Source organism: Elaeis guineensis, chromosome 10, assembly GCF_000442705.2.
Source record: "Elaeis guineensis isolate ETL-2024a chromosome 10, EG11, whole genome shotgun sequence".
NCBI classification, from domain to species: Eukaryota; Viridiplantae; Streptophyta; class Magnoliopsida; order Arecales; family Arecaceae; genus Elaeis; species Elaeis guineensis.
The window spans coordinates 3,462,210-3,606,388 of NC_026002.2; the positions used below are offsets into that span (position 1 = coordinate 3,462,210).

The window sequence follows — 144,179 nt, forward strand, 5'->3', positions numbered from 1 at the left end:
CTATGACATGGACTCCTTGAAACATAGCATAGATGGTATTTGGTGCTAACTATATCATGTTTATGATCCTTTTGACATAATACAATCACATTTCAGCTACTAAGGCTGATATATTTAAGGGCACTAACCAGCTCATACTCCAATTGATACTAAGGGCTTTATAAATGATACTTATAAGGTTATGAAATCACATTTTCAATTTATGGAATGAGGTTATAGAATGATTTGAGCCCAACCTGCTGATACTTGGCTGGTACTGAAATATAAATTGATACTTAGATATCAGCCCAACCTGCCGATACTTAAGTCTAAATATTATACAAACCAAAAGAACCTGCTGAAATATAAATTGATACTTAAGTATCAGTCCAAATTGCCAATACTTAAGTTCTAAAGATTATGCAAACCAATCGAACATACTGAAATATAAATTGATACTTAAGTGTCAGCACAACCTATCGATTCTTAAGTTCTAAATATTACCAAAACCAATTGAACCTACCGAAACATATGTTGATACTCAAGTATCAGCAGATTGGACTGATACTTAAATTCTAAACATTGTGCAAACCAACCAAGCTTTTCAAAGTATCATATTCAACTAAAACAAAATTGAAAGTGCCATAATCAACTGAAACATAAGGTATCATATTCAACCAAGCTGCTTGCAACCAAATGGTATCACATTTCATAATATAAAATACCATAAGGTGTATCAAAATGTATACAAAGATATCAAGTTGTATCACAAAGTGTGTCATTTAGTTGTACAAGAGTATCATTTCCAGTAATCCAGTATGCTGAAGATGTTCAAGTTGAGATAAATTCTGCAGCAATTTGCCAAGAGATCACAGTTTCAAAGTTTGTTTCTGAAGCTATAGAAAGAGGTTTGGTACAGGCTGAAGCAGAAGCTGCTGCTGAGGAAGTCATTCATTCAAAAAATCATGAAATTTCTCATCTGAGAGATCAATTACAGTACTATGAAGCTGTGAACCGTGAAATGTCCCAGAGGAATCAGGAAATTGTAGGTAAGATCTTGAAGGTTGCTTGTGCAAGTCTATTTAAAGGCCTCAATCTCTAGTTCCTTTTCACTGAAAACCACCGATCAATCTCTGATTTTTTTTCCCTCTTTTCATTCTGATTTCTGGTGGAATAAGCTTGCTTTGGCCGCCAAAAACCCGGTTAAATCCCGTCAAAAGTCAAGTAATCTCCTCATTCCTCCTCCATCGATCTTCCATGGGATTCTAAGCCGGAAAGTCTATCGAATAATTGCTGAAAAATCTTTGAAAAATAACTGTTAAATTTTTTTCCTATTTTTTTCTTTGTTTTGGATTTTTCCATTGCCGTTTTGGCTGCCGCCAGTCACCGGACCCTGTCGATCGGCATCGCCAGGGCCTGCTCCTCCGGCCAGGGTGGTGGACGGCTAGGGGGAGGGCCTCCTCGCTGGGAACAGGGGGAGCAAAAGCTCCCCTGTTCTGTAAACAAAACAAAAAGAGGAAGAGGAGGACGCACAGGTCCTCTCTTCCGTGAAGAAGGAAAAAAAATTCTGAAATTTAGAGGGGCATTTTTTCTATTGTAATGTCAAGCGGACACCGTCAGTGGCTAAATAACCGTCGGGGTCTCTTTGAAATATGTCGAAATTTTTGATACTTTTTAAAATAAGTAAAAATGATTTAAATTTAAAAAGATATTTTTGTAATTTATTTTAAATTTTATTTGTTGCACCGGAAGATTAGTGGATGAGAGGTATATCATATTAAACAGTAATTGTACATCCAATTACGATATTTTGCCGAGTAAATTTAGATTCCATGAAGACACCATTGTTGCTTGCTTCACTGATGTGCTACCACTATAGCAAGGGACAGTCTCTGGAGATAACATTAATGCAATCAGATGAAAGAAAGATCCCTCTTTCTCAGGCCAAAAATATTCATACATTCCATGCTAATTGAAGGGTAGAAGGTTGTTTTATCAGCCACTCCATTTGTTCCTAGCCAATGCTATATGGAACTCAAGGAAACAAAAGACCAAATACTAGAAACTCACATTCAAAAAGTATCATACTGTTATGACAGCAAGTATATTTTGAAAGGGGATAAATTTTTCCGCTCGGAACTTGTGGCAATGGTTAGAATCTTTTGAAACAAGGGAGCCTCTGTCTAGATTCTCACTGATAAGACTTGCACTACCCCTAAAGCCTAAACTTGACCAATTTGTCGCCTATTAGACTCATTATGTTATTATAAGAATGGTTTCTACACAGATACGGATCGAATGTGATTTAGTTTGAGCTAAGGTATTCCCTGTTTGAGCTTGAGTAAAATATTAGGAAGTCCAACCCAATTTTCTATTAAGCTATCTTTCCAAGACTTGCTGCTCTTCAACTAGCCATTTTCTGAGGACTAAAGCCTCGTTTTTAAGCACTAAAATAACACATACTATATCACCCTTGCCTAAGAAGAAAACTGGGATTAGTTGATCTCTGATGTTAGTTAAAGTGATCAAAAATTCAAGTTGGAATAGAAAGGATGAATAGTGGATGCAATCTTGTATCCTGCATTTGCCATGTCATACTTTCCGGTCTCCAAAACAGGGAACTTTTTCTTCTTCTTGTTTTTTTTTTTTTTAAAGAATGGGAGGGAGACTGGCGTGGAGTTTGATTATGGAATCCCTAATCGAAGCAGTGTAACCGTTGGGGCAAAGCCTCAATGGTAGTGAACTTAGTAATTAACTCGGTTCTGATGATAAGTAAATCAAGTTATTTACCCTTACCACAAGAAAGGAAGAGAAACCTCTTTTACGACCATTCATTCTTGTTCTCAATTCAGCACAAAGCGGATCCAAACTAATTGTATACTTGTGTAGCAGTGACAAATTGGTCAAATTTGACTAATCATCACCCACAAGGCCACCATTAAAGATTGCATGTTTACTCTCAAACAAGTTCATGTTGGTTAAGAAGAGATAGCAGGTCTCACCTAAATATAGACACTGAGAAAACCTGAGCATGCATGGCTTCATGTACATCCAGACATTCTTCCATAGTTAAATCCAATTGAAATTGACCAAAGAAGTCTCTCATGTTTGTGAAGAACTATCAGGTGTGATGTAACAATTAAGTCAATGTTTTATGGATGCCTGGCTACCATCACCTGACAGATTATCTCTCTGTACTTTAAGTCAATGATGAATGGCTGTTTCACCGAGATTTCAAAGGATAATGGCCTCCATAACCCTTATCAATTCTCCTTTATCATTGCCCACCTAGCTGATATCCACTCGTGCATGTGGAGAGTATCATATGGATGTGGCGCAGCTAGTGTATCAGTATGACCTACTTCACCACCATCCCCACCCAACAAACTGGAAACCATTTTCTTTCTGTAATTAGGACATCCAAGATCAGAGACAAAATACACTTGCCCTTACTGTGACCTTAAAGTTTTTCTATCTTATCTGTCATTCCTTTCTTTCTGAAGGTTTACATTGGTTTGCTCTATTCAAATCCCTTTCCTCAAAAAGCTTCCCTCATGACATGTTTGTCTCTGCCTACATATCCACTTCTTTTCTCCAGAATACTCATTCTCTACACGTGATACATTCAGTTAAAAAATGTAATTGTCCCCCAGTAATAAGACCAAGATCTGTCCTCGATAAGTACAGAAGCACCTTTCAGCCTATCTTTTGTCAATGAGCTTTCTAATTAACTAATGTACTCGATAACTTGGTGTCAAAAGACTGTATCTTATATCCACTATGGTTAGGCTTGTTCACAACACATGCCAAAAAGATCAGACATTTTGCGTAAACTCCTATCTTCATCAATTTGTTGAGTGCGATCAGCAGATCCAAGAACAGGATAATTTTATTATAAAGCAGTTACAAATATGAACTCAAAAATCCAAATCCTTTAAAAATACAGTAACCTCATTCATTTAATCTCACTTATGATAGTAGCCAGCTTTTATAAGAAAAGAAACTACAGCTCTGAAAGAAAACCTTATGTGTCCAGCTGCTGCTGCTGGATGGACCACTGTAAGCAATACAGGAATCATTGAATGTGCTGGCCCTCATGCAGCTTGGAGAGCTTTGGCCAGGGCATAGGCAGCAGCAGAGGCAAGTGCTCCAATGAAGGCTGTTTGGATAGCACTTAGCAGAGGGCGGTTGCCAGTAAAGTGGCCCTTGATGTAGCCAAAGAAGATAAGTGCAGTGAGAGTGACACCAATTGATGCCAGCATTGCTTTCTGAGCTGTTGGGATGAAGAAATAAGGCAAGAGGGGCACCATGCCGCCTACCACATATGCCATGGCAATTGTTAGTGCACTCTGCAGTGCCCTCCTTGGCTCGGGCTTCTCCAACCCTAGCTCAAACCTGAAAGACAAGATCAGTTGCAGTCATAGTCATAGTGAATAAGGGTTGTTTCATCTCGTTAAAGTTGGCTTCTTGAATTTTTGTTTGCCTTAGTTATCCAAGCATGAATATAAAGCAGACTGTTATTTGGAAAGGGAATTATGATGCTACTTCACTCTGATGATGTTCCTCTGGACTTGCCTTACTATTGTTTGAGAGGTCAAAAGAAAAGGATGACTGGATCATAACAAAGAACAAATGTAACATTAACTAAAAACTTATAAGAACAAGTGAACAGATAATTTAAGATTTTTTTATTTTTTGAAATGATTCTTCTATGAAATTTTGTGAATGACATGAGCATATACTAGGTAAAAAGACATACACGGCACATAATTTACAGGCACCACTTTTTGCACCAGTCGTACCTAACTGGTTATGTGGCATTTTGGCATTAGGTATGAGCCTCACAAAATTCACTAACATTATATTTACATGCATATGGTACATCCTGTGCTCTTACCATCTATACATATAAAATTCGAAGTACTACCACTCTGCAGTAAAATCTTCCGACTCACCTTTTTTTTCTGCATTGGTACACTTATTATAATAAATGTACTTCCTCTTTGTCAATCTCTCTGCAAAACCTGATTTACAGAGGAGGGCATGGTAATAATGTTTCATTCATCGATCTTCCCTAGCATATTTAATCCTTGGAAAATATCTAATATTTGACATTTCTTAGCTTATATAGGATGTTCTTATATGAAAATCATATAAGATACCTCTGACAATGTGAATATCATGTGAAATTCACTTGAGATTTGAAGATCACATTATCCTTGTTACAATAATATAATGACAATATAGTAAAATTATTAAACTAAATAATTGACTTATTATCACCATTGTTATACTGGAAAAGTTCTATTTAAAGCACACAACAGAACAGATATATCTCACGAGTTGTCCTTTAAACATTTCTTAAAATCTTGATGATATCCAAAAATTATGAAAATAAAAAACTAGAGGATGTTAATAATGTAGAGATATGTAAAAGAAACAAAAGAAGTGTATTCATAAAGGAAGAGCTGTACTGCATATTTCTTGTTAATTTTCCAATTGTAGAACATCCAAATTTTCAACTATAATGTGCAAAAGATTGATATTTTTATCAACTCGTAGACCAGTTTGTGTGCCATGCCTAGTCATTCTACAAGGATCCACCTTGAGAGAACTAAAGTCTATGCCCACCAGCAACTGTAAAGTTGTTAACTCTCAAAGATTTAACAAGAAATTAAGGCGTATATACATCCAAGATATGTTTCAAAAATGATTTTTCGACATTTATCTCATCGAATCTCACATGCCTGTTTTAAAACCAAAAATATTGTTTTATTTTAAAGCTAATATTTCCTTCAATCATACCTACGTTGCTGAACTTAATATATTAACCTTTAATGTTATTGTCTTCAAAAAGAAAAAAAATGGTAATAAGCATGTAACCAACATTGATTCTTTGAACAGCAAATAAAATTTAAAATTTCTTTAAGGTAGTTCATCAATACACACCATTTTAAATGCATTCTCATTTTTTCTCTTTAAAACAAATTTAAAAGAAGTGCATCCACTGAAAAACGGAGGTTCTGTATTCAAATTTTCTGGTAAAGAACATAGAAAAAAACTGAACCTAAATTCTCTCATGATTGTTTAGAAAAAAGGTTACTTTTAGAACATATAGGTAACTTTTTATGTTTGGACTTCACCAATCAATACACCCTACTCTTAAATGAAGCCCACATTAAGTTAAACAATGCACACATGTTGATAATGGATACACATGTAATACAGGCTGATGTATATTCTCGTAAACATTCTTATAAGCAATCATGAGGATAGGGATATAATGGTTCACTAAAGATCAAACATAGCATTTCTCTAATAAATAAAGTGTATTTTCATTTTGCATAAAAAACCTATTTAATTATTGATTTTCAAGGAAATTTTGGATTTACTTTTTCTTATACAATGACATACATTTAGAAATCACCTTATGATTTTGCATTCAGATTTGAGTACGAGATATAGATACTCTAAAAGAGGTAAATCTTGGTGCAACAGTAAGGTTATTTTTTTTTTTGTTAACAACAGTAAGGTTACTTCACTATAACCTAATTTCACAGGTTTGAAATACAGAAATAGTCTCTCTGCACATGAGGCAACTCATGTATATGACCCCATATTAGCGGGACCCTTGTGTATTGGGATATATAGTAGTTTCAACAAATACATATCACATATTTAAAATACATATTTCAGACATTAAATAAATGTGTGTCAGGCATTCCGTAAATCTGTACCATCTATCTTCTACATAGATTCAGAGCTTAATCATTCAAGAATCCCTAAATGTATATATTTCAGGAAAAAGAATAAGTCTGACCTTTTCTTGCAAAATAAATATGTGAAATTTACGTAAGTAATAAATTATCTTGAGAGTTAAGTGGACGTCTGCAGTTCAGCCCCATTGTTTGCTAATATGAAGATTTAGTGGGCTTTTGTTGCAAAATTCCCTCAACCACACTCCACAATGTCCACATTAAAGTTTTGGTGTCCCTGCGGAAAAGAATAGCTTAACCAGTTCCATGAATAAAGACTTAGAGAGGGTCCACTTACTTCATCATGAACTCGAGCCACGCCTGCGGATTCTTCCGGAGCGAGCTGACCACCGGGCTGTAATCGTGCGGCTGCAGACCATACCGCGAAAGAATCTCACCAATCTCCGCCGCCTCTGATCAAAATCCAACCATCAGATCAAAATCAGATGGCCAAAGCAAGCCCACGATAAAATAATACGGTGTACGCGCACTCACCGGTATCCGGAACCCTGACGATTTCCTCCTCCTCCCGTTTCAACTCCCGGACGTAGTGGTCCGCCTCGCTCTTCGCCGCCAGATACCTGCCACGTGAGCAAATCAAACCAAAACAATTAGCGCATCAGACCGATCTTGACCGTCGGTGGGCCGCTCCCCGCCCGTTCTGCGGTTCCCGGAAATCCTCCGGTGAGTTTACCACCAAGAAAAGGTTAATCTCCGGCCGTTGATTTGACCTTTTTTTCTCTCTCTTGCCATTTTTGGACAGGTCCGAGGGAGAGGGTAACCTCACCGGAGGCGAGGGAGTCGCGGTGGGATTTGGGGAAGGGGAAGAAAGGAAATACCCGCCGAGGCCCATGGAGATGGCGCCGGCTGCGACCTCGGCGAGGCCGGCGGTGAGGATAAGGTAGGACGGGGCGGAGGCGCCGGAGAGGCCGGCGGCGAGGGCGAATGGGACGGTGAGACCGTCGGAGACGCCCATGATGACATCCCGGACCACATCGCCCGCCGTGAAGTGCTTCTCCTCGTGGTGCAGCAGGAGCTTCTCCGTCGCCGACGCGGTTCTCGTCACCGCCCTACCTTCTTCGAGCGCCATTCCTCTACTTCCGTCTTCTTGGCTTCGTTTTTTTTCCCTACTTTCGAAGGGGCGAGAGAGAGAGAGAGCAAGTGGTGCGTTTGGGGTTGATGGGATTCTCAATATTTTCCAATTAAAATATCGTCGGGAGCGTGGCGTCCACGGGTCCCCAAACGAAAAGTTTCAAAAGAAGAAAGTCTTTTTTTTTTTTTTTTTTTTTGACCCGAAGAAGGAGAAAGAACAAAACAAAGGTCTTACAGCCAATTGATACAAGACAACATAAACTGGGCAATGGCAACCAGACCATAAATAAAGATGGATCATGACAGATTTCTTTCCCCCCTCTGTGATCACACTGTGTTTAATCTTCTTAAAATAAATTAATACAAATGATAAAATTTGTAATTGATTTTTTTTTAGTATATTTTTAAAAGCTTTTTCTCTCAATTTTTTAATCAAGTTAGTCATGAATATTAGAATAATTGCAGTTTTTTCCTCCTCTCTTTTATGTTAAATTCTTCTGCTAGCATAAAAACTTTTGTTTGCTCTGCATTGGAATAGAAAGAAAGAATTCTACGTGTGGTGCCGGAGACTTGGATGCTGACGTGAAATTTTGTGAATGACGTGGTGTTGCATTCCTTCCTCATCCATTACGCTAATCCCCTCTCGCCACGTCGGATGGATATCTTAATAAGCAATTGACAACCAACAGCAGCCCTTGAATTCTTCATAAATTACTTTGAATCCATGCAAACGTTATGAGCTGAAAATTAGAACAAAGTCTGTGAAATTTATGGGCTAAAAAACAAGTACAAGATTATTTGAACCTAATGTCTTCTATGCCTCTAATAAAGCCGATGTAGTTATTTTCAGACAGTAAAATTTACACCAAATCAAAACAAACCTTCTTCGGTCGTATTATTTGCGTCTCTTAATGTTTGAGCTCATAATGTTCCAGTGACTCAAAAGAAGGTTTTGTACAAATCAAGTTTTGCTTTAGATTACAACTTGTTGATACATTTTGTCTATCTAACGATGCTAAGAACAAGATTTTATATCTTGTGGGGGAAGCTGTCTCAATTTTCTCATGAAATGGGATACACCATCATCCCATTCCGTCTCAATACTTAAGATAAGAATGTTTCAAAATCCCAATTAAGACATTAAGATGATTGTTGGATAGTTTTATCCGACACATGAGATGATACTCCCTCTAATGTCCCACAAAACTTAGCTAAGAGGACATTGATAAGATAGATGGGAATACATGTATCATGTGGGTTGGGCCATGTTGTCACGAAGGTGTCCATCTCCAGTGCCACATTATAAGTGGGTAAGGAAGTGGCAGCCAAAGCACAACCAACCTGTTTTGATACCTAGGCCTCTCACTTGAACTAGCTCTTAGAGAGGATTACAAAGGACCAAGTTGTGTTGGCTTTCTCTTCTCTCTTTGTGAAGGGTAAAAAAACTTTATGTTAGTGGTGCAAAAGCACGATTTTTTTTATAATGAAATCGAGCGAAAAGGATAGACCTGCGCTTTTCCTCCAGAAGTAGCCAAAAATATAAGATAATTCGGCCAGAAAGCAAAGTTTCAGATGGGGCAATTTTACAAGTTTTCTTTTAAGTCGTATGTTAAGATAATTTTTATTTTTTAGGGAGCCAAGAACTTCAAAAAAAATTAAAGAGAATAAATACAAAAACTAAAAAAAAAAAATAGTCATGCAAAAAAAAATTGTGAACCAAGGTTTGCTAGCAACAAAGAGTTAAGGTCTTGGATAATGCATTCCCAAATATTTGAACTGGCACAATTATAATACAGGTAGATCTCCCTCCCTTTCTGTCAAAAATATAAATTTATTATTAAAAAAAAAAAAACCTGCTGCATTCTGAACAAACTAACATGCAATATGCAGTAATAATAATAAATAGCAATGTATAAACAAACTAATAAGAGTAGCATCATTCATTAAACAAATGTGTGACCGAAGAACTAGCACACATTTGCTTAGGCACACGAGAAGAACACATTACATAGTATCAACAGAAATAATCAAAGCAGCCTGTCACCATTAATCAGCCGTGTGAAAAATTTTCAATAAATGTTAAGCAGATTCAAAATCACAGCTTTATAGTTAGAACACCACAAACATATATCAAGTTCTAATAATTGTCAGAACTCATTACTATAATGTGCACAAGTGGCCACAAATTTTGCACCATGAATCTAAAGTGGGATATCGATCCCATATACAACTGTTTCAGTTATCAAATTTGAACATACAGATTCACTACAGAGACAAAAGGCTGAAAAACTGAAGGATAAGCGTTTTGTTCCCCCTAATGAAAATGTTTAGTTAAAAAAAGGGATTGATGGCTGAACTTTCTAACAGATATGCCATCTCTCTTGCATATCAAGTTGGGACTGAGCTCCCACAAGCTCCCTTCTGTCCACAAATGTGGAAGAATGTTTTCACGATACAAGAATCACGCGGGCCAATGAAATTCATGGGCAATTTTGTCAGAATGAACATTCAAATAAAGCTCAGATCAGGTCAGTCCGTGGAATTGAGAAGTAATGGCATATCAATCATGCTTCAGAGCCTTTGAAAGACATCCTTTGCTGACAACAATTGCAATGTAAGAGCAACAGTAATGCCCACTCCAGCAATAAGAATAAAACGGTCATAAGTTGCACTCTGCACCGTGTAAACTTGGAGACGGATAGCATTCCAATAGCTTTCGGTCCATACAGGGTCCACTGATCCCATAGGATCAGAGGAATCGGCAGGCAGCACATGCCATGATTCGTCTTTAAATGTCAGCCGGTGGAGTAAGCAGGAACATACCTGAAACGGTTGAAATATCACCAATATAAACTCCAACAGAAAACTACATGGGAGAAAGGCTCAAATAGACCACCAAAAATCAGAAAACACAAATTACCAGCTAATTGGCCATCATGTACAACATTAATGTAAATCAGTAGACCAAGCAATTACCTTGTTAGTACATAAAAATAAATATCAGCATGGTTTGGTTGCATCATGCATTCTATAGAATTTATTAAGGCTTAACCATGCACTCTGATATGTTGCAGCTATTATTATCTCAATATTTCAGACAAAATAACTAGCCAGCCAGGACAATTATTTATCCTCCATGATCCTAACCTAAGAATTTCTGTCAATTCTTTCAGCGGAACAATCTTATGTTACTAACAGAAAAAATCATATTTGTAAATTTCTACAGAAAGTTATACCGACTGAGAGGGAGAGAGAGAACAACCTGGTTGTAGATATCACGCATCTGTCATTGCCCTCTATTTCTGCTCCAATGCAAATTTCACCTAAATCATTGCACCCACCAGTGCAGGAACTTGCATTGTTCTTTGGAGTAGATGTTCTATCTGCCAAAAAGTTCCAAACAAACCGAGAAGTATCATCGGCATATCCAGGGTTCTGTGTGTCAGAAGGTGAACCAAGGAAAACACCAACATAGTGACTTGGGCAGTAATTGCTCGGAGAGATGAAATTCTTCACAATGCCACAAGAAAGACCGGGTTCACAAGTCAATAGGCATTGCACTAATTCTTCGACAAGGGACACATTAACCTTTATAGAGTTCAATGCCATGAGATCTATTGTTAAGTCACCACTTGCAAGTATATATAAAGCCCGAGCAACCAGAGCAGCTGCTGCTGCTATTGAGGAAGAATTGACATTTGCTGTAAACAAATTATAAGATTACATTATTATAATATTCCAAGGTGACAGATTGAGCACATGCTGTTTGTTAAACTTACAAGGATTATCCAGATGACTATGATAAAATTTGTTGGTGAAGGAAGAATCAAAATCCCCCAAAACAACTCCAGGAGTTGAAGCATTCTGCAAAAACATTGGCTGGAAAAATTAGAATGGTAGGTGATGTTTCAGTTGCAAAACTGCAAGTAGCCCTATTAGTTGGATGTGCATAAAGATAGAAAAATAGGGGAGCACAAGTGGATGGATAGGAGGAATAGAGTCCTACCAGTATTACTGGAGCCTGAACCCTATTAGTGAAAATTACCACAATGCAATATCTGAATTCTATGTTTCCTATAATTTTCAATTTATCCTGCATACCTGCACTCAACATGAGTGCCCAGGAAGAAAACACTTGAGATTGGAACAATCCAGACAACTGGTTATAATCTGCAATTTTTTATCTACTTAAAAACCAAAATTAAAAAAATATCAAGTTATAATCTGCAATTATGAAAACTCACCAATAAGTTGAGTGCTCATAATTCAAAATAAATAGTTAAGGCCCAAAAAAACACAATGATGCTATAGATGTGATCTAGTTTAAGATGCGCAGATTATGATCAACTGACATGGATTACCAGTTGCTTCCAAGGTTTGAAACTTGGTTCTAGTTTTGGTTTAGTTGGGCTTGTAGAGTTTGAACTGTAAAAATCAGAAAAAATTTTAAAAAATTTAAAAAGCCAGGAAAAGTTATCATACAATAGTTATTTTGTGATATTTAACTGTTTTTGTCTGTGTAGTTTTAACAGTTTAGGCTAAAGTTAGAACCACAATTAAATTAAAAATGTATAAAGTCTGCTAGTAGAACATATTATTATTCATTTCTTGAACTTCAATTGTTCAAAATTCAATATATTTAGCAATTTTGAATCTTTTTGGTGTTTGGTGCATCAATTTCTTTTCATCAACATTTTTTTTCAGTAGAGTTCATAAAAATATTGAATTTGGCATTTCTTTCCATTTGTTTAAGGTTAAGGGACTACTTAATTAATGCATGCAGTTATATAGTGTTATATTTGTTTTTATACATAAAGAAATGTCATTACTATGAATGACGGTGCCTTATATTTAGCCCTCTAAATTAGTCTTTACAAAGCATGGTAATAGGGGACTTTTCAAAGGCCCTGCCCTGTCAAGTATTATATCTGTCATCAAACCCATATGTCAAACCCCCCCCCCCCCCACAACACACACACCAAAAAAAAGAAAAAAAAAAACATTAACACTATATAGCCAATCTTCTTAAAGAAATAGCTCCTACATGATAGCAAATATTAGAAGTAGAACTACAACTTTTAAAAAGCATCCATGGCTAATTCAATCTTTTTGGATAGACATTGGTAGAAACTACTGGAACAAGACTGAATTAGGTGACTTTCAGCCGAAACTGATATTGACCAAAACTTAAAAGTAGGGGTCAGTTTCATTCAGTCTTGAGTGAAAATGGATCAGTTCTTGCTTAATAGAATCATGAGAAGCTCAGCTGACACCCTCAGATGGGAAGACATGCCAGAATTAGGTACAGAAGATGATAGGGATGCTAGAATGGTCGGAGAAATGAATAGCTGTGCAGCAGTTTCATCTCATCAAAATATTAGGCAACAAAACATGTCTTTTAGCAGATCAGCCAGTAGATGCAGTAACAACAATCTTAAGACAAGATTAAGTAAGTAACAAATAAAAAGAGAGATTCTGACAGTCTAATTGATCACAAAACAAATTCCTTTTGAAGAAAAACAGAATCTATTCCAGTCCCATTACATAAGCATCACCATCCAACAAATCCCTTTTGAAGAAAAACAGAATCTATTCCAGTTCCATTACATAAGCATCACCATCCCTAGGATAGGTGGTCCTTATGGGCAAGCTGGGTCTGCATTCATGACTTCAGAGATGCAGAAAACCCTGCCAGCAACCAAGCTACTGGCGAATACAAATTAAGAAATTCAGCTTTCAATTATACCAACCTTCCTTAAAAATGCCATCAATGAAGATGGCGGAATGCCAGGATTTGATGCATTTGCTTTTTCAACCTTAACATTGTCTGAACCAAGCGAATCACTGGCAGCTTGGAAGGCATTCAACATTTCTTTTGTTACAGATGAAGCCTGCGGTGAACAACAACTATAGTTTTCAGTGACAAATGAAGTTCCAGACTTCCTGTATTTTATCTAGGACAGTCCAACGTGTATGAAGTTCCCAGGAATAGAGCAGTGAAAATGACTGTCACGACTACAATGTGACTGAATTTAGAAGAGACCATGTAGCAAAGAAATAAAACAACCACAATCTTTTACCATATTAATATTGAATTATCCGCAACAGGGACTTATCTGCAATGGGACTTCTCAAAATGTCTCATTGTTTTCTAAGCCATATATAATGAATAGTAGTAGCACATTATACAGCTACAATTCAAGTCCGTCCACATTATTGCATTCAAATAAGAGAAATGAAGGATGCTAGTGTCCACATTACCACATTTCATGCAAATATAGAGGTAAATCGGAAGAATAATTACAGTCTAAATCAATTAGATTTAGCTAAAATTTAAGAACAAAAAACTTTGTTGCTTGATTCTTTTCCATAATATATATTCTTTTTTATTCCTCTTTCTACCATCTTTTCATCCATCAAAGTTCAGTGCCTTTAATATTTTTTCTTCTTCTCGATGGGTCATCATTCTTTTTTACAGGCTCTGTTTTTTCATAATTTGTCAATTACCAAATTCACTATAATTTGTGTTCACATATCTTTGAACTATAGAAGGATGACCCTTGGACAGCAAGGTTGCTCCGTGGCGACCTGGGTGTCACAGGTTCAAAAAATGGAAACAGTGATTTCCCATGCAGAGGTAAGGCTACGTACATCAAACCCTCGCCAAACTTTGCAGTGGTGGAAGCCTTTGCAGTGAGCTGCTCTTTTGTATATTTTAAATATGGCTTATCATATTAAAAATTTCAAGACTAGGGTCAGTCTTCTACAGGTTTGAAATATTCAGTACGAAACATGTATCAACCAAGGGTGGCCATGCCACGTGCCTTGTCAAGCATCATGCCAACAAAGGATATCGATGGGCATGTATAGACAGAACCAATATACCAATGGTAAGACATTTTTTTGGCCTCCAAATTCTGGTTTTGGCCTTTATATCATGTTTTCATCTTAATAGCATCTTTTTGCAAAAAATAAGGCATGAGTAGCCATTTAAGTGCCTTAGAAATACTCTTCTATGTGTGCTAAAGTCAAGGGCATGCATCTTATCACATGAAATCAAATAATGTGGAATCAAAACTACATTTATAACATGATTCCGCTTTTGTATTGAGTTCAACATCCAACAAAAGGCTGATTTCTACTTAATTCTGAAAAAAGTTCCTTAAATTTATGCACTTTACAACTAGATATTTTTTATTTTCTTGGACTGAAATTCAAACAAAAACATGGTTGTTTTGTGCCTGGAATTTGAAAATCCAAGTTTGAATCCTATAAAGATTGGCATAGGATGCTCCTAGGATCATCATTTGCATGCTTCACCAACAAATGGTGGAGAGAACAAGCCTTTTCCCTCACTAGAAACAATTCTCAAGGAGTACCAAGTAGTATTGCTTGGTTTGGACACTGCTTCGGTCTCAGCACAGGGTGAACTGACCTCATCTGCCTTGAACCGCTTGATTCAGGATTGCTTCAAGTGGTTTGGGTAGTATTTGCCCAAATCGAGATATCCTATACCATTTTAGGGTTGATGCAGTCAATATCAAGCACTACGTGCCAAATCGACCTGTTTTTCAAACCTTGGTCTTCCATTCAAAAAATTTAGTAATTTGCTTCGACATTCATAATAGAAACTATCATGCTCAACTCTCCTAACATCAATACCAAGGCCCTGTTTGGGATTGCTGCTAGTAATAGAGCATTTGTCAATAGAGGTTTTGTTAGAAGAGCTTTTGCCATTAGAGATTTTTTTTAAAAAAAAAAAGAACTATTTGATGTTTGGTAACTACATTTTTAAAGTGTTGTGAAGCTTTAACATTTGTTTGGTAAACAAACTGAAAGCGCCTTTAGCATGAGAAAATGACAATAAAAGGCATATAATATAATAATGATACTAATGTAGTATTGCCATAATATTAGTATAATGTAATATAATGAATTATATAATATAATAATGTAATTTAATTTGCATTGTATAGCATAATAAAATGATATGATATAAGTATAGCATAATAAAATGATATGATATAATATAATATATGCTATAATAATATAATAAAAGACATTATAACTATATAATGTATTGTCATAATTATATAATATAATATACTGTCTATTATTTCTTAATAACTATAATACAATATTTTAATATATAGTATTACAATTATATCATGGTCACATAATAATATATTATTACTATGTAATAATATTATTATAATAGATAAATGAGATATTATTATTTTTGAATATATTATAAGACTATTATATTGAAATATTATTTTCATATTAATATAATATAGTGTAAAGTATTGTTAATCTCTAATTGATATATATTATTTTAATCTAAATAATATATAAACAATGTAATAACTACAAAGTTCAAGGGTATTTTGGTCATAAAAATAGCTTACAGATAGGATTTAGAAGGCACTTTGGGGAGAAGTGCCAAATTGGAGCTTTTTCTAAAAAAAGGTTTTCAATTTTTGAGAGGACCAGAAAGCTATTTCAAGTTTTTATCATCTAGAAGTGTTTTTTGAGCTATAGAAAGCACTTTTGGCCCCTCCAAAAGCAATCGTACGCATCACCATTAGCAAGGATACTAAATTAGATAATTTTATATTTTTCTACTGAAAAGAAAACTTCAAGTCCTTGTTGATATACTAATGTTTACAACTTCTAATGGCATGCACTTTAGTTTCCTCAAACCAATAAAGATTCAAAATAAGGCCATTGTGCTACAACTACATATAGGTATACAAGAACTCAAGGAATAATTGCAAATAATTGCCAACTCGAACATAATCTCAAAAGGTGGCTACAAGAGTCTAGCCGTTCACAAAAACTTTAGGATGCTAAAACAAATATGTTTAAAACTAAAATAAAACCTAAAAGCATAGTTGTACATATGGACAAGTCATTGTGTCTTCTTCAATCTTTTTGCAAAATTCCATGGCTCAATAAAACAATTGTAAAGCAACAAGCAACAATGAATTTGGACAGTATCCCACTCGTGACTGAAAAATGAAAGTGAAAACTAATGAAGACATGAGAAGAAAAGCATTCATATGGCCTTACTTGAACAGGATCTGTTCTACAGGCTCAAGAAGATAAGCATTCATGAATAAAACTGAACATATTGTGCATCTGATGTTGTAAATCATCCAACATAATAAGAAAGAGAAGAACTACACAAAAATATAAGGATGTGATGGTCACAAAATTTGCAAAGTTTTGATTAGAAGAAGAAAAAAAGAAAAAACATATCCTAATTAAAGAGCCGTTGTGTACTGGTGACTTTAGTAACAGAAAATAAATAGCACCTCAGCTTGTGTTATGGTAAAAGGCATTTAGAATGTGCAATGGTTAAGCTTCTTTCCTCTACTCAAACAAACTTTATCATTGGACAATCTTTTTTCTTTTGACATTTCAATGCATAGTCTAGGATGAAATAATTGAATTAAAACCTAACCCAAGCACCTGAGATAATATGATGAATGTGTAATATTTGTTAATAACCAGTAAAGAATACTGGCAAAGGGATTCATAGCATAATCTGTCAATTTGCACTAGGCATGTTTCTTTGCCACCCTACATGAAAAAAATTATCAGGAACTTTATAGTTCAGAGGCAACAGTTGCTCAAAGACGCAGAAGCAATACTATTTGGAAGGAATCAAGAGTTCAAAACATTCTAGTTCCAAAAAGATTAGTATGGACCAAACCTAGCGTGTTTGAAGATATTTGGGAGGCAACATTGCTCAAATAAATGGCTTGTTAAAAAGGGTGAGGAATGGCCATTGTGACCAGGCAGAGTGTGTGTGTGTGTGTGTGTGTGTGTGTGTAGGAAAGTACATACATATGCATACATGCATATGTATATTATATTTGAAATAAGTAATCAGATTCTGAAACAATGACATTCATGTTATTTACAGAACTAACATCTTAAGCTTCTTGCAAATCCATCAAGAGTCAACAAAAAGCTTTTGTAAAGCCTCAAATTACTACTAGAAGTCTAGAATTCATTTAAGGTAAAAAAATTTTGGCATAAGCTGCAGACTTAAATCTCAGTGACTCCATAATGATATATCAATAAGTTGCATAATAGACAACACAGATGATAAATTATATCTACAATGAGCAAAACCCCATGTAGAGAAAATTATTAGTTATTTGCAAACTACAGGTTCAATCTCACCCCATCTGCATGTGCAAAAAAGGTTGTGGAACCTTGACTTAAGCCTTTCCCCACGGATCCAATCTCCAAAACCTAATATAAAACATAGAAAAACAAGTGAGCTGATGAACATGTGAAAATATGCAAACTTGAAGGTTAAAATAATATTGAATAATCACAGGATATAATAATCATGCAATCATATTATAGGTCTAACAATAAACTAAACTAAAAGTGTACTAGTAGTTACTTGTAGTGCTTACCACAGCTCAGTAATCACTATACTTGTCAAGACAAGAATAGTATGTGGCACTCAATCATAGGAAAGGTACTAACACCTAAGAGGCTAGTAAAAACTAAAAACAAAATGGTCAAACTTTTGAATCTTATATATTAATTTATTATCAACACAAACAGGACAGTTCTCTGCCATAATTTTGTTGGAAAAAGTTCATATCAGGAGTGGAAGTTTCATTTCTTCATAAAAGGCCCTTTTCTTTTCTTGTCAAAATAATCAGAAGTCAGAACTCGTGATAAAACTATCAGAAAATTGTAAGGCAAAAAGCTGAAATGCATAAGCAGGAACACATTACTTGCATCTAAACTCATTAACAAAATTATCAACACTGATGATTTCTAATTTTCTTATGGTTGTTGCAGAACTACATCTAAATTGGTTGACATCATTAATATTAATGCAGCATCTTGCTTTCAAAACATTACCGCATGATCTAAAACTCACCCCACAGTACTCATCAAGCATCGATGCATTCGTACCAGGTAGCTAGAATCTAGCATAAGGGAGCACACTAGCCTCAGAATCTAATTAATTCTTTTACACTTGTTTGGCTGTTTCTTGACATTTATGGCTCCTTGCATAGCTATACGAAGTCTCTGAAGCTGAGATATTGTCCAAAAGACTTTAGATACTGAAGACAACCAGACAAGTAAGAGAGAACTATTCTTCATGAAATTCAGAATATACATCTAGTTAGTGGAAATGCTCTCCTGGTCATAAAAAACAAAAAGGAATGGGGGAGTGAAATAGCAGTGAATACTAAACAATGAAAAGGTGTGCTTAAAAGTAGAAAGCTAGGGCTTTGTGGTAAAAGAAAAGAAATAATGTCACCTTTGGATGACTGGAGGAAATATTTTTACAAAAGCATCCATACAAATGGCATTTCTCCTAGTAAGGCTAACAGTGCATCTAATTAATGATGGTTTACTCCAAAGGAAAAGAGGAGTTACTGCCAAAATGATTACATACCTTGGGCTAGGAAAGCGTATAAAGCCATGTGATTGTAAACTTAGTGATACCAGGTTCTAGAAAGTTTGTTCTCTTCAATCATTCCAAGGTATTTCTTGTCAAACTAACAACAGATCCTATTTACATATAGAACTTAGAGTACACGACTTTTTTTAACGCAGATTGCATAAAGCCATAGTAAATGTTTTCACCTTATCATTAAGGTCTATAATTTTGAGGCACTATATAAGTTTGAATAAGATCCCCGCAAGAAAGGAGGAAAGCTTGCTTAGGAAGTGGTTTAGGAGGAGAAACAAGGAGAGAGTGAACAATATTAGTCAGGTAAACCTAACTAGGATACAACCCTGTGGAGGTCGATGTGTTAAAGATTCAAGAATAAGGTCCCCACACCATGGATTTTAAAATATTTGAGGTCAGAAAGTATCAGGAATATCAAAAAATTTAGGTTTTGAGGCACAAATATAACTTAACAGCTGCACATGAACTGAACTACATAAGTGTCTTTAACACCTGAAGTGGAATCCAAATAATGAAAAAGCCTTTAGCTTTGCTATTTAAATCCTAGTGAGCCAGGAAGACTTTGAGCATGATGCATGATGCTTGAAGACAATTTCTTGAAAAATTGTTTTAAGATAGCTGCAAATCTGGTTCCTAAGATTTTTTAAAGGATAGGGATCTTAGCAATGTCGGTGTACCAGGAATCTGAATAGTTGAGCAACAAACTGCACAAGTTCTTGGTTATTCTAAGCTAAATCCATTGAGATATGGGGGAAAAAAAATCATATATCAAAGTTAGGAGGAAGTTTTTTTCCCCAAGGACATTTCCTTGTTTAGATGGCAGAGAAGTCTTTTGGGGAATCTTGGACTTCACCCACTAAGATGCAGACTGCATACCAGAGTTTCAAGGATCATTATTTTCTAGAAAACTTCTTCGAACAATAAATATGACAGCATAAGGGTTTAGAATTCTATTACACTCCAAAGGTGCAATTCATGAGGTGCCAGTGAATCAGAAGACTACTCCAAATCATGAGACTTTTTTTTTGAGTGAGGTGGAAGATGGACAACAAGAAATATGACTGCAAGGATTAGGAACTCTGTACACAATAAGATGTAAGGCTGCCAGGTGACAAAAAAACACAAATAGTTTTGAAATCGTAAGCCTAATCTGAGTGATTAGATGTAAACAAGAAGAGCTGATTTTGTGGAATTGCGATGAGACAGTGAAATTGCTAGATAATGTTATCTCCTGCACTTTTCTGCATGCTTATTTAGAAGAGAGTGTTCTGATCTGACAAGACCTGTTCCCACCTCTTTTGACAAACTTTTTTATTGGAGAGGAGATGGAGAAAAAAGGATTAAGTATCATGCTGCAAACTTTGCTGGTGCATATAAAAGTTAAGGCTCTGGAAGGCATCACTACCTTGCTTTAATTGCATAAGGGATAAAGAGAAAAATGTCATAAATGATCTTCTATTTGCCTTTTCTTTTTAATATTATAGTGATTTTCCCTTGATGCTCTCTCTCTCTCTCTCTCAATGCTGCAGGCTTCCTTTAAGGGATTTCTGAATGTATGGCTTGATGTCACCATCCAGTTCTTGCCACCTTAATTTTGTATATAAAATTGGTGGGTACCAGCTACTCGTCCTTCAAAAAGAATTGAAGTTAGTTACTTCTGTGCACTCTGTTATATTATACTTATTAAGCTATATATAATGTTGGAGAATTAATAACACTAAAAACTATAAAGAAATTATGGTCATATACCAGGATTATAGAGCCAAATCATCAAGATACTACAAGTTGACAGGAGAACGCATGAAGAGTGATGAATGTCGGACATCAAAATCTCAACAAGCAAATGAACATCAAAATCCTTCATCCTATTTTTAGCCCTATAAAAGCTCTGCTTTGAAACTTTAATAGATGTTGTGAATCTAGCATGACAACATAGAAATATAAAGTAAATTTCAGCTGGATTTTTTTCCGACATCTAATGACAAATGTCACATCTCTTCTTCATTCATTTTCATCATTCCTATTAAGCAGTATGTCTCCACTAGATTTCCTGAAATTTCTAAGAACATAGCTGTTGCTCCCACATTTTATAGTACTCATCCCACGAGTTTCTATGTTCCATGAAGATGGTAAATCCATGCTTTTAGACAAAACAAATTATTGTCAAACAAGAACAAAAATTAGAACACAAAAACAATTTCCAGGAGTGCAAAGTCAAAGGGGTCTACCTGTTCAATCATTGTGCTGTTAAGTCCCTTCACAGCATCAGCACCAACGTCTAATTCCAATAGAAATTTTCTGCTACCAAGGTATCCCCATGCTTCTCCCGTGAAAACTACAAAAACAAGCTGCATGATGTGTAAAACAGATATCAGAACGTAAAAAGTAAACCCCAACATAGACAGGCAGACCTTGTGCACCTGATATGGTAGTTTCAGTGGAAAAAATAACATGATTCAGAAATACCATGGAAGAAAAACAACAGAAAAGATCTTATAAGAACTGGAAACAGAACCATGCCAATCTCTTATCTTATGGTTTTGAATATAGCCGACATGAAGAAAGTAAAACAGTGCATACAGGCATCATTTCAGGTCAAGAAATTGTTAAAAAAAAAAAAAAGAAAATATATAAGGTTGCACCAATTGTTACACTTTTAACATTAAAGGACAGAAGTTTACACCGGTATATAGAAGCCATAACATGAGACTTTAGAAATGGACTCGGGAGAATCATAATTCACAATTTTTTCAGCCTAATACTTACCCAAATATTGAACTTATGTGATTCATATCATAATTTGAAATGCTTTTTATGACTAGCCATCAACCTAATTGTAGCCCTCCTTTTTTCATCTTGGCTTGTTACTGCCCACAGCAATATTTCTAGTCTGTCATTTAACTGAGGCATAACTTGGTTCCCCACAGGGGAAAAAATATCAAACAGCAATAAGGTCCACACTCCACAATTTCATATGGCTTGAAATGTTGAGAAATTAAAACAATTGAGAATGTTGACATGGATATGTAGCATAACTAAAGATAGTGGTATCAGCATTAGGGCTGCATAAGGCGATATCTGCTGAAATAAATTTCAGGTCTGGGTAGTTCTCAGTTTCTTTTGACAGCAAAAGAGGAAAAAAAACAAAAAGCAAGAAAGAGAGGAAAACTGAGAAAAGAGAAGAAGGGTTAGAATAGAAGTATGGAGAGAACAGAGGCAATAACAGAGAGCAAAATCTCCACAAAGGAGTTACTTCGTTCACTAAAATCCACAAATCACATAAAATTTGCCACTCTCCATCAGCCACATTTATAGACACTTAAATAATCCTAAACAATGCTTTCTAATCATATGAGGACTACCAACTTGCCTATAATGATCTAGGATTCTGACCTAGAACAATTTGACTCAAAACAGGGCTTCTAATCAACATAAAACTCAACCATATAAAACTATTTACTTTCTTAATTAGAAACTCCATATTATCAAACATACAATGTTGTTAAAATCTTTCCACTTAATGATCTCAAAACTTTTTCAATCCAACCTGTACCCAATTAGAACCTTTAGATTATAAACATACTCATAATTGGACTTCAAAACCACTTGAGAACTAGCTCTTAAAATTCAAACAGAAACGCTAGAAAATAAGAAACTTGCAACCTACTTATTAAAGCTTAAACAATACTAAAGCTCAAGAGTAAATTAACTGAAAATAAATGCAAAAATAAAATAGCTGAGAGCCTGTCTGGTATAGCAGTTGTTTTCTGTTTTTATTGTCAAAATCAAGAAGAAAATTTAACTAGGCTGAACAAATATGTACCGTGAAATCATTTTATTTCTTAAATTGTTTGCAAAGCCTTTAGAGTTTTCGATAGCAAAGATTTATTGCCTTTAAAAAATCAAAGTGAAATAAAAGCAAGGAATGGCAAAGTTCCACACAAATGCTGTCTCCAACATCATCTCCATGTGGTATTTCACTAATTTGCAGGGAAAGAAAAAAAAAAAAACATGAAAACCAACAACGGTCCCAAATAGGAAGAGAACCTAATTGAGACCTAAACTACATCAGAAGCGTCTGTTGCATGGATCTCATCCTCACAATCTTTTTATGATCTTTAAATACTCAATGCATCATTGGATCTCCATAATACGATGATGAATTCGCACAAAAGATTTTCTTGAGATTGATCCCCCACATAATTACCATGGTGCATCTGGACCAGTGGCCCCAGGCCTTCCAATCAGACTACAGATATATATCAAATAACACTGGATCCCAAACTCTGTCAAGGGATTAATCAATGTAGTGCATGACCTCCATGTGAATCATCAGAGCATCAAGCTTATTTCAATAATTGAATTCTTCATTGTTCAAAGGATGTCTCAGCAACCATTAATTTTAGTGTATGTTAAACTGGTCATGGACAACCAACTTTCTGAATTAGTGGATCTTCAAACAGAAGATTTCTAAAAGTTTGATCTTCATCTTTTGGTGTTTGCCTTTGTCTGAATCTTCAAATCTAGCTCTTGATGCCTTAAGCATTCCATCTTGTTGTTGCATTGGTACATGATTCTTCTATACTCCCTTTTAGGACATCAGTCTGCTTCATGCCATTTTCTGTCGCTCCAAATTGAATTTGAATATCACTGATAATCCATTGATTTCATTGGGCTCTCAATAAAGCTTCTCAAGGTGCTCTGCATGATGTCATTCCAGCCCTTTATCTTGATCAGCATTTATTTCCATGTCCACAGCTTTTTTCAAAGAAACTGTTGCATGAAGGATCTTTGGATGCTCTAACATCAAAATGGTGCATCCTCTCAACAGGACAGCAAATAAAGCTGATATGTACTGACATAAATTCTATACCTGGGTACATCTGAATATTCTCATTTTATGGCAGTGAAATAAAAAAGTGACAGATAGAAAGAGAGTAAAAGGAGAAAAAAGAGAAGGGTTAGAAGAAAAGAGGATAGGTATAGATAGAAGAGAAACAGCAAAAGACATTCAAATCGCTACATAAAGTTACTTCATTTAATAAAACCCATATATCATGCATACATAATTTGACTCCCCATGTGCTCTGATTATAAACACTTAAAATAATCCAAAAACAATGTTTCCCAATCACAGAATAACAACTTTCCTATAATGAACATGGTACTCTAACTCAAAAAATTTGACTAGAAACGGGACTCCTGTTCAATAAAAAAATCAATTATATAAAAATTATTTAATTCAATGTATTAAAATGCAGATAGTGGGCATGTAGCATCCGGGGCATTTCATAGTTCATAGCAGATAGGGGGTAATTTGACAAAATCTTACGAAATCACAGCCATAATGACTTTAAAACATTTCTACTCCAACTGACCCAAAGTCAGGCATTTAAATAATAAACCTACTCACAGTTGGACTCAGAAACCACTAGAAAATATCTCTGAAACAAAAACTGCAAGAAATAAGAAATATATGACTGTCTGACCAAAGACTGTAATCAAATATCCCTAATATTCCAAAGCAAATTGACTGAAATAAAATCAAAAAGTTAAAATAACTGGGTGACCCTAATGTAGACCTAAAAGACACCAGATAGATTGAGAAGTGGGTATGTTTCAAGGAGATATGGAAGTTAAACTAACATCAAAGTGATGGAATATTGATTCAATGGTCTGACTATGTAGAATGAAGATTTGACAAACTAGTAAGGTGATGTAGTCTAATCCTTGTTCAAGAATTTAGGAAGGCTAGGGGAAAATCTAAATTGTAACATGGTTGAAAACTGTGATAAAGGCCATGGAAAAGTTTGCAAAAACATTAGAGGTAGCACTAAATAAGAATAATTGACAAATAGGGAATCATGAAGCCAATCGAAAATAGTAGAGTAGAGAAATGCCTAATGGTTAAGGTTATTGGAACTATCCAATATACTTCATGAGAGTGGGCTTTTAAATGTAGTAGTATTTAAGCCAGATTTTGGTTTAGAGGACTAACTAATTCTACCTATTGATTTTTCCAAATTTTACTGCTAAAAAGTCAGGGTCATCAATTAGTTACTATCATCCATGTTATTACATAAAACTATTTTCTAAATAAAATTGAAATAAACCTGCAAATAATGTAAAAATATTTGAGACAAAGCTATAAAGAACATTCTCAAAGATCGTTTGGATCCCAAAAGCGTAAGCATTTAAGAGTAGGTAAACACTAACAACAAGCCTGGTCAATAAATTACCATTCAAGCCTGATCTTTATTTTTTATTTATTTTTATGTTTTGTGCGCATGTATTTATTTTTTTTCCTCTTTTGGAGGGAGGGGAGGTAATAAGATACCTGTTTCTTAAGCTTGTCTAAACCATCAACATGAGAAAGAGCATCAACAGCAGTCAGCAATGCAATCAGGCCCTGAGCATTGTTCAGTAATTAATCCTTTGATTATCCGAATGATATGTCAAAAGTAACGAATATATCAATCAAATAAAGAAAAAAAATCAATAAACTAACAGCTGAATGTGCACCTCTAGACAAATAACTTACAGATATAGGAGAATCAGCACCAAGACTTCGGTCACGGAAAAATGATGCAGAGTCCTGAGAGGCCACTGCCATTAAGATAGGTTTAGGTGGTTTTGTTGATGACACATTGATTGGTGGTAGCGAAGACCAGACACTGCCCTTCAGATGTCAGAATCATGCAATTGATGGTTAAAGATCAACAGCAATCAACTTTTCAACATAACTTGCATAAATACTACAACTAATTGTTACAACAATTTAACATGTTTGGAAGCAAAAGCATAGAGGAGTATCATCAAGCAAGAAAACTTGAATAAGGTGAGAGCTGACATTCCGATGGAATTTGAAACCAGCTACATTTATTTTATTGTGTAGAGCTAAGTAAGGAAAGTAAAACTCAGGGAATATATGAGGTTTTTTACTTGCTTATTTCGAAGAAATTAGTTGGGAAGGCTTTTGTGGAAATCTAAAATGCAACTGATGTTAGTGACAATCCCCAATTCAGCAACCTATGGAATGCTTAATGTGTTTGGTCACTCAGATTTAGTTTCTTTCTTCTTATCTTTAAAAATAATCACACTGTAAACAAAAAGCTTATGAATAAGCTACATAATAGATAAAATTGGAGAACGAAAGCAGCAGCACAAATGAAAATAGCCACCTCTATTTGTGGATCATAAATGTCAAGTTAGGGCATCTTATAGATTCTGCTCTCATTTCACTTCTCCCCCCAACCAAAAGAAAAACCCTAACAGACTGCTTCACTTAAAAGTGGGATCATGGAGCAACTTGAGTTTTACCACTTTGCCACCTCATCTTATCATTTAATGGCCCCTTATATCTTCTAATCTCAATGATACATTATATAGACTCCGTTAGGAGTCAAAATGAAGAGGAAATAGAGAAACAAAGGTCAATTTCGAGCAAGTTAGATGTCTGGAATCAATTCTTAGAAGTCAAGTTCCCCACAAATGATGCCTGATGACAAAAATGATGCCTCACAGCTCCGTCCTGCATCGATATCCAAAATCTAAAAGGATTATCTGAGAAGACCTTCTGAAGAAAACCACGGATTTTTGTGAAGTTGCTAGTAACCTGTAGGGCTCACTGACTTCCAAAAACCAGCCATCTTTTCCTTTGGAGGATACACAGTGAGCTTGATGTTGGGTGGAAGGAAAGATTTGCATGGATGTACCAACAAGAATTGTAAGATTTGACTTTTTATCATATATATGTCTAGGCTTCTGGGCTGTGCCTTCTACATATCAATGGAAACCACTTTCTGGCATCATCCCTCTACTTGGTGATACATTACCAATGAAGGATGGCATCATAATGGATAAATGTAGACACAGCATAAAAAAAGGATAGACAAGATATCATCAAAGAATGTTGTAATCACTTGTGGAAGCCCAAGGAGCTACAAAAGAAGGCATTATTCATTGTTTTGGTCGATGAATGCTCTATGAATGGTTAAACAAAAGTCTCCATATAATGGTGCACATAAGTGGCTAAAGTGGACAAATATTTTATTAATATCTTAGTGTTTTAATACAAGCTCTCTACAAATTAAAATATTTTCATATCATATAAGTCCTATATAAGAACATATAAATTTAAAAAATATGAAACTAAAAATTATTAGGCAATTTCAATTCCAAATGCCTACCTGGCTGCCTAAGCATTCCACATATGCATTCGAGGGCACCACTGCTGGGCAATTTAGAAACCTTGCAAATGCTAAACCCTAAAATGGTAAAACCTTTTTCTTAACCACTTGTGGCATTAAAATCCTCAGCAATTTAAGCAAATCTCTAAAACCATGCATAGACCTAGGAAACCATGAAACCCCTTACATCTCTATCATTATTTCTAATTTTCTACATCCTAAATTCTAACTCTTACATAATCCTTGTGAGTTGTGACAAATCCTAATCATACAGATCCTAGAAAATCCCCACAAACCCTTCTTTCCCCCTCAAGACTGAAATCTGTCCTGATTCTATGATAGACAACAAGACCAAAAGGTTATGTACCCAAGCAATCTCTGATCCTCTAGGACTATCAAATCTGGCACATGATTCAGCAAGGTTCTTAAATCATCTAGTCCCATCAAATAAATATTGCCAATACTCAAGCATGCACTATAACTAAAACTACTTAATTGATTTAAAAATAAATTCTCATCACATTTCCATTTTCAAGAAGTGCCTCTGAAGATACTACCCCTACTATGACCAAGAATTGGTGGTACTCCATGAAAATCTGGGTCACAGTTTGTCACAACTTCTGCATTGATACTTCAGGCAATCCAGTAGTAAAATCTAGAGGTACTTTATATTGCATAAAACGGTGATTCGCTAGAAATTTTGAAGAACATGCAACCATGGTAAACCAGTAGCATGTCTGTGGCAATCCTTGAAGCAGAATGCATCATGACCATAGCACGCCTGATCTTTAACAGTTCCTTTTCTGGGAAACCATTTGACAACAAGTAACATAAGAATCTCTTAACATCAAGATATTCTGTATATCATTGTTCAATAAATTTAAAGTTCAAATGACTACTAATAGCAAGGGAATATAGTATCGGAGCTCCTTGCCTGTCCTGGCCAATGACCAACATGATGGTGCTTCATATGACACTGAGATGATACTTAGCATTGGCACAGTATCATGCACAATACTGCTAATAGATACACAGGTGGTGCCATGGTTTGCTGTATCCCCCGATACCATTCGATACAAGACATATGGTACCATACTGGTAACATTCTGGTACACCGTACCACCCCATACCGATACTATCATATCATGTTCTGACACTACAATAGAATTTTACCACTATGAGATCTGATATCGAGATAGCGAATCTTGGGTGGTGCCAAGATCCGCGAAGCCAGTACAAAGATCTGTATCGGTCAGCCGACGGTATGAGTCGGTACAGATTCGTACCAGACCGATGCGAACTAACGCATAAGCAAAGAAAGGAATCGGGGAGGAAAAGAGAGAAAGAGGGGAGGGGGAGGAAGAAAGTGGGAGGGAGGGAGGGAGAGGGTGGCCGAATGACATACTGGCGGTGGCCATAGGTGGGCCACGGGCGTGCTCGGAGGGCTGCCAAGATCTCTGCTTCCTCCACCAAATCACGACCGAGAGAGAGAGAGAGAGCGGGGAGGGAAAGAAAAGAAGGGAGGAGAAGCCGGCAAAGAGGCTGTCAAAGGAAGTTCAACTAGCTGTTATAACCGCTGGACGACGAAATCGCAGCCTGCAGCTTTGCGAGCATGAACAGGGACGATCATCCTTGATCCATGGAGTTTTTTTAAAAAAACTCCGACCACAAACTAGCTTCACTATTTATCATCGTCTTAAAAAACAAACACGAAGAACGGGGGTGGTCGCTCTTGTTCTGCAGCCACGGCTCGACCGGCACCTTTTCTGCTATCTGATGGACATGGCAGTTTTCTGGCACCCTCCGACAATCTCTCCAGTACCCTCGCTCCCTCTCTCTCTATCTCTCTCAATTAAACACCCTATCGGATAACACGGAGGCCTCTGTAATCCTCCGATAGCCTCAGTGGGCCATTGCCAGCCCTCCGCAATGTCGTTTCCTCTTTCTGTCCCCTCCTCTCTCTTCCTCTCTTTTCTTCTTCCAGTGTTCTAATTCGAAAAGCCAAACCATCCCCGGTTTGCAGTCAGTACAGCTCGAACATCCTAAACCATCCAGTTCGGGATAGTTCATCGAACCATGGGTGGTACATTATAGTATCATATAAAAATGTACTAATTTTTAAGTACTTTGCAGAGTGATTAAGATATATTGAACTTGCGAACCTGATTTCCTACCCAGGTAAACAAATTTGACATTTTAAGGCATACTAAAAGCATATGGTGATTGCTAAAATTAGTTCTTAACATATCTATCACAAGTTATAAAATAATTTGATTAAAAATCTTATTAACTAGCATTAAGTAAGACCAAATAATGGAAGGACAATAAACTTGGGACAAGATTGCAGAGGTTTCAAAGACGAAATCTAATAGCAAAAAGCATCCAAATAAAACAATCAATTGGTAAGTTCAACTTTATTTTATGTATGAATTCATGGACAAATCAATCTAGATAGCAGCATAGTTTGAATATCCTATCATATGGGCTGGTACAGATTTATCATAACACATATGCCACTACTCAATCTCAGTATGGTATCAGCAACTGATCAATACCATACAATATAGACAGGACATAATGTTTGGTTGACCTAGTAAATGATGATTAGTGACCATGAGCATGCTTGCTGGTAGTAGAGATTTAACTGTGTTACCCTGATATGAGTGATGCCTTTAGAAAGACAAACTTGCCATTCATCACTAAGAGAAATTTTATGAAATGGTAACTATGAGACATCCTAGGCTTAGAATGCGCAAGATAAATTACTAACAGCTCAAAAGACCCCCAAATATTGGGGTTAGGCTTCTCTATACAATTCGTAGTGGTACACAAGGACAGAAAGGACATCAGTTTTCTGTTGTTCCAAGTAAATCAGTTTCTGTTGTATGTGTAACCCACGTCAGTTTCACACACATGTAAGGGCATTTGACACTGAAATTTATGAATGAGGAGAGGGGGGCTGAAAACAAGAATTTTCGATACAAGTGAATATCTTAAGTTCACTAATATCCTGATATTACTTATATGTTCAATTATGTAGGCTATAATCATACCAACAATATGCCAGATGGTCAGTAACATCTCTCCAGCAAACAAAAAATGAACAAAATTAGAATAGGTGTCAATCAAAAGGCTAAATGATGTTAACAAAGCAGGCAGCACATGTCATCTCACATAATAAAATATGTATGAATTAAATGAAACATAATAAGCATCGGTAAAGCATGCACATAAAAGAAAATTCACCTGTATCCACCCAAGGGTAGACAAGACTTCTCTCTGAGACAAGATTCTGAATCATGTGTACCACTTGCTGTTGTCTGGGATACAGGATTGTGAGACAAGATACCAGTTATTTCAGTCTAAGCAATTTTGAACTTCATCAAAAGCCTTAGCCAGATTATACATCTCAAGATAATCAAAGAACATCAAACCTGCATGACCAGGTCAAATTCAGCAACATTTACTGGATAAGCATCACTGCTCCTTATATTCTTATTGGCAAGCTGCATTGACCACAGCAAACAATTTAGAAAAGGGAAACATAGTCATACATGATGAAAGGCAACAGAACCATCTATGAAATGTATGATTTGATTCATTCAAGGACAAAAGGGCATTATTCTTCACACTGCTGTCAACCTAACACTAGACCTCAGAGGCTTCAGCTATTAGGCATTATTTTAACAACCCCCACCCCCCCCCCCCCCGGGGCTGTCCAAAAAAAAAAAGTGGCCCAGATCATGCATGTTAAGGCATAAACAAGTCAAGAATGACTCAGGATAACAGTCAAGAATGGCTCAAATAACAACTGCAGACAAGTCAAAAAAAGAAGACTCAAGACAACAAATAGGCGATATAAAGAATAACTGGCCCTTAGCTGTGATACCATGTTAACTTACCACTAGGCCCAAATGTGGGTCAACAATGTATATCTGGCCTTAATAAGTGCAAAACACCATTACCTATCCAGCTAAGGATTAACCACTAAACAATAATACTCTTTAGGTATAACAGTAAGTAAATAATACAATGATCCCTGCTTGTGAATAATACGACGAACCCTGCTCAAACTATAGGAACATGATAAACTGCCGTTTTTTCCCCTCAAAAAAATAACTACCTCTTGAATAACTAATGTGCTCTCCCCAGAGAGCAAAAATACAGGAAAGTTGTAGTGATTCCACATAATACCAGAACCCTGCATAATGGGAAGTCCTGATCAGAGCTTGCTCTATAAAACAATAAAAAAAAAAAAAAGGTCATTCCTCAAGAAGGATGATCACATCTGGAGATGCACCTCCTGTTCAGTAACTTACAGCAGGATTCCATTCATAATTTAAGTTTCTGTATGGTGCAAACTGAGCTTGAGGAAATTTTTCAACTGGTGAGAAAGCTGCAAGACAGAAAAGCTCATTTACTTTAAATATGAAAAACTTTAATCAAGTCCCAGCTTCAATACATTCAAAAAACAATATAAACAGAGATGCAAAGGACCTAAAGACTTGTTTTTGTATCCACTTGAATCAACCAAAACACCAGCTATCTTTCGGCCAAAATCTGGATTGTTGGAAACCCTGAAGAAGAAGATGCAGAAATTTGCTTATTACTGGCACATATTAGGCAATTTTACTTATGATATGGAACATTTGCAAAAAGAAATGGAGCATCAGAAGGAATCATGGATCATTCTCTGGGTGTCAGTTAATAGATTCTGATACCTTTTTTAATCTGACATCATGGCATGTGCATAGAGTTCCCTCATAAGCAAGCACGCATAAAACAGCTCTTAGCTTCTCAATTTCAAATAAAGAACGTGAATGCACAAATAAACTTATTAGAAATGATGCACTTGCCAAAACACTTAATTAACTGCTTTATAAGGTTCAAATCTCATCAGATCCTCTGACTTCTTTGTACATATCCGAGTCCCAATTTTATCATCAAGTGATGCCTTATCAAAGCTCTAAGGGGAAAAGAATCTTCCAGGTTCTTATGGAAGTGGATCTGATTATTCAATCAGAAAATGCAAGTATGAATATTTCTCTTCTATATTTCCCTTGTTCTATATTTGAATATTTCATTGCAAGTGCTTTTGTTACATTTTCATGATACCAGTATAAGCAGTAAACCATTATACAGTTCTGCACAATCGTAATTGCTAGTTCATGCCTCTTCCACATTTAGTTCCAATAGTCAGACTGAAGAACATCAACATGCAAAAATGTGTTTCTTGGTATCAAACTCGATGGTAAGGCAAGTCACAAATTATGGTGTATGACCTTTCTATGACCCAATAATGAAGGAATTGGAGCTGCAACTAAAGCTGATTATCGTACAGAAAAATGAGAACACGATAGATTGTTCCATGAATTTGTATTTAAACCTTTAATAACAGCAAAGAGAAGAACGTTCAGCAATATGTCAATAAAAAGAATAACCTTTACGCTGATATTTACTGCCATGAATTTGTATTCGAACCTTTACTGACAGCAAAGAGAAGAAAGTTCAGCAATATGTCAATAAAAAGAACAACCTTTACACTGATATTTACTGTCTTCAGCTTACAGTTACATTCTGCATAAGTGCAATATTTTCATTTCTGAAAACAACAAAATAGCTGCACATGAGAGACCTAGTATTTAGCTGTTTGGAAACCACTAGACAGGGGAGGGTGGATTAGATAGATCACATATATAAATTTGTATGGAAGTAGGCATTAATTGGAAAACTAGAATGAACTTTGTAGTTACTCAAATAAAAATGTCCAAACAATAACAGATGTAAAAACTTGCTCTTTTTTGTAACAGTTTACAACAATATAGGTCCTACAATGCAAAGTGTTTACCCAGTTTATGTTACTTTTTTTCTTTTAATTATGATAATTTACTTTAGATTTCTTAGCTTTTATTAACTTCTTAAAATGCAATCAACCTAGCAAACCACTAAAGCTCCTACTCTTTTTGCTTAAGCACAGCATAGTCCCCTTGCCACTCACACATTGTAGCTGGCTTTTTAAAATCAGGGAACAGTCCAATAAAAATTTGGAATTGGGCAATGTGGAGTTTTGTAACAATAGTAGCACTGGAGCAGAGTGACCATGTTTGGTAATGTATAGCCAATAAACTACTAGATGAGTTCATGTAAGTGATGCTAGGCTAAGACATAAATAAATGACCCCATACAACTCCACATGAAACTGTTGGGTCCATAATACAACAGTCGTTAGTTAGCTCCTTCTGAATAACTTTTTATACATTGTAATTGTGTTAGACAAATGGTGTGACTCGACATCTTTTTATACATAGTAATTGTATTAGACAAATGATGTGACTTTGTATTCTAATGTACTATCATAATTAGCTGACAGAATGATGATGCTAGATCAAGATATATTATACATGGGTGCCTTAGAAATTCAGCATGAAGCTAATGAAGCTATAGATGTAAACTTAGTGTGGTAAGTATTTGAAACTTCAAATCATGGTTATATCACCAGTGCTGCAACAAAAGGGTATAAGTGATCCAAAATAATAAAGAAATTTATGTAAACAATGAAGAAGATATACCATACACAGAGAAAACTATAAATAAATTGACCAACCCCAAAAGGTTAAAAATAAAACAGAATTGAGTAGAATAATTATCATGCCTGAGAAAGAAATTTTGCATATCTTCCAAGGGAAGCAAAATTGCAGATAAGCGAGTCAGCTGATCATCACTGCTCTCGAGTTTTGTAATGGGTGCAATTACCTTTTCACGACCAGGATCTGATGACATATAGTAAGATTGATAAATTAATAAATTATCTGCCATTATAAAATATTTTGAGGTATAGAAAAGATAGACAGATGCCTATGCTATATGATGATATAATAGAAATGGACTGTCTGGAAAAATCATAAAAATGAATGCTTCTGTATATGCTTCTTTGTCCAAAAATTTACAACACCCGACAACAGTTGATATTTTTAAATAAGCACAGAACAACAAATGACATTATGCAGACTTACTAGAACAACCAATTTCACCAGATAGATTCAAAAGTCGCACACAAGGATAACTTTCAACATTCAGGTACATTGCCTTCTCAAGATCTGGTACTGACTCCAGTATGTCAATGGCTCCTGATACATTCCAATAAAATCCAGTGAACTTTTCCAAAGAATCTGCAAAGCCGACAAAAGAATATGGAAAAACAAGTATCGGTTTGGTACTAGTACGATATTCTTTGTACAAAACAGTACACACCGGTATGGCAAACCTTGAATAGAACCTTTTGTGATATCATGTCCTTATGCATGAAATCAAGCAATAATCAACATAGTTTGAGGGATAAATGGGTTTCTCTAATCCCCAAAGTTTCTTATAATCCAGGAAAAGAAACAAATACAAACTCGCCTATGAACTTATGGAGTCAACTCGCTTGGCGATAGTTCATTTATCAATTATACAATTCATACACTCCTCTAGTTGCATCATCTTAACACACCAAGGTAACTATGTGGCATAATATAGGTTTTCTCAGAACTTTGGTCTTCATTCATTGCTAACAAATATTATGTAATACATCAGTTGTCAATTCTAGGTTACATTTTAAAATTTCTTAAATACTGGAGCAAACATATTTTGAAAAAATTTATCAGCAATCAGCACGTCTTTTTAGATATGGTTTAGGATACTAAATTGTTTAGGAAGTGAAAATGACTTCGGTTTCAAAACAAGTTTACATTGCAGATGAATAAATGTGCCCTAAGTGAGAACATTAGCTTTCTAACATATCTTAACATACCTCTTAAGTTTTAGCAATATGTCTGCAATATTTTAGTTGTTGAACTGGTTCTTGAAACTATCAAATTTGTGTCTCGACCAAGTTAATCCAAAGATCAAATATAGTGTCCATCCACAAAATATTTTCATGTTACATTATCCTCATTCAAAGTTGATATACCATGTGTATATGTTGCTCAACTTCCTTAAATGTGTAATTGATCTCACTAAGCAAAAACACTGCCTTACAATTTACGGACCTCAGCACGAGCATCCAAATCTCTATGTACCACAAGAGCAATCCAATTTAGAAACTCTTCAAGTCTAAAGTGGTTCGTGAAAATCTAAAATATCCAACCTCAGCCCATCCCCCAGATCTTAATGAAAATGCTTATCATGTCACAGTTCTTCATTTTCATTGCGAATTTTTTAACATGATAGAGAAGGGATTCATTTTTTCTCTTGCAGTTTTTAATTACTTTGACTTGAATATCAATAACTAGGTTGAAAATGACAAATCACATTTCCTTGCCTACTCAACAATGGCAATAACAAAATTAAGAAATACCACACTAATGATTAGATTCAACAAGCTTGAAGGAGAAAGAACAAATAGCTAACAAATGATTGCTTGGAGAGAAGAAATTTGGATCAGGATAAAACACTGATATATATTCCTGTCTTACTACCTAGAGATTAGCCAATGAACAATTCTTCAGTTTAAGAAGTTTCAACTGTTGCTATAAGCTTTCCCTGCAGCTCACTAGACCATTGAGTCCTAATAAGTAAACGCACTCAGAAATTCCAAAAATCGTTCTTTTGCACAAACCGTTCACTAAGATCTTTCCACGGATACCAAAATTCTCCAATCAAGAAATTCAGCTAAACATGAAAAATGGGCCCAAATCACCACTTCCACAGACATTTGATGCATTCAACTGCCTTCAATTGATACCTTGCTGGTCTAGTACATAAACTGTTGATCTCGGTGATCAATTGCACCAAAATAGGAACTTTTATTAAGAACACGAGGCAAATTTTGCAGAACAACGCTTTATAATGAACTAGTTCTAACCATATGCATTACACTGAACTTAATCGATAGATGATTTGATACAAAACTGAAAAAAGTTTCGCCTTTGATGCACGTCCTGATTTCCCACCCAATTGTTCATAATTCCCTAAAATTCATATAAAATTCAGATCATCCGATGATACAGAGATGTCTCCATCTCTGAAAGACTTTCCAGCCGGACAGACAAGAATGAAGAAGTAGGTTTCGGTACTGATGTGATCGGATGATCAACGAAAAGTCTGCGAAGAGAAAAAAGACGTTCCCGGAAGGAGCAGGGAGACTCACCGGCGGCCGGGAGGAGAGGAGAAACAAGAAGAAGGGCAACGGCGGCGAGGAGAATCCTGGGGGCCATGGCGGAGGCGCAGAACCAGCGAAGGAGGAGGAGGAGAAGGCCTGAGTGGGTGCAGTTCGCACTCGGCATTTGACGACGGTCCCCCCTTTCTCGCCCCACGTCGCCTTTGCCCCGTTTGGTGACTTCCGGAGCGTAGTGAAGACCCTGTACTTTGGTAATCACCGTCCAAAGCGTCTGATTGATGTTGTGTGGGCTTATTTGATATCGCCGTATTATATGGTTGGTTATGATCCCATCGAATAATTCAGGAGTGTATGATAGGTGGAAGCTCATGGTGATATCCACCGATGGAGTGCTCGAGTAGGGCTGCGGCTTCGATCAGCAGAAGGGCCAGCAACTCAACTACTTAAGGTCTGGTCTGGCCTTGGGCCAACCTGGGGCAATTTTGAGTTAAATTTTGGCTTAGACACATGGCCCGAAAAAGATTAGGGATGCACTCAGATTGGTACGTGGGCGGCTCGAGCTCGGCTTGAAGCCTAAGCCCGAACTGATTCTAAAATTAGGGTTGAAACCAGCCTGGATCATATCCAAACCTCACTTAAGACCCGACTTGACCCTAAGCTAGTCTAAGCTTGATCGTTTGGCGAATCATATTCGCCGCTGGATAATTGGTTAAGGTGAGGGCTTAAACACTCAAATATTTTTTTTTTTTTTTTTCTTGGAAGAAAGCATTGATTGTGAGATTTTTATGGTATTTGATGTAGTTTTTATTTGTTGCGGTGATCGTCTACCATGACTATATCTATATTATACGTGATATATGATATATTATGAATATATATTTTTTTAAAATATATATGATATATATTTATGTATGTATATATTATATTTTGGTACGTATGCTTGGATATTGGCTTGGCATATCTTTATGTTCCAAGCAAAGGACTCGTATTGGATTCTCGGAGAACTAGCAAATATGAATAATGAATAAAACCAAGTTCATAGCATTGCTTAATAGGTATATCTTTGTATTTCAACAATAGATTCTGCATTTGGTGGACATAATTAAAAACTGCAAGAAGTGGTAGTAAAATCAATTGAAAAGATTATTCTTAATGAAGGAAAGGAGGTTAGACCAATTGGATCCCTATCTTTCAGAAGTGGGTGAGCACCTTGATCTTATGGTTATTTTAGAGACAATGGACTCCATCAATTATATTAGTTATGTGCCATAAATTGAAGGTATGGATAGATGCTAGGAAACTTAAAAGTCATAATATTCGGATCATATTGAAAATATAATGCAGTAGTTTAACCAACAACAACAATAGCACAAGCACCAAGTGGTAGCGTCGATATTTTCTACTGACAATTCATTAGTTTTGTTGCGATTCATTATATCACCAGATGCATCTTGTGTAGTGGTATTATGATGCCCTCCCACCGTATAGTTTATGTTTAGTTTTCTTTTCTTTTTTTTTTTTTCTTGTGACAAATCAAGCTTTTTTTTTTTTTTTTTTTTTTGAAGCAAATAAACTGCATGGCAAAAGTACTTCTTACCATACGGGTTTTCAACGCACTAGAGTAGGCTTTATAGAAAAGTTGTTGCTAGCCAAGGAACCCTTAATGTGCTTGCGAACTGCTGCCATCCTCCATCATAAATTTACTTGCTCTTTAATTTGCTCCTTTAAAATTATTTGATACACCTGCTCAATCCATTGAATGCAAGCCTGCTGTACAAGTGTAAATGACAAGACAATTGGCCATCAAGCAGTAATGCCAGACCATTACCATGCTTAAGAGTAGGAATTACAGAGCAAAGCATAAATACCATCTAATCTTTTCACCAAATGACCAGACTAATCGGGCATATTTGATTGGACAAACATCGCAGCTCCAAACTTCCATTCTGAAACTATGGAATCCTTTTAACTCGTCTTAGGGGGAAAAAAAAAAAAAGGCATAAAAGGTAAAAGGTAAAATTCTGACTACCTATGTAGGTTTAACCTATATAGCAGGAAAAAAAAATGTAAGGCACCTCAACTTTTCTTACAATTTTTCTCAATAAATACGATCATTAACTACTGTTATTAAAAACTTCACATGGTACGGCAACAATGCCAATTATTAACATGAAAAATTTAATTTCAATAAAATAAGTATTTTTTTTGGAGGAGGGGGGGTATACCATCATTGGTTTTATTTTCAAACTAGTTTTTAACCTCATGCATTGCATGCAGGTTTGTAGATCATGATCATATAATCGATTATATATTTATAAAAAAAAATTATGAATAGCATTTCATTTATATCTTTAATATTTATAAAGATTTTAATAACATTAGTTAATAGATATAAATAAATTTTAATATTTTGTAAAAAAATTATGAATAATATATTCATTCATATTCTTGATGTTTATAACTGAAAATCTTAATAATATCAGTTAATGGATACAAATAAATTTCAATTTTATTCATTAAAAATAGAATAGATGCGTTCAATGTTTTGGAATAGAAAAATTCACATAGCATGCATAAAAAAAAATTGAACTGTTTATACAGACAACTTCATTTGCAAATTAATCTTTTGTTAGGATTTGACGCCTCGAGATTCAGCCCATATTAAGCCCACAGCGAGGTTCGCGGCAAAAAACGGAGTCCAACGAAATCAAGATCACCTGAAATGGAGCTCGGATGGAGGAGATACGAGCTTTTGAAGTTGGCACAAAATTCGAGGTGGCGGAGGACCGCCAGCGACCGGCGGCGGGCAGCAGCGGCGCGGCCGCAGGCGGCGGCGCGCGGGATGCGCGACCCATGCGGGCGCACGGCCCAGGCGGGCGCGCGCCCAGCAGGGCGCACGTCCCAGGCGGGCGCAGCCCAGGCCCAGCGGTCTGCTGGCCCCTTTGCCCCGATCCACCGTGGACCGGATGGTCCACGGCTGGGCTTGTAGACCGCGTGGGTTTTCCATGCGTTTCTCACGGTCCACGGTACTATTCCGTGGATCGGAGCGCGATCGGACGGCCCAGAGAGATTGCGATCTTGATCCGACGGTCCAGGGGTTTTTTGGCTTTATTTAGGACTCCTAATCCCTCTCTAATTAACTTTAAACCTAGTAAATTAACCCTTTAAAAGCCTGTGCATGGAACAGTAAAGGATGTGGTTCGGATTTGCGCCGTACGAAGCCGTAAGGAACCCAAGAGAAGAGAGAGGCGGAAGCGTTGAGAGAGAAAGAGCAGGAGGCTCTGGACAGCGGTCGCCAGGCACTTCAGGGGTTCAGGGGTCTTCAAGAGAGAGAGAGCTTTTGTGAGGGGAACTTCTAGTGAGAGAGAATTGGGTGTACAAGGTTGAGGGTGAGGTCTCCTCTTGTAAATTTTTTTTTTCATAATGAAGTTTGCATGCCCCGTGGAGGCGAGCCCTTTTGTGGCTGATCCACGTATTTTGATTGTTTTTCCTTTTGTTTTGTTTCTTCTTTCTTCCTGCTGCATCGCGTGGTACTGAAAAGATCTTGGGAGGTGGTGTCCTGATCAGACATCCACCCAACAAGTGGTATCAGAGCAAGACGGTACAAGGAGCAGATTGCAGCGGTGGTGAGCAAGACTGAAGATGGAGAAGACAGGAACAATCAAGATGGAGATCAACAAGTTTGATGGTAAGAGCAATTTCTCTTATGGCAGGCAAGGGTGAAGGACGTGCTCATCCAACAGAGGTTGATCGAAGCTCTCTTGTGCGATGAGAAGCCGACCACCATGGAGGTGCGAGATTGGAAAACGGCTACAGATGCAGCGGTGAGTACCATCCGCATGTACCTGGCAGATGAGGTGGTGATCTATGTGCTGAGGAGACTTCCCCGACGGTGCTGTGGTCGAAGCTCGAGGAGTTGTACATGACGAAGTCTCTCACCAACACTCTTTTTCTCTGGAGGCAGTTCTACCAACTACGGATGACTGAGGAATAGAGCGTGCAAGAGCATTTGAGCCACTTCCAGAAGATCCTCACCGACTTCCTCAGCGTTGGCAAGAACATTGAGGAGAAGACCAAGGCGTTGGTTTTGCTGGCGTCGCTTCCTCCTTCATACGAGTCCTTGGTGACTGCTCTTCTAGTGGAAAAGAGCACTATCAAAACGGACGAGGTCACCGCGGCGATACTCCAGAACGAGGTTCTCAGGAGGGAGAACCCAGCTTCGAGCTCAGGTGGCGGTAGCTCAGCTTTGGTGGCTTTGGAAGAGCAGGAGGCGGTAGACGGAGCGACAGGAGATCGCAACCAGGGCAGTCTAAGTCTAGGAGGGACTTGAGCAAAATCATGTATTACCGGTGTGAGGAGTTGGGGCATCTAGCCAGAGATTGCCCTCAACTTAAAAATCGGACGGTGGCTGCTGCAGCGACGGCCGGCAGCGATTTAGATGGAGATGTCCTGGAGATATCTGACGAGGTATCTACTTCTTTCCAGCAGTGGATATTAGATTCTGCATGCCTCTATCATGTATGTTGCAGAAAGGAGCAGTTTGACTCCCTGGAGAACAGTGAGGGCACTGTATATCTGCTGGATGGATCGAGCTATGCGATCAGAGGCATTGGGACGGTCAGCTGGAGGACACACGACGGTGCAGTAAGGAGATTGGGGGAGGTCTGATACATATCCGATTTCAGACAGAATCTTATCTCACTTAGTAGACTGGATTCGAGAGGCTACAGGACGGTAGCTGGTGGAGGAATCCCGAGGGTGCTACGCGGCGATAGGATTGTGCTGGAGGGGAAGAAGGAGAGCAGAGGACATTATTACCTGACAGGGAGCCCAGTGCGAGATGGAGCTTCGGGAGCCAGGTGAAGCCCAGAGCGAGGTGGAGCTCCAGGAGGCGGATTGGGCACGAGACAGGAGACTCGGGAGGACGAGAGGTGACGTCGCAAGGTGAGATTCCTATTGCCGCAGGACGATGCCCCGAACAGGTCTCAGATCAGGAGGAGCACAGCATACGACGGAGATGGATCGAGCAGCCCGGTTCGACTCCCATGTTTGCCCATCCATGATCAGCAGGCGACTGCCCCAGGGCATGGGGGCGAGGAGATCCAAAAGCTCTCAGAGTTTGGAGGAGGCCGAATATCGAGTCGAGGTGGAGATTGTTAGGATTTGATGCATCGAGATTCAGTCCACGTTGAGCCCACAGCGAGGTTTGCGGCGAAAAACGGAGTCCAACGAGATCAAGATCATCTGAAACGGAGCTTGGATGGAGGAGATACGAGCTTTTGAAGTCGGCATGAGATTCGAGGCGACGAAGGACCGGCGGCAGCGGCGCGGCTGCAGGCGGCGACGCGCGACCCAGGCCCGCGCGGGACGCACAACCCACGCGGGCGCGCGGCCCAGGCAGGCGCACGGCCCAACCTCGCACGGGCCCGCGTGCGGGCACGGCCCAGGCCCGTGCGGGCGAGCCGGCCTAGGCCCAGCGGTCTGCTGGCCCCTTTGCCCCAGTCCATCGTGGATCGGGCGGTCCACGGCTGGGCCTGTGGACCGCATGGGCATTTTCCACGCGTTTCTCGCGGTCTACGACACCATTCTGTGGATCGGAGCATGATCGGACGGCCCAGAGAGATTGCGGTCTTGATCCGATGGTCCAGGATGTTTTTTGGCTTTATTTAGGACTCCTAATCCCTCTCTAATCAAGTTTAAACCTAGTTTTAACCCTTTAAAAGTTTGTGCGTGGAACAGTAAAGGGTGTGGTTCGGATTTGCGCCGTACGAAGTCCGTACGGAACCCAAGAGAAGAGAGAGGTGGAAGCGCTGAGAGAGAATGAGCGGGAGGCTCCTGGACAGCGGTCGCCAGGCACTTCAGGGGTTCAGGGGGTCTTCAAGAGAGAGAGAGTTTTGTGAGGAGAACTTCTAGTGAGAGAGAATTGGGTGTACAAGGGTTGAGGGTGAGATCTCCTATTGTAAAATTTCTTTTTCATAGTGAAGTTTGCATGCCTCGTGGAGGCGGCCCTTTTGTAGCTGATCCACGTATTTTGATTATTTTTTTTTGTTTTGTTTCTTCTTTCTTTCTGCTGTATCGCGTCGTACTGAAAAAATCTTGGAAGATGATATCCTGACCAGACATCCATCCAACATTTTTTTTTTTTTTTTTCTTTCTAATATATATATTAAATTTTTTGAGTCCATTGCATTGGCCAGCTGCTATCTTGGTCGGTAAAAAGCCTGTGAATTATTTTGAGAACAAAACAAGTTTGTAATTTTTTTTTTTTTTTTTTTGGTGATAACAGACCTGTGATTTTTAGTAAATAGGATTGCTCTTCCTCCGGGTCTCTCGGATTAAAATCCAAACTCCGCCCGATTAACATCTGTCAGCCAACGGGTTAGCGGGTCCGGGTTACAAAAATCCACCCGTACAGCCTTAACCCGTTCTCCTCTCGGCTTCTACCCCGATTCCCCCGTCTCCCCCTCTTTTTTACTCCACCTCTCTCGTCTCCGCCGCCGCCTCCACCGCCCCTCCTCACCTCCGCCTCCTCCAGTCGCCGTTCGTGTCTTCTCTCTCTATCTCTCGTTCTCGCGCCATGGCTTCTTCGGTGGGAGACGGAGGCGTGGAGGTGGAGCGGGTCTTCATCGGCGCAGGTTGCAATAGAATCGTGAACAACGTTTCCTGGGGCCCTTCGGGCATGGTCGCCTTCGGCGCCCAGAACGCAGTCGCCATCTTCTGCCCCGAGGTTTTCTTTCTCTTCTTCCCTAAGCGCTCTCCTTTTCTAACTTTGTTTAGATTTCCGGTACCTTTTCCAATAGTGGGTGTGGTTTTTTTGTTGTGTTCTGGTGCAGAATGCTCAGATTTTGACTACGCTTCCCGGGCACAAGGCCGTGGTCAATTGCACGCAGTGGCTTCCAACTAGTAAAGATGCATTCAAAGGTGCCACCTTTCTTCATCTCATACTTCTCGTTTTAAGTTTTGGTATACAAAATCGCTGTATATTTGTAGTCACTGCAGAATCCGAAACATAACACTGAGTTGATGTTCATATTAATTAAGTAAGAATTTAAAGCATGATGCATGATTTTTAGTAAGAAGTTTTGGTAAAGGTATTGTATTCCCCCCCTTACCTGGTGCAGTTAGTATTGTCAGTTTGATTGTTTTTGAATTTTTTTGCTTCGTTGACTCTGAGGGAACTAGTAAAGGTATTATCTTTTCGCCCATAACCTGATAGATTGGATTTTTGGTATTGACTTTTTGATCTTATTCTTTGATGGATCTCAGTAGAAATTGTAAAGGAAACAACTTGTTGCTTTTTGAAACTAATGCTCTAATTATTTGGTGATTGACTAGTGGATAGAAGGCAAAGGAGTCTACATAAATAGGTTCTGAATTTAATTGCTTGTTCTGAACTTTTGCTAGGATGGAAAAACTAAGGGTGGCCATAAGGGTTTGACAGGAGGTCAGTGGAAGTTTCCGTTAGTTCCTATATACTGTTGTAAGACTGTGGTTCAGAACTCACTCATCGAGGTGGTGAAGTCATGAACACCTTTAAAGGCCTACATGTCATTTAGAAATAAGAAACCACTTGCCAAAATTGTATCAAAAGCTGATAAGAAATTGAGGTTCATGAAATCCAGTTCATTATATTTGTTGAATATATATAGGATACATTCATGAAATTTGGAACAACATTTAGGTCCTTTTTGGATGTTCAATGCCTTGGCCATTGGGCATTATCTTCAGAGCTGCAGAGGGCTGATGAAATGAGGTGGCATGGTAGTGAGATTGAAGGTAGGTGCAAGGTTGACTGATTTCACAATTCAGATTTTGAGGATAATGTGAGTCACCTTTCTAATGCTTCATTCTATCTACAAATTTGAGAACTAAATTATCAGGGGGTCAAGGCACCAATCTCTCTTGGAGGTTGATAAATGCTTTAGTGGTGTAAGGCACAATACATAAATATCTATGTATATATGTACCAATGCCTTATGTATTTTGTATAAATGTTTGCATTTGTCGACATGCATGTGTGTGTTTGTTTAGATTTTCATGCATGTCATATATGTTATTTATTTATACATATGTGTCACATATATGTGCATGTGTGTGAAATTTGTACGTCTGTATGTACCTAGAAGTACGCATGCATCATACAGGTATATGTATGTACATTACACACACACACATATATTATATGGATATATGTACGATGCATGTTTATATCTTTAATGATTTTCTTCTTTTTTTTTTGAAGAGTTTCTTTAATGAATTCATAATGTGCAAACATATTTGAGAAAAAAATGAACATAGACAAACATAGCACTGGTGGGGTCAATATAATAAAAGAAGCAGCGGAGCTACAAAAAAAAAAGAAAGAAAATAATAATAATAAAATATGATTTTTTTTAAAAATAATAAAATATATAAAAAATGATAATATGAAATATCTCAGATATCTTTTATAATAAAAAATAAATTAATGTAGTTTTTTAGGATATAAAAAATAAATTGATATAGGGTTTAAATATAAGAGGTGGACAGATGAGGTTGGGGTGGGGTATTAAAAGATAAATAAAAAAATAATTAATAAAGCAAGAGAAAGAAGGAGAGAGAGAGGAAGAGATGTCAAACTGTCAAAGTGGGGTGAGAGAAAAAGAGAGATAGGACATGTGAGTCATTAAAGAAAGAAAATATAGATCATAATTACTCTTTTGATGTAATCTTTTTTATCCTTTATGTCTTCAAAATTTTATATGAGATATAGAGTCAATTCATAAAATTAGTGGGGTCAATTTTGGCTTTTCCTTATGTTATGGGGTCAGTTTTGGCTTTTTCCATGGCTTTTTCTACTAGTAGTTTAGTATATAAATATATGGGTTTTTTTTTTTTGTGGGGTCAGTTGATCCCACATTTTCTCATACATATAAGCACCTAAATAATTTCAGCTACACCTGGAGACAATGATACAAACACATACATAAGAATGCCCAATATACACAACAAACTTGTACCCACCTATTGGTCACATTAACATGCACCAAATAGTCATGCTTTTTGTCTAATGTGCACATTTTAAGTGCCTTGATGAATTCACCTTGCCTTTAGGTAGGCAAGGTGGTGGGGTTGTGCCTGTGTGCACCTGGAGCCTTACACTTGCCTCAACTTTTTATAGCTCCTCCACTTTCTATAACTCTTCCTTAAGCATCATTACTTGGCACCTCCTACTTGATATCACATGGGGTAATTTGTAGTCCAACTTGTTAAGCATCATTACTCCATATTCTGATTAATACAATTTTCAGATTAATGAAAAACAAACAACAGGGCAGATACTGATAGACTGTCTAATCCGTCTTCAATGATAGGAGCACGATATTCCATACAAGTTCGAATCGGCTAATATCGTACCGTACCGGCGGGGAACCGGCACGGTTCAGACCGATTTTTCAGAAAATGGCTTGAATCGGATCGTACCGATCAGTTCGGTACGGTACGGTATGGGGGTGGTACGGTGCAGTACGGCAATGGTATGGCTTGATTTTTTCTTTTTTTTGGAGGGGGCCGTTTGATGGATTTTTTTTTGATTTTTTTATTATCTATACGGTCTAGTATGGTATGGTACGGGGCCATACCGTACCATACCGGTCAGCAATCGGCACAGGGCGTGGTGTCGGTATTTAAAACCTTGGATAGGAGTAACCCCTCTTCAAACAATTAGAAGAAGGAGATTAGCCCCTCTTCATCCAGAATAATCAAAGAGCTATCTAACCAATTGGTTTGATCTTCCCTTTATATCTTGAAAACTGGACCCTTTGTTTCCCATTTGCCCCTTTCGGAGTCTATATGATAGGAGTAACCTTCAACTTTGGTTGCCCAACCTGGTTACTGTGGGACATGCAGAACTTTTGGAAGAAGAGACTAAATAAAGAAAAGAAAGTGGTTCAATCTCTCCAAGAATTTTCCTGAAGTCTGCTTAAGATTGTTCTCAATGGACTTGGCAGACAACATCAAAACAGTGAGTGATTTGTGCCATATATGATCTCTGGTGTGCACCATTAAGCCTCCATAGCCTGATATGAGCTAGTATCCTGCTTTGATCTGCTTATTGCTCAATTTGGACTATCCATAGGATGAAATTAAGGATTTAAATCCCAATGGGACGTCCCGTGGGACGCCCATTGTTGGGATAGGACTATCCCATATGTCAGGATAGGACTGTCCCGCTAGTATTCCAATTGGGACGTCTTGGGATATTCTCCGTCACAAGTATCTGGATGGGATGGGATGGGACGGTGGTGCGTCCCATTTTATGAGAAAATCGGGATAGCCCCATCCCACAGGATTTAAAACTTTAGATGAAACAATGGGTTAATTGTTTCTTTGTTGTTCCACATGCTCCTGCACATGACTGCAACCTTTGTTAACAACTTCCTCCTTTCACTAGTTGCACCATCCTTTGTTCTTCATCTGTCAATACTTGTTGACATCTGAAATACATCACATCTCTGATGTTGTCTGTATTAGTTGCTGGTAGTGTATTATATCATGTGTTACATATCTCTTTTAAAGAGTTAAGGTGTGGCATCATTTGATTACATACTGACAAAGTCTATTTTTCTGCAGACCTTATTCTACAAGTATGATTAGAAATGCTCAGTTGAAGCAGGTCCTTTCCAGACCTTCTCACAACTTATTTCCATGCTTCTCATCTTTCCAACCTCTTCGTATAAATTCCTGTCCCCACTTCCTTTCTCCTTTTGTGGTCTCTGGTCTTCATCTTGCATGACTTTATCATCCCAACTGGGACCTAACCCATTTCAAGCCTTTAGCTTCATTAGTATGGCCTGTGCAATAAATTCACAATTGGAGATGAATCAGCTGACTGATTGTAGGGTCATTCTGAACTTTATGTATGGCTGTTCTTATAGCAAGTTAATGGTACAATAAATTTGTATCACAGAGCTGTGTGGCTGATAAAATGTTAGTTAAAGTGACATGATATTTTTTTTTCTGAAAGAAGGATAAATTACCATCACAAAGTAAAGTTAGTATTTGATATGTGAAGTCTATATATCAGTTAATAACTTTGTATTTGTCTAAACATTATGTTTATTTAGTATTTAATCTTAAATGATGATTTAACTGAGAAAATCCTTCTTTGACCCAAGTTTCAACTAGTTATTTCTGGTGTTAAAATTGTGTATGTGATGTATGTTATTTTGAAGTCATGACTGATCTGGTAAATGCCAGTTTTTATTTCTTCCTTTGGTTTTAGTGAATCATCCTACCTAGAGAAAAAGAGTAAATAGTCTCATTGGTGTCGTTCTTGTGACCGAGGCATACTAACTTATCTCTTATATGTATGTGACAGTTCAAGATTTACAGATGCATCATCTGCTCTCAGGAAGTGCTGATGGTGTTATCATGGTGTGGGAGGTACATCTCAAGCAAAGAGAGGTACAAATTGAGGTTTTTTTGTTACAACTGTACGATAATTCTAATTTCTGTAAGGTATTTTGTCATATCTTTTTGGAAGAATATGATATGTTGTATGTTCTTTCTTTTCCTTTTTTTTGTTTGTTTCCTTTAAGCAAAGAAAATAAAAGGCCTATTTATCGATCATATTTGTGTAATTGAACTCTTCATCTATCAATATGGAAGCCATCATTTTGCTTGAGTCCTTCAAAGGTAATAATACTTCTAGTTGCAAGACATGTGAAATTCTCTATGAATAAAAATCTGGAAATTAGATCACCTTCTAAGAACAACAATGATCTACAATTTTCAAATCCTGTTTTTTCTGAGGGTGGAGATGAACAATTTAGAATTTTAACTGTTCTTAACATCCAATACACTGTATTTGTATCAATGCATAAAATCTGGAGACTAGTATGTGGTGTTTGGATTCTTAATGTGACAAAGCAGTAGTCTGATGGCGTAAGATATGAATCTCATGGATTTTAGTGCTCCAAAAGGTAAATGGCAAAGGTTCTGCAAATTTATGTGACAAGAGCTGGTTAATGGATATTAACTTTGTGTATGGACTTGCCTATCAAACTTTGCTGAATGAGGAGCTGATTGCATTTGCAATGCAATCTTGATAGAAATCTACCAACAGCAGCTTGCTGAGGTTCAGTATAACTATGTATGTAGAGTCATTTAACTTAGAAAGTTTTAACAATAGATCTTTCTGCACGAGATTTAGAATCCTTAGACAGTATCATCAAGAAAAATAAATGAAAGATCGGTTATTTCACTCTCATTGGGCAAAAAAGAACTCTTCTCTTCCCTTCTCTAGTTAATTTCTTTCATGCATCCCTAAGTGATGATAGGGCTATTGTTGAGGTTTCTTCTGAGAGATATTTTAGATCAGATCTGAATTATTTTTAGCTGTATATTACATCAAAAGATAGAGGAATATTGCAGTAGAAGGGAGGTTAAAGAGGAAGATGATGGATAAACATAGCTTGAAAGGTGGAGAATACAAAGAGAACCTGTGGTTAAAATAAGAGGAAGAAAAGCTTTATTGTCTATTTTTAGTCCTCAACCCTCATGAATGTAGACTTCCTCTTTAATAACAAACCCTCACAAACCTCACATATGGAGACCAAAATACTAATCTGAGTGCCTTTTTGAGGGAAATATGAGATTGAAGGATGTGGATGTGGGGGAGGCATATGAATGCCCAGTCATCATGAGAGGGGGCAGCCTTCCTCCTTTTTTCTATTTCATGTTTCCCATTTTCTGGGCCCCAACAAATTTAAAGTTGTTTGTGGCTCATAGCTTAAGCCATGGCTATGTAAGCACTCATCTAACCTCACAGATGCATCTTAGATCATCTAATCTTCACCATGCTGCTGCCCCCCCCCCCACCCAAAAGAAAAAAAGAAAAGAAAAGAAAAGACGAAGAAAAACACAATGATTTAAATAGCAAGAAAATATAGTGGCTTATGATGTGTAATTACAGTCTTTTTGAAATTGTTTGTATCGGCTGCTTTTCTTGTGCGTGGTGTTGAACTTGTTCCAACCTACACACTTACCCAAATCCTTGTCCATGATAAAGTGCAGCCTTTCTAGATTAGCATGGCAACTTCTTCTTCTTCTTCTTCTTCTTTTCTTACCCTGTTTTGGTAGTTAATAAAAAATAAGCTGCTGTGGCAGCTTCTTATTGGTGGAAGAAATAATTAGAGGCATGGGATGAACTATTAAGATTTGCTTGTTGTAAAAAAAAGTTGTACGCTGGCTGGCATCATGCTATTAGGCACCAGGGGATGTGTGCAGCTGATGTGAGTATTGCTTGACCCCATTAGGTATCCTCATCGAAAACTGAAGTGTAGATTGAAAGTTGATCGTTCATCACATGTGGTCATTATACCATGCCTTCTAACCCATGCATTTCATCCTTATATTCTTTTTCTTGGCTAATTTGGTGGAGACAATATTTTTTGTGCTATTGTTGTCAATGATGTGATTGTAGAATTTACCCTGGCATATCTTGTATGTCTTGAAAAAGCTGAATAATTGCTAATCATAATTAGATTGCTTCTTCTGCATATGCACTACTTGATGAACGAATAATGATTTGTCAGTGATGTTCCTTCCAATGACATTTCTGCAGACATGCTTCTTTTGATACTCATCCTTCTCAAGGTTCTTCTTGTTTTAACCAAAACCGAAGAAAGACTAGTTCCTATTCTGTTGGCTATTCCCTTTTCCAAGGTGCATAGATATTGCGGGATGGGATTTCCAGTACTCGACCAAAATCTCATAATTTTCTAATCAATTTTGCTTCCCCATTATCCTCTCATGTCCAAAAAATATCTTCTGTCTTTTATGGGAAGCTTTTTAATCAGTGGCTTTCGTCAAGGAACTATCTTAATTGATGAGTGGACAACAGAGTTTTATTTTTCCTATTAAGTGGAAAAAGCCAGGAAAAACTAAACTCTAGGGCAACTGATGTTCAGGCCATTGCATTTTTTCTCATAATGTATTTGGAATCCATGTCCTAATCTATCTTAATTTTACAAATAACATTCTTTTCTTGTAATAATCATTAAATTTTTGGTGGTTTTCTCAAGGCAATATGCTATGAATTAAAGTGGCTTTGTTGGAGGAATTTGTGGCTCTAGTGTATTCATCAACTTGCTTCCGGTGGTTCAATCTTCTTCCAGTTGGTGTCTGAGGTCAATAATCTCATGTTAAATGCAGACAACAACTCTGACTCCTATTTGATACAAAGGGTTTTCAGTTTTGTTGGAGTGAAATCAAATCTATCTTTGTGGAGAGCCTGTAATATTTGCTTTGCATATATATCCTGTGAATTCCCATATTGCTGTGAACTATTAAGTCTTAGGTGGACGATTTGCTAGGAATCCATGGGTGGGATTTTACTATACATGCAATCTCCTGCCATGCATATATATCTTGACTCATTGACTCATGTCCTGTCACCATAGTAACCACATATACTGACACTTTCCCAAGTAGCAAACTGAACTTTGTGCTTTTAAAAGTTGATCCTATCCAACAATGCTAACAATCTGGTCTAAGTGCCTAGGTGCCCTTTTTCAAGAAAAGTCTCAGAAATCAATTCAGCAGTTTGCTGTCTTATTGATTCTATCTAAGGTTCGCTGTTTCAGTACCAGATTCTGAATCGATAAAATCCTGCTGTAATGTCGGTACATGGTTTGGTACGGTACAATACTATCGGTATGTTCCGAGATGACGTACTGGTAGGAGATCGGTGTGGTACGGTACATCCCATATCGGACGGTATGGGGCAGTACAGTATTCCATGATTCTATCAATTTGTACACCAACCTATTATCTGATATCACAAACAACAGTTTGTTGTCCTAGGATGTTGTAACGAGGAGATTATTTTTCCCTTTATGGGTATATTGGGAGGCATTAGCCTCAACGTTAATAAGCAATGCAGCCCTGACTATCAGCAGACAATAGGGAGGAAAAACAGAAGATAACCAATTCCCCAAGGAAAAGGAAAAATTGGTTCCACATCCAGCCGGCCAATCTGCTGGTTGGTTCCACTCTCTGAAAATGTGTACAGCACCAAGTCATTTTTCTGCATTTTTTTGTGGTTGCTTTCATGGTACATCATGAAAATTAGACTAGCCATCATCCTATGAATTTGAAGAAAGCATATCTGATTTACCTTGTTCTAGTAGCTTCAGAATTTTCATAATTTCATCGAATGATTAATTAGGTTATCCACTTGCATTATTGCTCCTAAGTCCTAACAAGCATTTCACATCACCAATATGCCACCAACATCTGTTGTAGGTCGCTGATTGCATAATCAACATGTTCAAGTGCTCTTTGTGGTGTTGAAGCTTTTTGTGGTGATTTGCACAAGTTCCCATCATTGTTTGATGTTGAAACTTCCTTGTTAGGATGTGGAGCTATATCTAATACCATCTGCTGCAACCCTAACAGATGATAGGGCTTATGATGAGATTTCTTCTTCTTTATTAAAATTTCTTTTTCATTATGAGTTATTTTCAGCTGCAAGTTGCAGTTATGTTCTATCTAAAGAGAGGGGTATTGTAACAGAATATGGTGGAAAGAGGATGAGGATGGAGAGTTGAGATTTAAAGGGGAAGAAGTGGATACGTGTGGTACAAGAAAGAAAACAAGGTTAAGTTCTATTCTCAATCGTCAAGCTTCATGCTCAGAACAGCACAAATTTCATTTTGGATAGCAAACTGTAACAAAATCTGACATAAAGAGAACAAGTATATCTCTTTTAGTGGTTGGCCAGGAGAGAGGATGTTGGTGTGGACTGTGGAGGTACTTATGGATGCCTCTCTTATAGGTCCTGACAACTTGCTAGTTTTATATGGCAAATAACTGCAAATTGCAGCCACAAGCCCGATACGCATGTTAGCTGAAAAAGCCCTACAAAGACTTTTTTGTGCTGTGAAAAAAGCCCTATAAAAATATTAAATAAAAGTATAATAGCTAATATAAACTATAAAGGATTAAAAACAACAATCTTGTCGAATGGATGCACATGCATTTCTTCTTCTTCTCTTCCTTTTTTTTTGTGTGTACAATATTGGTGAAACATTAAAAGGGAAACAACTGATCTATTCATTTTGTTTTAAGAAAGACAATTATGCAAATCTTCCTTCTCTTATATTCAGATTTCTTGATTAGAAGTGATATGGACTCCACAAATTTGATTGCATCGGCTTGTAGAAAAAACTGGTGGAAGTACTGGAATGACTTTCTCAAAGTAGGAGATATGCTTATAAGTTATAAACAAGGGCTGTTTTCTTCTTCAGTCAATGTACTAATGTCGTATCTCTTTCTCCTTGCAGCTGAAGGGGGTACTTTTTCCCTTCAAAATTTTTAAAATTTCAATACCACTAGGAGGGGTCTTGAACTCATTATCTTTTTGACCATTGCTTTTTCCAAATTTACAATCTCATCTAAAATGCCCTTTCCTTTGTTAGCTCATGGAACCTGCATATTAAATAGCTTATCTTGAATTGTCTGGATTTATGTTTTTTTTTTTTTTTGAAATATTCTCGCAATTTGTCTATCCAAAATTTCCATTCTTTTTCATTTTATCTTCTGGATTTTGTGACAATATCGACTATTGAGCAATATGTGAGAACCTCTATTAGAAGGCAGTAAGTAAGGCACATCATCTACCCCTCACATTAGCTTCTCTGTGAAAGGCCGCTTTAGTTTCCTTTTGCTACTAGCTGGGTGACTGTTTAAACTTCTTGACCCAAGCCACTATCTGTCCACAATGTATAGTCTATTAGTTCTGCTCTTTCTAAACGTCCATTTCAGTAGGCTTTCGTACAAATCATATTTTTAATATTCAATTTTTAATTAATATATACTGATTAAATTGATAAATTCATCTGACTTTTTCCAGCTTCTCAGATTTTCATTTAGATGCCATCATGCTCAAATTTATCATTATATGTAAATACCTACATAATGGTTCACATTTTGTTGTTATGGTTGTGGCATATTTAACAGTGGAGACATGTTTTGCAAGTACCAGAAATGCATAAGAAGGGTGTTACATGTCTTACGGGCATGATGACATCTCATACTGTTGCTATATTTGCTTCCAGCTCTTCAGATGGTATTGTTCTCGTATGGGAAATGGTTCTTCCATCAATTGCAGGGGGTAAGTTGATCTATAACCATTTTTTTTTTTTTTGTATGATTTATAATAGACCCGTTCACGGGCTAGGTGGCCCACCCAGCCTGCTCAAACCCCAAGCATTTTGGACAGGGTTGGTCAACGGATTTAAACCTGGAGGGCTGGGCCTGGGCCTGAAAAATACAGGTTTTTATGATTAACCCTGGATATTCTTGATATGTAAACTTAATGGAAAAAGATCTAAAATTTTTTAAATTGCTGTTGGCAATATTTAGTTATTCATATTTGGCATTTTTTAAAACATTTTAAAGGTTTTGTAGCAATTTCTTAAAAATTAGAAAATGGTTAGGAAGCTCGAGGTCTGGCCTGAAGCCCAAAGCCTGGGTAAGTGCGGGGCTTGGGCCTGCAAAGTAGGCCCGAAGGCTAAGCCGGGTTAGCCTGAGCCTAAGTAAATTGTGTTAACCTTTGAGAAAAGCCCTACCTGAGCCCAGCCCATGAACAGGTCTAGTTTACAATTCCATAATAAAGTTGTATGCTTAATTATAGTAATTAAACATGATAAGTGCTATCACTTGTAAGTACTGCCTAGATGTGTATCAAAAGTCTATTGTGTACATTTGGCAGCGAAAATATTGCCTATATTTTTTGGTGAGCTGTCATGAATGCTGCCTGACTTGTGATTCACCACCCGCTCTTTAAATGTTTGTCAAGATGATGGTTCACATAATGTCCTCTTCCAAATTTTGTCTCACTCTAAAATATTGGAAGTTATGAATACATTGTATCCTGAAGTCTTATTGTTATTGTGTTTATGTCTTTCTGACAGGTGACTGTAAAGTTTCTTGCCTGGAATCTCTTTCTGTGGGTTCAAAACCTATGGTTACATTGTCGTTAGCAGAATTACCGGGAGATGCTGGCTGTACAGGGGATTTGGTTTTGGCAATGGGAGGGTTAGACCAGAAGATTCATCTTTACTGCGGTGATCAGACTGGCAAGGTTTGTAAAGTTGTAAACTTATTTTAGCCTTTTGCGTTTCGCTCTCTTTTTAACTTCTTAATGTGATAACTAATAAGAGTTTTACAAATCCAGTTTGTTCGTGCTTGTGAACTGAAAGGACACACGGACTGGATCAGAAGTTTGGACTTTTCATTACCTGTTTGTTTAGAGAATGAAAATAGACCCCTTTTCCTTGTAAGTTCATCTCAGGACAGAAGCATACGCATATGGAAGATCATGGCTCATGTTTCTTCTGCTATTTCTGAGCTGCCATACAAGAAAGAAGACATTGGCTTGACATCATATATTGAAGGTCCTGTATTTGTAATTCGTTCTGCCTGTTATCAGGTTTCTCTTGAGTCTTTGCTTGTTGGTCATGAAGATTGGGTGTATTCAGCGGAGTGGCAACCTCCTTTGATGCTAAATGGGAGTGAGTATCATCAACCCATGAGCATTCTATCTGCATCTATGGACAAAACCATGATGATATGGAGACCTGAACGAACCACTGGTATCTGGGTAAATGTTGTGACTGTTGGTGAATTAAGTCACTCTGCATTGGGTTTTTATGGTGGCCATTGGGCCCCTGATGGTGAATCAATTCTTGCTCATAGTTACGGTGGATCTTTTCATATGTGGAGAAATACTGGCACAGATTCTGAAAATTGGCAACTAAAGAAAGTTCCCTCTGGCCATTTTGCTTCTGTGTCTGATATTGCATGGGCTAGATCTGGTGAATATCTACTGTCTGTTAGCCATGACCAGGTAAGATTTTCATTTCTCATCTTGTGGCTTTCTGACTTCTTCTTCTTCTATGATCATTGTTGGCATCTATTCTCTTGATGATATGTATGCCATGTTAAGCTAATTCTGGGAGTGGTCCATTTTTTTAAAATATATTTTATTTTTTTTTTTAAATGTAAATCCTTATCTTGATTTCTAGGCATATGATGAATTTGCAGACTACACGTATTTTTGCCCCATGGAGAAATGAAATATGCCTTGGCAGTAAGGCTTCTTGGCATGAAATTGCTCGGCCACAAGTTCATGGACACGATATTAACTGTGTGGCCATCATACAAGGGGCTGGAAACCACCGTTTTGTTAGTGGTGCTGATGAAAAAGTTGCTAGAGTATTTGAAGCTCCTTTATCGTTTTTGAAAAGCCTTAATTATGCAATATTCCAAAAGTCTAGCTGCATCGATGATTTTCAGGAAGGTGTACAGATCTTGGGTGCAAACATGTCTGCTCTTGGACTATCACAAAAGCCTATTTATGTCCATGGTGAGGTTTCTGTCTTCCCCTCACTTGTTTCATAGATGCAAATGAAAATGCTTCACAACTGGAACTGGACCAGCTCATAGAATTATCCAATCCATGCCCAAACCTGCATTCATTGGTTCATTCTGGTGAAAATGGTCAGACATGTTCACACAAGAATTGGCCTGAACTAATCCTGTCACATAATTTTAAAACCCAACCTAGTTGTTAAATGTGTCTAGCTTGTGAGGAAATTTTGGAGCTGATTAACAATCTCAGACCTGAAATGCACAGATCTTCACATGACTATGCATATGCACGTTGTTGCTAATCTCTTAATAAGAGATTTACATTATTTGCAAGAATAAACAAGAACTTAAGTTATATCAAATTGTCCATCTTTCACATGGCTTGCCTGAAAAACATTCTAGTTTACCTCTTTGAGATTCTATCATATAACATGGCCAATGGGCACTCGGATGCCTTCATAGACATGAGCATGGGATATGATGAATTTCTGAAACACTACTAATCTGATGAATAACTAATAAGGTTTATTTTATTGATTTTATACATCTTGACATCTTATACTAACTACATTCACAAGGTCTGCGACTCAGTGCTGTGCAAGTGATGTATCCTGCCCATTTAATATTGGCTCCATGTTAAACTATCAAGCACCCCCAAGTGATATTAGAGTTGAGCCCTATAATATAAAATACTACAATATAAAAAGAAAAAAAATCCAGTAATAAAAAAGAATTAATTACTAACGTGCCAACTTGGTGTCCAACTGCTTATCAACAATGTATCTAACTGGGATATACTTGAAACCTTTTCCGCACTCACTTGTCAATGCTTATCAAGTCTCCATCCAAGGATTTTTTGGCATAATATGCCAAGGTTTTTTGTCCTCCTATCTAGTTTGGACTTCTTTTTGTTGGATGTTATTGCATGTTTAGTTTATAGTTTATACATCTGACATCTTATTATTCTAATACATGCAGCTGTCAATGAAGCCTGCAGCAGGCTCCATAATGATATGTCAGACTCTCTGGAAACAATTCCTGATGCAGTGCCTACTGTTTTGACTGAGCCTCCTGTTGAGGAACAACTAGCATGGCACACATTGTGGCCTGAATCCCATAAGCTTTATGGCCATGGGAATGAGCTATTTTCTCTATGCTGTGACCATGAGGGCAAGCTTGTTGCTTCGTCATGCAAGGTATAACTGAGAATTGATATGCTTCTCAAACATTACATTAGTCTTTCAACACCGTCATTTCTTACTGCCATCTTTATTTCTAACTATCTTTACTCTTTGGCTTCTTGGTGTTTTAAATATCATTCTGTGTTGTTAATCTTATTTTCACCTGCTTCCTTCTTCATCCAGAGTCAATCTAGTCTCTGATAAGTGGTAACCTTGGTTTGTTGTTCTCAAAGTATATAAGCTCAAATTTTCAAACTAGTCAGACAAGAAAGTATATCTCCTATAACTACTTCCCTGCTTGTCTTCTCAAAAATTGCTTTCAAGGTTTCGAGGAAGTTCTCTTCTTGTTCAAACTTCATAGATGTCAGGTTGAGAATCAATCATAAAACATTCTCAGCCTTTGATGGATTATTTATTCATCCTATAGTTGACTTGGTTAAATTGAACTTTATATCTGGCTTGAGAGTTGCACTGCCCATAACCAGGTCTAAAGCTGCAAGTCAACATATTTTGTCCAATTGTGTGTAGTGATGGGACTACAATCTTGTTATTCTTCCATTGCATATCTTTCACTATACTTCAAGATATGAAAATTCGTACGAGGTCATTATAGTGTTCCAGAGATTGGCTGGATGGTAAACTTTTTAGTCCAGTTTACTATTGCATGGCATCTCATATTGACATGAAGCTTCAGTTCCTCTGAAAAGATCTGACTCTTGAGTTTTCAGGTGATTCTCTACTCAAACTTAATAGTGTTTTATATTTACTGATAGCCAAGTGACTAGTGAATATTTAGGATTGTTGTACAAATGACCGCAACATTCAATCAAGTACAGGAAAATGACTGCAGTTTGTGTTGTCTTAACATTTCTTTCCAGATTTACTTAATCTTTTTGATCCATCTTGCAGTCACAGTCAGCAGCAGTTGCAGAAATATGGCTATGGCAAGTTGGATCATGGAAGGCAGTTGGTCGCTTGCAAGCTCACAGCCTAACAGTCACACAGATGGAGTTTTCTCATGATGACTCTTTTCTCCTGTCTGTTTCAAGGGATCGACAGTTCTCAGTCTTCTCGGTCAAGAAATCTGGTGTGTAGATTTGTTCACTAACCAGCGAGTAAAATTTTTATGTGTTAATGATGCATAACTATCTTATAATTACATTTAAGTACCTCAAGTAATATTCGCAATGAAATAAATGGATAGAAAGAAAAGTGATCCTTGGAAAGCTTTTAGATTATTTGGCTTTTAAATTTCAGCTTTTGTCAGGCATAATCATCAATTTCTGTAGGTAATGTAAATATTTGTCCTTAATACATGACAAATGCTCTTGATAATATTATATAATATTTGGTCCTAAAGCAATATATTTTTTTTAATAATAAAAAATGGCTGTCCTGGCCTACTAGGAACCTGCCTAGGCACTCACTCCGATGTTTTGAATCATATTTATCTGTAAAGGATGAGATCAATTTATGTATTAACTATGAATATTGGCATGTTAGTTTTTCCCGTTAACTTGTTACATTCTTATCAGATAAGTGATGTTTCATTTTTTTTTTTAACCTTTTCTTTTTAGATTCTCCTTGTGATTATTATTTGTTGGATTTATCATTTTTACCTGACCTGTATGCTGCCAGCCTAGGCACCTGTCCAGTTCCTAACCAGGCATCTTCTAGTCACCTGTGTGCTACCTGCAGCTTTTCAGAAGTTTGAAAATATTGAAAGCAATCTGTATAGGTTGGACCATTTAAGTTGCATATTAATCAGATCCATTGATGACATAGCCATGTATTACATGAATAGAATTGTCATTTTTATTGACAAGTCTCTGTTGACAAGAATTTTGCCCTTCTATTACCTGTGCTGTTCCTCTGATTGGGGTGTTGGCAGCTGTAGTATACAGTGGAGTTGTCCCTGTTGCCTTGTTTCATCATACTATTGAAGGCATAGTCACTAGGAAGCATGTTTTCCACAAAATTGTTGCCATGTATTGTGTTGAAGAATCAGTTCTGATGCCGTTTCCCTAGAACATGAAATCTTGACCAGGAACCAAGGGAATTCAGGGGGAAAATCCTCTGTCTTTTATAGAAATTCTATAGAAACCAGATGAAAACCCACTGCAGGCTAGTTTATTGGTGAATTGCTTGTGGTCTCTATAATTTCCTCTGCATTTTCCATGTTTTCTGACCTAATCTGGTTGAAGGATTCTTTTATTTTTGACTGTTTGTCTTTTCACTGTTCCAGCTTCCTGCTTAAACATGTTTTTTTTTTTTTTAACCTCCACTTACTTTGTGCAACAAACTTGAAGAAACTAGTTCAGTTTCCGAAATGAGTTCTGCAACATAGATTACTTTTTTTATGGTATAATTTATAAGTCCATGACTTTTAGGCTATCTATTATATAAAGATTTCAGTTGCACTTTGTGGATCTAAATTCAATTTATGAATCATAGAAATAACGAGGATTCTTCATCTCCCTCTGCTCCTATCTCTGCTTTGAATGATTTGATGGCTAACATTTGGTCACATCAACTTTGATTGAAACGAATACATGATAGAGGTTTTTCGTGATATACATGTATTTACTTATATGATTCATGGTTCGTGATTCATCGTTTGACATGTCAGTTAATATGTACCTATTATTTGTATGGTTATGTTGCCATCCTTTGCTATAATTTGTGGAGAGGATTCTAGCTGTCAATGTAATATAATCAAACTCATTTTATGAGATCATTTTTCTCATTGTCTCTATGCCAACTTTCCATACCAAAGATCTAATATGTTTAGGCCTGTAAATATACCAAGCATGTCATTTCCTCACTTGCGATGATCTTCTTGCAATATCATGTCGCTCGTCTATATGTATGGAGAAGGTTTAATTTATTGGAGAGTGATCAGCATGTTTAAAACTTTTATAGTGCAGTTTTACTTTTTCAAATGTCCTCTAACATTTTACTCTCTATTGGATGTACTGTATGTGTGTTCACCATACAGACACTCACACAAAAGGAAAAAAAAAAAGAAAAAAATGAAGAAAGAAGGAAAGAGAAAATGTTCTGACCTGTTTATGACTTCAGGGGAAGGAGCAAGCCATCAGCTGATCGCCAAGCAAGAGGCACACAAAAGAATCATATGGGCATGCTCGTGGAACCCCTTTGGCCATGAATTTGCAACTGGGTCGAGAGACAAGACTGTCAAGATATGGGCCATTGAGGATGGCTCTTCTGTCAAGCAGCTTATGACCTTGCCTCAGTTCCGAGACAGTGTTACAGCCTTATCTTGGGCTGGCCGTGATGCTGCCTGCAATGCTGGGCTTCTTGCTGTAGGAATGGACAATGGGCTCATAGAACTCTGGAGTCTCTCCAGTGGTAGACCTACCACTGGTTGTGGCTCGGAGCTCTTACCATTTACTGCTGTCCTTGCAGTTCGGTTTGATCCTTTCTTGTGCCACATTTCAACGGTGCACCGCTTAGCATGGAGGAACCTTGATGATGGTGATTCAAGGGTGTTGCAGCTAGCTTCTTGTGGTGCTGATCACTGTGTTAGGGTGTTTGAGTTGCATTGCTGTTGAGGATACTTGTTAGATGATAGATGGCTAATGTTATATGGATCAAACAATGCATAATGAAGATATCTTGAGAAAAGTTGGATTTGATCTTTAACAAAAAATGTTGTCATCATTTGTCTGGCTGGTTTAGGGCATCGGCATTTTATCAGAAGAAGAGTTGAGGGAAAAGTTTTTATATTAATATATGTATTTTTCTATAAATTATTTTTTTGACATCATGTATCAACTAATTCTAGCTATTCAGTTCTTCATCCAGAGTAGGCCTGCTTATGTTGTAATTATATTGGTAACTATTTGGGCCAATTAACACTCAAACAGCTGTTTAAAGTTTTATCAGTCTGGAAACTGTTCTAGATGCTCTTGCACTCTTCTGATGCTTATTTTCATATGCTGCTTAAATTTTTTTATCATTTTAATTGGATCAAAAAAGCTGCATATAGAAATTAAATGACATGTTCACTGAGGTGAGGACATCACTGGCTTTGCTGACCTATATGCGGAATGGTGCCGCCACTCTTTGGAACAGGCTCTAACTCTTTGCCATTTGAGTAGGGATATGCCCATTTAGTGGCCAAATTACCTCTGAAGGTTGAGCCCCCTTAATGCTGTTTTATGGGTTCTGGATGTGGATCTAATAGGGTTTATATGCACAGTTGTGCTCCTTTGCCCTCTGCAATTCATTGTACCTTGGTCCAGTTGTGTATCATCGCCATCCGAGGCCCTCATATAAAGTAAGAAAAAAAAGAGTAAAAAAAAAAAAAGTCCAAATCTTGTCAGAAACTTTATGAACCCCTCAATTCTGCCATATATTTTCCAGAAAGAAATAGCTAGGCATCATCATGTGCATACATCAGTACAGGTAAATGGACCATTCCATCAGCATCACATGGGGCAGGTGCAACACCAACATAGAAACTTCTATCCTGGAATCATATAAACAAAAGCAATACATAATTTTAAGTTCTTTGTTTATGTATCTTAATAATACAATGTGGTGCTTTGATTTGATCTGTAATCTGGAAAGATCTAAATTAGTTGTCTGTATACCTTTCAATGTTTCCATTGAAATAAATCTATGGTTTGAATCTTTCAACTTATATAATCTCCAACACTATTCTCAATTATGTATCTATAGTTTTTCTCTTGGTTTTCTTTAATCTTTCTTGGTTACTGATACACAATATGTACCCATAATTAATAAAGATGAAATGGTGCTAACATTGTATTTATCCCGACATCAACATTGACTTCTATCTCGAAACCATTTGCTGTTGCTGTAAGCCACGGAAAATTCCCACCTAGTTTCCCTGGTCATCCAAGCAACCAGGGGGATAAAATTAAGCTCATTTTAGAGCAACAACTTCCAATCTTCCAGGCGACTTTGTGCTAAAAAAATACTAAAGGTTAGGCCTTTTTTCTAGTCCGCCCTTTCCAGGATCCTGCATTGCTGAGATCACAACTGCATAGTAGCCTTTTTTTTTTTCTTTCTTTCTTTCTTTCTTTCTTTTTTTCAATATCATATAGAGCATTATATTACACTCAAACAAGAAAAAGAGTGGTTAGTTGCATGTCATATTAGAAAACAAAGTTGACAATTGAAATGTTCAAAGTTCAAAAAAAAGCACCGTGTCAACCGTCCCATCCATTTGTACACTTCTCAGGTAGAACTTGTTGATATACTCCAATCTACATGACAAAGTCTATGTATTATTTTCAAACGCGTTATTAGGTGAAGGAGAAGGAAAAATGGGAGAAAAACAGCTTTCTCTGTATCTTATAAATAGGTAGGCATGTCTGCTACTGAAACCAATCTCAAGAAAGTTGTCTCCATTGCTGTGCTCCCTTTTTGCACCTCACAATCAAGAAGAAGGCTTTCTTTCACTTTGATCGATCTCTAATTCACTGCCACCATGTATCCACCAAAGCCAAATGAGTACTACCCGTCACCGGGGCCGGCCATGCCGCCTCCACCGATGGGTGCTGCAAACCAGTACTACCCGCCGGCTCCGAATACACTTGCAGTGACTCAAGAACCTCAACCATGGTCTACCGGACTCTGCGATTGCACTGATGACTGTGGCAACTGTAGGCTCTCTGTAATCTTTTATCTAATTATCTCCATGCACATACAACTTTAGGTTTTAACATTGAGGCCTGATGAATCTCTTGAAGGTTGCATGACTTGCTTCTGCCCGTGCATCACGTTCGGCCGGATCGCAGAGATTGTGGACCAAGGAGCAACTTGTAAGTCCTCTTTAGTGTTATTTTTGAGTCATGCATGTTTGTTAAATAATGGAGTATGAACCTTTAGCTACCACTTAATTTTATGTTGCTATGATAGCTAAGATCAAGGCACACATAAGGTGTACATGATTTATTTTGTGAGATAACTACAAGGTAGGATTTGTAGGCCCAGCAAAAGCAAGCTTTAATAAGGTTCATTATAGGTATTAAATCTAAGAATATTGATATACCCGTGCAATTAATTGCTGAGATCTAGTGCAGAAAATGAGCACCTGCTTATATCAAAAATCTCAAGTCAAGGGCTTCGGTCTGCTGGTTGTCATTCTTAATTTTGAATTAATTAGCAATTAAAATGTCAGAACCTTGTATTTGTCCTTATCTATTTACCTTTCAAAAAGATTTTTTTTTTATTCTATATTCATCAAAGAATAATACATGCAACTAACCGATAAGATTTGGACAGTTCCATAACTTGAATGAGTAATGAGTAAACCTTGTCAATGAGGAAATTGACCTATGATGGATTTGCTGACCGTATAAATCTTCAAGATCATGCAGCCAAGAATTAATGGATTACCAAAACATATTCTTGGGATCTATTGTCATATGTTTTCATCCTTGTATATATTATTATTGTAAGCAAGTGTACACAAATAGTATTAAAGAATATGCAAACCTACTTTTCAAAAAAAAAAAAAAAAAAGGAATATGCAAACCTCCTCATTGTAGTAGGCTAAGAGAGGATTTTTTCTGTAACTTTCCTTTCTATAGATTCAAGAACAAACTGAGAGAAAACTAGTTATGCTGGTAAAACAAATGTAACTTGAGCACATAAAAAAATTTGAATCCAAAAGTTTCATTCTTGACTGTCATTGGTAGAGATAACAAAAAGATTTACAGTTAAAATTTGGTTTAGTTTCTTGGATGGAGCTAATTGCTTGGTGTTGTGGGTGCAGCATGTGGAACAAGCGGGGCACTGTATGCATTGCTGGAGTACTTCACATGTTGTCATTGGATATACTCATGCTGCTACCGGTCGAAGATGAGGGCACAACTCCACCTTGCAGAGAGGCCATGCAATGACTGCCTTGTCCATTGCTGTTGCGAATCTTGTGCTCTTTGCCAGGAATACCGAGAGCTCAAGAATCGTGGTTTTGACATGACCATAGGTATTTCACCTTTGTTCTTCATATATATATATATATATATATATATATATATATATATATATATATATGTATATATATATATATATATGTATATCGACAAAATATCTTTTGAGAAAAATGTGTTTATATATCTGTTTTCTATCTCAAATATCCAGTGCTATGTTTTTCAAAGGTAAGGAATTCTTATTATTTGGAGTTCTTGTGGCAGGGTGGCATGCAAACATGGCAAGACGGGGAATGATTGTACCACCAGTCATGCAAGGCAGCATGATGCGCTGAAGGGTCTTTTATCACACGGTCATGGTGTGCATGGTGTGCATGCCAAGTTGCTTGTTACCAAACTCAGAACTTGTGTTGATATGCTGAAGCCATGTCTTGTTTCTCTCTCTCTTTCTAGATATTATTTGTTGTTGTTTTTTCCTCACCTGAAATAAAAGGATGTGATTCATTATTTCATATATATTTAAAATGCACTGATTCTTTTTCCCCTTGGGTTAAAAGCTGTGTTTATCACAAATAGGTAGGAGATGGCACCATTTCTATGGGTGGTAGCCATTTATTGATGAAGCTAAGAGCTTGAAATATTCTAGTTAAGACCTTTATTGAGGTTAAATTGGTAATTGGATCCTCATTTTGTTGAAGACAAACCTTGAATTCTTGACCTTCAATCTGAAAACCATCCTTGAGTCACTTTATAATCTACAATCTTAAACAGAAAAGCTCCATCCTTTATCGAATGAGATAGAATATAGAGCAGTATAATATTAATGTGATGTGTTGACATATCAGCTATCATCATACAATCCTTTGAATTCACAAGCATGTATTGCATGGCAACATTACAATGCAAGAAGTCGCCTTTGGTCAAGCTCAAAGACAATCGATTTAGATTGCCTCGAACCTGAAATTTAGGCCAGTGATCCCTTGCATTTGTCTTCCTTGGCAACAGATCCTATCAGAATCTCTTGCCTTTCATCTGAAACCAAATAAAATAACAAAAGAAAGAGGGAAAAGGAACTTAAACTATGACATCCATTTGATGGCTTTTACAAGGATAGGGATGCTGATGGCCAAGCATGCCTTAGGCTTGATCTCAATCTAGAATTGAATTGAACATTTAGCATGAGCCAGGACTGGCCTGACTCTAGATCTCTTGTTGGGTGGTGAGTGTCGATTTTGTGCGTTCTCGAATGCGATGTGAATCCTAAAAGCTAGCCCAATGTAAGCTTATTTAGGCTTCAGCTTTCCATGTCTAAGTTAGGCATGACAGCCTTGTGCTAATCTTAAGTAGGATGTCGTGGTGCCGGTGATGGCCAATTATTTACTTAACCAATCTGAAACCAACATGCAGAGTTTGGGTTTGAAACTTGGAGTGTTTGGGTTTAAAGAGACATGTTGACAATGGATCCTGAAATCAGACTGAAAGTCTTACTGAATCAGGTTTAGAAAATAGTTAAACCATATATAAAACTTAATACAATCATATAATATATGCATCATCTTCACATAAAAAAATGTGTCTTATTTTCTACTTGTTTCCTCATGCAAGTGGAAAAACAATTTTCATTTCATTTCCCTTTCATTTTCAGAAGTATTCTAAAATCCTTCTTTCCTTTCTCTGAAGTGAATGAATCAATTACTATACTATGAGCAGTGGTTTAACAAACAAGTAAAAAACAGATATTCGCCACTCTTTTCTTTATACCTTTAGGTCCTTCCTTTCATCTCGCCTCCTATATATGATAGAATACAAATTAGAAATAACAATCCAAAACTGCAGCAATGTCGATTCATTTTGGATCTACCATTGGTATGGATATAACCAATCATTACATTAAGTTAAGCCATTAAACCTCACTAATCTGCAGGATAACTTTTTTAGGTCATTGAAGTCCTTATACAGAGCAAATCAACAAAATAAGTAGCTTATTGTTGCTCATAAATTCGTTCTCAAAGGAGACACCTGGTAATGACTATTACCTAGGATCACTGCCAAACCATTGAAGCATCTGCTTGGAGATGCAAATCCTTTTCAAGCTTCCATTTAAACTTGAAATTTTTTTATTTTATTTGTTAGACTGATATAAGACCACTAATCAAATTGTGTTTTCCGGCCTAAATTAGCCTATTATATTACTTGGTAATAGACATGAACACATTCATTATGAGTAAGGTGTATGTGAGAGGACTACAGTGAAAACAGCCCACTTGAATCCCATCTCCAGCTTGCGATCTATTTAAATACCATTTATCTCAAAAAATTTGGAATTCCGTATGCATCTTGTTGCCACTGCCATTCAAGAGGAATGGATTAATTAGGTATTTATGAAGATTAAGAAAACTTACTCACTTCCCATAATATGTTAATTATTATTTTGAAATATTTTCTCTCCCTCTCTCCATTTTTTTTAAAAGAATCTGACACCGCTTAATTTTCTTTTTATTGCTTTTTGGTTTTACTCCATCTCAAGCTTATATATTATAGACCGACATGCTGTCTGCAGTAGATCAATTGTACCAACCTAAGATTCAAAATAAACACCAAACCAAAAAAAAAAAAAAAAAGGAAGAGACTAAAAAGTTCAAGGGAGAAAATGTATTTTATTAAAAAAATAAGCTACATAAGAGGGCCCTCTCTCAAGCTTTATTATCAAAGGGATATCTCTAACTTTTTCTTTTTTCCCACACATAAAAGAAATAGCAAAGATTTATTTAAATAGAGCATCATATAGATGGGATATGAGGATGGTAATTATGATTCGATCTATCAATTCGATCTGTGAACGATCTGCTTTAAGTAAGTTTGAGTTTGACATAAATATATTAACATATTCAAACTTATTTATTAAATATATTAGATTCAGATTTAAATTTTTGATCTATTAAACCCATTTAGTTAACAGATCGGATTTGGATCGACAAATTTTTTATTCAATTTGCATCAAATCTAACTCATATCTAAGCCGATTCAACCAAATTGCCATTCCAGTGAGATGTTTGCCATCTACTAAACTCAAACCAAAACTCGCCGTAAGATAAATTTTAAAAGATTTCTATAAAAAATAATTAAATAGAGTATGATGCTTAATATCAAAAAAAATAGAGTATGCTGCTAAAGTCATTAAGGAGGTGTTTGATTTGTAATCAGAATTAGAATCAGAATGGGAATCGAAATAGATTGGAGAATCAAAATGGCCAAATCCCCCAAAACATTTGGTTCATAATCGAAATCAAATTCGTAGGATTATGCTCATTATTGTTGTTTGGTTCATATAAAAATAGAAATCAGAGTCAACTCAAATTTTCATCTTTATCCTTAAGTAAAAATCTTCAAAAATTAATTATTTTTTAAAAATTGCTATTAAGTAAGAGTTAAACATAATAATGATAACTATGGGGTTATAATGTTACATCAAATTTACTTGAGAAAGTCCAAAGCCCCTGTACATTATTGACATATTAGTATATAATTAAGTTGAGAACATCAATAGGATAAGCTCAATTGACCCAGAGGTTTTATTGGGCAAACTATTTTTTTAATTGGATAATCAACCTTTTTTTTTTAATAAGATAAATGGAGGAAGCAGAATGCTTCCTCCAAAACTTATTAATAATAATTTAGCAATCAATAAAATTTCTAACCAAAAGCTTCAAGTTATCTGGACTCTTTACCCTTATAAACATGCAAAAGCTCACTGAGAAATCAAATGCATGCAATGGCGAGCATATCATGCAACTTTATGCTTAGGTGGCGTTTGGTGCATTATATAGGTGATATTACTATAGTAATATGATTGCAGAAGGAATGTGATTACCTGATAAAATTATAAAAAATTTTATATTGCAGTGTTTGGTATGTGCAGTAATGTTGTTATAAAATTATAGAGAATCCTACATTGCAGTGTTTTGTATATAATTTAGATTATATAAAATATAAGCTAATTTTTTTAAAGTACTCTCATCATTGCTTATTGATTATTGTCTATTTTCTAGAGGGACAACTTAATTTTGAGACTAACTATTTTTTGTGATATCACTCATTATATTTTTTTTTTTATTTTTATTAACTGAGACTACCTATAATTTATTTTGATTTATTTTGATGAGGATATTTTGATTCTGAAGTTATCTTATTACAAGATTGCAGGATTATAAGATTTTATATAATCATATAGCCACCTTCCCCTAGACAATCAGATTATCTCTTTTTGAGATAATGCTCTATTACATGTAATACAGCATTACCTGTGAAAGTAACGAAACAAATAGTATAATCTAATTATCTGTTGCAAAAATATATGTAATCCTGTTAGGATTATATATTACCAAATGCCCCCTTAATATATCTGACTCGGTTAGCTAAATAACTGATATGATAAATTTATGAAAAAAATAAAAGTTAATTGTAATAAAAAAGTTGGTTTATGGAGTATGGAAGGAGTCAGTGATCGACCGCTAACAAGTGACAAGGGTCTATGACAGGGGCTCTCATGATATATCCCTTCTTTATAAGCCTCATAATGAGCCCCATCTTTCTCTATAATCCATATTTATCTTTGTATTTTATTAACTAGAAGCTCCCCTCCACATCTCTCTCTGATGTAACTAAAAGCTCTGATAACCACCGTATGTCTCTTTGTCTCCGCCATGTCCGCCACCTCTGAGGATTCATCGCTCACCTCTGCTCCCTTACCACCCACATCTCTGTCCTCTCTCTATAAGCTCTTTTCCACCCATTGCCATATCTGCTGCCTCTACAAGCCTCATCATCGACCTTCGCTTCCTTCGCCCCCCACATCTCTCTCTTCTCTCTTTGTTCTCTCTCTACCTGTTGCCATGTCTGCCGCCTTTAGAGGCCTCATCATTGCTCTCTGCTCCTCTTGCCTCCTACACCTCTCTCCTCTCTCCTTGAGCTCTCTTCTGCTCGCCATCATGTCTGCCGCCTATAGAGGCCTCATCATCCACTTTCGCCTCTTTTATTCCAGCTCTTGGCTACTATTTCCGCTCTACCGGAGCTTCAGCTTAGAGCCCTTCATTGGTGCCGATGAGTATGAGCATGGCGATAGTAGCCAAGTCATCAAGGCAAAGTTCGGATTATGAGCCCCAACTTGAGAAGGACGGGTGATCGGTGCTCTCTCTCTCTTTTTTTTTTTTATTTTAATTTTATTCCACTGGAATGAGATTTTGACTCTGAGAGAGTTCGAATTTAGTTACGAAGTGGAATGAGATTTTGACTCTGAGAGAGTTTGGATTCAATTAGGAGGGATTGGATTATTTTTCTTCTATTTTAGAATCAGAATCGAAATGAAACTCCTTCTATTTGGAATGGAAGCCATCTATTTTCATTCTTATTTCAAATCTTAGCTTTCCTAACCAAACACCCCTAAAATTAATGACCAACTAAATAAAAATTTTAATGGGATTAAAATTTGGCAATGAACCTCAATAGATATGTACACATTTTTTTTAATGATCAAAAATTTTTTTAATTAAAAAAATTAAAATTACACATTACTGTCACAGCAGTGCACGTGACATTTTTCGTAACACCGCTTTGCCTGCATTGCCGGTCTCAAACTGAGAGAGCCGTGCCAGCACAAATACCAAACCATCAACCAGAGCCTGACATATTCTACCATAAGGCCAAAAAGGCCCGAGATACGTGGTCCAGATATCTTCGGACATGCTTTACGATTCGTTCCCCATCAGATCATCCATTGCCCCGCCGTCCAAGTTTAGGATCCCGACGGCGTACGTCACGTCCCATCTCATCCACCTTCACCAGACGCGACACGAATCCCATGTTCCCCTCGAACTCCTATATTAAACTACTCCAGAACTCCAGGGGCCAAAAAAAATAATGACGTTAAACTTGCCCCTCCCCTCTTGTCCCCCGAACCGCTAAACCTATCCTGTTCCTTAGCAGAGATTAGAATAGAACTCTGAACTCGGATTCGGTCCGATATAAAATTGCTATGGTGTCCGATATTGAACCAAAAGTCCTCCCTGCTACATGGCTCGACATTATTGTTCTATGTACCGCAGCTTTTTTGCACCGATCAAATTGACCCAATCATATAGTGCCATTTTCCGTGATTGCATTTGGTAAGCAGGTTGGGTCTCATAGCATTGTCCTTCCGGCAATCCAAATTCCAGTCGTTCCCTGGGATCATTCCTTGTTCCTTATTAAAGTCCGGTTTGAATCGAGTTGCTTTTCCGTCCTTTCTCTCTCTTCCGATGGAGAACTCGAAAGAGAGCGGCGCCGGAGACAAGATTGCCGACGAAAGCCCTAGCCCCAATTCTCCGCCACCGGTAGAGGGGGAGGCCGAGCCTACCATGGGGGCGGCGCCGCCGCCCGCGAGGCTGCCCTCCCGGATGCCGTTCACCAGCCTCAGCCAGGTCGACGCCGACCTCGCCCTCGCCCGCGCACTCCAAGAACAGGTGAGCCTCCTCGATCTTCTCTCCCTGTTGCTGGATCTTTGTCTTAGGGTTTCTGAGGTTCTTGGGTCCGGGGAATTTTCGGTCCAGGAGCGGGCGTACATGATGCTGCGGATGAACGGCGGCCAGGGCAGCGATTTCGAGAGCTCCGACGCTGGGAGCTACGAGTATGAGGACGGAGACGATCCGGACCACCCGATCGATGAGGGGGGGAGCGCCGAGGGCAGCGATTACGGCGAGGATGCGTTCGATGCCAACGATCGGTCTGTCGATCCTGCCGAATTTGAGAGCGACGAGGCCTTTGCGAGGGCGCTGCAAGATGCTGAGGAAGCAGAGGTGGCCGTCCGGTTGATGGCCCTTGCCGGATTGAATGATTGTGAGGGAGTCGCTCTTAAATTTTCTTTGCTTGCTGTCATCTGTTGGTTTCATTAGATCTTGAATTGATCCGAAATTTGTTATCTTTAGGGGGTATGGAGGACCACGGCGACCATGGCAGTCACTCTCAGGTGAGAGATCGGTAAATTTTTGTTATGTGATTGCTTCAGTTACTGATGACCATTGTATTTACCGAACGAGAGGAACAACATTGTGATAAGACCAAGTACGAAAGTTATATTTTTTTATCAGTCATCATGAAAAATGGGGCTTGAAATTTTTTGATCTATTTTTCACAAGTTTTAGCTTGTTTTCTTAGTTATGGATGACCAATCTTTGTTAGTCATTTTGTTTTTGGTATGTTTGAAATACTTTGTCAGGTACGTGGAGATATATTTATCTATAAGAATTTAGAAAACTGGCATTTGTGTAGTATCATTCAGGAGTAGTATGGAGCCCCAAAGAGATAAGTATTACAAATCATTAATATGACACATTGAAGCATTTTGAGTTGTATGTTGCATGTTTTGTTATACCTTGTGGGTATCATTAGCTTCACATCCTTTATTGGAACCTCAGTTTGCTTGGCTTCTAGGTTAAAACCGGAAGAAACATCTTATCATGTTAGGGTTTCAGACTACCTTTGTTTAGGCAGAACTCAAGGGTATCATTAGTACTTGTTACGTTGTAAAATGAAAAGTTGGTAGGTGAAAGAAAGTTAGCAAAGTATCTTCTAATGTTTGATTAAAGTAACTTTTATGACACTTATAGGAATACTAGGTTGAAATGGTTGAATAGGGGCACACAGTTCAGCTAACCATGCTTACACTACATGAGATATTAAGGAAAGATAGGAATACTTAATCCTTGGACCTCTACTCCAAGTCAAATAAGTGTAGTGTGGATAAAGCTATCTTAGTTATCTGGGGAGGGTGGCTGAAAAAAAATAAAATAAAAGTGGTTTTCATGTGTGGGTGCGTGGGTGGGTGTTCTTTTTTTTTTTTTTTTGTGGGGGGGGGGGGAGCATTTCTTATGAATACGATTCTTTTAAGGATCTATATCTGAGGTATATAAAGTGGAGGATATTTGGTAAAAAGTTCAGTAGATAGGTTCTGCATAACTGTGTAGGGGTTCTTGAATTCTAGAGCATCTGCAATTTTTGAAGGGTGTTCTTTCTTTTTTTTTTTTTGGGGGGGGGGGGGGAGCATTTCTTATGAATACAATTCTTTTAAGGATCTATATCTGAGGTATATAAAGTGGAGGATATTTGGTAAAAGTTCAGTAGATAGGTTCTGCATAACTGTGTAGGGGTTCTTGAATTCTAGAACATCTGCAATTTTTGAACAGTATAGAGATATAAAGGCTTGGGGCTGATACAATAATTTTATGTGATGTAAGACAATAGGATCGAGTGGTTCTCTAAGAAGTCAAGTGGGTGGAAGAAAAGAGCTGCTGCTGGAGAAATTTGACAGTGATGGGCTGAGAAAAACATGAGCAGCGAATGGATGAAATGAGTTTTTCCTTTTCTCTTCTTGATGGGGTAATGCTGCACTCTATCGGTTTGTATTATGTAGAGTTAAGCTGAGCTTTAGGAATTTTATTGGAAGCTATTGGAAATTTAAGTAATTTCTAGGGCTTCATAAATAAATGAGGCTTTTAGTATTGAGGCTGAGAAGCATATTCCCCGGAATAATATTTTGTTTACAATGGGGTTACAAATTCATATTAAATTGTATCGCAAGCTCCACCTTAATGGTGTTGTTATGCAGATATAAAATCAGGTCTTATAATTTTCTGGATTGTTTGAGGTTGAGACATTCATGTTAATAGTTGTCTCAGTTCAGATCTTTATCAATGGCAAATGGACAATGTCTTTCGTAGGGTATTAGCTGCAAGTTTATTATGCAGGATGTATGAGAGGTTAGGCTGCATATGTCTCTATTCTTTCGAAAGTTACTTTGCAAAATTTTCTGGCTAAGAATGTTGAGGACTATCACTTGAAATAGATTAGTTTTAAATAGGAACTCCTATAGTTTCATACAAGTGGTGCAACAAGGAATACTGAAAGAAGGGAATCAAGTGATTATTTATTTGCATTTAAATTTCATTTCCCTTGTGTGGTAGTAAAAGATGTTAAATGGAAATTATGGAATGAACAAGAGAAGGATTAGTTTACATATCTTCTTTCTATCCATTGCTTTCATTCATTTTCTTTTAATTTCTGTTATTTGAGTTCTTAGACACATATGCTTTGCGTGGAAATTGATGAGTTATTATCTAAATATCAGAGACATTCATGCCCAATCCTGAGACTCACTTTTCAAGTTTACCTATTTGCCAGCCATTATTATTTGAAACTTACTCTTTAATTATGTGATTGTGACACAATATGATTACACAAAAGTCCATCCATTTCATCATGCTTATCCAAGTAGATAGGAGCATCTACATTTCTTGTGATGTATTATTTGGCATGAAACTTAATTTAAAGGTTTGGATTGGTTTAGTTAATTTGAAGGTTCTAAGAGGGTATATAATAGCTACCCACATATGAAAATGAGGTATATTTTGGATCTTCAACATGAATATACCGAAATCAAACTGAGTTGAACCATAAGGAGAAGTTAAAAGGAGAGATCATATGTGAAATCTTATCGTTTTCATTAGGAGAAGTACAAATGTTTTGTTATATAGTTCTTCGTGCATCATCCAAATTACCTATTCCCCCAGCTTACATACTGCCTAGACAATGTAAACCCAGACAAGTCTAATTCTCTTTACATGACATAAAGTGAAAGACAAGGTTGTAACCACTTCAACATAATGGAATTCTCTCCTATTGTATAAAACCTCCATTACTTGAAAAACAACATCTTGCTACATTACATTACCTTTATCATCTTACATGATTGATATTTGATATTGGCTTGGATATTTTGGTATAAAAAAATGTTCATGTATTTGTTTTGGACAGGTACAATTGTCTTTCGTGCTATCAGTATCTCCTTTTTAGGATTGGTGCATGAGATTGCATTTTTTTTCCCGGATGCTTCAAATGCTATCTATGAGAAATAATAATCTCTTCTACAAAAAACATGAATTATGTATTCTGGGTGTTTTTAACAATAATAAAGTACAAGTTGCATCGATCCTATACCTCGGGATATTTTGCTTTCTTGGTGCACGAAATTACATTTCTGAGATTCTCTAATTGTTATCTATAAGAAAATAAATTTAGACGATCATCTGTATGTAATAACAGATAAGAAATTAGCTATATAAGATTCCTTTTGCAAACAATTACTTATGAATTTCAGGGAGTTTACAGTGTGATCAATACAAACTATAATAATACCTTGTGATTGAAATCCTACCTATTTGACTAGCCAGGGCTTGAGACTTGTAAATTTGTGGCCCTTACCCTTTTATCTTCTTTCTATCTTAGGATGCTTGGGAAGAGGTTGATCCAGATGACTATTCTTATGAGGTAAGCTAAGTTTCATTGCAAGATGTTTCACAGTTAAAATTCCAATCTTTGATATGAATTGGTGTTTGAGAATGTTTTTGTTGATTCAGGAACTAGTTGCATTGGGGGAGGTAGTAGGAACTGAGAACAGAGGCCTCTCTGCTGACACAATAGCCTCTCTGCCTTCAGTCAACTACGAGGCAGGAAGTGCACAAGATGGCAACACTGATCAGTATGTGCAGACTCTTATAGACTTCTAGCATCCTTTATCAAGAGGATTGATAATATGCTAGATTTGATGATTATTTATATTTTTTAGATGTGTTATTTGTCGACTGGAGTATGAGGATGGTGAATCTCTAGTTATGCTTTCATGCAAGCACACATATCATTCTGAGTGTATAAACAAGTGGCTTCAAATAAACAAGGTATGCTACTGTTAATACAAGACAGAGCTATAATCATGCATTTAGCTTTTCATGATTTTCTGTATTTGTGTTTGTTTGATTGGCACTATTTTTTGGATTAATAAAACTACTCATCTTTCTGTTGTCAGATCCATGATCACGGACATGGTTAGACAATCAAAAATGTTCTGCACTTATGATTATGAGAGAAATTAAATCAAGATTCTATGCATATTTTTTGGGAGAAATTAAACAATGGTTCTATGCATATTAGCATTTTATGATTTTTCTTTGATAATAATAAGCGTTTTGACGAACTCTCAGATGATAATGTGATCGTGAAAATAATATAATTTTAGTAATAATCATACCACTTTATTTGGACTAGAAGTTAGAAGTAGTTAATTATTGAGCACAATGACTTTTACTAACTAAAAACTATTGTTAGCTGACATAGTTTTAGCATTATTTTCGTCTCCAGGAGTGAATTGAGAGAACATAAATAAGCATGAATAGATAAATCAGGGTTTTAAGACAAGTTTGGCCTATCTCCCATTAGTTTTTTTTGGGTTGAGTCTGGCGATAAACCATTTTTTTTGTGAAAATGACATGAATTGGATTTTAGCTGTTGACCTGGACAGTTTGATCATCCAACTGTTTGGGTAGATTGTCCATCTGACCTACCTGATTGTAGGGGGAAATTTAAAATCTCAGGCTTCAAGCCACCAAAGACCTAAGAGCCTAATTTGATGTTGTTGTCCTTGCATACTCTTATTTTTCTTCTCTTTTTGTCCATGTTCTAGAAGCAAAAGAGATTCATCCTGTTGCTGCAAAAGGCGAAGGCCAGCCACTGTAGCTCACACCTCTAATCTCTCTAACCTAGTGCTTGGGGAAAGTTGTTTGACATGCTTGGTCCATCTCCCTTTTTTTTTTTTTTTGGGTTGAGTCAGGTGATAAACCATTTTTTTGTGAAAACCACATGGACTGGATTTTAGCTGTTGACCCAGAGAGTTTGACCATTCCAACTGTTTGGGTAGATTGTCCATCTGACCTACTTGATTGTAGGGGAGAAATTTAAAATCCCATGCTTTAAGCCACTAAAGACCTAAGAGCCTAATCTGGTGTTGTTGTCCTGTCATATTACTCTTATTTTTCTTCTCTTTTTGTCCATATTCTAGAAACAAAAGAGATGCGTCCTCTTGCTGCAAAAAGGCGAAAGCCAGCCACCGTAGCTTCCACCTGTAGCCCCAGATGCTCTCTACCTCGCACCTCCAATCTCTCTAACCTAACGCTTGAGGAAAAGTTGTTTCCTTCTTCTTGCCTCTTCTTTCTTTTGCAGATCTTCTATAGAATGGGGCTTTTGCTGCTGAGGTGTTGGAGGGGAGCTAGCTTCACTACTAGCAATGATGGGGTTCTAGTGAGCATGCTTGTATGATTAGTTAACATCCTGATATTAAGCCTTTTGTTATCATCCGATATTAAGCCTTTAGAAAGTGGTTGAAAATTTGTGAAATACAGCTATAAAAAACTGGGAAAATATCAAAACTAAAAATTAAATAAGTAGAAGATCAAATTAGACATTATTTCAAAGTGAGATTGTTTGGGACTTTTGGGTGTCCAATAATTTAGATCTTTTATTTTGTGAAGAATTTACGTTTAAAGTGTAATATAGCATTCTTGTGTTTGTTGCCGATCTAGCATAATGCCTTAAGAATTGAGTTTTAGGATAAACAATCTTATGCTTTAAAAAAAAAAAAATCTTCTGGGTTGCATTTCTTCTGATTCCTTCTTAAAGCTTATAAAATTAAGTTTAATGTGTAGAAGATGCCTTCCTGAAAATCAATATGTAAAGAAAGAGCCAGAAATCAACATGTGCCTCATTTGGCCGCGTAAGCTTGCTTTGGCTGAAAGCCAAGCCTTAATTTCTGTGCAGCTACAACCGAGACAAATTTTTTTGTTTTGGTTTCTGTATTTTTGGTGATACTTGAAACTATGGTCAAAGCAGAGGTTTAAAATTCTAGGAGATCTATATGTCCTGTTGCTTAGACATTTCATTGTTGCCTTGTCATTTAATTGACAACTTTAGGTGCCTGTTCTTGATATCTTAGATTTGCTCTTTTAAGCCTTTAAGTGATTTTCCAACTTTTGCGCTCAACTTACCCACTTCTTGTATTTAAGGCTTTTAATTTGGCTTCAGTCTCTTATATTTTGCTGTTTCATAAGACATTGGGTGCTCAAGAAGTCCAATTGTATGTGTTATCTCCTGCTTTTCTTTGCCACTTTTTATCGCACGATGCTTAAACTTGCTACTTTGCTTTATTGGTTGCCTTTTTTTGAACCTTGATCCACAAAAGTCTAAGCTATGTACCATTTTTGTTGTCTTTGTGTTTGGTTGCACTGACCACATGATAACCCTCTAACCGCATTTTTTTCTAATTGCTTTTTGGATACCAGAATCTTCAGTATTATTGTCTTTGATCTTAACTACCACTTATTCATTGCTTTAGCTTTTCTAGGAATATAACTTGGAAATTTTAATTTATAAGGTTCTACGTGCCAACTCCTTTGGGACATTTAAGCTTCGCAAAGAAGTCCTTGGTATCCAAAAATTATGTGCTATTTACTTAGGCTAGATGTGTATCGACTCTTCTGCATGGCTTCTTGGATTTTCTTGTCATGATACCAACTCTCGAATATTTTAAATGCTAAATAGTATTGTATTAACGTGTTTAGAAATTTTAGTATTACATTATAACCTTCTCTTTCTTTTCTGTTATATGGCTTGAACGACATGTTTTCTAACAGTAAGTACCATCAACCTTAGTGGATGGATATTTGTAGCAGGAAACTACTGTCTACTGTAATATACTTGTTTCAGAAACTCCCTGCAAACTTGAACCCATATCTGCTTCCTAAGTGCCTTTCTGAAGTGTTTTTACATTTTACAGTATCCGCTTCCACACGTGCCCCTGATTCTAGCAACTAAGGGTGGAATTTTCTTTGTAGGATTTTGCATCTACACTGAATTCTTGTTGCAAACTTGCTCTTACACTTGGTTCCTAAGTACTTCCACTATAGTTATTTATTTATTCTTGTTAACCTTTTCACCCCTAGAGAGATCTAACTTCCCAGCACCCAACTCAAATACTGCCCACTCCTGTTTCATGTATTCAAACCACTAACCAGACAAAAAGCTTTGTTTGTTAGCAAATTTTGTTCCATTAAAAAATTAGTTTTTCATTGTACAAAGTGTTCCCATGTAAGTTTCTAACGTTCATAGGATGTTTTAGGAGAACCTGGACGCTTGTCACATTGTATTATGCCTGTTTTGAACTTTATGGTGAACAATCTGCACAAGTCAAGTTTGCCAGAATTTTATTTTTAAGGGAATTATAAATTAGTTTTGGTATGTTGCTAACCATGGTGGCTGAGAGTTAATCAAAAGCTGCAAGTTTTTTTCCCTTTTTCTTTTTTGTTTTATTGAAAAGCTTGGGGAGTATCATCTGAATGCAGATTTACTGTACTGGAGACCTTCTAAGAAATAAATCTATTTGGATCTTTTCCATTACTATTTCACCCAAAATCTATGATTTATATTGAGAACACTTAAAAAAAAAAAAAAATCTGACAATTGGGTTTTCAGGCACCACGTGTATCCTTCGCCCACTTACTGTCTCCTTCCACCATCTCACCTGAAAATGTAAAAAAAAATGATGTCCATTATCTCACAACCACCGTTCTAGCCTTAACCTCCAGTTTGTAAGCTTCTCTGTAGCATTCCCTCTCAATTATTGCCCCTCCAGTCAGCAATCAATTATAACCACTGTGCGGTCCCTAAATTTTTTCCCCCCAAGATTTGACCTAGGGAATTTTTGTTTTGTAAACAGTTTCCTCAAAAGCTTGAGCTTACCTTGTCAGTTCAAACATATCATGAATCGGAATTACTAGTAGCAGATGAGCACAATTTCCCCTTCTGCCTATAATTAGATCATGAGAAGGTTCTTGCAGGATACATCTTCAAAATTGTGGACTGTACATGCTGAGATAATCAGAATTGGGTAGGAAAAATCATTTGAAGATTATACCAGTTTTATATCTATTATATTGCTGCATCTACTATAACAGTAACTATTCGGGATCAGGATTCTTTTCCCCTAAAGGTTCAGCTGGAATTGATGTATTACAATTTTTGGTTTGGTGCAGGTATGTCCAGTCTGCAGCACCGAGGTTTCTACCTCTGGAAATCAGCAGGAATGACACCTGATAGAAGTTGCCATTGCCTTATTTGAATGCTATAACAATACAGCTCCTCTGGGGGAGTATTTGTCTGAAATATTCTATCCATCAGTACTCATGGTCAAATGGAGGAGTTAGATGCTGTTAACTTAAATGCATAAATTGCTAAAATTGCACAACATGCTCCAATCCATAAATTCATTACCTCGTCAATTTATTACACTTTTCTAGTCTGTCCTTCCAGAGTTTGTTTGGTAAATTAGACTGCTTCATAATTCTGTTTTCAGTGCATGACCACTCATGTCTGAAATGCTTCCTCGGTATAATATTTCTTAACACTCAGTCATATTAAATCTGATAATTGCTGACCTAGTTTCCCTTTTATAGTCCTTGGTAGGAGGTCCCAGATAATTCAAACTGTTGGCAGGTGTATTTGTGCTACAGTTTGAATTGCTTATCTGATAGCGGAGTAGAGATATTTTGTCAAAGACTAGCATCATTCATATTTGCATTCCCCTTATTGTATAGGTCATGCTAAATTGTGCATTATCCTGTATCATGGCTACTGACGTCAAGTTACTCTTGAGCTGAGGAACCTTATGTAGCAGTGGATCCATTTGGCTGTGATGAGATTACAACAAAAAGGTGTAAAATTCTTATTCCTCCAGACCCATGAGCAGTGTTTTGAGGTTGGGGTCTGGTCGGGTTTGGCTATATCCATACAAAAGCTAAAATATATTTATTAGATCTAAATCCAAACCCAATTAAAACGCCATGCACGTACAACGATTGGATCAAAAAAGGTTTGGTAAGATAGAATTTGGTTATTTAATAGATCATTTATCTACTTGTGGAATATTTTTTGGAAATTATTTAGTGCATTAAAAATTGGTTCCTCGTGAATAGCGAAATATGAAAAAATAATGTTAAAAGAAACATAAAATTCATATGGAACGCTCCCTAAAATGATATATGGTGAATGTGGGTGGAATACCAGAACCTGGGCTTCACAACACTTAACAACTATAGTTGCGGGTCAAGGTGGTCCAACGTATTACAACCACGCTCGGATTTTCGATGAGGAACCAACTATAGTTTTCATCATAGGGTACTCAATCCAACCAAGTCCATTTGTCGGGCTTCCAGCTGACGATCCATACTTTTACCATGGAGCTCTCAACCTGATCTAGCTTTTATTTATTTATTTAACGCGAATTAGCCAGATCTATCTTAACTCAAAACTAAGCTGTGCTGTGGTTGTAACTTTTGGAGCTGTCTTGTTAATTATGAGGTGGGGTTGGGTTCAGTTGAATTCTTTTATTTGGATGTTTAAACATAGTACTCAAGTGCATCATGTGAGCCTTGGGAATATTTGGAGATGTTATGCCTACTAAAAACTTGCATGTTCTAGCAGAAGATCTAATTCTCTTTTATATATTGACCACTTTTTCCTCGTTCCACACACGTGCATGTCGAGTAAGGATGATTCAAATCTTCCTCCTGTGCCTCTTCTAGAATATTATTTATGTTATTAATCTCCTATTATCTATTCTCTAACATGTAACATCACGCCCAGTGGTTGGTCGACTCTGATGACGTATTAACTTGATCTATAGGTTTTCTAAGGATGCTGCCAAATCTCTGGGGTCCATTCAATTTGTAAATACTTTTTAAAGAAGCATGAACAGAGCCCACTTAAACTCCTGTTTTCTCAACGTTAATTTTGACGGCAGCGTGCTAAATAAAGGTGATTTTGGTAGGTCTAGCTTTGTTATCAAAAGTACGTGCGATGCGCTGCTGGTAATCGGCGGCATCAAATTTTTCAAGAGAACAATTTCAATGGCTGAGTTGCATACGGCTTGGATAGAGCCGATGTGTACCATGCAGCATTTGAGAGCAACTCATATTATTCTTGAAGGAGACACATTGACAGTGGTTAGGTGGTTATCAAATCTAGCGATTACTGAAATGAGTTCCTATCTATTGATTCAGGATTGCTAACGAATGGTTTCTACTGTATACTTTTTTGAGGTGGCACATATTTATAGAGAAGCTAACAATGATGCTCATTGTATTGCAACTACGTGACTAATCATAGGGAATTATCAGACTGTTGCATTGGATATTCCTTCTATTTTTTGTTACATATTTTATTTTCTACTTCATATGGATGGATTTTTACTGGTTGGTATGACAATCCAGTTTCACCACAAATAGAAAAGAAAGAAAGAAAGAAAGAAAAAAAAAACAAAAAAAGAATCCACTTAACCAGCTCCCAAATAAAAGAAGCTCCAAGCAGGCTCTAAAATTCCACTTTAAGATTTCAATCAAGATTATACCGGATTTGACCATATCTATTTTATAAGGGTCATTCGGTAGCTAGATATTTACTTATTAACAGATTCAATAGTGCAACTATGTATATTTATGCGCAAAAATATACACAATTGTATTTTTTTGCCTACTAGATGGCCGGCTTTCTTGGTCATCTTCAAAGTTCAGACATTTACGAACCGCTGACTCGTTCACCATGGCTCGGTCAAGCCCGGTCGAGTATCCAACTCATGCACCAGCTTTGACTTCCTTCACTCCTATTAAACTACTTATAAAAGCTTCAGCAACTCATACCTCCCCTTCCGCGGCTCACAATATTCAACGTTCAATGGTCAACATTCAGCAGTCCCAGCTCCCTCCTTTTGAACTCTTCTACGTTGAGAATACTCCATTTTGGACCGCTCCAGTTCCCATTCTTCTCCAAACTCTATATAAATACCCCCTTTGCCTCTCTTCCTTCCAAGTCTAAATTCTCTCAATCCATCTCCTTCTAGCTCTATCATAATCTCTCTTTCCTTCTCTCACTGGCTTACCATGGCCTCAACTTTGAGGGCCCTGAAATCCAGTCCCCATATCCCCTTCATCAAGAGGAAGCCCGTCCGGAATCCGAACATCGAGCTCTCGATCCCGAACCATTTCTGCTGCCCGATATCGCTCGATCTCATGAAAGACCCAGTGACGGCATCCACCGGAATCACCTATGATCGCCGGAGCATCGAGAAGTGGCTGGAGCTCAGGAACCAGAACTGCCCCGTCACAAACCAAGTGCTGAAGAGTGAAGAACTCATCCCAAACCACTCACTAAGGAGGATGATACAAGATTGGTGCGTCGCAAATCGCTCATTCGGCATCGAGAGGATACCCACTCCAAGGATCCCTGTGACTCCAATCCAGGTATCGGAGTTGCTATCGGAGATTGCTTCGGCTAGCAGGCGGGGAGACCGTGCCCGGTGCAGCAACTTGGTGGAGAAGATCAGAAATTTGGGCAGGGAGAGTGAGCGGAACCGGCGGCGCATCGTCTCGGGTGGTGCTGGCCGTGTCCTGTCTGCATCTTTCGGCGAATTGGCTTCGAGATCTTTCGAGAGCTCAACCACAGGGGAGTTGGAAGAGATCCTGTCAGCGCTAGCTTCTTTCTTGCCTCTTGATGAGGAGGCTCGGTGGCTCATTGGATCACCTGAGTCTCTTAAATCCATAGTCCTGCTTCTAAGAAGTGGAGATTTGGCAGCAAGGCTTAATGCTGTCTTGGTGCTGAAGGAGCTTGTCTCCTCTTTGGACACGAGCATGTCAACATTGTGGCAGAGACCGAAGGATTGATCGAAGCATTGGTTAAGCTTATCGAAAATCCGATCTCACCTCGAACAACAAAGGCCTCATTGGTGGCTTCCTTTTATTTGGTTTCCTCGAGCGAGAGGACTGCAATGAGGTTTGTGGAGATGGGAATGGTCTCTCTGCTTCTAGAGATCCTTGTGGATTCAGATAAGAGCTTGTGTGAGAAGGCCTTGGTGGTTCTTGATGGACTTCTTCAGTCCAAGAAGGGCAGAGAGATGGCTTATGATCATTCACTAACCGTGCCATCTTGGTGAAGAAGATTTCTCGGGTTTCCGACATGGAAACAGAGTTCGCGGTCTCGGCACTGTGGAAGCTCTGCAAGAATTATAAGCATGAAACAGGGGAGAGAGCAGGGGAAGGGTGCTTGATGGAGGCTCTGCAAGTGGGGGCATTTCAGAAGATATTGCTTCTACTGCAGGTGGGGTGCAATGGGACAACCAAGGAGAAGGCCAGTGAGCTGTTGAAGCTTTTGAATGGCTTGAGGGGATGGGGGGAATGCATTGAAACAATGGATTTTAAAGGGCTGAAGAGACCTTTCTAATTGTAGATGATTGATGCAGTAGGAAAAGAGAACATATAGAGTTTAGATTTTGTGAATTAATTCAGTGTACAAAGATACAAATATTCTTTTGTCAAAGAAATGGAGACTCATTGGTTCCCACAAAGTTGAATGGTTCACATGTGTTCAAAGTGCTGCTCTTACAGTGATTGTATCTTGTATAGCATAGAAAGCACGGCTTGCCTGATTATATCTATTGGGTCACAATATTTCTGAATTATGTGATAATTCAATCATTATTACTCGATTATTCAACAGCATCATGATCATCCAAAATATTCTGAATAATCAAATTATTCATAAACTACTGAATCATTCATCAATCTCATCGATTATTTATAATAATTCACAGCATAAACATTTAGCATTGGCGGGATATTAATCATTTTTTCTTTTTCAATGTGAAGGTTATTGACACTGGTTTTTGTTTTGGTCATTGCAATTTTTGTTGATACGCTTTATTATTCTTATTATGGCTGTTGCTGCAGTTGCTATTTTTTGTTTTCATATCTGACATGCACTAGTACATGATAAAAGTTAACTTCAACCGAAGGATTTTATTTTGATTATATAAGAAAACTCTTTTGGTTTAATCATTTCAGCCGATGATATCTTTGTGATTTAATGCCAACTAAGCATTCAACTCTCCCTCCAGTCCAATTCTTAGGTTCTGATGGCAAGGCTAAAATTATTGAGCCTGGAGCAAAAATTGTTGCTTAAATGTCTAGATTACAAAAACATTTAGAATTGAACCTAGTTTCGGATGCTCGAAAGCTGGATCTTAGCTATATCTCATCCACTGTGCAACGATACCTGGCAGCGACCAATGCAACCTATATTAATAGCATGAAGTCTGGCTTATTGTCTTGTGGATGTGAACTAAATATCTCAGGATAGCAGCTGATATGGCACCTATATCTCATCTTATTATGGATCTTCTAGCTACTACATATTGAAATTAGCACATAATTGATTTTCTTTTTTTTTTTTTTCCTTTCTTGCCTGCCTTTATGTTTTATCCTTCTTTGGATGTGATCCCTCCCATTTCCTTCACATGGATGATGAAAACAATGGTGACTTTTCCTTACAATTGAACTTTGAACAGACATCAAGACATGGATCTAAGCACATGACCTAAAAAGAAAAAGACATTATTTTTATCAAACTACGAACAGATGCAGGAAATGAAATCTGCCAAACCATGGAATGGTGGAATGATCACTTAAGCAGGTGATGTTACCCATAATTGGCATCAGAATATGACCTTTCACTACACTGTGAATCACTGAAACACAACCTATTGTTTTGAATTTTTGATTTCGACAAACCCTAATCATGAAGCAAAGTACAGATGAGTGAACAGATGCAGGAAACAAAATCTGCCAAACCATGGAATGGTGGAATCATCACTTAAGCAGGTGATGTCACGCATAATTGACATCAGAATATGACCTTCACTACCCTGTGAATCACTGAAACACAACCTATCATTTTGAATTTTTGATTTCGACAAACCCTAATCATGAAGCAAAGTACCAAAATTGTTTAAGTAGCTTTTCTTACCACCAACCGAAATTAAACAAGAAAAGAAGAGGAAATCAACCTTATAAAGAAGCAAAAATTAAAAGGTAAATATATAAATCAGAATCTATGTAAAGGAATATAAGAAAACAGACTTTCAAACTCGAAGTATTTGAGAGGCTAGCTAGGAAATAGGGAATTAACATGCCACACTAAGAGCTTTTCTACTATATCCTCTATTTTTACTCTATTTTGAATCTCCTGAAGTGAAGGATTCAGAAATGTCTAGGGATCTTCTAGGAATACTGCTCTGGTAGGTGCCGGTGCTAGGAATATACGATGATGATGCAGTGCCATCCATTTGGCTGCTGTCCGCAGATTCCAGCCACTTCTTAAGTACCTGTGGCGATGGACCTTCAAGGTCGATACCATAACCATCCTCCAATTCACCATCAGTTGGCTTCCAAATTCCAGCAAGTGATGACAGGACATTGACAACATACCCCATGTCAGGCCTCCGGTAGGGATCTCTTACAGTGCAATGGCAAGATAAATCAGCAACTGTCTTTATGGTCTTGACAATCTCCTCATCAACAATGATATTGGGGTCAATGGCCTTCTGAAAGTTCTCCTCATTGCGATGCATCGTCCGAAACCAAGTAACCAAGTGCATGCTTTCCTCTGGCTGGGTTCTCTCAATTGCTTTCCTACCAGTGATCAGCTCCATAAGTATCACGCCAAAGCTAAAAACATCGCTTTGGTGGTCAGACGCCCAAGCACTGCTCAGAAGAAGAGAATTAGCATTGTGACCCGCATCAAACATATTTTCATATTTGAATAAAAATCAGATAGAGGCATGAATAGTTAGGAAACTTTTCAAATTTCAGTTTAGCCATACAAGTCATTCATGTATGAAACTTAGAAGCTAACAATACAGACATAACTTCAAAAAGGTCAAATTAATTGATGTTTAGGCTAACTATCAGGTAAAACTCAAAGGCAACAGTACATAAGCATCTAAATTGAGATTGAAAATTAAGTAGAAGTTGCATGATTTCAAAATTTCAGGTTACTTCTATCCTACTATAGCATAGTGGTTTCTACTGTTTCTAATAGTCCATTATTATTCTAGGAAGAACTTAGTGCCACAGAGAAGAGGATTTAGTGCTGCAAAGCAGCCTCAGTCCATGCATATGCTAACCCAAGATTTACTCTTTGAGAGCAAGTATGTTTGATAATCTGATTGAACTGCACAAAGAAAAATGTTCTTTCCTTAAATTATCAAATTCCTGCACTTTTCCTAGGTTTTGTTTAACTTTGCAAAGTATTCATCAAGTGGAGATTTTTGTCGCCATAACATAATATCTTCTACACATTAAAGATGTTATCATGACAGTAAGTTCTTTCCTTGCAAGGGCACAGCCCTATATTTCCACCCAATAAAACAGTCCTGAACAGGACTCAATTGTTTAAACTGACTTTAAAACTACATGCAGCAGGTAGTTGATGTGCTTGAGATGGTCCTACAACTACATTTTGGATTGATGATACATTGTCAATATTATCGATCAACCGAGGAAAACTTTCAACTTCAATAAGCATTTCACTGCAGCAAAAATCATCCATCACATATGAATATTCCTCTCTAGCATGCAAATATGTGGTACTAAGCATTAGTAAATCTTCTTCTAAAAGCTGAATTGAATGTCTACATACCTCCAATAACCCAAGTTTCTTTAACAGACAAGTAAGATACTTATATTCAATCACTAAGCATGAAACTATCTATTCTTTAAAACAACTCCATAAACAAATAAGACAAACAAGTATTATAATGAAAAACTTACCTGCATACTCTGGTGCAAGGTACCCAAAAGTTCCAGCAAGTTTTGTTTCAATAGAATGGTTCCCTTCATGCACAAGTCGAACTAATCCAAAATCAGCAACCTTAGCTCTCATATTATCTCCAAGCAGAATGTTAGAGGGCTTCAGATCCTGTGTATGAAACATCGATTAGCTAGACTGTGTAGATACTCTACACCGCGTGCTACATCCAATGCAATGGTCAGTCTCGTTTTCCATTCAAGCGGTTTCAATCCCACTTTCATCCAATCAAAAAGATGGTGACTGAGTGCACCTTGAGGCATGTACTCATAAATCAAAATCCTCTCATTTTCTTCCAAGCAGTAGCCAAGGAGGGAGACCAAATGCCGATGCCGGACACTGGTCAGGACTGAAATCTCTTTCTTAAAATCATGCAAACCCTTTGAACCCATCGCCGCAGCATCCATTCGCTTCACTGCGATCATGGAACCATCATGGAACTCCCCCTTATAAACTTTTCCAAACCCTCCATAGCCCAAGATATTATCCTCACTGAAGTTATTCGTCACCTCTCGAAGTAATTGTATTGAAACAACCATGCTCCGTGGCTCGGCTATATCGGATTCAATGCTCGTGAGGCCACTTGAACCGGTTGCACTGCCTTCAATTGTAGCCTTCATCATCTTTATATCAGAACCAGAATCCTGATGGTATTTGACTACATTGTTAGCCCTCTGAACTTTTCTCTGCTTCTTTCTCTTGCAATAGCAGAAACCCAAAATGCCAGCCAGGAGAGCACCACAGAGTACAGTAACAATAGAGCCCACAATGACTCCTGTGGCCTTCTTACTTCCACCATCATCAGCATTGCCAGAATTTGAAGAATCTAAACCTGGAGGACCATCTTTTCCAATATCCGGATTCCCATCCGTGTTCACCGAAACATTTCCACCAAATGTTGGAACCTTCCCCCAGAGTGCATTGTGAGACACATCCAACACCTGGAGATACTTCAAATTAGTAAGCTCTGATGGAATAGTGCCAGTGAGATTGTTTCCAGAGAGGAGCAGCTTCTGCAGCTTAGGCAGCAACTGGAAGTCCTGCGAGATGGTACCATTCAAACCCAACTTCTGCAGCACGACGAGGGTGATGTTACCACTGGGATCGCAAGTAATCCCTGCAAAACCTTGGCATGGATCATTCCCTCTCCAATTGTTGGCAAGGTAAATAGGATATCCAAAGGACTTGGCAATGGAGAGCAACACTTTCACCCGAGGATCGCAGTCAACGCCGACTTGGTCAACACAGAATCTCTCCGTACGTGGGTCGAGGTCAACCTTCTTCACTGTCTTCGGGAACACGGGCACCGGCCCCTGCAGCAGATTGTTGGTCAAAGTAACGTTCTCAAGAGACCCGAGCGAAGTCAACGAGCTCGGCACGGGGCCGGTTAGCTGGTTATCCCGGAGATTCAAATCACGAAGCTTTTCGAGGCGGGAGAGGTCGGGTATCGGACCAGAGAAGGAATTAGATTGCAGGTAGAGGTCCCGAAGGTTGGTCATGTTCTGGACGACATCGATGCTGCTGGAGAGACGGCGGCTTCCCTTCTGGTTGTTGAGCCAGAGGGAGCTCAGAGGGGAGCCGGAGAAGGCGGAGGGAAGCGGGCCTTCGAGGTAGTTGAACGCGAGGGCGAGGTGGTAGAAACTGGGGAAGGCGCCGAGGAAGTCCGGTATGGTGCCGGTGAGGTTGGCATTGTTGGCGGAGAAGTTGACGAGGCCGGAGGCGTCGCCGAGGGACGGCGGGATGTTCCACCCGGCGAAGGGGTTGCCGTCGAGGTAGACGTTGGTCAGGGAGAAGAGGCCGGAGAAGAAGTCTCCGGGATGGAGGAGAAGTTGTTGTTGGCGAGGAAGAGGGTCTGGAGGGTGGCGAGGCCGGTGAGGGAGGGGAGGGGACCGGAGAGGTGGTTGCTCATGAGTTCGAGGCGGGTGAGGGCGGTGAGGTTGCGGAAGTCCGGTGGGAGGACGCCGGAGAGGTCCCGGTTGCTGACTAGGATGGCGACGACGCGGTCGCCGGAGCAACGGACGCCGTCCCAGGCGGTGCATGGGTCGGAGGAGTCCGACCAGCCAAGCTTGCCGGCTGGATCAAGGGACCTGGCGAGGGTCCGCACTGCCGCCGCGTCCCCGGCGGCGAGCTGGGCCGCCGCCGGGAGCGTGGTGGAGAAGAGGATGACGACGGCGACGAGGAGGAGAAGGTCGTGGGGACGGCGGCGGCGGCGGCGGTGGGGAAAATGGGCCTTCTTCTCCATCGCAGGAAAGAGCGGGGTAGGGTTTGGAATGCAACGGAGAGGGACCTGAAGAGGCGAGAGGTTTCAGTCGAAGGAAGGGGACGAAAATGGCAATTGGCGTGGGAGGCGTTTGGATTGTATCCTTTGCGTGAAAGAATGATTGATCTTTCTTTCGAGACATCAACCGTTGGATATCGTATTGCACAGCTTTCAAAGCACTTCAATATCTTTCTTTTCTGCTCATACGTCTCTGGAAAGCGGACATTTTGAGATCCAACGGTTGATTTCGCAAGAGAAGGGAAATCGTTCTTTCGCGCGAAGGATACGACCCGATCCCTGACGTGGGGAAACTATCGAGTGTAACGAGAGAGAAGTAGTGGGGCCCGCCTTGATTGAGAAAAGAGGAAACGTATTGACCCAGCTGTGCACCCGACGCTGGGTGGCGGTGAAGGGAAGAGATGTCATGGTGGAATTATGGTGGGACCCGGTTGGCAACCAATAGGGGCTGTGGGTCTCCGGGTATTAAATAGGAGACATCATTTGGGACTTTGCCGCAACAGGAAATAGTTATATTTTCATATACATCCCTATATGTTTCCTAATTGTTCCAGCATTTTATTAATTAAAAATTAGATTTAATAAGGATAAAAATGTCAATATCGTTGTTTAAGGTTTCCATTTTATTTTTCCTCCTTAAAAAATCTGTGCACATTTCACGCATAAAACATGGCAACAGAACTACTTTTTAGGATTGAAATTTGACTCTCGCTGGCAAGGCAATTATACTTGAGTCACTTGACAAGGAAACAACCCCCAACGATTCACACAAACTCCGGATGGTGCTGCCAATCCTTCTGGACCAAATAGCAAAAAGAAAGTTTTTTTTGCATCTTAACCAGCTCCTTGGAGCATTGCTCATTTGATTTTGTTGTACTTGAAGGTCTTTATAAAAATTAAATTATGAGGAAGCTTTTAAAAATAATAGGAAGTTGGATATTTGCATAAATTTTCTAGTTTAGTGTTTGGATTATATTGGCAAGAATATATATTTGCTATATTCTTAGCATAAAAAATGATTATATAGATATTGTTAATATGGACAACAAATCTATTTTATTTTTCTCTATTTTAGATTATATTTATAAATATTATTTATAAATATTATGGTTTAATTTCTCGTGAATAGGGCTGAAAGTGGGCTAGGCTCGGCTACACCCCCTGTCCGAGCTCAGTCCGAAATTTTTTTTTCAGACTTCGGCTAGGCTTAAGTTTGAAAATTTTTGAAAAACTCGAGCTTCAGCCTGACTTGAACCCAACCAAGCCCGATTCGAATCTGATTGGGCTAGCTCAATCAGGTTTCAACCACACCGGCTCTCTTCCCTCTTTTAAAACATAAAAAACTCTAAGCCTCTAACCCTAAGCCATCTAGCCATCTTCCTTCCCAATACTGCCATCGCTCTATTCTCCAGCCCTTGCTCTGGACTTCCTCTCCGATGGACTACTTCGCTTGGGCCTACTAGATCTCTGGCGATGACGATGATGACCGTGGTTGGCGGTGAAGTTGGAGGATGGTGAGGTTGAAGTAGTGATGCTCACAGAGCAGCAAAATTGAAGGACTCATCGATTGTACAGTGCGACGGACCACCAGCAACGCATAGGCCTTCTTCTGGTGGATGGGGTGGGATGGGGGGGGCACCCAAGGGCAAACTTGATTTTCTGAAACTTTTTGAAGATAAGGAGAAGATGGATGGCAGTAGTGTCTGTTGGAAATAGTGTCCCAAAGCCAATCGTCAGCCTGTTGACGGTTGTGCTCTTTTTGTATTAGTACATGAATTATAAATAAATAAAAGTTATTTTGATATTTTTTCATCACAAATGTTTCATCTTCTAATGAACTCCTGTGTTGTGGTGAAGTCCTTAGGACTATTTAGACTCGACAAAGGAGGATTTGTCGCTTAGTCCTTAAACATGTTCACGACCAAATGATACGTTGTTACCAAAGACGACAACGTTTATCGAGCATAGATCGTTGTGTGCCATATGGGTTGGTTGTCCTCATAACCAAAGAGTGTGGAGACACTCCTATGGCATACAGGTGAGATGTAATGGTACATCTGTACTGAACGTGACTAACTCCGGAGCTATTTCTGCTGTCAAGATTTGCTCCGATGGGATATGGGTATAAATGTCCCTCCGATCTGAGACCGCCATGGTGACTTGCAAGCAACTCACTGCACTTAGGTACAGGACTACCTGAATTTCTAATTCAATGACGGAAGGCTGCTGGGTGTAGTCAAGTACTTGACTTGTCGGTGCGTGTGTCAAGATGGGATTGACCACTCCAGTTTAGGGGCTGTGTACAGTCGTGTTTCAATTTAGCAAAACCTTGGTCAGGGTAGTCCTAGTGAGGAGTCACAGGACTAATTGAGTTGAGCACGATTCGGATGATATCATCAGGGTTGACAGTTTAACCCTGAGTCGTCCTAAACACAGGGGTCAAAAGGGATGAATTATATGGTAACCATATTCACGTAGGTTCTGAATGTTGCGATTGTGATTATTCGACCTATCCGGTCGTCGGGTACCATTGCTAGATAGTCACTTCGATTAGTACAGGAATTGGTTCCTGTGCTACCGGCTTAGGTTCGAACCTGCGAGGTCACACACATTAGTGGTTCCTTTCTGATCAGATGGCTGATTATGAGTCTTATATGTCTGAAACTCTATGATTGAGAATTAGGATTCTCTGATCATGAGTTCCACACATTTTGGATACCGGGATCAAAATTTTGAATTTTAAATTTTGAATTTGAAATTTGAACTCTTTGATCAGGGTTTCATATCGATGGTCTCTGATGCCTGATTGCCCATCGGATTTGGACTCAATATTTATGAGAGGTTTAATTAGTGATTTGATTGTTAATTAAATCAATTTGATTGAGTAATTATTTTTGGATCAAGTCCAATTGAATTGGATTCAATTTGGATTGACCCGATTAGGTTAAATGTTGACCTAATCGCTAAGGTGGTTTAGTCCCTGATTTGATTAGGGATTAGGTTTAGTTAATTTCTGATTTGATTAGGATTTTATTGAGCCTAATTAAGCTTAATTAAGTTAGATTTAATTTATTCTAATTGTGCTTAACCTATTTAGATTAGGTTGGCTCAATTAGGTTCAAACCACCTTGACTTTTCTCCCTGCGCCACCTCACTTCTTCTGTGCATATTTAAATTCACGAGAAGCAACTTCTCATAAATTTTCTCCACGCAGAAGCCATCCCACGTCCATCCTTGTGCGCCAAATATCTGGATAAAAATAAGTTGGTTGGCCATTCAAATTCAAAAGAAAGTTTGAATTTGAATGAGCAACCAACTAATCCATGCGCCATGGTCTTATCTTGTGCGCCCCATATTTTACATGAGAAAATGTTTCTCGTGTAAACTCTCCATGCACAAATCAACTCACGCCCCTTCTCTTCTCACACACATGTGGATAGGGATGAGTTGGTTTTGCATTTGAATTCAAATTTGATTTGAATTCAAATATGCAACCACTTATCTTTATCCTCTCACGCGGATAAGACACGTTCGACGTTGTTTTAAAAAGAGGAGAAAGGTGGGACGTGCGTAGAAATTTTAAGAGAGAAACTTTGGGGCATGAGGAAAGTTTGTGCGCAAGGTGAAGGTCCAAAACCTTTCGAGAGAAAAAGAAAGAAAAGAAAGAAAATTGAGCGTAGGGTTTCTAGTGTGTACCCTAGGATTTCTACCTAGGGTTTGGGAAGTGAGATTGGTGTGCCACGAGTGTCGTGAGTCCACCAAATTTTAGGGAGAGATCCATCAGCCTCTCAAGCAACCGTGCAAATGATCCGAAGCATCCGAGGAGTCGGCACACATTGATCGAAGGAGTTCGATCAACATCTGCCATCAAAAGGATGAAATCACGAACTAGCATTCGTGAGGAGCTGATCAGATGGAAGCTTCGTGTGGACGATCTGCAGAGGCCAGACATTTGTGTGGCTGCGACGTGATGATCAGAGCCCTCCGACGGTGATCAGATTGCGGTGATCGACTACCCGCAAAAGGTAATGTATTCTGAACATAGTACTGTAAAAGGTTTACTGATTCAAATTTGAATTTCAAATTTAAATGCATGCTGTTGTATCATATTTAGATTCTAGTGTAGGATTAATTAGTATTAATTAATGAGATTAATTAATAATTCTGCTGTAAAATAGTAATTTTGAAAAAATTTTAAAATTACCATTTTGTCCCTGCACTAAATTTTCGCTACAAATGGTATCAGAGCATGGTTCTAGAATATGATATACATATGCATGCGTAGATTAAGGTGTAATCTATAAGTTTAAATTTAAAATTCAAAATTTAAAATTTGAAATTCAAAAAAAATTGAAAATTAAAATTTGTTAGAAGTTTCAAATTTGAAATTCAAAATTTGAAATTTGAAATTTGGTTGAAATCTCAAATTTGAAATTTGAAATTTGAAATTTGAAATTTGAAATTCAAAATTCAAAATTTAAAATTCAAAATTGGAAATTCAAAATTCGAAATTTGGTTGAAATCTCAAATTTGAAATTTAAAATTTAAAATTTGAAATTTAAAATTGGAAATTTGAAATTTGAAATTCAAAATTTAAATTTTGAAATTGGTATATTTAGATATACTTGATCCAAGTAGCAAGTAATCTAATTGGGTTGGTTGCCATGGCCGTCCGGTCATAGGAGAAAAGTAGGATTTAAAGGCCCTCTCTTCCCATTCGATGGGGTCTCCTATGGCGGTAGGGGTGCCGATGCAATTATATCCCATGCTGATGAAGCAGCGAAAGGACTTAATTATAAAATTTATCATGAATGTGTTAGATTAGATCTAAAAAAAAATTTATGATTTATTTTAAGTTATTTGCTGTTTATGAATTGTGCTGACCCGTTTGTGAAATGAGTCAACACATTTGGTGAACAAAAAATAAAATCTTTCAAAATTTAAAAATTATTTTCGAAATGCCAAACCCTGACCCATCAGCCCAAGTACTTAATTAAAAGAATTAAGTATTGTCTAGTAGGTCTAGAATTGTGAATTAAGACCTAAGACAATTGCATAAACTTGTGGGTCAATGGGTTAGATGAATTAGGTCCATAATTGGGTTAGACCTAAGGTTAGCTTAAAAAATAGACTAAATGGAGTAATTGGTCAAATCTAATCAAAAGTTGAATTAGATTAGGTCAAGGATACTCTAGACTCAACTTCAATAGTTGTAGTTGAATGGGTCCATGTCTTTAACTAGACCAAGATGGACTTAATTCATGGCTACGAGGTGGAGCCCTATTTACTAAGTTGATCAAAATTAAAACTAATGAACCGGTTGGTGTCTAAGGTAAGTTCGGCAGTTTTGACCAGTGGTTCTTAAGCGGGAGCTACTCACATTGATTCGATCATTGACGAGTTAATGGCAAATCCCCACTACTGATCTCACTTACCTGGCCAATCTGGTAAGTTAGATTTTGATTAGATCACTTGGTGATTAGAGCTCACCCATATCATTAGGTAAATCAGTGTGACTGATTTAGGTACTCCTAATGCCAGCTTTAATTAAATCTTTTTTTAATCTGACTTGGTGAAGTCAGTGGGAGGATTGAAATTGGCTGGATGATTTTTTCTCTACTATTCTTTAATAAAATTTTCAAAATTATTAGGTCCCTAAAATGATTAAGTTATAATGATAACTAAGTCATAGCCTCTCATTAAGTGAGTGATAATGAGTCCATTAGTTCAATGATCATTAGAGGCCCAAAGGCCTGGTGCTCATTGGTTAATGAAATTATTATTCATAATATGATAATTTGATTGAGTCTTTCTGATGGTGGTTAGGTTGGCCGGCCAAAGTCGGGCCTGATCATTTATTGGTCCGATTCACTAAATTAAGTCATGTTAATGGTTGGACCTAACCAGATCTTTTCAGTGGAGGCCAAAGCCTACTGATTAGGTTCTGGGGCAAAATCAATTACTAGAAGTTGTTTAGAGAAACAACTGGTTAAGAACCTATCCATAGATGCACATGGGTTGACCAACCAAAGTTGGTTTCGTGTGTAGTCTGTGTGGATTCTAGTACCCATTAAGGAATTAAAGTAATTCCTCGAATTGGAGGATGAGGCTACCAGTTCGTAAAAATATTGAGAAAAACTTTAGACTAAAGTTCAAGTCTTTAGTATTAATTTATGTACTAATAGAGCTCTCATTTTTCTTTATGCAGCTATGGCCACTACCCTGTCGCTCCGGTCATTATTAGATAATGACAAGCTCATGGGACTCAATTTCGATAGCTGGTATCGAAAATTGAAAATCATCCTTGAGCATGAGCGGATCCTTTATGTAGTAACGGATCCAGCACCTGAGGAGCCAGCTCCGAACGCTAGTAAGGCGATCCGAGATACTTACTTGAAGTGGCTCAATGACCGCACCACCGTTCGATGTATTATGCTGGCAGCAATGAATGATGAGTTCAGCCGAAGGTTTGAGAACGCCCAGCCACAGGAGATGCTTCAAATGTTGAACGACTCCTTTGGCACGCCTGACGACATTGAAAGGCACAAAACTAGTTGTGCCATTTTCAATGCTCGGATGAGGGATGGGGCCTCAGTCACTGATCATGTATTGTATATGATCGAGATGATTGAGCACCTAAGCAAATTGGGCTTTCCTCTGCACGAGCAGCTCGGTAAGAATGCGATCCTTAATTCCTTGCCCAAGTCCTTCCTCCCATTCCTTACTCATTTTCGAATGACAAAGCTTGCAGTAAACTACCACGGATTGTTGGGGTTGCTGTAGAACTTTGAAAAGGATCACCAACTCCATAAGGAGTCGGTGAATGTAGTGGGAGGGTCTTCTTCTCGTCGTCAATCCTTTGGGAAGGGGAAGAAGAACAAGAAGAAGAAAAATAAGAAGGTACAATCTCATGCTGGGACAGTAGCACAGGGTCAGACCAAGAAGCGCAAGCACGACCAGAGCCAGACGGAGTGTTTCTTTTGCAAGAAGCAGGAACATTGGAAGAGGAACTGTCTTCAATACATTGCCTCCCTGGACCCGAACAGGCCAAAGAAGAAGCAAGGTAATTATATGATAACTCCTTGCAACTTTTCGATTTGTGATACTACTGCCTGGGTATTGGATACCGGAAGCCCTTATCATATTTGTAATTCGATGCAGGGTCTGCAGGTCAGTAGGAGATTTGATGAAGGCGAGAGGTTCCTGAACGTTGGAGATGGAAGCAAAGTTCCAGTTCTAGCTTTAGGAATCATGAGTCTTGTAATCAATTCTCGCAATGTAATTCTGAGTGAATGTCACTATTGTCCAAGTTTTTTATAAAATATTATTTCTGTAGGCTTTTTGGTCATGTACGGTTATAATTTTTTAATAAAAAAAATATTTGCAATATCATTTTGAATGGTGTTACAATATTTGTTGGATAATTAAATAATAGAATTTACTTACTATCACAGTCTGTTAATGTGGTTCAAAACTTCGGTAAACGCTCTAGAATAGATAATGTGTCAGAAGTCTACCTTTGGCACTGTAGGCTAGGTCATATCAATAAGAACAGGATAAACAGGTTGGCTCAAGAAGAAATTCTTGAAGTTAGTGATTGTGAATCACTTCCAACCTGTGAGTCCTGTCTTCTTGGGAAGATGACCAAGTCACCTTTTACTGGAAAAGGTGAGCGAGCCAGTGAACTCTTAGGTCTGGTACATTCTGATGTATGTGGACCCATGAGCTCAAGTGCAAGACATGGATTTTTCTACTTCATAACCTTCACAGATGACCTATCTAGGTATGGGTATGTCTATTTAATGAAGCATAAGTCGGAATCATTTGAAATGTTCAAACTATTTCGAAATGAGGTAGAAAAATAAACTGGGAAGTGTATTAAAACTCTTCGATCTGATCGAGGAGGTGAATACCTTTCCAATGAGTTTCTGACGTATCTAGGGGAGAATGGGATTCTCTCTCAGTGGACTCCTCCCGGAACACCACAACATAATGGTGTGTCTGAAAGGAGAAATCGGACCCTGTTAGACATGGTTCGATCCATGATGGGGTTTGCTGGTCTGCCGATCTTCCTCTGGGGATATGCGCTCGAATCGGCTTGTTACCTTCTAAATAGAGTTCCGATTAAGTCTGTAGCCAAAACACCATATGAGATATGGATAGGACGTAAGCCAGTACTCTCACACCTTAGGGTTTGGGGGTGTCCGGCTTATGTTAAACGTTTAATTACAGACAAGCTTGGACCTAGGTCTGACAAGTATAATTTTATTGGGTACCCAAAAGAGACCAAAGGGTATTATTTCTACCTTGCTGATGAGCAAAGGTGTTTGTCAGCCTTAAGATAATTTTTTTAGAAAAGGAGTTCGTTAGTGAAAAAACTGTTGCCTCTAAGGTCGAACTTGACGAAGTTCGACAGGTGGAAAAACCGACACATGTTACTGAACCTGAACCGGATTTGATTAGATCAGATCCGGAGCCCATTGATTATGCACCCTTAAGGTGGTCTGCTAGAGTACCACATCAACCGGACAGATACTATGGTTTCTTGGTCCGGGATGGTGATCCTGTCGAACTTGATGAAAACGATGAGGATCCGATCACCTACATGGATGCAATGCAGAGACCTGACTCTGAGAAATGGCTAGAGGCCATGAAATCCGAAATGGAGTCCATGAAGGTCAACAATGTGTGGACATTGGTTGACCCACCCGAAGGAGTAAAATCCATAGGGTGTAAGTGGGTCTTCAAAAGGAAGAGGGGCGCAGATGGAAAGGTGGAGACCTATAAAGCCCGTTTGGTTGCCAAGGGATATCATCAACGTTATGGTATAGACTATGACGAGACGTTTTCTCCTGTGACAATGCTCAAATCCATTCGGATTATGCTTGCGATAGCTGCCCATCTGGACTATGAAATCTGGCAGATGGATGTGAAGACAGCTTTCCTAAACGGAGAGTTGGACGAAGAGGTGTATATGATACAACCTGAAGGGTTCACATCCACAGATGAGTCTAAGGTGTGCAAGCCACAGAGGTCCATTTATGGACTTAAGCAGGCATCTCGGAGTTGGAACATATGTTTTGATAGGACGATCAAAACGTATGGCTTCGTTAAGAACGGAGAAGAGCTCTGCGTTTATAAGTGGACTAATGGTCCAGTAGTAGTATTTCTTGTATTGTATGTGGATGACATTCTCTTAATCGGGAATGATGTCCCGGCATTACAGGGAATAAAGATTTGGCTATCGTCACAGTTCTCCATGAAGGATCTGGGAGAAGCTTCCTACATCCTAGGGATGAGGATCTATAGGAATAGATCCAAAAAGTTGCTTGACTTATCCCAGTCCACGTACATTGATACTATGCTGAAAAGGTTCAGCATGAAAAATTTCAAGAAAGGCTATCTACCGAAAGGCCATGAAAATTCTCTCTCGAAGAGGGATTGTCCGACAACACCTCAAGAGAGAGAGCGTATGGGTAGGATTCCATATGCTTCGGCAGTGGGATCTATCATGTACGCCATGACATGTACACGATCAGATGTGGCATACTCACTAGGGGTAGTGAGTAGATACCAATCTGATCCAGGAGAGAATCACTGGAAGATTGTTAAAACCATCCTGAAGTATTTAAGAAATACTAAGGACCAGTGGCTTATATATGGTGAATCGGACTTGAGATTTATAGGGTTTACAGACTCTAGTTTTCAGTCTGATCGCGATGATAGCAAGAGTGTGTCAGGATTTATTTTTACCCTTAATGGTGGGGCTGTCTGCTGGAAGAGTTCCAAGCAGCACACTGTGGCTGATTCAGTATGCGAGGCGGAGTATATTGCTGCATCAGATGCTGCCAAAGAAGCGGTGTGGCTGAGAAAATTCATCATCGAGCTCAGAGTAGCACCCTCCCTTGTTGGTCCAGTTCTGCTCTACTGTGACAGCTCTGGAGCCATTGCTCAGGCGAAGGAACCAAAGTCACACCAGCAGACGAAGCATATTCTGCGCCGCTACCATCTCATCCGAAAGATCGTGGATCGAGGTGACATCGACCTTCAGAAGATCGATGGGAAGGAAAACCTGGCCGACCCATTCACTAAAGCCATTACGGTGAAGGAGTTCAACGACTACAAGTCGAAGATGGGTATTAGATACTGCACCGATAGGCTTTAGGCCAAGTGGAAGATTGTTGGGAATAGTGTCCCAAAGTCAATCGTCAGCTTGTTGACGGTTGTGCTCCTTTTGTATTAGTATATGAATTATAAATAAATAAATATTATTTTGATATTTTTTCATCACAAATGTTTCATCTTCTAATGAACTCCTGTGTTGTGGTGAAGTCCTTAGGACTATTTAGACTCGACAAAGGAGGATTTATCGCTTAGTCCTTAAACATGTTCGCGACCAAATGATACGTTGTTACCAAGGATGACAACGTTTATCGAGCATAGGTCGTTGTGTGCCATATGGATTGGTTGTCCTCATAACCAAAGAGTGTGGAGACACTCCTATGGCATACAGGTGAGATGTAATGGTACATCTGCACTGAACGTGACTAACTCCGGAGCTATTTCTGCTGTCAAGATTTGCTCCGATGGGATATGGGTATAAATGTCCCTCCGACCTGAGACCGTCATGGTGACTTGCAAGCAACTCACTGCACTTAGGCACTGGACTACTTGAATTTCTAATTCAATGATGGAAGGCTGCTGGGTGTAGTCAAGTACTTGACTTGTCGGTGCGTGTGTCAAGATGGGATTGACTACTCCAGTTTAGGAGCTGTGTACAGTCGTGTTTCAATTTAGCAAAATCTTGATCAGAGTAGTCCTAGTGAGGAGTCACAGGACTAATTGAGTTGAGCACGATTCGGATGATATCATCAGGGTTGACAGTTTAACCCTGAGTCATCCTAAACACAGGGGTCAAAAGGGATGAATTATACGGTAACCATATTCACGTAGGTTCTGAATGTTGCGATTGCGATTATTCGACCTATCCGGTCATCGGGTACCATTGCTAGATGGTCACTTCGATTAGTACAGGAATTGGTTCCTGTGCTACCGGCTTAGGTTCGAACCTGTGGGGTCACACATATTAGTGGTTCCTTTCTGATCAGATGGCTGATTATGAGTCTTATGTGTCTGGAACTCTATGATTGAGAATTAGGATTCTCTGATCATGAGTTCCACATATTTTGAGTACCGGGGTCAAAATTTTGAATTTTAAATTTTGAATTTGAAATTTGAACTCTTTGATCAGGGTTTCATATCGATGGTCTCTGATGCCTGATTGCCCATCGAATTTGGACTCAATATTTATGAGAGGTTTAATTAGTGATTTGATCGCTAATTAACTCAATTTGATTGAGTAATTATTTTTGGATCAAGTCCAATTGAATTGGATTCAGTTTGGATTGATTCGATTAGGTTAAATGTTGACCTAATCGCTAAGGTGGTTTAGTCCCTGATTTGATCAGAGATTAGGTTTAGTTAATTTCTGATTTGATTAGGATTTTATTGAGCCTAATTAAGCCTAATTAAGTTGGATTTAATTTATTCTAATTGTGCTTAACCTATTTAGATTAGGTTGGCTCAATTAGGTTCAAACCACCTTGACTTTTCTCCCTGCACCACCTCACTTCTTCTGTGCATATTTAAATTCACGAGAAGCAACTTCTCGTGAATTTTCTCCATGCAGAAGCCATCCCACGCCCACCCTTGTGCGCCAAATATCTGGATAAAAATAAGTTGGTTGGCCATTCAAATTCAAAAGAAAGTTTGAATTTGAATGAGCAACCAACTAATCCATGCGCCATGGTCTTATCTTGTGCGCCCCATATTTTATACGAGAATATATTTCTCGTGTAAACTCTCCATGCACAAATCAACTCACGCCGCTTCTCTTCTCATGCACAAGTGGATAGGGATAAGTTGGTTTTGCATTTGAATTCAAATTTGATTTGAATTCAAATGTGCAACCACTTATCTTTATCCTCTCATGCGGATAAGACACGTTCGACGTTATTTTAAAAAGAGGAGAAAGGTGGGACGTGTGTAGAAATTTTAGGAGAGAAACTTTGGGGCGTGAGGAAAGTTTGTGCACAAGGTGAAGGTCCAAAACCTTCCGAGAGAAAAAGAAAGAAAAGAAAGAAAATTGAGCGCAGGGTTTCTACCTAGGGTTTGGGAAGTGAGATTGGTGTGCCACGAGTGTCGTGAGTCCACCAAATTTCAGAGAGAGATCCATCAACCTCTCAAGCAATCGTGCAAACAATTCGGAGCATCCGAGGAGTCAGCACACATTGATCGAAAGAGTTCGATCAACATCTGCCATTAAAAGGGTGAAATCACGAACTAGCATTCGTGAGGAGCTGATCAGACGAGAGCTTCATGTGGACGATCCGTAGAGGCCAGATATTTGTGTGGCTGCGACGTGACGATCAGAGCCCCCCGACGGTGATCAGATTGCGGTGATCGACTACCCGCAAAAGGTGATGTGTTCTGAACACAGTACTGTAAAAGGTTTACTGATTCAAATTTGAATTTCAAATTTAAATGCATGCTGTTGTATCATATTTAGATCCTAGTGTAGGGTTAATTAGTATTAATTAATGAGATTAATTAATAATTTCGTTGTAAAATAGTAATTTTGAAAAAATTTTAAAATTATCATTTTGTCCCTGCACTAAATTTTCGCTACAGTGCCAATATCATTGCCCACTCTTGTCGAAGAAGATTGGGGAATAAAGCGGCCATAGTAGTGGTGGCTTTGTTATCTTTGGCCCTTGAGCCCTCTGTCAGTGATTTGATAAGAGGAGCAGAGCGGAGGAGCCAAGTAGAATTAAATAGGCCTGGGTCTGAGCCTTAATCAGGTTTATGTTCGGACCGTGAATGCATCAAGCTTGGGCTCGGACTGGGCCGGGCTAAAGGTATATTCGAGTCTGATCCTAAAGATAAATATGCCTTATAACTAGGCCCAAGTCCGGTCTGAATTGTTTCGAGTCTATTCTAACCAAAGTTGGGCCAGCTGGATGGGCCTCGAATTGGCCCAAGCTCAGTTCTAGCCCTATCCATGAATTGGGATTTTAGTATCGTTTTCTTATAAGAGAAATGAAAAGTTTGGAGACAAGAGAAAACCACGAATTAAAAAAATCTGCATAGATAATTATTTTCAATTTTTTGATTAAAAGATATTTTTCAAGATTTTGTCATGAATAAACGTACCGAAGTACAAAATCATATGAATAATTTTAAAAAAAATATAAAATATCAAAATTTATCTGTATATCCAAGCTTGGATTATAAAATGAACCGAATATCTTGAGCGCTCAAGAAAAGCTCAAATCAAAATCTATTCAAAGTTAAACCAATCAAGCTTAAAATTATAGAATGTGTGTGAAATTAATTTTAGACCATGTTAATATATAGCTAACTCAGTTAAGTACAATTCAATAAGACTCGACTATTTTTTTTAATAAAAGAGGAAGCCTAAGGGCACCCAACTTTGTGAGAGAGAACAAAGTAAGATCTCATAACTGAAAGTGGAAAATGGCACAAGAATAAGAAAGGAAGGGTGAAGTAGAAGTGAAGCAAGAAAAAAAAAGAAAGAAAAAAAATTAAATACATTTATGTTTATATGAGATGGATTGTATTTAAAAGAAGTGGATATCCATTCTTCTCAAGTTCAAAATCAATAATGATACAATGCATTACGAGACACATTCAAAAATTGATAAAGGCCGATGTAGTGCCTTATGCTTATGAGATTACACAATCTATATCTTTTGTGATGCAAAGACTGCATTGTAGAGTATTGTGCAATCCTCGATGGCTGATAAGTACATTAAATATCTCAATAAAAATATCAAAATATATATTAATTAATTTTTATTTTTTAAGAATTGATGCTTTTTGCTTGTATTTTGCAGGAAAAATGATCACTAATATAAGAGCCCAATTTGTAGGTTAAAAGAAAGAAAATTGAAAATAAATTGAATTTAAAATGAACTCTGAATGGTGATCCAAAGTTAGGTCCAAAACTGTCTAAAAGCCAGTCCAAAGTATGCAGCCCATAGAAGTTCTTAAGTGGGCCAAGAGGAGCTTAACAATATCCTCATGCAGCATGCAAACAGGAGGGTCCGCAGGGCATTTAAAGTAAAGTTTTAATTGATTTAAAAAATAAAGAAGGCTTGGATTCAAAAGCTTGGACGTGGCTCACAGGAATTCAAATTAATGGGACCCATGTGAAGCACTGGAAGGGTGCATGAGACAAGAGGCAGCCGGCTTCCATAGGATTCAAATCAAAACAGTAAAGTGGTCTTTGGTGGTTTAAATGGTCTGTGGCCCTTAAGGAATTCAAAAAACATGTGGACGCTAGGATCTCGCGTGAAACAAGATGCTGGGACACGGATAAAATTTTAAAGTCCTGATTAAAATAGAAGACGGTGGGAATTGAAAGTCCGTAGATGCTTATAATTCGAAGAAGCTCTGCTCCCGCAGAGAAAACGGAGACAGCGGATGACAGCAAAAATAGAAAGAAAAAAATAAAAAAAAATAAAAAAATAGAGAAAAAAAAGACAGCGGATGACAGCAAAAATAAAAAGAAAAAAATAAAAAAAATAGAGAAAAAAATTAAATAACTTTAGAGATCAAAAATTGAAAGATTATGGAGCTAGAGATCTGGATCCGTGATTAAATTCTTTCAATCCAGGAATACGATGAAGTCTGTAAACGAATTTTTATTTTTTTTCTTGTATTTAATTTTTATACAATAAAATTATATTTTTATTTTATATATTTTTATTTTTTTGAGATATTGATCCAGCTTACACGTCCTATATTCTCTACTGACGTACCGTGATCTCTGGATACGATCCGTGCTTAGGAGAGATAGATTGTGGTATGTTAGATTAAATCTTATATCTTGTAATTGAATTTAGATAGTTTATATTCTGATAGGACGAGCTGTGATCTACTGATACAGTCCGTACCCCATAGAGATAAGCTATACTAATACCTTAATCACAAGAATTAATATTTATAAAATAAAAAAAAAATAAATCTAATTTGCATGGTGGATTCAAATTCTTGAATTATTTCTCTGATTTATTTTTTTCATAAATTAATTTATATTTTTAATTTAATTTTTGCTATTCTATTTAATCCTTTTACAATCAATTTTTTTTATTTTTTTTCTAAAAAAAAAAGATAATCATCCTAGATCTCCATGAAAACAATTTTCACTCATCCTATTTATATAGTTTAAGTTGGTTTTTATTCTTGACCGCCTACGACAGCGATCAATGGCCATCGTTAGAAAATGGATAGCCATCAAACAATATATATCGTGTATGGATATGTGGAGGAGAGTATAGGATTGCTTCACCATGTAGCCTAGAGGACAGTATTTAGATGATCAGTGGGATGATATTTACCTTATATTTGGTTGGGATTATGAGAGAAAAAATGGATGGAATTGAAAAGATGAATGGTCTACATTCACTATTTAGTTCAATATGATTGAAAGGATGGATGGTCCACATATATTATTTGGTTCAAAAAATTTTATAAATGATGGATGAAAAGAATGGATTATCCATCTACTTGGATCCATCAATTTGTATCTTTTTTTAAGTTGGAAGGATGCAAGAATGGATGGAGCATATGAAGGGTAAGTCTTTATGTTGACAAAATTATCTTTTTGACAATACCTTAATATTTCCTTACCTTTTCAATCATTAATTGTACGTGTATATATATATAATTTTACTATATTATTTGCCTTTTACTAATAAATATTATTATTAATTATTTAATTTTAGCACATAATTTTCATAATTATAAGTAAATTAGAATTATCTTCTATTTTTTATTTATGTTTACTTTTTTAATTAGGTTTTTTTATATAAAATTACTTAACTAGTTAAATTAAATTACAACTTAATTATTTATTTATATCATTAATATATAAATAAATTTATTCATATATAATTAATTTATAAAATTATTTATTAAATTAAATAAAAAATTAAATATTTATATAATTTTTATATATTTATAAATTATAAAGATTATAAGTTTATATAATATTTTATTTTTTAGAGTAAATAAGTGTTATAAATTGATGATAATAATATCCTTTTAAAAAAAATATTTTAGTAAAAATATCATACAAATATCATCGATCATTTATTTCATTTTTTTTATATCAAATATAGAAGGAAATCATTCTCATCCATCTTCTCCTTCATTCATTCTTCCTCCAATCCATCCTTCGTACCAAATAAAAGATTAGTTTTTAAGTCTAGGTGGGCTTGATAGTGACGTGGAATGGAGGAGAACTAGGGGATCGGGGAGATTAAAATATTAGAGGGTTTTTGAAATGAGGTTGGCATAGTGTAAATAGCTGTTATTACAATTGAGCACAATAATCAATAATAGTTTTATTGGGACTGTTATAACGAGATAATGCATTATTTTAATACAGAACTAGTAATAAATCTTCAGCTTCATTTTCAACTTAAAAACAGCTCTCCAGATGAGTTTTATATAAAAGTAGTTATTCATTCCAAATATAAATTAAAAGCAACTACTTATTTTTGACTGAAATTATCCTTATACCCTTTAAAATACTGCAGTATTACATTATTATAGTGCAATATTCTTTTACAATAAGACGGTAGTATATTATATTAGTATAGTATTTTTTTACAATAATACAGTTTTGCTTTATTGTATTATATTAGTACAGTATTCCTTTACAATAAGACAGTATTATTGTTAGTATAGTATTTTTTATAAGAATGTAGTATTATTTATTGTATTATATTAGTACAGTATTTCTTTATAATAAGTTAGTATTATATTATCATAGTATTGTATTACTTTATAACAATGCAGTGTTACTTTATAATAGTATAGTGTAATTTTATAATAATATAGTATTACTTTATAATAGTATAGTACTATTTTATAATTGTGTAGTATTATTTTATAATCGTATAATATTATTTTATAATAGTGTAGTATTGCTTTATAACTGCAAAGATAATTGGATCATTTCATCCCATTTGGATAACTGCTTTTAAGTTATATTTCAAATGGAGAGAATTTTTTATTTGAAACTTAAATGGATAGCTATTTTTAAGTTTAAATTTAATTGAATATTTTTTTTAATTTATCTTTATTTTAAATCTTGATGGGTATTTTAAAATCGAAAGTACGTAGTTTAGCTCACTATTTTTGACAAGCAAAGCTGCATGCAACTAGTGATGCCAGAGTCGTGTGTGTATTGTGCTCGTGTGCATGCATGAGAAAGAGTTGGTTGTGTCCCTTGCCCTAAACAAGGGTTCATCTTCCTTCATGCAAATCTACCATTAGATTATATAATATTATTTTAAAATCTATATAAGCATAATGGATGTATGGTTTAGAGTACTTTGAGATATATGTGGAGTGTGATCCGATCCACGACATCATGAAAGAAAGATCATCATCCATTGGCACAAAAGATACTATGCAGGCCCAACATAAGGGGTTTGCATCGCGTGCCAGGGCTTGGCATCACCATCCTTGTGAGTAGATTGCGCTCGTGATCAGTGGCAAGCTAAACTCATTAAAGAAGAAATTACTGATAGGACCATTCTACCACGTGGATTTTGAATCATCCAATAAAATATCACCGCATCATTCATTAATTCAAATTTCAAAATTTTTTTGTTTGATTCAAAAGTATAAATGAAAATAAAATATACCTTTAAACATGATTATTATTTTTAATTTAACTTTTGCTATTTTGTTTAATATATAGAATGATGCAGTGACATTTTATTAGTTAAAAACCTATGCGGTATAATAGTTCTAACTAATAATTTCTTGTATTAAAGACCGAGGGGACGTGCCTTCATTTGAATCCAATATAAGATTAAGAAGTTTTTTTTTCCCCTCTAATTTCAGTTTTATAGATGAATGAGATTTCAAATTTGCTGTTTGCTTTTATAAGAGTACAATAATATCAGTATGTTGGGGTTGGGCATTATTTTTTTTCTTAATTTTCTTCCTGAAAAGCTTTTTCCCGCAACTAGTATGCACCTAATTTTCTGTGGGAAATAAATAACTGATACATTTTGATATTTAGCACAATTAAAGAGGACAAGCTCCAATGCGCCACGAGACCGAGTAGCCCCTTTCATACTCCAGAAAGGAAGGGGATGGCATGGATGACACCAATATTATGTGTATATTTTTATAGTATAGCAAAAAATGACAAAAATGATGTGACATGATCCAATTTATTGGGCTCAGAATCTATATAGCAATCTAGGTACATCTAAAAATTCTTCAAAATATTCTGATTGGGACCTCCTAACTCATCTAAAAGATAGAACGAGCAAACCAAAAGTAGCTGATCTGTGAAAGACTCAACCTGACGATCAATCAGTTTGGTAACAAACTCAAGTCAAGCAGAACCTTCTCATGACGGAGATAGCTCGATCCATTCATCATGCACATGAGGTCCAGCAATTCCATCACATGCTGAGTGATTATAACATGTTTCTCGATGGTTATGTCACGTCAGTAGGTTGTTATAACATGACCCTAAATTTGCTACATTATGATTCATAGAAAATTTAAAATTTCAGCTATAAATCAAACTAAAAAGAGTTTTGTTACGATCCTCCGAAAGATATTTTAATTTTTTATTATTTATTATTTTTGATCGTCAGATTAAATATAGATCATTTATATTTCAATAGGTTGAAGTCCTAATGTGTATGATTGGTGCGATAAATATTTCAAAGATTAAAATTATTTTACATTAAATTAAATTTTTTATAAAAATATTCTCCATGGACCATCGAAGATGAAATGGTACGGAAAGCCATGGACGCCAGAGGATGGAGACCATGAGTGTGTGTTGGGGAGATGATGAGAGGGGAGTGGTGGCATGGAGAAGCCAGGAGGCGTGGGCCTTTAGGATAGGGGTAGAGAGGGGTGGTGGCATAGAGAAGCCATAGGCTGTCCAAAGAGAAGGAGGGAGTGGGGGAACCACAAGCACAGGGGCAAAAGGGAGCACAGAGGAGCCGCAGGTGCTAGGAGAGGGGGAGATCGTTGGTGGAGGAGTTGTGGGTGTGGGAGGGGGGACGAGGACGAAGGAGCCATGGGTAGGTGCGAGGTCGGAGGGTGGTGGTGTAGAGAAGCCACAAGTAGAGAGAGAAAGAAGAAAAATAATAAAATATTATTTTTTAAAAATAATAAAATATATAAAATATGATAGTATGTAATATTTTAAATATTTTTTATAATAAAATATTATAAAGAAGTATCATAGTAAAATTCAACCAGAAATCTTCCATAAGAAATAGTCTCAAAGACTGATATATCCCTAATACCAGCATTCTTAAGCTCTTTACTTTTTTTTTTCTTTCTATAATAATTTTTTTTTTGACTTAAACATTAGAAAATATTGATTGGAGCTAATCCAGCAAGCTCTCTGATATTATTTGTTATCTTACGGATCTACAAAAATAATTAATATTTTAATCTAGAATGGGCGCTAACATCTCGCCTTCAAAATCAAGTATCTATGACACTATCTTCAAAATCAAGTACATATTAGTATTAGAATTTTATAGGACAATAGAAATTACATGAAGATGAAGCAATTGATGCTATTCAGGATCTCTCCGATCTACCTATTGAATTAGTCTGTAATAGTCTGCAACCACTTGCAATAATACTGGATATGCTTCTCAATGTTGTCGAGCAGTACATTGATTTCTTAGTCCCAACTCCAAAAAATTTCTATGGAAAGGATCTCACAAGTTCTTCGATGAGTTGGGGACTAAGTTCGTAGAAGGTGTCCTTTTATAATGTATCTCATTCATTAGGAGTAGTATTTGAACCAATCACAACAATTGAAAAATGGATGTTATCTACGATGGTTATATAGAAGTTAACTTTATCACAATAACTATAAAGTATATCTTTATCATTTTATTGGAGATTTCTTTAATCAGAGCATAGATCAAATTAAACCAACTAAAATAAATACCAAAGCATATTAATATAGATCACATCTGAATAAATTTAATTGGATAAATTCCAACAACTAGCTCTAATTGCCTCTGCGTATCATTATGGAATGATATATTCACACATTATATAGGACATTAAGGTGCAGATAGCTGGTTTTGGTAAAAAGGGGCTTGGATGGCTATACTTGACCGAGACTAGGCAAATATGGCAGTTCATTTAATCCCAAAGGTAGAAAGTAACCGTTCTACTAAAATAATAATAATAATAACTGATGAAGGAAAATAATATTTTAATTGTGCAACAACTATCATTTTTAAGGGAAAAGCATAAATGTGTAACATCAAAATTTTAGGTGCGTGCATTTATTTCTGTTGTTCAGCTTTACATTTGTTTTGCCAGGTTATTTTCTGTTTTTCACTTTCAAGTTATGGCTGCAAACAACCTTAATAATTACTTGGTTGACATTACTTGTCTCCCATTCAAGACTTATGGATGCCCTCATTGTACATTTCTCTTGGTTTTATGGTGACTGCAGGCAGGTTAGGTCCATCGGGAAGCAAAAAATCTCAAAACTTATAAACAATATACCATCAATTTATGCATGAAATTGAAAGCAATACAGTACAATAATGTGGAAGTAAAATAAATATAAATTGCAACAATATCAAATAAAAGGTGTAGGCAAACTTCAAAATAATCTTCAAATTACCCAGAATCCTTCTTTTGATGCAGCAAAAGCTACTGTAGACATAATGACCTATGCTCTCACTAGCACAGCCCCATTTTTTTTGCATATATTCAAACATTGAATCAATGATCCCTTTGATTATCTCCTTTCATGTATTTAAAATTTACCTTGTCAAACCTCTTAAAAATACATGTTAGCTATCTGTTATGCAGACATTCTTAATAACATACCTTCCCCTGCTCTTCCTACCAAATAGGCATTTTTGTTGTGATCTATATCATAAGCATGGCGACTATGGCCATATATTGGTTCGTGTAAGTTTCACATGACACACACATGTAATGTGCTGTCTATAACTATTTTTTATCCATTTTTATGAGCATATGCATGGATTTCATAAATAAATTATAAAACTTACAATGATTCCGTCCCTTCGTATTAAGTTTTGCTCATAGATTAAGCCCATTGCAATTGTATGCATGCGGCTTCTAGCATGGGATATAAAGTAGTAGATATTTTTGCGGTTCCATTGCCTATTCTTGTTTACTAGAAGAGTAAATTTGGTGTTCCGCTGGTTTTACCATTCCATTCCAACATTATTAGAAAACTAACAAAAAAATAATACCATATAACATTCATGTTGTAACTCATTTACTTAGTCCAAACCTTATGTGTGTCTCTCTCGTTTATGTTAACGTGATGTCTTCATCAATGACAAAAGGATCCTTCTTATACAAAGCATAAGACACAAAAGATGCATGTTTAGCACTCCGCTTTAATTGTATTGTATTTATATAAACGTAGGCAGTACCAATTGCAATAAAGTTCCTTTATAAATAGTATTAACAAACGAAGCATAGGTATTATCACTACATCTACCCCATATTGGGATCAAAACAAATTCCCTTCTACTCTCATTTGTCTGTTCCAAAGTAACCCAGATGCCATCCAAAAATTTGTCTATGAACAATAGTTGGGGTCATGCAGACATTATTTAAATATGGCACGAACTGCAAAGTATACTCACTACCTTTGTACCAGAACTACAAGCGAATCCCATCTAACCGTCCATCCGCTAGTGAGTCGTAGGCTGGCCCGATGCAACGATCAGATCCCAACTGCACGAAACCAACGGCCAACATGTATCCACTCACCGTCTCTCACGTGCAAAACGCTTATCATGATATGGTGCATGACAAAGTGTCCGAGTCCACATGCGAAAGTACTGACCGTTGGGCCGTAGATGACCGCATAATAACTGGCCAGTGGCCAGTCTCTCACTCTGAAAGCCAAAACTACTGCGCATATAAGAATTTATATGCGAACTCAGATCCACCGCCCGTTTTGAAAGATATACGATGGATGGTGCAAGTTCGTACAACTTTTACCAAAAAGTTAAGATATAGAATTCCACATGCAAGTAATGGATCAAAATAAAAGATAAGTTTTGTATTTGTAAAAAATGATAGTTTTTTCATTTTTTTAAAAAAAAATTAGAGTGACAAAGCTTCGTAAATTAAATTATTTTATATTTTATTAATATCTATATATTTTTATATTAAATAAATATATTAATTTAGATAAAAATATATTATTTTTATAATATTAAATTATAAGTCATATACATATAATTTTCTATCTTAATTATTAATATCTATGTACAATTTTTTTTACATGATCAGGACCACGTCTTAATCTATTTTGTATCATATGTGCAATTTCTTTTACATGATCGGGATCATGTCTTGCAATAAAAAAAAAATCATACGCCATCTACCAACGGTTTGATGTACAAATAACATGTTGTGATTTTTAATATATTTAAAGATAAAAAGTAAAAAAAATTCATTCAAAAAATAATAAAATATATTTCTATATAAATATTTATTTATTTAATATTTCTCCATCTCACGTGCGTGCCGTGCATCAAAAAAGAATGACGTCCTCGCATCCCGCTACAGCCGTTACTTTAGACCGTAGTCCGGGCTACGATTACGCTTCCACTACCCCAACCTTCTCTCTCATCAAAACAGCAGCGGCCGAAGGAGCCACTTCAGAAAATAATAAAATGTGCTTCTATGTAAATATTTATTTATTTAATATTCTTTCCTCTCACGTGCGTGCCATGCATTTAAAAAAAAGGAATACGATGGTGTCCTCGCATCTCTTATTTAGACCGTAGTCTGGGCTACGATTACGCTTCCACCACCCCAACCTTCTCTCTCATTAAAACAGCAGCGGAAGGAGTCGCGGCAGCGAGGGAGACGCGTGCTCTCCAAGCCATCTCCTTCTCCCCCTCACATTCCCTCCTACCCAAACCCTAGAGCTCCTCCCTTCTCTTCTCTCCAATTCCGATCTCCCTCACCTCTCTTCCTTCGATTCCTCCTTCTCTGACGATCTCTTCTCCAATCGATCCAGATCTGCTGAATTCCCCTCCGTATCTATCAAATTCCACCATCTAGACGTAGATTTCTCCCTTCTTGCCCAGGAATTCACATTCTTTTTCTCAAAAAATCTCGCGTTCAATCGTTTCAATCCGATCTCCAAGGTTCTTTCCCAGTTGTCAAGGTCTGATTCTGGGTTTCTTCTATTGTTTATTTTAAAGATCGAGGTAGTTGGATCGATTTTAGAGGCCAAAATTTTACCTGCATTGCCACTAGCTGATCTTTTTGATCGCGAATTCCGATTTTGACGATAGTTCGATCATTGCTTAAGAATTTTGTGTTTTCTTGTTTGTCAGATTCTAAGTTCATTCTATTTTTATCCAATCTGGGAATGGGATCGGAGTAGTGGGAGTGGTTGTGACAGCGCAATCGGGCAATGCTTTGATTTACGAGAAGATGCAGTTTCCGGTCGTCAGCGGCGGTGGTGGCATGGGAGCGAGCTGCAGTCGCACCAGCGGCTGTGGTTCCCGGATGAGCGGGATGGATTCATCTCGTGGATCCGGGCGGAGTTCGCGGCGGCCAACGCCATTATCGACTCGCTGATACATCACCTTCGGGCCATCGGCGAGCCTGTGGAGTACGATGCTGTGGTTGGGTTCATCCAGCAGCGGCGCTGCAGCTGGAACCCAGTCCTCCACCTGCAGCAGTACTTCTCAGTCGCCGACGTCGCCTACGCTCTGCAGCAGATCGCCTGGAGGAAGCAGCAGAGGCGCTTTGACCACCCGAAGGTGGCGGGGAAAGAATTCAAGAAGCCTGCATTTGGTTGCAGGCATAAGTTTGAGAGTGCAAGGGAGAATCGCAGCTGCTCAGCTTCTTCTGCTAGTTTGGATGCAGAGGGGAAGGGGGAGGATAAGTTAGGAAAAGAAGAAGATGGCAACCTAAAGGGCGAAGCCCAATTTCCAGACGGCGATTGCTCCGTAGTTGCAGCGAAGGAGGGTAAGAATAGCTATTTTGGTATTGGTTATGCATTAACGAATGCCATATTTTTTGGTGTAATCTGGTTGAATTTTTGATTTTTTAATATCTATTTTCAGTTATTTCAACATTAATTCAGTTAAGAAAGCAAATGCTGTAAAAAAATGTTGGCATCAGTAGTGATTATGTTTGTTTAAGGCTTAATTATGCGAAAAACCCCGAACTTTTTAGGATTTTCAATTTCATCCTGAACTTTTATTTAGTGCGATCAGATCATCGAATTTGCATATTATTTCAATTCAGACCTTGATTCCAATTTCTATCATCCAACCATATTAAAGTTATTATGTAGCTTGCTTATGTGGCATTAGGTTGCTTATGTGACAAAGAAATTGACATAAAAATGTCCACTTTAAACAATTAAAATCCCATAGCAAACAAACTATGAGAGAAAAGATCAATAGAAAAAAGAAGGCAGGGGCTTACAAACCTAATCTCCCTTGCAAGCTTTTAATCCTCTTGGAAAATCCCAAATCAGCAACACCTTTCTCCTTCTCTGCAAACAAACACAAAACAACATAAATGGTGAGATAATGTGTGGAGAAGAGGCCAACAAAAAGTTGTCAAAAACTAAATTAAACACACACACACACAAAAAAAAAGAAGGATTTAAAACCTGAAGAGATGAATGGATTGGATTGGGAGCTTGTAAGACTAGCCTTGAGGAGGGCATGAAAGATGCAAAACCTACAAACCCTAAGCACTAGATTGTCAATTAGGGAGGAGGTGATCTTTCCATTTTAGCCATGGGGAAGCGACCTAAAGGAGACATCTTTAAGAAGGAAGGGATTGCTAATCAAAACGAGAAAGAAGGTCCTAGACGAGTGAAGAAGAGAATTTCTCCTATTGATGAGAGGCAAGTGGAATAGTGAAGTTGGGGTGAAAGAGGATTAGAGGAGATAGAGTTGCATTAGCTTTAATATCTACTAATTCAGAAATAGAATTTCTTCCTTTTATTCCAAGAAGGCAAAAAGAAGAGAGGATAGAGATCCGGAGGCAGAGGAATTTTTTAGTCTTTCCATTTCCATTGATAGAAATCATAGATGGAAGAAGATAGGAGAAAGAGAGAGACTTCTAAAATTTTTTCCAAATGAGCAAAAGGAGGCCATGTAAGCTGGTCACATATATCGCGTGACAACTCACTCATGGCAAACAGATGGAAATTAGAGCCAGGGTCCAAATTGAAAGAATTTAAAAGTTTGATGATTTGATTGCACTAAATAAAAATTCAAGATAAAATTGAAAACCTGCAAAAAGTTTAGGATTTTTTGCATAATTAAGCCTTTGTTTAATTAACATCATACTATTGAAGGAAATATGACAGTAGAGACACTGCATTGATACATGTACATGTGACTTGGAGTTTGTAATGTGTAATTGTCAAACAATAATTCAAGAGCACATGGAGGTTTTTCAATTCATCAATCATGTAGCAATATCCATGATATCCTGGGTAACATTAAATGTCTAGTTTTTGTAAGTAATGCAGCTGCGAATAAACTCAATTATGTGGAAATTGTTTTGATAATGCTGGTTTTTGTAACAATCGAGTTCGTTCTATTTTTTATATTTTTTGTGTGCTTTCCAATTGTTTTATTTGATATACATGAAGCAAACCAACTTGGATACTGGAAGTATTGGGATGACTTGTTTACTTGTTATTATATTGCATGCAGAAGTGGAAACGAATTGCAGTTCCATGACAGACTGTGGAAAGAAAGATGAAGAAAAGTCGCTTGGAGAAGTGTGTGTTAAGTTGGCGCCTAATGATTGCCAGACTTTGCAGTCTAAAGGTATGAGTGATGCAGTTCACCACTTAGTAGCGGGAGACTTCTACTTGGGGTAACACATCTGGTCTATAAACTGCACGTGCTTCCTAAGTGTATCCTTACTTCAAGAGTTCTAAGATATCTGCTTGCCCAGCCTCACACCCAATACCTGCTCCAGCCCTATCTCTTAGTTTTGGCAACTTCGTGATATATGCATCCAAGAAAATGAATTTTTTCCTGGGAAACATAAATGACTGGTCGATAATTTATATTTTAAATCGAGTTTATCTACTTGTCCTGGTAGATCAGGTGATAAAGGCTGCTGCCTTGTGACTTGAAGACATAAAATTTGTAGTGAAAGCAAAGGAAAAAAAAAACATACTATAAGAAACAAAGGAAACATAGCATCAACAAAACCTGACTGTGATTACAATATACAAAGGAATACAAAGTTTTTTGATTACACTCGAGAAAAAATGAGTAGGTAAACCACTACATCTACCATATGCCATGCAGGTTGAATCTTTAACCTCTGCACTCACAATCTCCTACTCCTAGAATGCTTGGACCCTGTCCAAGAAGACGTTCAGCTTCAGTTGCTCCATAGTCGTTGTCAGTGACCAGAGAGAGAGAGAGAGAGACGCTTTCTTTAAAGTCTTCTTTCATATCTAATTAGTTTTAGAAATTTCCTTCCAAACTGCTCCCATGGTCTATTCCAGCAGCTTTATTTTGGTTGCAATTAACCATTTGTTGCTTTTCTGTTATATGTGCTCTACGTCACACACAGCTACATGTTCATCAACACATGCATATCACATGTTTGATCATAAACCTCAGCATCAGCAGGCACTTGTCCGTTGTTTATTATGTGGAAAATATAGATGTATTCAGATTAGGCTGTGATATAAATGTTTCCTTCGAACCTTGTAGTTGCATGTGAAGTGACAGCTTGTGCCTCTTAGTCATTTCTTCTTGTTTGTCACTTGAAGGTTTTTTTGGACCTGAAATGTCGTGGAATATTCCATTTCCAACTTGTAGCATTAGAATTTGATTAAGAAAGTGATCATTAGTACCCTTTTTCCCCAGAGAATTGCAACAGCATGCTTCTCTGGAGTGGTGAAGGTACAATGCCAAATCAAGATGAGAAACAGCAACCTATTGCAAATCCCAAAGTTTTTGTTAGTAATGAAATGTATGATGGAAAAATGGTAGGCTAATGGGGGGAAATATCTTGATGAGCTTCTTATGTTATCATCAATGTTATTCTTTCACTGTTATCCAACTATTTAAGAGCATTGTCTTGCTTTCATAGGTCAATGTTGTTGAAGGACTCAAGCTTTATGAAGAGTTATGTGACAAAATGGATATTACAAAACTTAGTTCATTGGCAGATGACTTGAGATCTGCTGGTCGTCGTGGAAAGTTTCAAGGCAAGTTGAACCATGTCAACCTCGTTCTACTTGAGTGAAAAAACATAACTCTTTGGCTGTAAGCATGAATATAAAAAAATATGATTAATGTTAGTCTTCATGATACATGACATCTAACTTTGAGCATGAACTTAGTTTTTGAAAGGGTATGCATCAATTCTATGCATATCGACTTATTAGTCCGTTGATGGGAGAAAGAATATATAATCAGGGGCATTGTTTTAAAATGTGGTGCATGCAGCCACATATGTACCTGAATATGCAGGTATGATCCCCTAACTGCACCGCATTTCCTATATGCAACTGCCATGTGCAGTTGGGTTGCATATGCACTGAAAAGACAGTTTGCTTGGTACCATGCAGCCAGATATATGGCCCACTTGATATTGTGATATATGTGGAATTCTAGCATTATGTTGCCGCATATGTGACCCTCTTAGCATCATGTGACCGCATATGTGGCTCATTCTGCTATGGTTAATTTAAACAGGATGGTTTTAGGCTAAATATTAAGTTCGTTATGGGTTTTGGGCAGGCCAGATACATGTATGTTAATATGCTACTATTTTTTTATTTTATACAATAATATATTATTTTTCAATTTTAAAGTATATTAACTTCATCTGTGGCTCACATTCTGCATTTGTTTTATGTGATTTCTTGACTGCCTGAGTATAGCAGCAGCCTTTTGAAGCACCGACCAGGGGCCAACAAGATAAATATACTTCATCATATTGTCTTGGTTATTGACATGCATTGGCATGGAAACTTGACCAATAGTATTGAAGTTTCTGAACTACATCTTTTGAAGTTTCTGCAAAAAGATTTTGAAGTTCAATATAAGTTGGCTCAAGGTCTTTTCTTCAAGTTGGTCATGACGTGTTATCAACCAAAACAAAATATGTTTTCCTTACTAGGCCATGTTTATGCAATTTCTCTAGATGTCTTGGGAGTTTGATTTGTGTTGCCTATCAGGCCAAAGCAGCTAGATGAGCTGTCATTTGAAGTTATGAACTACATTTTTTGAAGTTTCTGCAAAAAGATTTTGAAGCTTAATATAAGTTGGCTTAAGGTCTTTTCTTCATGTTGGTCATGACGCATTATCAACCAAAACAAAATATGTTTTCCTTAGTAGGCCATGTTTATGTAATTTCTCTAGATGTCTTGGGAGTTTGATTTGTGTTGCCTATCAGGCCAAAACAGCTAGATGAGCTGTCATTTGAAGTTATGTTTGACTTCTTGGTTGATCTATACGTACCATTTTGGTTTGTTTGGGTCATAGTGAGAACTAACTAGTGTAGGAAGTTTCTAGGTCTCGTATTTATCTATTTCGTCTAACAAGAGTTTCAAGTTTGGCTACATGTCATGCACAATTTTTATAATCATTAGAATTGTGTTTAGATTGTTCTGGGTGTTTCTCTTTATACAGGTATTGGAACTTGTGAATCAGTTGTGATAGCTCTTCATGAACTCTCAATTATAGTTTTCTTTCTTGTGCTCTTTTATTCTTTTTGGCTTTGCTTGGATGCTTTTAAACTATGAGAGTGGAAGAGGTGATTAAACCAAAATTGCCCTTATTTTAATGCTTATTTTCGTTTATTTTTTTTTTATTTTAAATTTCCCAACACCTAGAAAGAGCCTTACAATGGATAATCTGAAGAACTTTTCATCTTTTTCCTTTGAGGGTTGTAGGTATCCTGAAAACTTGTGCATGACAATGTGGTTGAGGATACATTGCAGGAGGATAGTCAAACAGGAGAAGGTTACTTTAATATTAGAAAAAGAAAAAACCCCAAATATACTTCCTTTGCTCCCTTTTGGGACTCGAAATCAATAACTAGAAAATTTGAGAGGCTTCAATATAAACTTTTTTAACTAACATAATGAGGTGAAAAGGAAGTTTTATTTTGCTTAGATGGGATTGGGAAGCCCACCCTAAAGGAATGAATAATTATTTTTTGCCCTTAAAGGAGTATAATCTGACCCTTTTGAAGATGTGGTCTTGGAGCTACTTACATAGGAAATTCTATTCGGCAAATCATAATTTCGCACTAGTATGTATGTGCTTTAAGGGGATCACTATGTTTTTCAACAAAGAAATCTGATTGAAGACTTGATTTTCTAGTCCTTTTTACCTTGTTGTAAGCATGTGTCACTAGGACACTTCAAAATCATGGTTTTTTAGCCATGTCCAGGCACTTGGATACTTGGACACTTGGTGACACTCCTTGACAATTCAAATCAAAATCCATGATATCTTCGGGTTATATATCAAATTTTTTCACCTCTATCTAGCAACTTCATGTCTAGTTTTACATTTACCAAAGGTTTTATAAATTTTATAAAATCACAAAGCAATTGATGTAGCAAATCATTCATTATATAAATACACACCTGTATTCATTTACAGGTACATCCATATAATGGAAGTTTCCCATCTCCGATTTTTTGAAGGATCCCAAGTCTGATACTTCTTGACAGTTGGACACTCGGCACCCTTGTCACATGTCCATGTGACATTGTACGTGGTATTTAACCTTTGCTGCACCATGCTCATATACAATGATCAACAATTTTGGTTTCCCACTCAAATCTGAAGCATTGACTCTATATATTTTTTTTGTGGTCTCGGTATTCTGTGATGAGCTTCCTAGAAAATTACAACGAGATTATTGTTTGTAGTTCTGGTGATGGGAGGTAAAACCCACAATCCAAATGCACTGTTATGATCAACTTCAGTGGTAGCATTTGGGTAATCTTGGCCTAGTTGGTGTAAGGGTGTATGTGTGATCCTTACCTATGTTTGTAAGCATTCTGAGCCTATGCAACGTTACATGATGCAAAGGCGAACAATCCTTTGTTAGATCCTCTGTTGCTTGGGAAGCAGAGGCTGGATAAATGAGTTATGGAAAATATATCATATTCTGTGAATTAAGTGTAACAGTTGTTTAGAGATAGTATATTAAATAGAATGGTCATGAGAGATAACATAAAGACACCACCAGGAAAAGTAAAAGGAGATACTATATAAGAGATGAGTTGCACAGGCAGAAAATTGAAGATATAGGTAGCAGTTAAGCAAATGTGCTGGCAAGAGATCCATAGCAATATCAAGATGGATGGAGAAAACTCTGAATAGTTTGATTACTTGTGCTTTGCTCAGTCTTGTGGTCTTTCACATGGATGATAACTCAGTTATTCTCTCTTACTTTATGCAAATGAATTGGGTTTTTGTTTTCGTTTTCGTTTTTTTTTTGTTCATAGTAAAAAATATTTGGCTTCATAGGTTATATTTATTCAGTTTTGAGTATTGGTTCTGGTTTTATTATGACATATGATGGTTATCATGACTTCAAATAAAATTATCCCTTGATGCAGTCAATTTATAATATCCTTGGAACTGATGAAAGCAGGGCAGACATTTGTGGTTTTGAAGAGACCTGAGAGAGGGCATGGAAGGGAAATGATTCAACTGGGCTTACCCATTGTTGAAGGACCTCCAGCAGACAAAAATTCTGCTGGGACTTGTAGAGGCAAGTTTTTCCTAGCACAGCAAAACTTTACCTGCTGAATCATTTATCACATATTTTTTTGATCATAAAGATTGGCGGACCTGTACTTACAGACAGGAAGGTGGAGGCAGTTCCTAGCTTGCTGCAAGATATTCTTGATTGCACTGTACTGCAAGTTTTGACCGTCAAGCCTGATTATTGCATTATTGACTTCTTTGATGAGGTGAAATTCTGTTTAAGCACTATAGATGTGGCTTGTGATGTGATGAACGAGCTTGGTTTATGAACTTTTTTCACAGGGTGATCATTCACACCCTCACATGTGGCCACCTTGGTATGGTAGGCCTGTTTGCACTTTATTCTTGACAGAATGTGGCATTGTCTTTGGACGAGTAGTTGGAGGAGACCGTGGGGATTACAGAGGTTCTCTCAAGCTTTCTGTCTCAGCAGGGTACATTTCTTACTCTGGTTCCAATATTTGCATATTTTGCCATAATTTCTTTTGATCTGTTTGGAGTAGACATCTTCAATGAACATCAGAATTATAGTGGTTCTGTATCACCTTAGGAATTTGAAGTTCATGATGTATGGGTATGCTGCTAATTTGATTTTGATGCCTAAATACTGCAGCTTTTATCATATTACCAGTCCCAAAGACTTAACAAGTGCTCAAATAAAATTTGTCTCAGCAACATTCCAATTGTGTAGAAACTGAGGACATAATGGGAAATCATTTTTAAGTTTACAAGAATCAGAATTGTCTTATGCACTGGACTCAGGGTCGCTTGTCAAATAATTGGCGACACTGCCACTGGAGGACCTTTCGAAGCCTTGGCCCATAGAAGTCCATGGTTAGGTTGCTTTTGGCCAATAACCATATGCCTTAATTTGTAATCCCAATTTCTGCATTTTCTGCGTAGCAGAGTTTGCGATGGGTACAACCAGAAAATATCAAATTAAATTGGTTTTGCTGCTAGATTCACACTTGTGCTCTGATTTGCCTCTTCAGCTTATGTGATTTGTTCCAGATGGATAAATGCAGCTTCCCTTATTAAATCTTCACTTTTTATGTATGTCTAGACTCTTTCTGGTGTAGAGGAATCTTGAATGGTTGCTCCTTGACTTCATGAGCATAAGCTGTGTAACCAATTTGCTTGGCCTCCCTATCAGCCGAGTAGTTTATGATCTTTAATGGCAGGACACTAGTCTGAAGTTAACTTCGGAATTCATCACTAATTTTGTAGTGGATTAGTGCCAAGTTGAGAGCCGATGATAGAATATTAATAGACTTTGTTGGATCATTTTAATGGACAAAATTTGATCTGAGAGAGCACATTAAGTAAAGTTTGATGATTATTGTGTAAATTATGACCTGAATTTGGCTTGGTTTTGCTCTCAGTTACTCACAGGAAGGGAAGATGCTCAAGATGGCATTGGTGTGCTAACTCAAATGCTTGCAGCGATATACTTAGATTCTAAGTACAAACTTGAAAACACATGATTTCATTTTCTCAATGAAATTGTGCTGATTATGTCATCGTTCTCTTAAAAAAAGAATAAATTTGAAAACTAATGTAAGCTGACGAGTCCTCGATGACATTTTAAGGATGTTAACAAAACTTATCCTTTTATTATCCTAAATGCATGTCCTAGGGTATTTAGGCCTAGACAGAAACTATGAACCCATATCTAAGCTGGTTAATTTTCTATGAACAGTTATTGTGCTGATGGTTTATCTTCATCTCTTAATCTATCAGTGTTGATCATCTAGGAATTTGTAATCCATTGCTTTTCCATCAAAATTTTTGTCAGTGCCTATGCCTAGTTTGCGAATAATTATGTATGTATAGCCTTTTTGAGCATGTACTATAAGAATCTTGTGAAATTGGATTCTTAATTTATATATAAATTCAAAACCTAAATATGCAACAGTCTTGCTAAATTATTCATATCTTGAAAAATACAAGTTCTGAGGTCAAGCATTATCAGGTATTACATCTTCATGAGTAGAATGAATGCTGAATTAAATGTTGGTTTATTATACACTGTAGATTATAAAAAGGAAAAAGGAATCCATTTCTGTGCAGTAACTGGAATAGACACACATCACTTTCAATTTTGTCCAATCATGCTTGTAATCTCGCTTCTGGGTTTAAAGTAATAATCCTTCCAGAATTTTTAACTCATCTGCTCTCTCTCTCTCCGTATCTACAACACCCCCCCCCCCCCCCCAACCCAACCTGCAATTATAGATCTCTCCTGGTGATGCAAGGCAAAAGTGCAGATCTAGCCAAGCATGCCATTCCCTCCCTCTGCAAGCAGCGTATCCTTCTAACCTTTGGAAAATCACAGCCAAAGAAGACCTTTCCATCTGAAGGTATGCGCTTCCCTTCCTCTAGTGCACCTCCACCCTCACATTGGGTCACATCATCAGGTAAGCCCCCCACCCTTGCCCCTCACCTGTCGGGCACTAAGAATTATGGAATAACCCCCACCCGTGGTGTCCTGCCGGTCCCAGCCATCTGTCCTCAATAGTTGCCTTCCAATGGAATACAGCAGCTGTTTGTTGCACCTGCTCCAGCGTCCCCTGCGCCTGTCCCACTGCCACCAGCATCTGCTGGATGGACAGTGGCTGCACCTCAAATGCACACTTCTCCTCGACTCCCTGTTCCTGGTACCGGAGTCTTTCTTCCCCCACCTGGGTCAGACCAGCCTCCCCCATCACAACAGCTCCCAGTAGTGCCCATTCACGCAGAAACTAGCACTCCTCTACTGACTTGTTTGGCACCAGAGGATGAGAATGAGGTGGAGCAACCAGACTGTAACAGCAGTGCTTCTCCTACGAATAGAACTGACGAAGTAGGACCAAGAATGGAGTGCAATGGTAGCTTGACTGTTCGTGCTGGTGTTGGTGGAAGCAAGGAAGAACATCAGACTGTTAGTGCTAAGAAGAAGGTAGGGAACAAGCTGATTGTTAATGCTGCAAGCTTGATAAAGTAGGGCTGGGGAGATGGAAAGGAGAAGGATGGAGTGCCAAATTCTCTTCTCGAGTACTGGCATGAAGGGATAATGCATGAGTTTATGGCAAATGTAAATAGCAGCAAACAAGTTGCTGAACTACTAGTTTTCCTTTTTTTCACTTTTATAGTACACGATCTTTTTAATTTTTTTTGCATTCCGGTGACTGAAATATCAGGAATGATTTTTTTCCCATTTCATTTTTTCTGTGATTGCTGTCATACTTACTCTGCGTATTTTCAGGAACTCAGCAAAAGAACGGAGTTGATAGATATTTTCTGAAGCATTTTACTTTTCCAGCGCCCCAGATTTGACAATGTCGGTTTTGGAGTTGTATATGGTAATATGAATGCACTGACTTTTGTTTTTCTCTCACCTTGCCACCGGAAAAAATCAGCATTCTGCCAGTACCACAAGATTGCTGAGCTACGGATGAGGATGTAAGATGGATTCTATGATCAAGCTATGTTTGGCACTTTGTCTAAAATGCAAAACCTGCTAATATGAAAGGAGCAGAAAAGTTTAATCAAATAGTACATGAAAATTTTAGGGGATGCCTTTTAGGTTTTGGATGCTACGCAGGTGAGATGGTTCAAATGAAAATTTAAATCTGGTCAATCCTGGTCTGATGGGCCGCTCATTTTTTATTTTGCTCCAAACTTGAGCGTCCAACACGGTTTGGGAAAGTGTCTCTCTCAGTAAAAATACATTATCCCAAGGATTGTATCAAATTTCTTGGTTAAATTAAGAATATAATAATAATAATAATGATGATGATGATAAAAAATTAATTAGTTTTAAACTGTTTAAAAGTTAATGCAGGATATTTTCAGTCTGCTGCTTGGTAGAATATTCAAGCAGATTTTACAGCCGAATTATTTTTTATTCAATTCCTTTTATGAATAACTACACGGGAGGAGCAGCCACAATTTATAAAACCCAAACGTATCACTTTTTTGACTCACAGACACACCAGTTAATATAAGATGATGTTGAATTTTCTTAAATAAGTCATATGAGATAATAAATGCAACTGGCCCCTAGAAGAATTCATCAAGTAGAAAGTCTATCAGATATCATCCTAGAGCAAGCAAGCTATCAATAGCAAGTCACGTTGTTCAACATCTGCAGCATAATTGACCATGCGAGGTGGCAAAATAGCTAGGTCTTGCACGATTAGCATGCTAAGGGACTTGTTTTAAGTCTCAAGGTTGAAAAAATTTGAACTCGGTTTTTGTTCAAGGGTCTTGCGTGCTACAACTCTTGAGTGTAGACTGGTTTTTAGCCTATGCCTCTATTTTGGGTCGGCTGGCTAATGTGAGGTTTTTAACAAAGTTATAAAACTTATAAAGGCCATTATGGCTAAAGGTATAAATGAGCTGGATCAAGCAAAATCCAAATTCAAACTGACTGAAAACAATTGAATTTGGATTTGGTTCCAGATATATATATTTTTTGGAAGCATATTTGTTTTGGATTTTCCTTATTGGATTTGGTTTGGATCGAAATGCTAAATGGAACATCCACTAACTCTATAACAAATAATTATTTTAGTTTGTGCCAATTTTTTTTTTTTGACATCTTTGAGATTTTTTCCTAAATAACTTTATACCTACTGTTTTATAATTTCAGTAACTAATATGTTCATATTTGCAATTTCAATTATTCTTATTTCAGGTAATTTCACCTAATAGCAACCAATGGTCAATGCCGGTATGAAGTGCATAAAATGACATACATGACATTTTCGTTAATACATTGCATATTTTAACAATTATTCATGTAATTATCATGAGACTATCAATCCGGTTACCAGTTTGGATATGTGATCCAATACCGGCCCAACAAACTATCAGAAATCACATTATAGGTTCTCGGAATATTAAATTAGATTAAGTTATCAAATTGTCAAGTATCATTTAATTTTTTTTAAAAAAATCTGAAACAAATTCCAGTAATGTTTTACTGCATCAATATGAATTAAAAGCAGTGTAAAACTGTTTCTGGATATAATACTAGTAAAAGAAAATATGATATATCCGCAACTACGGCTTCCATTATGTGTACCGTTTGTTCCGCGCCTTCTGAAATATTAGCTGAGTCAATATTCTAGTTTTTCATTTTCCAAACCGTCTGTCACTTATTCATGCGATATTCTATTGTTTTAATATCAACGCAGGGTTCAAGCTATATTTTTCCCGTGCAAGTATGATGGATTTTCTTTTGTGGCCCTCAACTTGGATGATATTTTTACACATCTGTAAAGATACGACGGATCTCTTCCATCCATTTACAGCATAAATCATGAAGCTTATGTTATATTTTAAAAAATATATAAAATATAATCTAATGATTGAGATTGCAAAAGAACAACATTCATTTTTTTGGTGCGAAAGATACAACTCGGATCTATGAAGGCAATATCCAAGTCCCAGCACTAGTTGGGTCGATCGAACCGGTAGGGTCTTGGATGTATAGACCGAATGCCAAATAACGAGATTTTTTATCTATTAATTTTTAATTTTAAAATAATTTATCAAAATAATGTTTCTTAAAAAATATTTACCAAAATACTGTCCAGAAAAAAGTCGCCCTATGATAAAGCGACTTTAGGTGCCAACTGGACCATCTTCCACACCATGTGGAAGGGTGAGTCAGTCAGGAGAAAACCATCCTTTGGAAGGGCAACTTTTATAGTTGCCTTATGGAATGGCGACTATATGAGTCGCCCTTCCAATGGGCGACTCTATTAGTCGCCTTCAGCAAGGGCGACTCATAAGGGACGACTCGGGCAAAAAAAAAAAAACTCTCTCCATGACTTAGGAAAAAAAAACACTCGATCCCCCCTCCTCCCCGTGCGATCCCTGCTTCTCCCTCTCGGTCCCCCCTCCTCCCTGCACGATCCCTGCCTCTCTCTCTCGACCCCCGACGTAGACACCCCCCGCTGCTCCCTCTCGATCCCTAACGCAAATGCCCCTGTTGCTCCTTCTCGATCCTCGGCACAGACGAACCCCGCCTCCCTCCTTCTCCCCGACGGCCCTCCCTCCTCTCGGTGCGAGAACCCCGGCTCCTCCCTCTCAATCCCCTGTGGCCGTCCCCCTCCTCTCTTGCGGTCCTCCCTCTTCTCGACGCAAGAAACCCGATCCCTCCCTCTTAGTCCCTTGCGGCTGTCCCCCTCCTTCTCTCTGACGGCCCTCCCTCCTCTCGGTGCGAGAACCCTGGCCCCTCCCTCTCAGTCCCCTACGGCCGTCCCCCTCCTCTCCGACGGCCCTCCCTCCTCTCGGCACGAGAACCCCGACCCCTCCCTGCTTGATCCCCGACTTTTCCTCTTCTCTCGGCCCACCCCCCTCCTCTCCGACGTACCTCCCCAGCATGCTGTCGCCGGCATTCCTCGGTGCATCGTTCCACCCCCATCCAGAGAGGCACTCAAGGATATTTTTTTTTTAATTTTTATGATTTATTTTTTTATTTGAATTATAAATTTATTTTTATAATATTTATTTATATTTTTATAACGAAAGCTAATATGTACAAGAGGAAGGTAATTTAATGTAAATATAATATTTATTTATAAATAAATTATCAAAATAATTTTTTATTTGAAATTGTTTGGTTGGTTGGGCCCAAAATCCTATGAGATTTGTGGCCCAACCACCATAAGTACTGGATTACAAGAACCCTATATATGTTTTTTAAAAATTTTGCATTACATGAAATCATTGATCCATCTTTTGATTAATGTATATATTCTAAAGTATCTGTGCAATTATATTTTTTTGTACGGGTGGAAGAATTATCTACATTGATCACTTGATTATTCAATTTGGATAGTTTGAGAATTATAATTAATTTTATAAATAATTATAGTAATCAACCGATGCGCAATAGGAGTCGAAAAAAATTTTGGACAGTATTTTTTTATAGTTTTTTCCACATATTTTCAGCCGTGTGAAGAGAACTAAGAAAAAATACTGTCGAAATTTTTTCGGCCCCTATTGCGCATCAGTTGATTACATAATTAACTATAAAATTAATATAATTTTGAATGGGATAGGATCTAACTTTACCTAGTAGACAGCAATAGGATGTATTTATTATATAAGTCATTTGAAATATTAAGTACTTTCTCCTAGTGAACATCTGTTTATATGTTTATGCAGTTACTTCTCACAATAATTTCCAATAAAATAGATCCAAGTCTTGTCACTGTTATCTTTCATTGGGATGAGAGGATCAGTCATAATGCTAACGACATATTATGATGGTGGAAAGATCCGGATGACCATAGTGGATCGTAACATAACATACCTAGAACTTATACGAGTTTACTATGCTGTCACTAAATGGAATCCCAATCACTGTGGAGTTTTTTTATTATATAGATTTTCGATGCATACCGTTGGATAATATTTGGCTGTATCTATTGAAGATGATCAGAACACGAACATCATCTTGAGCATCCCATCAGAGGGAGATTTTCAAGCGATTGAAATTTTTATTGAGTCGGCAACAATAGGAGTTTTGAACGGTGGCGGACAGCATGTTAATATGTCTCAGGCTGTATCTGCTCCACTTATGCAGTCGGAGATGGGTGGTTCTCTACCTAATGCAGCTCCAATGACTGATGAAGCTTTAATGACTGATGAAGCTGGATATGAGTACGGAGGCACTCCTGTATGTACTATTGGTAGACCAGCAGCATTCGTGACTGATAGTCCTCAGTACATGATAGGTACAAAGTCTGCATATCAATATTCATATAACATTGTATTTGATGAACGGATGCCGATCCTAGTTATGTGGCAGCTACCATAGAGCATGTGGAGTACGAATCTTACGATCATGTGTCACTTAATCAGCCACATACAATATATGTCGGACTAAGAGGATTGGGAACTGTAATGGCTGAGATAATTTTATTTGAAAATAAAGCCGCTGTTAGTTATGATCCTAATCCTATTGATGATGAAGATGGGGATAATGATGTAGAGTCTAATAACAGTGATAATAGAGAATCTAGTACAGAAGAGGATGTACTACCATATGAGGTACCTATTATTCTTGAATTTGGGTTAGTTGATATATTTGATGATGATGAGGCTGCATCCCATGAAGTATTGCCAAAACATCTATTCTTTGGTGGGAATGAAGAGTTAAGAAAAATAATGGTATTTGGGTCGAAAGAACAAGTCCAACGTATCGTGAAACAATGTGCCATTCATACCCACCATTCTTTCAAAATCATTGAGTCAGATAGAGTTAAATGGAGCATCTGTGTAAATAGTTTGATACTTGTAGTTGGTATCTCCATGCATTCTTTCGGACCAAGATGCAGTGATGGAAGATTACGGTATATAAAGGGCCACACACATGCTTGAATACAGATGTGATGTGAGATCATCCATAGCTTGATGCACGTATGATTATCGATATCATTAGAGGATCAGTTAGAGCAGAGATATCTATATCCATATCAGCCTGTCAGGCTTATATACGTGATGCATGGCAGTATGAGGCATCTTACAGAAAGACGTAGATAGCTAAACAATTTGTTATGGACGAGCTATTTGGAGATTAGACAGAGTCCTATAATATATTGGATCCTTGGCTAGCTGCAGTTCATCGTGCCAACGAGGGGATCGTGGTAGATTTTGCAAAATTTTCTATAACAGAGGCAAACACAAAGGTGTTCCACCGAGTTTTTTGGGCATTTGGTCCATGCATTCAGGGCTTCTAGTTCTGTCACCCACTGATTGGTATCGATGCAACGCATTTATACGGTCGATATAAGAGTACTCTCATGATAGTTATGGGAAGGGATGAAAATGAGAGTATCTATCCTCTAATATTTGCCATTTGTGAAGGTGAGAATCGTAGTAGTTGGTCATGATTTTTTATGGCGTTTGCGCTATTATGTGGCACATAATCGTATGGGGATTGGCATAATTTCAGACTAGCATAAAAAAATATTAGCTGCTATTTCAGATGAATCTGTTGGATGGATTGCACCATATGGGTATCATAGATTATGTCTTAAATATATTGAGGCTAACCTAAATGGTCGATTCCATGATGATGTATTTTTAGCTTATTTCCATCAAACTGCAAAGTAAAATTAATGCTGGAAGTTTGATCGAAGCATGCAACACATTAAGAGAACATGACCTAATTGCTTTCAATATCTAAAAACATATCCATTTAATGATCTGAGTAAATGGGTGCTGGTGCATAACACAAGTGGATGTAGGTATGGAATAATGAATATCAATTTATCTGAAAGCTTCAATAAGGTGTTGAAGGGGGCTCGCTCATTGCCCATTACCGCTCTTGTTCGTCTTTCCTTCGAATACTTGTCGAAGTGGTTCAACATCAGATGTGCAATTATAGTACGAAGAAGGAAAGCTGGTAGGATATTCACAGATAAGATTAGACGAAAATTAAATGGATGACAGCTAAAGTCTAGGAAGCATTGTGTGATTAAGTACAATAATCAATCGGATTTGTATGAGATTCGATTGAGATGAAGACATTATAGCCCCAATGAACCTGATTATACATAGACAATCGACTTGGAGGCACACACATGCACATGTAGGAAGTGGCAGTTATTGCATTATCCATGCTTCCACTTGTTTGCTGTTTATGCCAGCGAGAATTTAGACTGGAAGCAGTTCATTGATGACTGTTATACTATTGCACATTATGAGCAGTCATATGTATTTACCTTCCATCCTCTAAAGAGTTCGCATTATTGGTCTGAGTGGACTGCATCGAGACTGATATCGCACCCATTCACAAGAAGACAAGGAAAAGGACGTCCACGGTCAAGGAGGATTCAAAATGATATGGATGTAATAGAGCATCAACATATTGTACGGTATAGATTATGCAAGGAGATAGATACAATCAATATAGATATCTCCAACGGTACTGATTTATCTCTACTTTTCATGTGGACTATCTTTATGTAATTCTTATATTCTTTTTAAACTATTTTGATTATATAATCATATCATGTAAATGCTTGGACAAATGTATGAAATGATCATGTTGTTAATATTGGCTATTTAATGTTCTTACTATTTTTTGTCGTATACTTGTCTTTATATTTGGCATCTCAGACATGATTGGTTCAGACTCCGACATATATTTGGAATCGATTGACCCTACCATGCTTTATCTCCAGACTCGACACCATAGTAACAGTATATATTTTGGGAAGGACATGGGGCCCCTACGCTGCAGACACAGAGACTCCACTATAATGCATGCCTGACGGCCACATCAGAGGATTGTAGAGTATCTTCATATGGCTGATTTTTATGAAGTTTTTAGAGTTTATGACATACAGCTTAATTGGACTCTCATTACAGTCATGGTAGAGCAATGGCGTCAGAAGACTCATACTTTTCACCTCCACGTCAGAGAGACGACGATCATGTTGTAGGACGTTGCTGTTCTTGTGATAACCCGGCCCACTAAGCCCAGTAAACAAAAAAAAAAAACAGAACAGGGAGGTAGACTCCCGATCGGAGTCTTCCTTTTCTCCGATTCTGATCAAGAATCGGAGTCCTAGGGCCATTAAAAGATCCTAGGACGAACTCTATAAGACCCCCCTCCTCTCCTCTAAAAGTAGATCCATCAGCCACCGACGATCGCCGGAGTTTTTCTCCGATTTTCTCGATTGAAGCTGCAACTCCTCGACCTGTGCTCACCGTGATTTCACGCCGGTGGGGGTCACCGGAGGCTGTGGTAAGGCCTCCTTCCTGTTCCTCTCTTCTCTCCCTTCTTTTTCGTGCCTGTGGGCACGATTGCCGGCGACGGGTGTCGTCGGATTTTGTTGAAAAAAGAAAACTCCTGTTCTTACCGATTTCTTTCTCTGATTTTCCGACACCGACGGCCATCACCGACCGCCGGCCGTGGCCCCTCCGAACTTGGGGGAAGACCACCCTTGCCGCCGGTCACCATCGGGCAAGGCGTGGCCGTGAATGGCCGATATAAGGAACGGGGACCTCTAGGTCCCCTGTTCCGGCCAAAGAAGGCCACGGGGAAAAAGAAAAAAGAAAAGAAAAGGAGAAGAAAAAAAAAAGAAAAAAAAAGAAAAAGAAAAAGGAAAAAAGAAAAAAAAAAGAAAAGAAAAAAATATATAATAATAATAATAATCATATAATAAAAAAAAAGAAAAGAAAAGAAGAAAAAGAAAAGAAAAGAAAAATATATATTTATATAATAATAAAAATAAAAATAAAAATAATAATATACATAAAAGAAAGTTTCTCTCATCCCTCTCTAAAGTCTTTCTCTCTCTAGAATTGGATTTGTTCTCTCTCTACTTTCTCTCTCTAAATTTTTTTTTTCTCTCCAAGAAGTCCTATGAATCTCCTATTAGGCTATCTTCTCCACTCCTAGGGACCTATGACCTTAAATCATTTTAGAGCCGAAGGGAGAGATATATTGGACTGATCATCAAATCGATCATTTTTTTATATTATATAATTTTATTAAATATATAAAATAAAATTTATTGATGATTTAATATTTTAAATAGGACTGTCCGATTCTTTTAAGGAAGATTAAAAGGTCCAGGACGATCGAGGTAAGTGAATTTTATGTTCCTTATTTATTTTTAAATAATCATGCTTTTATGTACAGAATTGCTATTGACAAAATCATAATTTTTTTATAAAATAAGGATCGGCATATGTGACATGAAAAAGTATGTTTTATTATGAGCATTGATTTCATAAATATGTCTTATAAAAATAGCATGATTATGAAGCATGAATTTCTTTATTTTTTCATTTATGTATATATATGTTTTAAGAAAAAGATAAAATGATTTGAAAGGCTCTCAGATAGCTATGAATGAATCCCTTCGAGAAGGTCGACATCCGGAGCTAGCATCCACACGAAACATGGCCCTGCCAGCGGGTATAAAGTTGGCACATGAATTAAAAACTCTGTCGATTAAGAAACATGACCCTGTCACAGGTATAATAGTGACCTTAGCATGAATGTCTGTGAGCAATATTTTGAAACATGACATGAATACATGATGAAAATGATTTACGATTCATAATTATGAAATATACATGATTTATGCATGCATGATGAGCTTATAACTTGTTTTATTATATGCTCTATGAAATATTTATTTTTACAATAATTATTATTTGCTAAATGATGCATTATCATAGAAAACTTATGCTTGATCCATTAAGGAAGTGGAAGTCTACTTACTGAGCTAGTGTAGCTCATATTCTTTTTGTTTTCTTTTTCATGTACAGAGAAATAAGGTTAGAACCGAAGAAAAGGAAATCCAGGCTTGGGGATCAGCAAAGCAAGCTTAGAAATTTTGCTCTAAAAATTCAGTTTATGTTTATGGATTGTAGTCATTATGAATTTTAAGACTTGGATTATTTTATCTTTGGATTTAGATGCTCTGAACCAGTTTTGATTTAATTAAATATTTGAATTGAACTTTATTATTACATTTATTTATGATACATCTGTGTTATTATATTTAAGAAGATGAATTTTGGCTTCGTGTTATCGTGGGTCCATCCCTCGGTAGCATGGCTATGTTATGTCCTGGGTTTGGGGCGTGACAGTTCTCCTTAGATTATGAGTGCATGGGTCTACTATCACGGGTACTACGTAGATCATTTGATCAGATCTCTGCGAAGAGTTGTTTGGGATTAGACCGCCAAAGGCGATATTGTCGGATCTTCATTGAGATTTCACTGGCTTCGTGATACGTTCCACCACTTACTGGATGATGCAGATGATGAGACCAAATGGAGGCATGCACGAGCATTTATTCTTTGTCTTATCGGTGGCCATCTGTTCACTGATAAGTCTGGTTCCCACATTCAGTTATTTACTTACCCCTGCTATGTGATCTCGACGTATGTGGGTAGTGGAGTTGGGATAGCGCTACGTTAGCCTTCTTGTATCGCGAGCTTTGTAGGGCCCGCTGACCAGATGCACGTGAGATAGCAGGGCCATTGATGTTGCTTTAGCTTTGGATCTGGGAGCATTTACATATCGGACGGTCAAATTGGGTGCTTCCCAGAGTAGGAGCCTACCAGCTGGCAGCGGAAGGTGATGTAGCAGGACATGTCTCGTTAGATGTGGATGATGCTGGTTTTGAGGGTCTATTTGGTGGCGTACAGCATGATAAGGCTGATCCACTAGGATGTAGGCATGTAATTAGTAGCACTGATTTTATATGATAAATGATCGTATATTTTTACATAATAACATAGTGGCTTTGTTTTGGATAGGTGGACTCGACTGACTGGTACTAGCAATCCGATGCCGCACACAGTTATATATTATAGGGATCAGTTAGATCAGCAGCACGATGATCAGATGTTGTGGGTGCCTTACATACCAAAGATATTGACCGCATTGTCCGAGATATGCCGATCAGATCAACATATATGGAGGACATGCACACCTCTCATTTACTTCGACATCGTGGAGATCTATTGTCCGGAGCACGTGATGCAATAGTTTGGCATGCATTAAGATGTCCCCCACTATGCGATACTCGTGATGCTCTCCACCGTTTGGATCGACGAGAGCTGCATCGCCATGATTGAGTTTGAGAGCATCAGGAGTATATTGACGTATGGGAGCGTCGGGAGGATTTGATTGTGGCTGCTCCACCCATGCTTTCCATGATGGATTATTATGATCTATATCTACAATGGTATAGGAGCATCACTAGACGATTCATCTCGCCATTGATGAGTGAGTGGCCTGATATGAGGTTCCATGCTTCGGACGGTATGATGGATATTGTCGTAAGTACATTTTATTTTTGTCTCATTTTATTATGTTGTTATTGGTATACTTATGAATAATATTTATTTTTCTTTTCATACTGACAGTTTCAGAGGATCACATCACTATACCATACAGCAAGAAGTGGTTTCCATTCGGTCATGGTTGGATGCAAAGATCGAGCACTTGCCGATATTATGGATAGTCTTGTTGATACTATGCGAGTTATCTCAGAGGATAGACGATTTCAGACTGTGCCATCGGTAGATGATCCGAATATATCTTCATATGCCCAGCACAACTTATATCCTAGCTTCTCGGACTTTGACCTTCCTATAGATGATGCATCTCTATCACAGAGGATGAGCGAGCCTCCACCTACCTCCCTACCGATCGATATTGTGCTTGAGCCATCATGCCAGTGACTAGAGATGACATGCATTTACGAGAGACGGATATGTAGAAGGCCCCAGTATCTTGATATATACACCTCTCGATAGTTGTGATATTTGTATATTTTTTTTGCTCAAATAATTTTGTAATCAATTATTAGATTACGTTATTTTGAAATTAATATTACAATTTTTTTTTCATCTGAAAGCACATGTTACAATTTATGCTAGTTGCACAAAAATTAATTATTGATCTTGATACAGGTTATATGGCTGGAGTTTGAAATTATTCAATATTTCTAATATATTATAATAATATAATAATATAATATATTATGCTATATTATTATATATAATTATATTATATAATATATATTATATTATATTAATATAAAATATTGATATAATATAATACTATAATATCATATCTATTATATTATCATAATGTATAATAGTAAAATAATATCATATATTATATTACAAATTGATATAATACTATAATAATATTATAATAGAGTATAATATATTATAATATATTATCTATTAATATATTATAATATATAATAACATAATATTATATTATAAATTATTATAATAATATAATAATATAATATAATATGTTATTATTTTAAAATATAATACTATAAATAATAATATAACAATAAAATGTATGATATTATATTATAATTATATATTATATAATAATAAAATATAATAATCATATAATATATTATAATTATATAATATATTTTTATATATTATATGTATATTAATATAATGTAAAATATATATATATAAAATTGTCCTTTGACGGGGCGACTTTATATAGGATGACTCATAAAGTTGCAAGGGTAGTTTTTTTCGCTGACTCAATCCTTTTACATGGTGTGAAAAATGGTCCAGTTAGCACCTAATTGGATAGTATTTTGATAAATTTTTTTTGAAAAATATTATTTTAATAAATTATTTTAAAATTAATAATAAATATATAAAAAAATTTCAAATAACATCTACCGTCCGATTATGCAGGCTCCAGAGGAGGAGAAATTAAATCTCAAAGCACATACACGGTGGATAGCACGTAATCGGGAATTGGTGAAATATAAGGGTGACGTGGTGGGTCATCCACCGTGGGATCTGACGTGGTACAATAGGACCTGGTCCAAGTAATACTTAAAGACCTCGGGGAGGGAGAAGCGGGCTCCTCCTGATCTTGGCGGGGCGCAGAAGGGGGTCCCTCGCCTTTCTTTAGACGCTTTTTCGTAGGATCGCCTTGAAACGTTAAACATAGCCTGGAGACGAGAAAATTTAAAAGAGAGATCTAGTGTTTCGCTCCGTTCCAGATCGATCGCCCGCGCTTCCTCCACCTCTTCTTCATCTTCTTCTCGTCACCGGCCTTTGGGTAAACTTTTGGATGCCATTGCATTGCGTTTTTGCCATCGCATTTCGTGATTCAGACCCCGTTTGCTTTCCTAGATCTTCTGGTTTCTTTGTTGGAATTTCTCTCTGGATTGATTGATATGAAACTGGTTGGTTTCTGATCGTATCTCAGAGCAAATGCTGATTTCTCTCTGATTTAGTCTACAATCTTTAGTTTGGCTAGTAATGGGATCCTGATCTCTGTTTGATTCGATTTAAAGATAAGTCATTTGTCCTTTTCCTCATCATTGCGATGCCAATACCAAATCTTTGTATGTTATTGTAAATTTATTTAATTGCAAATTATGATTACGCTGGTTTGCTCGGATTTGCATGGAAGCTTGATCTAGGTCAATTATGTTCTTGCCCTGTGATTGGATTGCTTAGATTTTTTTTTTTTTTTTTTTGCATGACTTTTATATATATATATAAAAGAAGAAACAAAGACTGTTATACGTCAGAGTTGGAGGTTGATCACCAAGATAGCGAAACTGATCATGGAAAGGAAAATGTCCGTCTCCCCACCCATCACAGAAAAATAAAAATTGTCGCATTGACTAATTTTGGTATTTGAAGGTTTACTAGTAATGCCTACCCTGATGGGTTAACAACTTTTGCAGTCATATGGTGCCATTGATAAATAAATTCTTTTACATCATTTGATAATTCTGTGTTCGTATTATTCTTTCATAATCTTTGTAAACAAAGAAAACAAGTTTCTTAGAGGGACACGTGATAATGTGAAACTACAATGTGATCGATCAGCATCCAAAGTGATTCCTAAGGTTTCATCACTGTAGGGTTTCACGATCATTTCTTTTCTGGTTAATGGCAAGATGATATGTGGAACTAGATTCCGATGTTGTTCTGAACATTTATAGATAAGAGAAATTTTATTAGCATAAAAAGCTGGGAACATGTCAAAGTTCAAAGAAGGTAGATTATGGTGTGCAATGTGCAATTTGTTTGATATTTTTGGCTCACATCCGTGCATATATCTAAACTCGCTCTAGGTGATCTCTGACTGCTTGTCAGTTGGAGGCCATTTTTTTAAAAGTGCAGCACAAATGTGGTTTCTAATTGCTTGTTGTATTATAGCATCTCAGTCCAGATTTCCTAGGTAAACTAATGCACGGTTGCTGCAATACAATTAAAATAATCAAATTCAAATTTACAGTAAAGTTTGAAGGTTGAACCATATCAACTTATAGCTTATTAGCAGTTTTGTGGTAACTGAGATATTGAGTTTGGGAATATGTTAACTAAATCTATATTGATACTAACAATAATCTTCCTTTTCTCATTTGCATTTATTTAGAAGAGAAACAGAGAAAGAGAAACAATTCACATGAGGGGCATATGGGGCAGTTTTCCTACTTGAGAATTATCATCACAAGTTTAGGAAAAGAAGGATATGCTTTATCAGGACCAGCCTTAAACTACCTCTTTGTGATGTCAAGAAACTTATGTTGAATTTTACATGTAAAATTATTATTATTATTATTATTATTATTATTATTATTATTATTATTATTATTATTATTATTATTTAATGAGAATAAGTTACTTATGGTTTCTGTTTGACAATGCTCTGCTTAATTTTATACTGCTGACTAGAATATGGCATCTGCGGTGCATGTAGCCGTGGAAATGCAGAGATGCAGGGTTCATTGATGCACTCCAAAGTTTCAGTTATATAGTAGCATATATTTCATATGATAATGCTCATTTTGATTTCATATCTGTACATATTTGTCCGACTATCAGTACACAGACACCCATATCAGTAGGAATATTTGTACTGATATTAGTTTAAATTTGGTATTTTGATCAGTTTCATTGGAGGCTAGTTAAACACTAAGTTGAGCAGTAGTCAGAGGATTTCTTAGGGAGTGCTTGTACCTTGTCCCGTTAGAGTGACATAATAGCAATGGTTTGGACACCTGATAGAACAAAGTTGACAAAGGTTATTTTCATTGAGGAAAAAAATTGTTCCATAAAATGTTCTGTTGGATAGCTGAAGCAACAAGATGCCAGATATAATGATGAGAGATGTTTTTGTTAGGAGTAAGCAAGATATCAAACGGAAAGGAGGTAGCTAAGGATGTCACCATTGCCTGTGGCTTTATTATGTGGGGACGACAATGATAGAAGCATGGTACAATAGTAGTGGATAATTAAAAAAGTAAAATTTGCAATCCAGAATGTTTTTTCAAGTAGTCAATATGCTCATGTTGGACTGAATGCTATAACTGGGGAAGTTTTGACTAAATTGAATCCTTAAAATATGACAAACTGGAAGGTAAAAGGATATGAGGAAACTTAAAAGGGGATCTATATTACAAGGACTGTTGTAAGACTGTTTGTGCTGGTGTTTTTGGTCTTTCTAGTCCCCATAATATCTCCTTTTGGAACCAAGCAGATCTCATGCACGTCATGTCAAGCCATGTTGACTTGGGTGTATTGGAGTAAACTGAAGAGTCTAGGAATATAAATGGGCATGCGATGCAAGTTCACATTCATATATTGCTAGAGATAAGTTGTTCCAGAATTGATAAAAAGGTGCAACACCTATTCTCCTACCTCCACTATTGAATTTGTTGCTAAAAAGTATAATATCCTCTTTTTGGAAACTTTTCTCCTTCAGATGACTTTGTTAAACCAATATTTAAGAAATCATGAGAATGCAAAAGGATTAATTTAACAAGCATTATCTGTTTGGATCAAATCAATGGCTGATCGTTTTTGTACCATTTGACATCTCTGTTGTTCTTGTATGTTGCACAAGTTTCGTTTTCCTTTTTCACTTGCTGAATTTTCTGCATCTTAAGCTGGTACCTTTCTTTTTTCCGAGATGAAGGATGGCAGATGCTGAGGATGTTCAGCCTCTTGTGTGTGACAATGGCACTGGAATGGTTAAGGTACACATCCTGGATCTTTTTTAGTCATAAATTTTATGTCTTTTCATTCTTCCTGAACTATTCCGCTGTACGTCTCTATTTTCCTAAAGCCATGCAGGATTTAATGAATCCTTCATGATATAGTACTTTTTCTAATATGAACTGCCAAATATTTAATCCTAACATTGAAGCTTGATGTTTTTACAAGTTGTGATCAACTTACTAGTTGTGTTGTTAGGATTCCATGGCACTATTTTTCCTTTTTCATTTCTCCAAGATGTAGTTTGGGTGCGTAAAGTTGTTATAGAATTCCAGCTTATTGGTATTATTATGATTATTTTCAAGGCTGGATTTGCTGGAGATGATGCTCCGAGGGCTGTATTCCCTAGCATTGTGGGCCGTCCACGTCACACTGGTGTGATGGTTGGCATGGGCCAGAAAGATGCATACGTTGGGGATGAAGCCCAATCCAAGCGTGGTATTTTAACTCTGAAATACCCTATTGAGCATGGTATTGTCGGTAACTGGGATGACATGGAGAAGATCTGGCACCATACTTTCTACAATGAGCTTCGTGTGGCCCCAGAAGAACACCCGGTTCTTCTTACTGAGGCACCTCTTAACCCCAAGGCCAATCGTGAGAAGATGACTCAAATCATGTTTGAGACCTTCAACACTCCAGCTATGTATGTTGCTATCCAGGCTGTTCTGTCTCTTTATGCTAGCGGTCGCACAACAGGTGAGCAAGTCCACTACCTGTCTGTATGAATCTCAATGGTTCACTTTCTTGACTTCTGCACAATGTTTTCTACAATGAAATACAAGATTGTATGTACTCCACGTAAACTTCAGTTTCTGAATAAGTCCAATTGACAAATTGGGAGGATCTGCGTGAACTATGCAATGGATTAGGCATTACAAAAGGTTGTATCTTTTGCGTGAAAGAATTATTCCCCTTCCTTCACACGAATCTACAGTTGGATCATGCAATGATCACTTTGAGATCTGTGCAGAGGATGAATGAGAATGTTTGGAGTGCTATGAAGTTTGTGCAGGGTGTGATCCAATGATCAACATAATGAAAGAAGATCAATCATTCTTTCGTGTGAAAGATACAACCAGAACCCTTCAGATAGTGGCAATTTAGCATACTTGTGTCACCAGTAATTGCTTCATTCGAGCCATATCATGATTAGCTTTTTTCTTTTTACTTTATGTAAAATGTGTATCTGTCATTTCTTTTTCTTCTTTGATGTAAGGTTCTTTCACCCTAAACCTTTCTGTCTCACACACTGACCTGTTTTCTGTAACATAAATGGATCGTGTTATCGATGAATTTTTCTATCCTTTTCCAGTATATGAGTTTTGATTATCTTATGAAACAGTTATAATGACTATTAGCTTGAATTTTTCTGAATTTCGAACTCAATTAGTTTGACCGTATTCATGTGATGACAGAGCATTACTATTTTTAATATCTGCATTGTCGAAATTATTTGAGATGGTAACTTTGTTTCATTTACATGTCAAAATGGGATCTCGTAATTATTTTTCAAAAATGTGATCTTCTAATTCAAACCATTTGCTTATTTTATAACACCTAGAACACTCCTATTTGGAGGCAAGGTCTCCTTGATTCATTAGAAAGATTATGAATATAACTGGAAAGTGATCAATGTTACTGATTCTTTTTTTATCAGTGTTCCTGATTCTTTATTTGCGCTTGTATCATGGACTGCATGCATCATCCTTATGTCTTACCCGACCATCTTCTATAGGCATTGTTCTGGACTCTGGAGACGGTGTCAGCCACACCGTCCCGATCTATGAAGGATATGCGCTCCCACATGCAATCCTTCGTCTAGATCTGGCAGGTCGTGACCTGACCGATGCTCTCATGAAAATTCTGACGGAGCGTGGCTACTCCTTCACTACCACGGCTGAGCGTGAAATTGTACGAGACATGAAGGAGAAGCTGGCATACGTTGCTCTTGACTATGAGCAGGAGTTAGGGACAGCAAATACTACCTCATCTGTGGAGAAGAGCTATGAGCTGCCTGATGGACAGGTGATCACCATTGGTGCCGAACGGTTCCGTTGCCCTGAGGTCCTTTTCCAGCCATCAATGATTGGGATGGAAGCTGCAGGCATACATGAGACCACCTACAATTCCATCATGAAGTGCGACGTAGATATAAGGAAGGATTTGTATGGCAACATTGTTTTGAGTGGTGGAACCACGATGTTCCCAGGTATTGCTGACAGGATGAGCAAGGAGATCACTGCACTTGCACCAAGCAGCATAAAGATTAAAGTTGTGGCTCCCCCAGAAAGGAAGTACAGTGTTTGGATCGGTGGCTCTATCTTGGCATCCCTTAGCACTTTTCAGCAGGTACCATCACACTCTAACATATGCATGAAATCATCTCAATGAGTTGACACAATCTGAATGATCCCTATATTTGGGTGAACGATCTGGGAAACATGAATATTTAAAATATTTTTTATTTCTTCTATCATGTTTTGGTGTGAATAACTATGACGAGTTCTTATCTGTGGCAGATGTGGATTTCAAAAGCAGAATATGATGAGTCTGGCCCATCAATTGTGCACAGGAAATGCTTCTAATTCTGCTACCATGGGAGGTGAGATGAAGAGATTTGTCGTCCCATTCATGAGCTGGTGCTGGCTCTCGTCTTTCTTTTGCGGTTTTATCTCCTGGTGCAGTGGACAATGACTTTATCAGTGCTGTTTCACGAGAAAACATCCAAGTGACCCTTTATCTTAATATTAATGTACATCATGATGGTGAACCTTGTAATTTGAGGGGTGGCCAATAAAGCTGCTTTAGATGGGGTTTGGTGAGGTTTTTACCTTACATGTTTTTTCCAACAAGTTTATCTTTTATATTACATGTTGTTTGGTCCACATGATTTTGTCTATCCTGTGGAGCCAGATTCCAATAACTTGTTTTGGATAGCCTGACTATAACTCTCGGGAGACCACATTTATCTGTTTATTCTGATACAAATCTTGCTTTTGCTCAGTAATGCTGCTTTAAATTGGGTCTTGTGAAGCTTTTACTTGTACATCTTTTGTTTTATAAATTGTTTGTTCTGCATAAATTTTTTTCAATTTACTTTGGTTTTACCTTTAATATTAAGCCAGTTTCAATAGCTTGTTTTGGATGGCCTGCTAACCATGGTATGACCACATGTCTGGTATTGTTTCTTCTGACACTAAACTTATCTTGTGCCTGAAATGATATGGATCATTTTATATAAATTTCTCTTCATCCCTTCTGATGTCACTGGCTCTCTTCATGAACACTGCTCATCATACTTCTTGATTCTTTTTAAATCGTTTTGAGAGTTCTTGACCTTGCTAATGATCTCTGGGCAACAAAGGTGCCTGCATTCATTGTGATTGGGTGTCCACAAAAACTTCTTCATGGGCTTCCCTTTTTCTCATCGTTTCTTTAGGCATCTTCCGATCCTTGGATCTTGAGTCTTGATCTTTTGCCTGCGACAACATTAATAAGCTTCTGGAATTTTGATTCGACAAGCTAACATATCTATTTTCCCCAAAATAAAATGTAAGTAGAATGTGAAGATTGTCAGCCATATTAAAGAATCTCATGAAAGATGAAACAATGTATGAGTCCTAGGCATTTCATCTACCTTCTTAGCCATTAAAGTGCAAGCTACTACACTTTACCATCCACTTTGAAAAATGAATACAGTATTCTCAGTGTAACCTCCATCATCTTTTCCTGATTTGTTTGTTTCACATCAAGCCCCAAATAGTTGGGTTAAGGCTGCTGGTTATGGTTACTGTGTCAAGACCAAAAACAAATCCATCAACCCATTATTTTTAATATCTGAACTGAAGAAGAGCAATAATTTATTGGCTTAGATATATGTTTGCTTACCCATTTGACCGTTTTGTTAGAAACCGATTTTTCGAGGATATTGTTTAAAAATATGTTATATGGTCTCACAACATTCATGTACTTTCATGCAACATGTTAGCCATCAAATCTATGTGACGTTTCCATATTACTTCACCCAATTTATGTCGAACTTAACCATGCCATAAGGCAAATTATGATAAAAAATAGAATGGATTTTTCTTTGTTGTTATCAATCTTAGCCTCCATATTTTTCATAACTTGGAATCCTGGGTTACAAATGGGAGAACAATATGCATTCCTACTAACAACAAATAGCAATAAAATTGACAATACTAATCAACCTAATTTAAACCAAAATCACTTCATAAACTTTTAGGTGTGGTATTCATTCTCTAAGCTGTAATAAAAAGTAAAAGCTGGTAAGCAAGCATGTGTCACAGTAAAAAGCTTCTCATTCCTCCCTCCCACTGCAATTGCCGGGCTAGCCAGGTGCGGTCTGAGCATTAGTACTCTGGACCCGGACAGCTGCAATAGCAGTAGAACCCAAGGCCCAAAATATTGGCTCTATGACCTTGGTCATTTTGTGGGTGACCACAGCATTGTTCCTCTTGAGCCTAAAGGGACACAAAAGATGAAAAAAGGGAAGAAGAAGGTACTCTAGGATGTGAAAGCACAGGGAAGTAAGAATTCCTGTGCCCATGGGCCCCACTTGGTCAGCCCTACCAATAGGAAATAAATTTTAAAAAATAGAGAGAACGGGAGGAGGGGCGGGGGTTTGGGGTTCTTTTGTTGGAGGTTCTGCCCATCATAAGGCCATCATAGCTTCTTTTGTGTCAGAAGAAAAAAACCAAAGGGGAAAGAGAACACAGCAAGAACGCAATCATAAAGTAATGGATTACAAAATCATTTCATTGCATCCTTTTCCTCTCACTGTCGCAGAATTAATATTTGCCTTTTTTTTTTTTCTTGTTCTCTGTGTCTTGGGTTCAGTTCTCTGACAAAGAGTAATAACAATTGGGAGAAGGGGAAAAAAAAAAAAAAAAACACTCTGTGGAAATCCGACTACCCTTTAATGCCCGTCCTCTTCTTGGTATGAGGTTCATCTTGGGCTGCGTTATTTTACTGTAGGTTTATAGCTAGTTTATTTCTCTTTGGAAGAGGAAAAGTTGGTTGGAACCCAACCTGCTTTAGTAATAGCTATTCTAATGTTTTGCTCCTTTCATTTTTGTTTACCAGACAACATGGTTTATCTGGACAACTAAAAATTTCACAAGAAGGTCACTTGATTGGTGTGAGAAAGGTCTTGTCACGTGTGACATGTGTCATTTGGTAATTGGTTGAAGGGATGTGGAGTTTGTTGGAGATTGGGAATGAGATATTCCTTGCTTATCTTCCTCCTCTCTTGTTCTAAATGAAGGGGTGATGTGACAAATGCTCTTCCCACATAAATTCTTCTCAACTTCCCATCTCTTAATTCATGCCTTCTTTTGCCAGGACAGAAGGGTTGCCTCATTAAACACTTTAGAAAAAAAAAAAAAAAAAAGGAGAAAAATGTGACAAAACGGGGATTCCTATTGCTTCTTTCTATGAGAACAGCTTTCTTTTTCTCTTTTTCTTTTTGGTAGGGCAATTTCTTTTTCTCTTTAAAATTAGTTTCTACTTCTTGGTTTGACTCTAAATATGTTTTATACATATATATATATAGTATTAAATACAGAAATGAATGCAATAAAATGGTAGACCATCATTGTTTGACTAAATCGACCGGTGTTTAATAACTCAATTTGAATAATGTTGATTAAGATTTTGGTTTTCTGAAAATAACTCTGCTTTTGACTCAAGACGAAGATGACCAATATCCCAAGTTCTGAAATCTTGATGAAACTTAATAATTAGTTCATAGTCATATTTTGTTTAC

At 37.4% G+C, this 144,179-nt stretch overlaps 9 protein-coding genes across 11 annotated transcripts; 6 read left to right on the forward strand and 3 right to left on the reverse strand.

Moving 5' to 3' along the window:
• Positions 1–3,850: 3,850 nt before the first annotated feature.
• Positions 3,851–7,926, reverse strand: LOC105053170 (vacuolar iron transporter 1). The gene is made up of 4 exons (XM_010934228.4): positions 7,574–7,926; positions 7,230–7,315; positions 7,033–7,147; positions 3,851–4,374 (listed from the first exon to the last, which is right to left on the reverse strand). The coding sequence occupies exons 1-4, from the start codon at positions 7,822–7,824 to the stop codon at positions 4,074–4,076; spliced, it is 753 nt and encodes a 250-aa protein (XP_010932530.2). The 5' UTR covers positions 7,825–7,926; the 3' UTR covers positions 3,851–4,073.
• A 2,317-nt stretch (positions 7,927–10,243) lies between these two features.
• Positions 10,244–36,835, reverse strand: LOC105053168 (nicastrin). The gene is given in 18 exon segments (XM_010934227.4): positions 10,244–10,448; positions 10,451–10,630; positions 10,633–10,649; positions 11,089–11,527; positions 11,606–11,690; positions 13,577–13,717; positions 18,021–18,092; positions 21,513–21,632; positions 25,622–25,693; positions 25,826–25,958; positions 30,720–30,793; positions 30,908–30,979; positions 31,597–31,674; positions 31,793–31,869; positions 31,971–32,050; positions 34,126–34,243; positions 34,487–34,642; positions 36,604–36,835. Coding segments are annotated over 18 exon segments (2,112 nt in total). The 5' UTR covers positions 36,740–36,835; the 3' UTR covers positions 10,244–10,386.
• A 6,196-nt stretch (positions 36,836–43,031) lies between these two features.
• LOC105053167 (elongator complex protein 2) lies at positions 43,032–61,100 on the forward strand. Of its 2 annotated transcripts, XM_010934225.4 has the most exons (10): positions 43,032–43,300; positions 43,407–43,494; positions 47,933–48,018; positions 53,578–53,731; positions 54,534–54,703; positions 54,797–55,468; positions 55,666–55,987; positions 56,971–57,188; positions 58,083–58,260; positions 60,255–61,100. In XM_010934225.4, the coding sequence occupies exons 1-10, from the start codon at positions 43,151–43,153 to the stop codon at positions 60,746–60,748; spliced, it is 2,532 nt and encodes an 843-aa protein (XP_010932527.2). In that variant the 5' UTR covers positions 43,032–43,150; the 3' UTR covers positions 60,749–61,100. The 2 variants fall into 2 exon arrangements, with proteins under 2 accessions (XP_010932527.2, XP_010932528.2); XM_010934226.4 differs by lacking the exons at positions 43,032–43,300; positions 43,407–43,494; positions 47,933–48,018 and adding an exon at positions 52,126–52,215.
• Positions 61,101–62,636: 1,536 nt separating this feature from the next.
• On the forward strand, positions 62,637–64,665 carry LOC105053166 (cell number regulator 10). The gene is made up of 4 exons (XM_010934223.3): positions 62,637–62,830; positions 62,918–62,989; positions 63,946–64,158; positions 64,367–64,665. Exons 1-4 carry the CDS (start codon positions 62,656–62,658, stop codon positions 64,435–64,437), a joined length of 531 nt encoding a protein of 176 aa, XP_010932525.1. The 5' UTR covers positions 62,637–62,655; the 3' UTR covers positions 64,438–64,665.
• Positions 64,666–70,286: 5,621 nt separating this feature from the next.
• LOC105053165 (E3 ubiquitin ligase BIG BROTHER-related) lies at positions 70,287–79,313 on the forward strand. Of its 2 annotated transcripts, none has more exons than XM_073244402.1 (7): positions 70,287–70,599; positions 70,687–70,972; positions 71,062–71,102; positions 74,417–74,458; positions 74,548–74,669; positions 74,757–74,865; positions 78,732–78,886. In XM_073244402.1, exons 1-7 carry the CDS (start codon positions 70,396–70,398, stop codon positions 78,825–78,827), a joined length of 900 nt encoding a protein of 299 aa, XP_073100503.1. In that variant the 5' UTR covers positions 70,287–70,395; the 3' UTR covers positions 78,828–78,886. The 2 variants fall into 2 exon arrangements, with proteins under 2 accessions (XP_073100503.1, XP_010932524.2); XM_010934222.4 differs by lacking the exon at positions 78,732–78,886 and adding an exon at positions 79,048–79,313 and having other exon boundaries at positions 70,290–70,599.
• A 2,547-nt stretch (positions 79,314–81,860) lies between these two features.
• On the forward strand, positions 81,861–83,565 carry LOC105053164 (U-box domain-containing protein 21-like). Its single transcript, XM_010934221.4, is given in 3 exon segments — positions 81,861–82,687; positions 82,690–82,986; positions 82,989–83,565. Coding segments are annotated over 3 exon segments (1,332 nt in total). The 5' UTR covers positions 81,861–81,948; the 3' UTR covers positions 83,285–83,565.
• A 1,372-nt stretch (positions 83,566–84,937) lies between these two features.
• Positions 84,938–89,020, reverse strand: LOC105053162 (receptor protein kinase TMK1-like). Its single transcript, XM_010934219.4, is given in 5 exon segments — positions 84,938–85,579; positions 85,582–85,602; positions 86,671–86,820; positions 86,823–88,520; positions 88,523–89,020. Coding segments are annotated over 5 exon segments (2,805 nt in total). The 5' UTR covers positions 88,950–89,020; the 3' UTR covers positions 84,938–85,070.
• A 23,105-nt stretch (positions 89,021–112,125) lies between these two features.
• On the forward strand, positions 112,126–123,053 carry LOC105053161 (RNA demethylase ALKBH10B-like; the record flags this gene model as incomplete). Its single annotated transcript, XM_073244500.1, has 10 exons — positions 112,126–112,266; positions 112,439–113,078; positions 114,794–114,910; positions 115,973–116,094; positions 116,199–116,316; positions 119,730–119,853; positions 119,946–120,051; positions 120,128–120,279; positions 122,081–122,262; positions 122,347–123,053. Coding segments are annotated over 10 exons (1,719 nt in total), but the record flags the coding sequence as incomplete, so codon positions are not given.
• A 12,198-nt stretch (positions 123,054–135,251) lies between these two features.
• Positions 135,252–141,372, forward strand: LOC105053160 (actin). The gene is made up of 5 exons (XM_010934218.4): positions 135,252–135,431; positions 138,309–138,369; positions 138,694–139,087; positions 140,127–140,740; positions 140,911–141,372. The coding sequence occupies exons 2-5, from the start codon at positions 138,310–138,312 to the stop codon at positions 140,974–140,976; spliced, it is 1,134 nt and encodes a 377-aa protein (XP_010932520.1). The 5' UTR covers positions 135,252–135,431; position 138,309; the 3' UTR covers positions 140,977–141,372.
• The last annotated feature ends 2,807 nt before the right edge of the window (positions 141,373–144,179 follow it).

What these genes read in the sequence shown, in the direction of transcription:
- LOC105053170 (XM_010934228.4), bottom strand. Translation starts at nt 7,824, where the DNA reads ATGGCGCTCGAAGAAGGTAGGGCGGTGACGAGAACCGCGTCGGCGACG. An exon ending in ATCTCCATGGGCCTCGGCGG is followed by an intron (nt 7,316 to 7,573) that starts GTATTTCCTTTC and finishes CTCACGTGGCAG; the next exon opens with GTATCTGGCGGCGAAGAGCG. An exon ending in TGGCTCGAGTTCATGATGAA is followed by an intron (nt 4,375 to 7,032) that starts GTAAGTGGACCC and finishes CTTGTCTTTCAG; the next exon opens with GTTTGAGCTAGGGTTGGAGA.
- LOC105053167 (XM_010934225.4), top strand. Translation starts at nt 43,151, where the DNA reads ATGGCTTCTTCGGTGGGAGACGGAGGCGTGGAGGTGGAGCGGGTCTTC. An exon ending in TAGTAAAGATGCATTCAAAG is followed by an intron (nt 43,495 to 47,932) that starts GTGCCACCTTTC and finishes TGTATGTGACAG; the next exon opens with TTCAAGATTTACAGATGCAT. An exon ending in TGTCTGTTAGCCATGACCAG is followed by an intron (nt 55,469 to 55,665) that starts GTAAGATTTTCA and finishes ATGAATTTGCAG; the next exon opens with ACTACACGTATTTTTGCCCC.
- LOC105053166 (XM_010934223.3), top strand. Translation starts at nt 62,656, where the DNA reads ATGTATCCACCAAAGCCAAATGAGTACTACCCGTCACCGGGGCCGGCC. An exon ending in CACTGATGACTGTGGCAACT is followed by an intron (nt 62,831 to 62,917) that starts GTAGGCTCTCTG and finishes AATCTCTTGAAG; the next exon opens with GTTGCATGACTTGCTTCTGC. An exon ending in TGGTTTTGACATGACCATAG is followed by an intron (nt 64,159 to 64,366) that starts GTATTTCACCTT and finishes TTCTTGTGGCAG; the next exon opens with GGTGGCATGCAAACATGGCA.
- LOC105053165 (XM_073244402.1), top strand. Translation starts at nt 70,396, where the DNA reads ATGGAGAACTCGAAAGAGAGCGGCGCCGGAGACAAGATTGCCGACGAA. An exon ending in CAAGATGGCAACACTGATCA is followed by an intron (nt 74,670 to 74,756) that starts GTATGTGCAGAC and finishes TATATTTTTTAG; the next exon opens with ATGTGTTATTTGTCGACTGG. An exon ending in AGTGGCTTCAAATAAACAAG is followed by an intron (nt 74,866 to 78,731) that starts GTATGCTACTGT and finishes TTTTGTAAACAG; the next exon opens with TTTCCTCAAAAGCTTGAGCT.
- LOC105053160 (XM_010934218.4), top strand. Translation starts at nt 138,310, where the DNA reads ATGGCAGATGCTGAGGATGTTCAGCCTCTTGTGTGTGACAATGGCACT. An exon ending in TGCTAGCGGTCGCACAACAG is followed by an intron (nt 139,088 to 140,126) that starts GTGAGCAAGTCC and finishes CATCTTCTATAG; the next exon opens with GCATTGTTCTGGACTCTGGA. An exon ending in CCCTTAGCACTTTTCAGCAG is followed by an intron (nt 140,741 to 140,910) that starts GTACCATCACAC and finishes TATCTGTGGCAG; the next exon opens with ATGTGGATTTCAAAAGCAGA.